The sequence below is a fragment of the Thalassophryne amazonica genome, chromosome 2 (genome assembly GCF_902500255.1).
Source record: "Thalassophryne amazonica chromosome 2, fThaAma1.1, whole genome shotgun sequence".
In the NCBI taxonomy this organism is placed as follows: domain Eukaryota; kingdom Metazoa; phylum Chordata; class Actinopteri; order Batrachoidiformes; family Batrachoididae; genus Thalassophryne; species Thalassophryne amazonica.
The window spans coordinates 113,263,354-113,407,532 of NC_047104.1; the positions used below are offsets into that span (position 1 = coordinate 113,263,354).

Below are 144,179 nucleotides of genomic sequence, written 5' to 3' on the forward strand. Positions count from 1 at the left end.
TGCAGTGGGGAATAAGTTTCATTACACTAGAAGTCTTTCAGAAAGCGCTGTAACTAGGTTTAAGGATATGATTCCTTCTTTATGTTCTCTAATGTCATATACCAACACAGAGCAGAGTAGCTACCTAAACTCTGTAAGGGAGTTAGAGTATCTTGTCAATAGTTTTACATCCTCATTGAAGACAACTTTGGATGCTGTAGCTCCTCTGAAAAAGAGAGCTTTAAATCAGAAGTGTCTGACTCCGTGGTATAACTCAGAAACTCGTAGCTTAAAGCAGATAACCCGTAAGTTGGAGAGGAAATGGCGTCTCACTAATTTAGAAGATCTTCACTTAGCCTGGAAAAAGAGTTTGTTGCTCTATAAGAAAGCCCTTCGTGAAGCTAGGACATCTTTCTACTCATCACTAATTGAAGAAAATAAGAACAACCCCAGGTTTCTTTTCAGCACTGTAGCCAGGCTGACAAAGAGTCAGAGCTCTATTGAGCTGAGTATTCCATTAACTTTAACTAGTAATGACTTCATGACTTTCTTTGCTAACAAAATTTTGACTATTAGAGAAAAAATTACTCATAACCATCCCAAAGATGTATCGTTATCTTTGGCTGCTTTCAGTGATGCCGGTATTTGGTTAGACTCTTTCTCTCCGATTGTTCTGTCTGAGTTATTTTCATTAGTTACTTCATCCAAACCATCAACATGCTTATTAGACCCCATTCCTGCCAGGCTGCTCAAGGAAGTCCTACCATTATTTAATGCTTCAATCTTAAATATGATCAATCTATCTTTGTTAGTTGGTTATGTACCACAGGCCTTTAAGGTGGCAGTAATTAAACCATTACTTAAAAAGCCATCACTTGACCCAGCTATCTTAGCTAATTATAGGCCAATCTCCAACCTTCCTTTTCTCTCAAAGATTCTTGAGAGGGTAGTTGTAAAACAGCTAACTGATCACCTGCAGAGGAATGGTCTATTTGAAGAGTTTCAGTCAGGTTTTAGAATTCATCATAGTACAGAAACAGCATTAGTGAAGGTTACAAATGATCTTCTTATGGCTTCGGACAGTGGACTTATCTCTGTGCTTGTTCTGTTGGACCTCAGTGCTGCTTTTGATACTGTTGACCATAAAATTTTATTACAGAGATTAGAGCATGTCATAGGTATTAAAGGCATTGCGCTGCGGTGGTTTGAATCATATTTGTCTAATAGATTACAGTTTGTTCATGTAAATGGGGAATCTTCTTCACAGACTAAAGTTAATTATGGAGTTCCACAAGGTTCTGTGCTAGGACCAATTTTATTCACTTTATACATGCTTCCCTTGGGCAGTATTATTAGACGGTATTGCTTAAATTTTCATTGTTACGCAGATGATACCCAGCTTTATCTATCCATGAAGCCAGAGGATACGCACCAATTAGCTAAACTGCAGGATTGTCTTACAGACATAAAGACATGGATGACCTCTAATTTCCTGCTTTTAAACTCAGATAAAACTGAAGTTATTGTACTTGGCCCCACAAATCTTAGAAGCATGGTGTCTAACCAGATCGTTACTCTGGATGGCATTTCCCTGATCTCTAGTAATACTGTGAGAAATCTTGGAGTTATTTTTGATCAGGATATGTCATTCAAAGCGCATATTAAACAAATATGTAGGACTGCCTTTTTGCATTTACGCAATATCTCTAAAATCAGAAAGGTCTTGTCTCAGAGTGATGCTGAAAAACTAATTCATGCATTTGTTTCCTCTAGGCTGGACTATTGTAATTCATTATTATCAAGTTGTCCTAAAAGTTCCCTAAAAAGCCTTCAGTTGGTTCAGAATGCTGCAGCTAGAGTACTGACGGGGACTAGCAGGAGAGAGCATATCTCACCCGTGTTGGCCTCCCTTCATTGGCTTCCTGTTAATGCTAGAATAGAATTTAAAATTCTTCTTCTTACTTATAAGGTTTTGAATAATCAGGTCCCATCTTATCTTAGGGACCTCATAGTACCATATTACCCCATTAGAGCGCTTCGCTCTCAGACTGCGGGCTTACTTGTAGTTCCTAGGGTTTGTAAGAGTAGAATGGGAGGCAGAGCCTTCAGCTTTCAGGCTCCTCTCCTGTGGAACCAGCTCCCAATTCAGATCAGGGAGACAGATACCCTCTCTACTTTTAAGATTAGGCTTAAAACTTTCCTTTTCGCTAAGGCTTATAGTTAGGGCTGGATCGGGTGACCCTGGACCATCCCTTGGTTATGTTGCTTTAGACGTAGACTGTGTTTCATAATTATTGTATGGCCTTGCCTTGCAATGTGGAGCGCCTTGGGGCAACTGTTTGTTGTGATTTGGCGCTATACAAGAAAAAAGTTGATTGATTGATTGAAGAGCAGGGTGCACAGGCACCAGCGGGAGGTGTGGTAGGTGAGTTGCAGCAAATCCTCACCGCCTTCACTGCTCGGTTGGATTTAATGACCGAGCAGAACGTCATTCTCAATCGCAGGATGGAGGCTCTCACCACACAGGTGGAAGCGCGTGCACACGGCGCTGCTGCAGCTCCTCCTCCTGCTGTCCTGGTGCCAAATATAGACGTTCCAATGGTCATTCAACGACCCCCCACCATCCCCTGAAGCATACATAAGTCCCCCGGAGCCGTACGGAGGCTGTGTGGAGACGTGCGCAGACTTCTTGATGCAGCGTTCACTCGTCTTTGAACAGCGTCCTGTGATGTACGCGTCAGACTCCAGCCGGGTGGCTTATGTAATTAATTTGCTTCAAGGTGAGGCACGCACCTGGGCTACGGCGCTTTGGGAGCAGACTTCACGGCTCCTAACAACATATACTGGGTTTGTGAGGGAGTTCAGAACAGTCTTTGATCACCCAAATAGAGGCGAGACCGCTTCAACAGTGCTGCTGTCTATGAGACAGGGGCGTCGAAACACAGCTGAGTATGCAGTCGACTTCCGCATCGCGGCTGCGAAGTCCGGCAGGAATACGACTGTGCTCCACGCCGCCTTTGTAAACGGACTGTCGTTGGTCCTGAAGGAGCACCTGGTGGCTAAGGATGAGCCGCGGGATTTGGACGGGCTTATTGATCTAGTTATACGATTAGACAATCGGTTAGAAGAACGCCATCGGGAGCGAGACGAAGGACGTGGCCGGGCATGTGCCGTCCCTCTCCCTTCCGGGTCCGAAAAGGTTCCGTCCTCCCCACGCTTCACAGCCTCAGCACTCCGTGTGGTAACAGCTCCCCCTGCTGATGATGCTATGGACATGAGCAGGGCTAAATTAAGAGCTTCTAACAGACAGAGGAGACTGGCCCGCGGGGAGTGCTTTATCTGCGGCTCAAGCGAGGATCAGCAGAGAGACTGCCCCAAGCGGTTAAACACCAACGCCCGCCCTTAGAAACTGGGCTAAGGGTGGGCCAAGAAATTCACGTGGGACACACACGCATTTCTGCACATCTCCCAGTTATGATCCTGAGTGGGGATCTAACCCTTCAAGCCCCAGCACTGGTGGACACGGGGTCAGAAGGGAATCTGATGGACAGCAGATGGGCAAGGGAAGTAGGGCTTCCTCTAGTGGCGCTCCCTTCACCATTGAAGGTGCGGGCACTAGATGGCACCCTTCTCCCTTTAATCACACACAAGACACTACCTGTAACTCTGGTAGTGTCTGGGAATCATCGGGAGGAGATTGAGTTTTATGTGGCTCTTTCTACCTCCCGCGTAATTTGGGCTTCCCGTGGATGATAAAACACAATCCCCAGATTGATTGGCCGTCTGGGGTTGTGGCTCAGTGGAGCGAAACATGCCACCGGGAGTGTTTAGGATCCTTGGTTCCCCCCGGTTTGACTGCTAATGAGGAGGTTAAAGTCCCCCCCAATCTGACGGCGGTGCCCGAGGAGTACCACGATCTTGCTGACGTCTTCAGCAAAGATCTGGCACTCACTCTTCCCCCGCACCGTCTGTATGATTGCGCCATTGATTTGATCCCGGGCGATGAGTACCCGTCCAGCAGGCTGTACAACCTCTCATGTCCAGAGCGCGAATCAATGGAAACCTACATCCGGGACTCGTTAGCTGCCAGGCTGATCCAGAACTCCACCTCCCCAATGGGTGTTGGTTTCCTTTTTGTGGGCAAAAAAGACGGCGGACTCCGTCCATGCATTGATTACAGAGGGCTGAACCAGATTACGGTTCGCAATCGATACCCATTGCCCCTGTTGGATTCAGTGTTCATGCCCCTGCATGGAGCCAAAATTTTCACAAAGCTGGATCTTAGGAATGCGTATCACCTGGTTTGGATCTGGAAGGGAGACGAATGGAAGACGGCATTTAACACCCCCTTAGGGCACTTTGAGTACCTGGTCATGCCGTTCGGCCTCACTAACGCCCCCGCGATGTTCCAAGCTTTGGTTAATGACATCTTGCGGGACTTCCTGCACCGATTCGTCTTCGTATATCTAGACAATATACTCATCTTTTCCCCGGATCCTGAGACCCATGTCCAGCATGTATGTCAGGTCCTGCAGTGGTTGTTGGAGAACCAGCTGTTTGTGAAGGGTGAGAAGTGCGAGTTCCACCGCACTTCTTTGTCCTTCCTGGGGTTTATCATCTCCTCCAACTCCGTCGCCTCTGATCCGGCCAAGGTTGCGGCGGTGAGAGATTGGCCCCAACCGGTAAGCCGTAGGAAGCTGCAACAGTTCCTCGGCTTTGCAAATTTCTACAGGAGGTTCATTAAGGGCTACAGTCAGGTTGTTAGTCCCCTGACAGCCCTGACCTGCTCTAAGGTCCCCTTCACCTGGTTGGATCGGTGCGAGGCCGCGTTTAGGGAGTTGAAACGTCGGTTTTCGACTGCACCAGTTCTGGTGCAGCCCGATCCTAGCCGCCAGTTTGTGGTTGAAGTGGATGCCTCTGACTCAGGGATAGGAGCCGTGCTGTCCCAGAGCGGGGAGTCCGACAAGGTTCTCCACCCATGTGCCTATTTTTCATGCAGGTTGACCCCGGCTGAACGGAACTATGACGTGGGCAATCGGGAACTCCTCGTGGTGAAAGAGGCTCTTGAGGAGTGGAGACATCTGTTGGAGGGAGCTGCGGTTCCATTCACGGTTTTCACGGACCATCGGAACCTGAAGTATATCAGGACCGCCAAGCGGCTGAACCCCAGGCAAGCCCGCTGGTCACTGTTCTTTGGGCGTTTTGACTTCGGGATCACCTACCACCCCTGGACCAAGAATCAAAGATCGGACGCCTTGTCCCGGGTTCACGAAGACGAAGTCAATCAATCAATCAATCAATTTTATTTATATAGCGCCAAATCACAACAAACAGTTGCCCCAAGGCGCTTTATATTGTAAGGCAAGGCCATACAATAATTACGTAAAAACCCCAATGGTCAAAACGACCCCCTGTGAGCAAGCACTTGGCGACAGTGGGAAGGAAAAACTCCCTTTTAACAGGAAGAAACCTCCAGCAGAACCAGGCTCAGGGAGGGGCAGTCTTCTGCTGGGACTGGTTGGGGCTGGGGGAGAGAACCAGGAAAAAGACATGCTGTGGAGGGGAGCAGAGATCAATCACTAATGATTAAATGCAGAGTGGTGCATACAGAGCAAAAAGAGAAAGAAACACTTCAGTTTTATCTGAGTTTAAAAGCAGGAAATTAGAGGTCATCCATGTCCTTATGTCTGTAAGACAATCCTGCAGTTTAGCTAATTGGTGTGTGTCCTCTGGCTTCATGGATAGATAAAGCTGGGTATCATCTGAGTAACAATGAAAATTTAAGCAATGCCGTCTAATAATACTGCCTAAGGGAAGCATGTATAAAGTGAATAAAATTGGTCCTAGCACAGAACCTTGTGGAACTCCATAATTAATAATATGGAGTTAATAATAATAAGTCAAAACAGAGCTGTTGGATCCGCCGGAATCCATCATACCTGAGTCCACTATCGTGGCCACCCTCACCTGGGACGTGGAGAAGACCGTCCGGGAGGCCCTGGCACGGAGCCCGGACCCAGGAACGGGCCCGAAGAACTGTCTGTACATCCCACCAGAAGCCAGAGCTGCAGTCCTGGACTTCTGTCACGGTTCCAAGCTCTCCTGTCACCCGGGGGTGTGAAGGACCGTGGCAGTGGTCCGGCAGCACTTCTGGTGGGCGTCCATGGAAGCCGACGTCCGGGAATATATCCAGGCCTGTACCACCTGTGCCAGGGGCAAGGCAGACCATACAAAGACACAAGGACTTCTGCAACCGCTCCTGGTGCCTCATCGCCCCTGGTCCCACATCGGCCTGGATTTTGTCACGGGCCTCCCGCCGCGAAGAGCAAAGACAGTCAGTGTGGGTGTGTGTACACCCAGTAACAACAACGGTGCTCCTGTTTAACCACTTATCTGGTTGGGGTGTGAGGCGAAGCCGTCGCTAATCACACCAAACGCCAATCCAGCAGATAAGGAAACACCACAGGAAAACAGCTGCAAAAAGAGCTCAGATTATTTGTCAGAGTTGACGACAGCTGAGAAGTTACCTCCGTAGAAGAACGATATCTCGGCGACGTGGTGGAGGTGTCATCCTGCTTTTATCCGGGGTGAGTGCAGATGATCGGTGACAGCTGTCATAGTTGATGAGTGACAGCTGTCACCTCGGCTGTTCCTGTGAGGCGGCAGCGCCCTCTCGTGCCTGAAGCCCGCACTTCAGGCAGGGCGCCCTCTGGTGGTGGGCCAGCAGTACCTCCTCTTCTGGCGGCCCACACAACAGATTGAGGCACTTTTGTTTGAGATATAATGCAAAATGTACACCAAATGGGCTTTTCAATATTAAATTCAAATGTTTTAAAAAAATCCACAATCCAGATCAGATCAGGATCATTTTGTCAAGTGATAGTGAGTGCCAGTCTGCACCACACTTTCAAATATGAGAGTGATTGGGGCACGCTTAAGATATAATGTCAAATACATTAAATGGGTTTTCAATGTTAAATTTAAGTAGCCATAAAATCTGTAATCTGGATCAGATCCAGATCAAACTTTGTCAGCTGATTAAAGGATGCCATCCTACATAATGATCTCAAATATGAAAGAAATTTGCTCTTTATGACAGTTATGAATTTTTGAAAATTCGTTCAATGTTAAAGATAGGGTTTTTCCCAATTTTCCAAGATTTTTCCTGACTTTGACCTTGAAAACTGAATCACTTCTTCCCTATCAGGATATGAATCTTCAGTAAAAATATCATGATGACATATGAAAAATTGTGGGCTCCAGGCTGTTCACAAATGGACAAATGAGTGAAAACATAACCTCCTCCCCCCTCGTTGGCAGCGGTACCAAGCAAGGACTAAGAGAAGGCTGGTAGCGATGACACAAAGGTCCGACAAACTGGCAAAGGCAAAAGGTAAAACAGAGGGCTTAAATAACAAGTGGCAATGAGATCGAAAACGAGACACAGGTGAGTGAGAATATTCAGGAAAGAGGTGTGGCAAACAGAAGGAAAAACACACCCAGACCCCAAACACAAGACAAGAGAATATGACAAACATGAACACAACCCAAAAACAAGCAATACAGAAACCAAAACATCAACACAAAGAAAATGCAAAACCCAAACATGGACACTCCAATTCCTCATCCAGCTCCTCAGTGCTGCAACCAGGACATCCACTGATTGTGTAAAGATGACCGCTGAAGTTAATTTCAGTAAATCTTTCCTTGCCATCAAAGGCACCTACACTGCTGCCCAAAATCCCGTTCATGCAAGCAGAGTAGGAGCCAAAACACATTCCTGGTCCCAGAATTTAATGGGAAGAAGTCAGAGATTCTCCTTCCTATCCACATTGATTGAGGGATTGAGCAAATTTTTATGATGTACCAGAAAAGTACCCTGGTCAATTGAGTTAATGTTTTGTGACTATCAGCATAGGCTGCAAAGAAATACTGATGACTTTTACACAATAAGTACAGCTATTCAAAATGTCCTCGGTGACAGACATGTCTGTGGGGTATTATATACGTAAAACAAAATTGTTTGTCGGATTAATCTAGTGCATCAAAGTTCACCATGAACTCATCCTCATGCTGTCTTCTTTTAATTTGGTGAGTTCCCAGAAGAAAGGATTTATTGTCTTTGAGTAATGGTCTTCACAAACTGGCTGGAATGGACAAACTTTCTCACTCATCCACTCGTACATTTTTGCTCTCCAAGCTCTAGGTGCTTACCAGTAAAAGAAATAAGTCCTGTAAGTGCTCAAGGAGTATACAAGTGCATCTGAAAAAAATAAAAAATAAAAATAGAATACCGTGGAAAAAGTCCAATATTTTTCATCAGTTACTACAAAAAGTGAAATTTTTATATATTCCAGATCATCAAAAATAAGGCCAGAACACTCATCTACCTAATAATTGTGTACACTGTGTACTGAGTTTCTCAAACCTGAAAAGAAATAAATATAGATAAAATAGAGATAGGTTTTTTCTATTGCTTTGGAATCATCAAAATTAAAATATTTAAAAAGCTAGAAACATCTTAGTGTATATAATGAGTCTAAAATCAATTAAAAAAAATTCACTTTCTGAAATAAATATTCGATATGCGACTGCGATATTCGATGCACTTGGCGGATGGCGGAAGCAACACATCTCAAATGAGCCAACACTTTTATGCGCAAAATTTGCGCAGAACATCAAGCGTAAAAGTAACGTTGAGACAGATGCATTTAATTTTAAAACGTACACACTTTAGTTAAAATAAAATTTTAACACAAGTTCGGCAAAATACCTCGTGTAATCGTGTTTTTAGTATGAAATGCTAATACATATTTGACTGTATTTTGACCTACTTTGCAGATGTTAAGAACAGTATCTGTACTACTACTAGTAGTAGTAAATAACTGTTAACTACATGTTGTATTTATGCTAAATTTGAATATTAAAAAAAAAAAATTCGGGCGGAAGTGCGTGCGTTGTAGTTCGTTCGGATATGTTTGCGCGGCTCCATGGCAGACATAAACAATGGGCGCCACATAACGATAGTTTTCCTATGACATCAAAGTCTTTTAGATATAACCACATTTAGTGACAACTTGCAGTATGGCAGCGTTGATTTTACGGCACCGAGCCAGCGTGTGTCGAGCATATTGTGGAGGTTTAATGTGGACGTTGTCGCAGCGAAGCTCTCGGCTGTTAGCAAACAAGTCTGCGTCCTCTGAAGGAGATTTATTTTATAAATTTGCAAGTAGCAAAAAACGCTCCCACTCGAGATCACCACAGGTTTCTACGTGTCAGTCACACCAGCTTTTTGAGGTAAGACATTGTTGCATTGTTGTCTACGCAGAGAAAAAGCAATACTCGCTCTTAAATCATAAAGTTTAATGTTTTTTTTCTTGTTTTGCATTTGGAACACTTAAATCCATTTGCAATGAAGTACAATTATTGTTCTTCATTGTGATCATGGTTATTATTACGTAATGGTCCTGTGCTTTGATACTGCTGATACAGTCTGACTCAAATGTAAACAAAGGTTTTTTTTTCCCTCTGTACTGAAGTAGTTTCAAGGAAGTGTTAAAAATCAGTTTTCATATATATACACACCAGAGGTGAGACGAAGTCAACAAGTCACTTTCAAGTCATGAATCAGCAAGTCTCAAGTCATAATGAGACCACCAATTGACTTGAGACTTGACTTGGGACTTGCATTTGAGAATGACTTGACAGTGACTTGTCCCACCTCTGATACACACACAGAGTGGGTAAAATAAGTATCAAACACGTCACCATTTTTCTCAGTAAATATATTTCTAAACTGTCTACATGAAATTTTCACCAGATGTCGGTAACAACCCCAGTAATACAGGCATGCAGATGTGTAGAAATCAAACACAAATAAGTACAGAAGTTATGTTAGATGAGATGAGATATACTTTATTGATCTCACAATGGAGAAATTATGTTTACACTCCATTTACCTCAGACAGCAATTAGTCCACAATTATTACTTGTTTACCGTAATAATGGCACATATCAGAATTAAAGACAGCACATACGAGCTCGTATACAGCTTGTACATATTTGACATTGTTTATGTGCACTAAATTTGAAGAAGTCCCTTATCCAAATTGAAGCAAGTGGTTGAAGGTCATGCAACAACCCTGAGTTACTAGATTTTATTATCCTCTTGTGTCAACAAGTGCACATTTTACAACAAATGATGTTTCTTAAGCAGCTCTATACACCCAGCTGAGTTCTGCGCTGAGTTTTTCAGAGCAGTGCCTCAACACAGCTCATATGTGTCCTGATGGAAGGTCAAAATGCTGCTCAGCATAGAGCAGTACAAGCCAGGAAAGCTCTGTTCAGCCAATGCCTGCTTTGAACATGTTCAAAACTAGAGCCCGACTGATACGGATTTTTTGAGGCCGATGCCGATAACGATATTTGGATAAAAAAAAATGCAGATAATTGATAAATTGGCTGATTTGCAGATAGCCGATAAATCAGCCGATATTATTATTGTGTTTTTTTTTAATGAATAAAATGTTCTTTTTTGGACCCTTAACAAAAAAGGTATGAGCTAAAAGCTGAAGCGTTGTCCTCATATTGATTAACTTTATAACAGAGAAGAATTTTCAAGTTCAAAAAATGCAAAAATGCAATTGGAGCAGTTAGAGGGCTATTCAAACGGGCCAACTAGTAAGATATCATTCCTGAAAATGATCTTTGCCATATCACGTGAGGTAAATCTGCCCTATGATTGGATTTTGGAAAACCATGTGACGGAGAACCAATTCCGATTGGACAGTCACATTGCGCACGTCATCACACATCTTCTATGAGGAGTACCAAGATGGCCAACAGTGGATCGAAAGTCCGCGGAGTTAACTTTTCAGCAAAAAACAAACAAACAAAAAAAAAGAATAAATTTCTATCTGATATCATTAAAAAGTTATTTACAATTTAGTAAAGCTTGGTCCCAGCCGTCATATACGACGGCGTTGGCCCCAGAGTGTTAATGGCGAACGGCAGTAATTCCCAGAACCCTTCCGGACGAGCAGTGAATCTGAATGTTTCAACCTCTTAGCAGTAAACGAAAGTTTTTCATGCTAGAAATAAGGTCTACACAACGTGGGCTTAATAAAAAGTGTGACCGACGCAATGAAGCACATTTGACACATTACTACATAAACTGAGTTAATCAAACTGAGTTGAACTGAAACGGGAGAAATGTGGGGTGAATGTAATCACAAAGTTATTACAGACATCCTTATAAACTTGTATGCTTTTGTCAACCGATCACTGCAGTGTGACGGCGAACTACTGGAGCCGGTGATGAACACATTTAAGCAGGGGTGTAAGCAGCTCTCAGTTGAATGGAGTCAGAACTCTATCTACTGGACAAATGGTGCAAGGACATTTTACATTGCCGACCAAACATTATTTCAGTAACTGTTCCGTTTATGAGAAATTATCGGCTGCTATCGGCAAAATGTCGGCCGACAGTGAGTACTTTGAAAAGGGCTTATATTGGCCGATAATATCGGTCGGGCTCTATTCAAAACCTTGGGTGCTTGCCTGGACTTGAGGCAACCTTGACTGTTTTTGTGCCTGGCTGCCCAGGCCACACCTAGGCATCAAAGTTTCACATAAAGCAGGAAAAGAATTATGCCGAGAGATCAGGAGTTGAGGATGGAGTGTATTTTTTCAATTTCAGTTTGTTTTTATTTATATAGCTCCAAATCACAACTGAGTTACCTCAAGGCGCTTCACACAACTAAGGTCTAACCTTACTAACCCCCAGAGCAACAGTGGTAAGGGAAAAACTCCCTCTGAGGAAGAAACCTCAAGCAGACCAGACTCAAAGGGGTGACCCTCTGCTTGGGCCATGCTACAGACATAAATTACAGAACAATTCACAAAACAAATATATAGGAAAAGCTGTTGGTGCACAGGAAAGGAGGGTCTCCAGCACAATTACCACACCCATCTCTGGATGGAGCTGCACCTTAAACAGAGAGAAAAAACAGAATCAAGCATCAGAAAGACAAGAAATACAGTATAATTTGTCAGCATTAAACAACAATAAAAACAGGAAATACTAAGGCAATCGCCTGCCACTAGCCCTGAGCTTCACTAAAAGACCCAGAATTTAGGTAAAGTTGAGGCCGCGGCACGCTCCATTTCCTAATAAAATGAATTAAGAGTGAAAAGCATAGAACTATACTATGCCAGTAATGATAGCCATACGAAAGGGAAAATACAGTGAGGAAAATAAGTATTTGAACACCCTGCGGTTTTGCAAGTTCTCCCACTTAGAAATCATGGAGGGGTCTGAAATTTTCATCTTAGGTGCATGTCCACTGTGAGAGACATAATCTAAAAAAAAAAAAAAAAATCCGGAAATCACAATGTATGATTTTTTTAAATTATTTATTTGTATGTTACTGCTGCAAATAAGTATTTGACCCCCATCAACCAGCAAGAAATCTGGCTCTCACAGACCTGTTAATTTTCCTTTAAGAAGCCTTCTTATTCTGCACTCTTTACCTGTATTAATTGCACCTGTTTGAACTTGTTACCTGTATAAAAGACACCTGTTCACACATTCAATCAATCACACTCCAACCTGTCCACCATAGCCAATACCAAAGAGCTGTCTTAGGACACCAGGGACAAAACTGTAGACCTGCACAAGGCTGGGATGGACTACAGGACAACAGGCAAGCAGCTTGGTAGAAGACAACAACTGTTATGATCATTTATTAGAAAGTGGAAGAAACACAAGATGACTGTCAATCTTCCTCGGTCTGGGATTCCATGCAAGATCTCACTTTGTGGGGTAAGGATGATTCTGAGAAAGCTCAGAATTACACAGGAGGACCTGGTCAATGACCTGAAGAGAGCTGGGACCACAGTCACAAAGATTACATTAGTAACACATGATGCTGTCATGGTTTAAAGTCCTGCAGGGCAGCAAGGTTCCCCTGCTCAAGCCAGCGCATGTCCAGGCCCATTTGAAGTTCACCAGTGACCATCTGGATGATCCAGAGGAGGCATGGGAGAAGGTCATGTGGTCAGATGAGACCAAAATAGAGCTTTTTGGAATCAACTGCACTTACCATGTTTAGAGGATGAGAACAACCCCAAGAAAACCATCCCAACCGTGAAGCATGGGGGTGGAAACATCATACTCTGGGGGTGCTCTTCTGCAAAGGGGACAGGACGACTGCACCGTATTGAAGGGAGGATGGATGTGGTCATGTATTGCGAGATTTTGGCAAACAACTTCCTTCCCTCAGTAAGAGCATTGAAGATGGGTCATGGCTGGGTCTTCCAGCATGACAGTGACCCCAAACACACAGCCAGGGCAACTAAGGAGGGGCTCCGTAAGAAGTATTTCAAGGTCCTGGAGTGGCCGGGCCAGTCTCCAGACCTGAACTCAATAAAAAAAATCTTTGGATGGAGCTGAAACTCCAAACCTGAAAGATCTAGAGAAGATCTGTATGAAGGAGTGGACCAAAATCCCTGCTGCAGTGTGTGCAAACCTGGTGAAAAACTACAGGAAACATTTGACCTCTGTAATTGCAAACAAAGGCTACTGTACCAAATATTAACATTGATTTTCACAGGTGTTCAAATACTTATTTGCAGCAGTAACATTCAAATAAATTATTAAAAAAATCATACATTGTGATTTCTGGATTTTTTTTTTTTTTTGATTATCTCTCTCACAGTGGACCAGCACCTAAGATGAAAATTTCAGACCCCTGAAAATCGCAGGGTGTTCAAATACTTATTTTCCTCACTGTAAGTGCGTCTTAAGTCTAGACTTGAAAGCCTCCACAGAATCTGACTGTTTTATTGACGCAGGGAGATCATTCCACAGAACAGGGGCATGATAAGAGAAAGCTCTGTGACCCGCATACTTCTTAATCACCCGAGGGACACAAAGTAGTCCTGCACCCTGAGAACGCAAAGCCTGGGCCGGTACATAAGGTTTAATTAGGTCAGCTAAGTAGGGAGGTGCCATTCCGTGAACTGGCTTCTTGTCACTGGGATAGGAAGCCAGTGAAGAGACGCCAAAATGGGTGTAATGTGGTCGAACTTTCTGCTTTGTGTCAAAAGTCTAGCAGCAGCATTTTGAACCAATTGGAGACCCCTAATGCTAGACTGCGGTAAACCAAAAAATAAAACATTGCAGTAGTCCAATCTAGAAGAGCTAAACGCATGGATCAGGGTCTCAGCATCAGCCATAGACAGGATGGGACAAATCTTCACTATATTTTACAAGTGGAAGAAAGCAGTCCTCATAATATTTCTAATGTGGAGGCCAAAGGACAATGTCGGATCAAAAATTACCACAAGGTTCCTCACTTTGTCTGTGTGATGTATGACACATGAGTTTAGGCTAAGCATTAACTCGTCAAATTAATGCCGATGTCTCACTGGACCAAGAATCATCATTTCAGTCTAATCAGAGTTTAAAAGTAGGACGTTTCTAGACATCCAACTTCTCACTGATGCAAGGCAATCTTTTAAGGATTTTATGTGAACGAGATTACCAGCAGTTATTGGCATGTATCATAAGCATAGCAGTGAATGGTAATCCCAAAGCTCTGCAATATGTGCCCAAGGGGTGCTATATAAAGGGAGAAAAGCAGGGGGCCTAAGATGGACCCCTGTGGAACCCGAAATTTCATGTCACTAAGATTAGAGGTAGTGTTACTTTACAGAACACAGTGAGAACGACTGGTCAAGTATGACGTCAACCATGCAAGGGCACTCCCAGTAATCCCAAAATGATTTTCCAGCCTATCAAGTAGAATGCAGCACTGAGATCTAACAGCACCAGAACCGTAGTGGTGTCAGAATCCATTGTAAGCAGAAGATCATTCACCACTTTAGTGAGAGCCGTCTCTGTGGAATGATATTTCTAAAAGTGACTGCAGTGGCTCAAAGAGATTATTCTTAGTAAGATAGTCTACGAGCTGCCGTGACACCACTTTTTCCAGAGTTTTAGAGTAAAATGATAGATTTGATATCAGATGATAGTTTTTCAGTACACTAAGGTCAAGATTAGGATTCTTAAGTATTGGTTTAATCACTGCAGATTTGAAACATTTAGGAACAGATCCAGAAGTTAAAGAAAGATTAATAATTTCCAGCACAGTTGGCCCAAGAGTGGGCCATAGGTCCTTAAACAGTTTTGTTGGTATGGGATCCAATAGAGAGGTTGTACTTTTTGTTGACGTTACGAGTTTCATCAGCATGCCTAGAGAGATACAATCGAATTCTGTAACTCTAGGTAATACCTTAGTAATGGAGCCTACCTCAATAGTAGGGTGTAGTGGCTGGGTTGAGGCATGCTGGGATATGTTTAACCTAATGTCTTCTATATTCTTCTCAAAGTAATCCAGGAAATATTGTGCTGTAAAATGAGAGCGAACTACATGTTCGCTCTCATTTTACACCAAGCTCACCCGGAGTTATACTGAATTGTGTTGGGCCTGTTTTAGTTCATTCTGAGTTGTATGTGGGTTGGCTATCAGTTCAAGGTGCTACATGAAGAAAAAGAGTTCCAGGCATATGTGCCTGTTCAGGAGGACTCAGCGCAGAATGTGGCCAGCTGAGAGCTGCTCAGGGAAATCAGTGGAGGTGCACCATTTTGTACCTTGACCTGTTATGGTGTGAAATGACACCCACTGTTTGATTTGTTAGAAATGATTGTTTCACATTACAATTTACACTTTTCCATGTTTGAATTTTAGGGTCTTCTCTATAGACCGTACAGTCCTGGAGTAATTGGAATTAGGGAAGACTTAACTAGGAGCAACTTGCTGAGGAACCCTGCTGCTTTGGGGAATTTATTGGGTAAGTGTGTTGGCATCCTCAGTATAATTATGTAATTTTTAAACCTTTTGTACCAATGTGAAGTCCAGATTGAAAAGATGTTCCTGCTTGCTTGACTACTGGGGAATTCCCCTTTGGCTGACCTGGTAGAGTTTTGGTCTTCAGTTCGAGCAGTCCGGTGTTCAAATCCTGCCGCCGTCCCGGCCACAAAGATAGATCCTTCGGTCACAAACTGGTGTTGTCAGCAGGATGTGGGTAGTCACAGAACATGCTTAAATGCACCTGTGACTTCGGGACAAAGTCGAAAATGGTGGGGAAATATGTGGCAAGGTGAAGTCCAGATTGAAAAGATGTTCCTACTAGCTTGGCTACCAGGGAATTCCCTTTTGGCTGACCTGGTAGAGTTTTGGTCTTCAGTTCGAGCAGTCCAGTGTTTGAATCCCACCACCTTCCCGGCCACAGAGATAGGTCCTCCAGTCACACTTTGATGAAAGCACTTTCCTTGTAGGGGCAGCAAAGTTCTTCAGTACATCTCAATGGAAACAAGAGAAAAACAAGAGGAATGGATCAAAGGGGAAAACTCCAGAGGAAGAGGAAGGTAAGAAGTGTGCTGCTTTTCATGTACACTGCAGGGCAACTGCAGATTTTTATATTCTTCCTCTTCTTATAGAGGACAAGAAACGCGAGCAGGAGAACCAGGCGTCTTGGGAGCGTCTGCGAACCCTCTTCATCATTGCAGTCATCTTCAGCCTGCTGAATTCCTTAAACATGAGTGGTGGTAACATCTCTTGGAATGACTTTGTCAATGAAATGTTGGTCAAAGGAGAGGTGATGCGTGTGGAAGTCGTTCCAGAGAGTGACATTGTAGAAATCTACCTTCATCCAGGAGCAGTTATCTTTGGGCGGCCTGTAGGTTGAACAGGGATTATTCCACACACATGTAGCCAATTTTCAAAACTGTTAGTGCTGATGTGCAAGTTAAACTTATTTTCTGTCTCTTTTCTGCTTTGACAGAGGCTCGCACTGGTGTACAAAATGCAGGTTGCTAATATTGATAAATTTGAGGAGAAGCTAAGAGCTGCTGAAGACGAGCTGAATATTGACACAAAGGACAGGATACCTGTGTCTTACAAACGCACTGGATTTTTTGGGAAGTAAGGGTATAACTTTTGTCAACGTAGACCCAAAGAGGCTGCACAGGTTTTGTGAACAATATAGTTCAGGTGCATCTCAAAAAAATAGAATATCGTGAAAAAGTTAAATATTTCTTGTCAGGTATTTCAGAGAGTGAAAATTTTACATACTCGTATTCTTGTTTCAATATATAGAAACTAAAATTATAGTCATTTTTACCCGAGGCCAACATATGGCCATCGGGTAATGCAAAGACCTGGTATCTATCCTTCTGTCTGTCTGTCCGGCCGTGTACAGCATAAGTCCAGTTCTATTACTGCCACAGTCTTCAAATTCACAGTGAACATTTTTAGGACACAGACCTTGGACAAGTTAAAAAATGGGTAACCTTGACATATTTTAAGAGGTTAAAAAGTCCCATTCTGTTTAAATCTGTTCTGCTTTGTTTTTGAGTGGCGGGGGATGACATCCAATCACAGTAGAGCTGCACCGTGATGTCAGTGGCTGGTTAATTCAAAACCGCTTTGCTTTGTGTTTATATGCATGTCTCTCATATATTATGTAAAAGCTAGTGAGGAATAAACACTTAAAACTGAAAATGCAGTTTTTGAAACATAATAATACCTCTGAACTTACTTCGCGGACGTTAGCACGGTGACATCACAGGCTGGTAGCTAGCTGCAAAGCTTTGTTTTGTTTGTGTGTAAATATATCCTCTTTGTCATATATTATGTAAAAGCTAGTGAAAAATAAACACTTCTAAAACTGAAAATGCTCTTTTTGTAACCTGATAACACATTTGCAGCTTTAGCATGCACACTAACTCAAAGCTAACGTCCCGTGGAGTTAAATTTGTCTCATTAATACCAGCAAATGCACAGAGGGTAATCTACAAATATTCCTTGATTTGCATAACTTCCACTTTCGTCAAAAGCTCATGTACATGCATGCACACAGGCTCCTGCAGATGCTGTTAAAACATAAATGTTTTTGATTGACTGATTAATAGATGGGCTTTATTGAACATGTACAAATTGTATGTAAGACAACGGGATGTTGATAATTAATTAAACAACTGCCAGTTATAAAGAACACAATGCTCATATGGCTGAGGGTATTTTAGCATTGCATTATATTTTTAAATTTTAATTTTGTTACAGTGCATCTGGAAAGTATTCACAGAGCTTCATTTTTTGGACATTTTGTTATGATAAAGCCTTATTCCAAAATGGAGCAAATTCATTTATTTCCCCTCAAAATTCTACTCACAACACCCCATAATGACAACATGAAAAAAGTTTTTTTTTTTTTTTTTTTTTTTTTTGCAAATATATTAAAAACAATACAGAGAACAAAACAAAAAACTAAGAAATCACATAAGTATTCACAACTTTTGCTCAGTACTTTGTTGATGCACCTTTGGCAGAAATTACAGCCTCACGTCTTCTTGAATATGATGCCACAAACTTGGCGCATCTGGCTTTGGGCAGTTTTGTCCATTCCTCTTTGCAATACCTCTCAAGCTTCATCAGGTTAGATGAGGAGAGTCGGTGTACAGCCATTTTCAGGAGATGTTCAATCAGATTCAGGAGTGGGCTCTGGCTGGGCCATTCAAGGACATTCACAGAGTTGTTGAATCCACTCCTTTGATATCTTGGCTGTATGTTTAGGGTTATTGTCCTGCTGAAAGATGAACCGTCGCCCCAGTCTAAGGTCAAGGGCATTCTGGAACAGGTTTTCATCCAGGATGTCTCTGTACATTGCTGCAATCAGCTTTCCCTCAAACCTGAAGAGTCTCCAAGTTCCTGCTGCTGAAAAACATCCCCACAGCGTGATGCTGCTACCACCATGCTTCACTGTAGGGATTGTGCCTGGTTAACTCCAAACATAACGCCTAGCATTCTCACCAAAGAGTTCAACCTTTGTCTCATAAGAGCAGAGACTTTTGTTTCCCATGGTCTGAGAGTCCTTCAAGTGCCTTTTGGTAAACTCCAGACAGGCTGCCATGTGGCTTTTACTAAGGAGTGGCTTCCATCTAGCCACTCTACCATACAGGCCTGATTGGTGGATTGCTGCAGACATGGTTGTCCTTCTGAAATATTCATCTTTGTCCACAGAAGAATGCTGGAACTCTGACAGAGTGACCATCAGGTTCTTGGCCACCTCCTTGACTAAGGCCCTTCTCCCTTGATCGCTCAGTTTAGACCAGCAGCCAGCTCTAGGAAGAGTCCTGGTGGATCTGAACTTCTTCCATTTATAGATGATGGAGGCCACTGACCTCATTGGGACCTTCAAAGCTGTAGAAATGTTTCTGTACCAGATTTGTGCCTCGAGACAATCCTGTCTCGGAGGTCCACAGACAATTCCTTTGACTTAATGCTTGGTTTGTGCTCTGACATGCTCTGTGAACTGTGGGACCTTATGTAGACAGGTGTATGCGTTTCCAAATCATATCCAATCAACTGAATTTACCCCAGGTGGACTCCAATTAAGCCGAAGAAACATCTCAAGGATGATCACTGGAAACAGGAGGCACCTGAGCTCAGTTTAGAGCTTCATGGCAAAGGCTGTGAATACTTATGTACACGTGATTTCTTGTTTTTTTTTTTTTTGTTTTTTTTTTTTTTAATAAATTTGCAAAAAAAGCAAAAAAAAACAAAAAACTAACAAGCTTTTTCTGCATTGTTATTGTTATTATGGGCTGTTGTGTGTAGAATTTTGAGGAAAAAAAAATGAATCTGCTCTATTTTGGAATAAGGCTATAACATAACAAAATGTGGAAAAAGTGAAGTGCTGTGAATACTTTCCACACAATCTAAAACAGTCCTTTGGGACCATTTTTACCTCATAACTCAATACTTTTAGGCAGTACATCATACAAACTATAGGTTTTTGGAATATTCATGAAAACACAAATAATGTGGTATACTTATCAACATGATTGCAACATGTTTAAAATTTGATTCTCATGTAATCTTTAACTGACCCCTACCTAGTTATAGCCACCACTCTGGAATGGTTAAACCCTATTCTTGTGCGGACACTGATACACTGAAACTGGACTCTAAGCATTGTTTTGCCATCTTGGGCGATACCAAATGCTTGCTCATCTCATGAACTACATACTATATTTCAATCTCAGTGGGCTTTATCTGGGTAAATATAGGTGATATTATATTATTGCTGTGATTTCCACCTGTGACTATAGAAAACGATTCACCCAATAAGAAACTATGCCAATGCGGTGGCAAGTGTCCTGCTGAGGTGTCATCATAAAGGGATGCAGCAACTGTGCACAGCTGCTGCACACATTCTTCAACACAACCTCACCCAGCTTTTTTGTTGAAACTGTAATAAATCTTCTACTGAAGACCTCTTTCAATTATTTTGATTTTATCTGATTTATCTGCAGTGCTCTCAACACTCTGGTTATAGCTGGCTTTGGTGTGGCTTTTCTCTGGTACATCTTCCATCGAGCAGGCATGAGTGGAAGAATGGGAAGCTTCAGTGCTTTTGTGAGGTTTTCACATTGTAATAATGTTGTCATATGAAACAGATTGCAGCGGAGCATTAAATTCTTATTGCAATGTCCATTCTGCAGAATCAGCTGAAGATGGCCAAATTCACGATTGTGGATGGGAAGTCAGGGAAAGGTGTGAGTTTCAAAGATGTGGCAGGCCTCCATGAGGCCAAGATCGAAGTGAAGGAATTTGTTGACTACCTCAAAGTAAGAGTTCACACTTGATAAGATTTTACTGTCTTCTGCAGGCAGGTCCAAAAGTAATTGTGCAGTGGCATAGAATAGAGTTGAAATGAAACCATCAAGATGTGCATATGGTGTAAACTGTCAGCTTTTAATTAAACAACAACAAAAATATCACATTAACCATTTAGGAATTGCAGAATTGCAGCTCTTTATAAACATAGTGCCTCTGTTTTCTGAGCCCAAAATAAATCTAGGGATTATTGTGACTGCAAATCATCACTTTTGCAGCCAGTTTTCTTCAGATAGGTCAGGGGATTTATACATGAACATTTTCAAGTCACTGAATTTGTTTTGGACTTCATTTACAACTGTCTATAAGAAATACAAACAGTATACAACCCCTGGCAAAAATTATGGAATCACCGGCCTCAGAGGATGTTCATTCAGTTGTTTAATTTTGTAGAAAAAAAGCAGATCACAGACATGACACAAAACTAAAGTCATTTCAAATGGCAACTTTCTGGCTTTAAGAAACACTATAAGAAATCAAGAAAAAAAGATTGTGGCAGTCAGTAACGGTTACTTTTTTAGACCAAGCAGAGGAAAAAAATATGGAATCACCCTGTAAATTTTCATCCCCCAAATTAACACCTGCATCAAATCAGATCTGCTCATTGACATTGACCCTATGCCATGACATTGACCCTATGTGTCTTTTTGCAAGGAATGTTTTTGCAGTTTTTGCTCTATGGCAAAATGCATTATCATCTTGAAAAATGATTTCATCATCCCCAAACATCCTTTCAATTGTCCAAAATATCAACATAAACTTGTGCATTTATTGATGATGTAATGACAGCTATCTCCCCAGTGCCTTTACCTGACATGCAGCCCCATATCATCAATGACTGTGGAAATTTACATGTTCTCTTCAGGCAGTCATCTTTATAAATCTCATTGGAAAGGCACCAAACAAAAGTTCCAGCATCATCACCTTGCCCAATGCAGATTCGAGATTCATCACTGAATATGACTTTCATCCAGTCATCCACAGTCCACAATTGCTTTTCCTTAGCCCATTGTAACCTTGTTTTTTTGTTTAGGTGTTAATGATGCCTTTCATTTAGCTTTTCTGTATGTAAATCCCATTTCCTTTAGGTGGTTTCTTACAGTTCAGTCACAGACGTTGACTCCAGTTTCCTCCCATTCGTTCCTCATTTGTTTTGTTGTGCATTTTCAATTTTTGAGACATACTGCTTTAAGTTTTCTGTCTTGACGTTTTGTCTTCCTTGGTCTACCAGTATGTTTGCCTTTAACAACCTTCCCATGTTGTTTGTATTTGGTCCAGAGTTTAGACACAGCTGACTGTGAACAACCAACATCTTTTGCAACATTGCGTGATGATTTACTCTCTTTTAAGAGTTTGATAATTCTCTCCTTTGTTTCAATTGACATCTCTCGTGTTGGAGCCATGATTCATGTCAGTCCACTTGGTGCAACAGCTCTCCAAGGTGTGTTCACTCCTTTTTAGATGCAGACTAATGAGCAGATCTGATATGATGCAGGTGTTAGTTTTGGGGATGAAAATTTACAGGGTGATTCCATAATTTTTTCCTCAGAATTGAGTGATTCCATATTTTTTTCCTCTGCTTGGTCTAAAAAAGTAACCGTTACTGACTGCCACAATCTTTTTTCTTGATTTCTTATAGTGTTTCTTAAAGCCAGAAAGTTGCCATTTGAAATGACTTTAGTTTTGTGTCATGTCTGTGATCTGCTTTTTTTCTACAAAATTAAACAACTGAATGAACATCCTCCGAGGCCGGTGATTCCATAATTTTTGCCAGGGGTTGTAGTACTGTATGGTAAATCTGTATGGAGTCATCACTTCTCAGAAACTCGAGGACTATACAGGAGACAAGTCTAAAGGAGTTATACTGTGCACTTTTGTGTGTCACATCTTATATGCCACTCCACAATGACACTGTGTAACTGGTGTTATCAAAATGTTGTGCACAGCTTCTCCCAGATACCTTTATCTCTTTCAGAGTTGTCTGTGTGTCTTGTTGACTTCCTCACTTGTCTCCTTGTGTGTCCTTTTAATCTAAATGACATCCAAGGCATATTCAGTGACTTGGAAATGTTAATGTAACTATCCCTCGACTTGTCTAAAGAAAACTGGCTATAAAAGTGATGATTTGTATTTGCAGTAATCCTCATATAGAGTTTATCTGATTATTTATGGGCTCTGAAATTGAGCCATTATGGATTCAAATGGCTGTAATTCCTAAATGGTTAATGCAATATTTTTTTGTTAAACCTCTTGAATTAACATTGCAAATCTACACTTCAAGCACATTTTGATTAAGTTCAACTCCATTGTGGTGATGTACAGAGACAAAATTGCAAAAATCACCATTCTTAATGTTGTTTTCGGATCTTCAGTGCTTTCTTAATAGAAAGTAAAAAAAAAAAAGAAAAAACTATTTGCCCACAGTCAAAGAATGTATGGATGGACTTTATCAAATTTACCACAGTTGCTACTTTAAATATTAAACTGTAGTTCTGACATCCAATCCTGACATGAGCAAAATTTTTACCATGGATGTTTTTTGCTTACCACATTTATGTTCTTTTGTCAGAGCCCTGAGCGTTACCTCCAGCTGGGTGCAAAGGTTCCCAAGGGTGCACTGTTGCTTGGGCCTCCAGGCTGCGGCAAGACGCTGCTGGCTAAGGCTGTAGCTACTGAAGCCCAGGTGCCCTTCCTTGCTATGGCTGGATCTGAATTTGTGGAAGTCATTGGAGGTACTTAAGGAGAGACATCACAATTAGTCAGACATAATAATGGGCAATACTATGAATCCATATGGTGTCACAGTTTGCCCAGAATATTTCAATTAAAAATGTGCTTGCTCTCCTTGAGACAGCGATTGTAGAATTAGCAAATGCCCTTTGTCACCCCCCCACCTCAGTTCCCAGCTACACTCTTGTCCCGGTTGTACTATCACTTTGGTTACACTAATTATTCCTACACACATTTCCTCTTCATTTTACACAGACAGTTCTTACATGTGGTTCCAGCTACATCTGTGCATAGTCTATGATGCATCACAGTAGCTAATACATAGAGATTAAAAAAAAAAGATGAGAGTAATAGTCATTCACTGAACCAGCCAGTACTAGAATCTTGGGCCACTATCAGGAATTGAAAGAAGGTACACAATGTAAACAAAGCATTGTGCTGCAAAAAGTTTGGGTACATACATGCATACATACATACGAGGTCTGTTAGAAAAGTATCGGATCTTTTTATTTTTTTCAAAAACCATATGGATTTGAATCACGTGTGATTGCATCAGCCAAGCTTGAACCTTCGTGCGCATGCGTGAGTTTTTTCACGCCTGTCGGTTGCGTCATTCGCTTGTGAGCAGGCTTTGTGTGAGCAGTGGTCCACCCCTCTCGTCGGATTTTTATTGCGAATAAATGTCTGAACGATTTGGAGCTTTGCTACATCAATTTTTTCCAGAAACTGTGAGAGACCTCCAGGTGGACACCATTCGGAAAATTCAGATGGCTTTCAGGGACCATTTTATGGGGATTACACAGATTAAGGAGTGCTCCAGCCGGTTTAAAGACCGCCCACAGCGTCTGAGAGCGCGGCGCACTCCGAGCGCCGATCGACAGGCTGAAAAACCAGATCATTTCCAACGTGAAGACTTTGTTGATCCGGGACGTCGTCTGACTTCCACAAAAAAGGCATAAGGCGTGAACATCAGCACTTTTTCGGCACATTCCACTGTTACAGGAGTTTTTTTTGTGGAAAAAGAAGCGGACGGATGCACCACCGTGCCGTTCATGGTGCGGGACAAAACCACCTCCGTGTTGGTCTCACAGGACGGCTTTGAGATGGATTTCAGACGGCTGTCGGTGGCGTTTTAGTCGTGTGACTATCCGAGAAATTGTGCATGAGCTGGACATGCCAGAACATGTCCTGTGAGGCTTCATCACGGCGTTGCTTTGCGCCATGCAGCTCTGCCGCGATGCACGGAATTCCTCTGCTCCTCTTTCCATGACAAAGACTCCTGTAACAGTGGAATGTGCCGTTCATTTCTAAACTGGACGCTGTGTTTTATCCAGGACGTCGTCTGACTTCCACAGGAATTGCGGAAGATGTGGACATCAGCACTTTTTCGGCACATCAATCAATCAATCAACTTTTTTCTTATATAGCGCCAAATCACAACAAACAGTTGCCCCAAGGCGCTCCATATTGTAAGGCAAGGCCATACAATAATTATAAAAAACCCCAACGGTCAAAACGACCCCCTATGAGCAAGCACTTGGCAACAGTGGGAAGGAAAAACTCCCTTTTAACAGGAAGAAACCTCCAGCAGAACCAGGCTCAGGGAGGGGCAGTCTTCTGCTGAGACTGGTTGGGGCTGAGGGAAAAAACCAGGAAAAAGACATGCCGTGAAGGGGGGCAGAGATCGATCACTAATGATTAAATGCAGAGTGATGCATACGGAGCAAAAAGAGAAAGAAACAGTGCATCATGGGAACCCCCCCACAATCTACGTCTAAAGCAGCATAACCAAGGGATGGTCCAGGGTCACCCGATCCAGCCCTAACTATAAGCCTTAGCGAAAAGGAAAGTTTTAAGCCTAATCTTAAAAGTAGAGAGGGTATCTGTCTCCCTGATCTGAATTGGGAGCTGGTTCCACAGGAGAGGAGCCTGAAAGCTGAAGGCTCTGCCTCCCATTCTACTCTTACAAACCCTAGGAACTACAAGTAAGCCCGCAGTCTGAGAGTGAAGCGCTCTAATGGGGTAATATGGTACTACGAGGTCCCTAAGATAAGATGGGACCTGATTATTCAAAACCTTATAAGTAAGAAGAAGAATTTTAAATTCTATTCTAGAATTAACAGGAAGCCAATGAAGAGAGGCCAACACGGGTGAGATATGCTCTCTCCTGCTAGTCCCCGTCAGTACTCTAGCTGCAGCATTCTGAACCAACTGAAGGCTTTTTAGGGAACTTTTAGGACAACCTGATAATAATGAATTACAATAGTCCAGCCTAGAGGAAATAAATGCATGAATTAGTTTTTCAGCATCACTCTGAGACAAGACCTTTCTGATTTTAGAGATATTGCGTAAATGCAAAAAGGCAGTCCTACATATTTGTTTAATATGCGCTTTGAATGACATATCCTGATCAAAAATGACTCCAAGATTTCTCACAGTATTACTAGAGATCAGGGAAATGCCATCCAGAGTAACGATCTGGTTAGACACCATGCTTCTAAGATTTGTGGGGCCAAGTACAATAACTTCAGTTTTATCTGAGTTTAAAAGCAGGAAATTAGAGGTCATCCATGTCTTTATGTCTGTAAGACAATCCTGCAGTTTAGCTAATTGGTGTGTATCCTCTGGCTTCATGGATAGATAAAGCTGGGTATCATCTGCGTAACAATGAAAATTTAAGCAATACCGTCTAATAATACTGCCTAAGGGAAGCATGTATAAAGTGAATAAAATTGGTCCTAGCACAGAACCTTGTGGAACTCCATAATTAACTTTAGTCTGTGAAGAAGATTCCCCATTTACATGAACAAACTGTAATCTATTAGACAAATATGATTCAAACCACCGCAGTGCAGTGCCTTTAATACCTATGACATGCTCTAATCTCTGTAATAAAATTTTATGGTCAACAGTATCAAAAGCAGCACTGAGGTCCAACAGAACAAGCACAGAGATAAGTCCACTGTCCGAAGCCATAAGAAGATCATTTGTAACCTTCACTAATGCTGTTTCTGTACTATGATGAATTCTAAAACCTGACTGAAACTCTTCAAATAGACCATTCCTCTGCAGGTGATCAGTTAGCTGTTTTACAACTACCCTCTCAAGAATCTCTGAGAGAAAAGGAAGGTTGGAAATTGGCCTATAATTAGCTAAGATAGCTGGGTCAAGTGATGGCTTTTTAAGTAATGGTTTAATTACTGCCACCTTAAAGGCCTGTGGTACATAACCAACTAACAAAGATAGATTGATCATATTTAAGATTGAAGCATTAAATAATGGTAGGACTTCCTTGAGCAGCCTGGCAGGAATGGGGTCCAATGAACATGCCGATGGTTTGGACGAAGCAACCAATGAAAATAACTCAGACAGAACAACCGGAGAGAAAGAGTCTAACCAAATACCGGCATCACTGAAAGCAGCCAAAGATAACGATACATCTTTGGGATGGTTATGAGTAATTTTTTCTCTAATAGTCAAAATTTTGTTAGCAAAGAAAGTCATGAAGTCATTACTAGTTAAAGTTAATGGAATACTCAGCTCAATAGAGCTCTGACTCTTTGTCAGCTTAGCTACAGTGCTGAAAAGAAACCTGAGGTTATTCTTATTTTCTTCAATTAGTGATGAGTAGAAAGATGTCCTAGCTTTACGGAGGGCTTTTTTATAGAGCAACAAACTCTTTTTCCAGGCTAAGTGAAGATCTTCTAAATTAGTGAGACGCCATTTCCTCTCCAACTTACGGGTTATCTGCTTTAAGCTACGAGTTTGTGAGTTATACCACGGAGTCAGGCACTTCTGATTTAAAGCTCTCTTTTTCAGAGGAGCTACAGCATCCAAAGTTGTCTTCAATGAGGATGTAAAACTATTGACGAGATACTCTATCTCACTTACAGAGTTTAGATAGCTACTCTGCACTGTGTTGGTATATGGCATTAGAGAACATAAAGAAGGAATCATATCCTTAAACCTAGTTACAGCACTTTCTGAAAGACTTCTAGTGTAATGAAACTTATTCCCCACTGCAGGGTAGTCCATCAGGGTAAATGTAAATGTTATTAAAAAATGATCAGACAGAAGGGAGTTTTCAGGGAATACTGTTAAGTCTTCTATTTCCATACCATAAGTCAGAACAAGATCTAAGATATGATTAAAGTGGTGGGTGGACTCATTTACTTTTTGAGCAAAGCCGATAGAGTCTAATAATAGATTAAATGCAGTGTTGAGGCTGTCATTCTCAGCATCTGTGTGGATATTAAAATCGCCCACTATAATTATCTTATCTGAGCTAAGCACTAAGTCAGACAAAAGGTCTGAAAATTCACAGAGAAACTCACAGTAACGACCAGGTGGACGATAGATAATAACAAATAAAACTGGTTTTTGGGACTTCCAATTTGGATGGACAAGACTAAGAGACAAGCTTTCAAATGAATTAAAGCTCTGTCTAGGTTTTTGATTAATTAATAAGCTGGAATGGAAGATTGCTGCTAATCCTCCGCCACGGCCCGTGCTACGAGCATTCTGACAGTTAGTGTGACTCGGGGGTGTTGACTCATTTAAACTAACATATTCATCCTGCTGTAACCAGGTTTCTGTTAGGCAGAATAAATCAATACGTTGATCAATTATTATATCATTTACCAACAGGGACTTAGAAGAGAGAGACCTAATGTTTAATAGACCACATTTAACTGTTTTAGTCTGTGGTGCAATTGAAGGTGCTATATTATTTTTTCTTTTTGAATTTTTATGCTTAAATAGATTTTTGCTGGTTATTGGTGGTCTGGGAGCAGGCACCGTCTCTACGGGGATGGGGCAACGAGGGGATGGCAGGGGGAGAGAAGCTGCAGAGAGGTGTATAAGACCACAGCTCTGCCTCCTGGTCCCAACGCTGGACAGTCACAGTTTGGAGGATCCAAGAAAATTGGCCAGATTTCTAGAAATGAGAGCTGCTCCATCTAAAGTGGGATGGATGCCGTCTCTCCTAACAAGACCAGGTTTTCCCCAGAAGCTTTGCCAATTATCAATGAAGCCCACCTCATTTTTTGGACACCACTCAGACAGCCAGCAATTCAAGGAGAACATGCGGCTAAACATGTCACTCCCGGTCTGATTGGGGAGGGGCCCAGAGAAAACAACAGAGTCCGACATTGTTTTTGCAAAGTTACACACCGATTTAATGTTAATTTTAGTGACCTCCGATTGGCGTAACCGAGTGTCATTACTGCCGACGTGAATTACAATCTTGAGACAGACATTGAGACAGACATGCGGAGGAATTCCGCGCGTTGCGGCAGAGCTGCATGGCGCAAAGCAACGCCGTGATGAAGCCTCACAGGACATGTTGGGGCATGTCCAGCTCATGCACAATTTCTCGGATAGTCACACGACTAAAAAGCCACTGACAGCCATCTGAAATCCATCTCAAAGCCGTCCTGTGAGACCAACACGGAGGTGGTTTTGTCCCGCGCCATGAACGGCACGGTGGCGCATCCGTCCGCTTCTTTGTCCATGAAAAAAACTCCTGTAACAGTGGAATGTGCCGAAAAAGTGCTGATGTCCACGCCTTATGCCTTTTTTGTGGAAGTCAGACGACGTCCCGGATCAACAAAGCCTTCACGTTGGAAATGATCTGGTTGTTTCAGCGGGGTGTCAGCCTGTCGATCGGCGCTTGGAGTGCGCCGTGCTCTCAGATGCTGTGCCCAGGCTGGAATTTATGCCTGCTGTAAATGTTGTCATCTATTTATGAGTAGTAAAAATAAAGTTAAAATTTTGCGGTATTTGTGCCAGTATCTCCACAGTATTGGCACAAATATTACACAATGTTTAATCTTATTTTTACAAATCATAATCAGTCAGTGCTAATGTGGCAGCCATATTAGAATCTTAATTTCTGAAGGGAGGTTAGATTTGTTATTAATGATTACAGTTGTTTTGATGTGACTCTTGTTTGTAGGACTGGGTGCTGCTCGGGTCAGGAGTCTATTCAAAGAGGCTCGTGCTCGAGCACCATGCATTGTGTACATAGATGAGATTGATGCAGTGGGGAAGAAGCGCTCCAGTAACATGTCCGGTTTCTCTAACACCGAAGAAGAGCAAACGCTCAACCAGCTGCTGGTAGAAATGGATGGTGAGTTGGAAGATTTTGTTTTACATCCTGATTGAAAAAAATGAGGTGGGCTTCATAGATAATTGGCAAAGCTTCTGGGGAAAACCTGGTCTTGTTAGGAGAGACGGCATCCATCCACTTTGGATGGAGCAGCTCTCATTTCTAGAAATCTGGCCAATTTTCTTAAATCCTCCAAACCGTGACTATCCAGGGTTGGGACCAGGAAGCAGAGTTGTAGTCTTACACACCTCTCTGCAGCTTCTCTCCCCCTGCCATCCCCTCATTACCCCATCCCCGTAGAGACGGTGCCTGCTCCCAGACTACCAATAACCAGCAAAAATCTATTTAAGCATAAAAATTCAAAAAGAAAAAATAATATAGCACCTTCAACTGCACCACAGACTAAAACAGTTAAATGTGGTCTATTAAACATTAGGTCTCTCTCTTCTAAGTCCCTGTTGGTAAATGATATAATAATTGATCAACATATTGATTTATTCTGCCTTACAGAAACCTGGTTACAGCAGGATGAATATGTTAGTTTAAATGAGTCAACACCCCCGAGTCACACTAACTGTCAGAATGCTCGTAGCACGGGCCGGGGCGGAGGATTAGCAGCAATCTTCCATTCCAGCTTATTAATTAATCAAAAACCCAGACAGAGCTTTAATTCATTTGAAAGCTTGACTCTTAGTCTTGTCCATCCAAATTGGAAGTCCCAAAAACCAGTTTTATTTGTTATTATCTATCGTCCACCTGGTCGTTACTGTGAGTTTCTCTGTGAATTTTCAGACCTTTTGTCTGACTTAGTGCTTAGCTCAGATAAGATAATTATAGTGGGTGATTTTAACATCCACACAGATGCTGAGAATGACAGCCTCAATACTGCATTTAATCTATTATTAGACTCTATTGGCTTTGCTCAAAATGTAAATGAGTCCACCCACCACTTTAATCATATCTTAGATCTTGTTCTGACTTATGGTATGGAAATAGAAGACTTAACAGTATTCCCTGAAAACTCCCTTCTGTCTGATCATTTCTTAATAACATTTACATTTACTCTGATGGACTACCCAGCAGTGGGGAATAAGTTTCATTACACTAGAAGTCTTTCAGAAAGTGCTGTAACTAGGTTTAAGGATATGATTCCTTCTTTATGTTCTCTAATGCCATATACCAACACAGTGCAGAGTAGCTATCTAAACTCTGTAAGTGAGATAGAGTATCTCGTCAATAGTTTTACATCCTCATTGAAGACAACTTTGGATGCTGTAGCTCCTCTGAAAAAGAGAGCTTTAAATCAGAAGTGCCTGACTCCGTGGTATAACTCACAAACTCGTAGCTTAAAGCAGATAACCCGTAAGTTGGAGAGGAAATGGCGTCTCACTAATTTAGAAGATCTTCACTTAGCCTGGAAAAAGAGTCTGTTGCTCTATAAAAAAAGCCCTCCGTAAAGCTAGGACATCTTTCTACTCATCACTAATTGAAGAAAATAAGAACAACCCCAGGTTTCTTTTCAGCACTGTAGCCAGGCTGACAAAGAGTCAGAGCTCTATTGAGCTGAGTATTCCATTAACTTTAACTAGTAATGACTTCATGACTTTCTTTGCTAACAAAATTTTAACTATTAGAGAAAAAATTACTCATAACCATCCCAAGGACGTATCGTTATCTTTGGCTGCTTTCAGTGATGCCGGTATTTGGTTAGACTCTTTCTCTCCGATTGTTCTGTCTGAGTTATTTTCATTAGTTACTTCATCCAAACCATCAACATGTTTATTAGACCCCATTCCTACCAGGCTGCTCAAGGAAGCCCTACCATTATTTATGCTTCGATCTTAAATATGATCAATCTATCTTTGTTAGTTGGCTATGTACCACAGGCTTTTAAGGTGGCAGTAATTAAACCATTACTTAAAAAGCCATCACTTGACCCAGCTATCTTAGCTAATTATAGGCCAATCTCCAACCTTCCTTTTCTCTCAAAAATTCTTGAAAGGGTAGTTGTAAAACAGCTAACTGATCATCTGCAGAGGAATGGTCTATTTGAAGAGTTTCAGTCAGGTTTTAGAATTCATCATAGCACAGAAACAGCATTAGTGAAGGTTACAAATGATCTTCTTATGGCCTCGGACAGTGGACTCATCTCTGTGCTTGTTCTGTTAGACCTCAGTGCTGCTTTTGATACTGTTGACCATAAAATTTTATTACAGAGATTAGAGCTGCCATAGGTATTAAAGGCACTGCGCTGCGGTGGTTTGAATCATATTTGTCTAATAGATTACAATTTGTTCATGTAAATGGGGAATCTTCTTCACAGACTAAAGTTAATTATGGAGTTCCACAAGGTTCTGTGCTAGGACCAATTTTATTCACTTTATACATGCTTCCCTTAGGCAGTATTATTAGACGGTATTGCTTAAATTTTCATTGTTACGCAGATGATACCCAGCTTTATCTATCCATGAAGCCAGAGGACACACACCAATTAGCTAAACTGCAGGATTGTCTTACAGACATAAAGACATGGATGACCTCTAATTTCCTGCTTTTAAACTCAGATAAAACTGAAGTTATTGTACTTGGCCCCACAAATCTTAGAAACATGGTGTCTAACCAGATCCTTACTCTGGATGGCATTACCCTGACCTCTAGTAATACTGTGAGAAATCTTGGAGTCATTTTTGATCAGGATATGTCAGTCAAAGCGCATATTAAACAAATATGTAGGACTGCTTTTTTTGCATTTACGCAATATCTCTAAAATCAGAAACGTCTTGTCTCAGAGTGATGCTGAAAAACTAATTCATGCATTTATTTCCTCTAGACTGGACTATTGTAATTCATTATTATCAGGTTGTCCTAAAAGTTCCCTAAAAAGCCTTCAGTTAATTCAAAATGCTGCAGCTAGAGTACTGGCGGGGACTAGAAGGAGAGAGCATATCTCACCCATATCAGCCTCTCTTCATTGGCTTCCTGTTAATTCTAGAATAGAATTTAAAATTCTTCTTCTTACTTATAAGGTTTTGAATAATCAGGTCCCATCTTATCTTAGGGACCTCGTAGTACCATATCACCCCAATAGAGCACTTTGCTCTCAGACTGCAGGCTTACTTGTAGTTCCTAGGGTTTGTAAGAGTAGAATGGGAGGCAGAGCCTTCAGCTTTCAGGCTCCTCTCCTGTGGAACCAGCTCCCAATTCAGATCAGGGAGACAGACACCCTCTCTACTTTTAAGATTAGGCTTAAAACTTTCCTTTTTGCTAAAGCTTATAGTTAGGAGTGGATCAGGTGACCCTGAACCATCCCTTAGTTATGCTGCTATAGACGTAGACTGCTGGGGGGTTCCCATGATGCATTGTTTCTTTCTCTTTTTGCTCTGTATGCACCACTCTGCATTTAATCATTAGTGATCGATCTCTGCTCCCCTCCACAGTATGTCTTTTTCCTGGTTCTCTCCCTCAGCCCCAACCAGTCCCAGCAGAAGACTGCCCCTCCCTGAGCCTGGTTCTGCTGGAGGTTTCTTCCTGTTAAAAGGGAGTTTTTCCTTCCCACTGTAGCCAAGTGCTTGCTCACAGGGGGTCGTTTTGACCGTTGGGGTTTTACATAATTATTGTATGGCCTTGCCTTACAATATAAAGCGCCTTGGGGCAACTGTTTGTTGTGATTTGGCGCTATATAAAAAAATTGATTGATTCTGCAGACAGGCAGTTAAGAAACTTTAAACTCTTCTGTTTTCACAGGAATGGGGACAACAGACCATGTAATTGTCCTCGCCTCCACCAACAGAGCTGATATTTTGGACGGTGCTCTAATGAGACCAGGCAGACTGGACAGACACATTTTCATAGATCTGCCCACTCTGCAGGTAGGTGGGAAACCTCTTTGAGTGTCAGAGATGTTTATGGGTTCGTGACCACAGTCCAGGTTGTTCTGTTCACAGTCAGAGAAACTGTGGCTTTAATCACTTACACAAATGGGCACACAATAGCGTTCATACCTTCACCAACACCAATTTAACCCCAAACCATTCTTTAAGCTTTTGATCTCTACACCTCACACTATACATAGCCACCTACCTTTAAGTTTTAAGTACTGTGGTTTCCTTGTTAAAAAATGCATGGACGACGTCCCCTGGAAAAGGAAGTCATCTTGAAAGCAGCATATGTTTCTCTAAAATCTGAATTTTGCATTAATGCTGCCATCACAGAAGTGTAAATTACCTTTGTCAAGGGCACTGACACAACCCTATACCGTGACAGACCCTGGTTTTTGGACTTGTTTCTGATAGCATTCTGGACTCATCTTTGGTTTAGTGCACAGGTGTCCATTTCTCCCCCAAAAAAGATCTGGAATATTGATTAATTTCACATTAACATCATGTGATGGTCCAACCCAAATAACTCGGAGTCCAGGAAAGTCGACGGCACTTCTTACTCATAGCCCATAGACTTCATTTTCATAGCTAATGTACTGAGCCATGCCCCCTCCACTTTGGGTTACTTATATGTGTGTGTGTGTGTAAATCATTGTATTTTAGGAAAGGAAGGAGATCTTTGAGCAGCACCTGAAGATCTTGAAACTGACTCAGCCAGCTAATTTCTATTCTCTACGGCTGGCTGAACTTACACCAGGCTTCAGCGGTATTTGCATATTTATTGTTTTCTCCGCATGTAAATCCACAACAATCTATGGTCAAATGGCAGCATGCATACGATGCTCAAATGATGAACAAATATGAAACATCTTTGGATGCCACAGCCTAACATTGGTGATACTGACTGAAATGCATTGTCCTTAGAGTCATTGTCCATGTTCTGTTGCCACCCTGCTTTGTCTCTTCAGGTGCTGACATTGCTAACATTTGTAATGAAGCTGCTCTGCATGCAGCCAGAGAGGGCCACAAGTCTATTCATACATTCAACTTTGAGTATGCAGTGGAGAGAGTAATAGCAGGTAATAGTAGGTGGTTGGCTCTCACTGCGGTATTGTATCACTTCCTGTTCCGGAGCACAGCGGTGTTTTTCTGTATCTGTTAGCTGTTTAATCTGCGCAGTTAGATTGATCTAGTTATCTAGATTACGATTTGTTTCCCAGTGTAATCTTTACGTGCCTTAACTAAAGCACTCCTTCTGCTGAATCACCTCTAAATTATTTACACATTATTCACTTTGCGTGTTTTTAGGAATCCGCTAGCTTAGCGTAGCTACTAGCTCTTAGCCGATTTAGCATGGCGGCTTCTCCTGTCTCTCCCGCACTTTTCTGCTCTGGGTGTGAAATGTTTAGTTATTCCTCGGCCTCCTTTAGCAGTAACGGTACTTGTAATAAGTGTAGCTTATTCGTAGCTTTGGAGGCCAGGCTGGGCGAATTGGAGACTCGGCTCCGCACCGTGGAAAATTCTACAGCTAGCCAGGCCCCTGTAGTCGGTGCGGACCAAGGTAGCTTAGCCGCCGTTAGTTACCCCCTGGCAGATCCCGAGCAGCCGGGAAAGCAGGCTGACTGGGTGACTGTGAGGAGGAAGCGTAGCCCTAAACAGAAGCCCCGTGTACACCGCCAACCCGTTCACATCTCTAACCGTTTTTCCCCCACTCGACGACACACCCGCCGAGGATCAAACTCTGGTTATTGGCGACTCTGCTTTGAGAAATGTGAAGTTAGCGACACCAGCAACCATAGTCAATTGTCTTCCGGGGGCCAGAGCAGGCGACATTGAAGGAAATTTGAAACTGCTGGCTAAGGCTAAGCGTAAATTTGGTAAGATTGTAATTCACGTCGGCAGTAATGACACCCGGTTACGCCAATCGGAGGTCACTAAAATTAACATTAAATCGGTGTGTAACTTTGCAAAAACAATGTCAGACTCTGTAGTTTTCTCTGGGCCCCTCCCCAATCAGACCGGGAGTGACATGTTTAGCCGCATGTTCTCCTTGAATTGCTGGCTGTCTGAGTGGTGTCCAAAAAAATGAGGTGGGCTTCATAGATAATTGGCAAAGCTTCTGGGGAAAACCTGGTCTTGTTAGGAGAGACGGCATCCATCCCACTTTGGATGGAGCAGCTCTCATTTCTAGAAATCTGGCCAATTTTCTTAAATCCTCCAAACCGTGACTATCCAGGGTTGGGACCAGGAAGCAGAGTTGTAGTCTTACACACCTCTCTGCAGCTTCTCTCCCCCTGCCATCCCCTCATTACCCCATCCCCGTAGAGACGGTGCCTGCTCCCAGACTACCAATAACCAGCAAAAATCTATTTAAGCATAAAAATTCAAAAAGAAAAAATAATATAACACCTTCAACTGCACCACAGACTAAAACAGTTAAATGTGGTCTATTAAACATTAGGTCTCTCTCTTCTAAGTCCCTGTTGGTAAATGATATAATAATTGATCAACATATTGATTTATTCTGCCTTACAGAAACCTGGTTACAGCAGGATGAATATGTTAGTTTAAATGAGTCAACACCCCCGAGTCACACTAACTGTTAGAATGCTCGTAGCACGGGCCGGGGCGGAGGATTAGCAGCAATCTTCCATTCCAGCTTATTAATTAATCAAAAACCCAGACAGAGCTTTAATTCATTTGAAAGCTTGACTCTTAGTCTTGTCCATCCAAATTGGAAGTCCCAAAAACCAGTTTTATTTGTTATTATCTATCGTCCACCTGGTCGTTACTGTGAGTTTCTCTGTGAATTTTCAGACCTTTTGTCTGACTTAGTGCTTAGCTCAGATAAGATAATTATAGTGGGCGATTTTAACATCCACACAGATGCTGAGAATGACAGCCTCAACACTGCATTTAATCTATTATTAGACTCTATTGGCTTTGCTCAAAAAGTAAATGAGTCCACCCACCACTTTAATCATATCTTAGATCTTGTTCTGACTTATGGTATGGAAATAGAAGCCTTAACAGTATTCCCTGAAAACTCCCTTCTGTCTGATCATTTCTTAATAACATTTACATTTACTCTGATGGACTACCCAGCAGTGGGGAATAAGTTTCATTACACTAGAAGTCTTTCAGAAAGCGCTGTAACTAGGTTTAAGGATATGATTCCTTCTTTATGTTCTCTAATGCCATATACCAACACAGTGCAGAGTAGCTACCTAAACTCTGTAAGTGAGATAGAGTATCTCGTCAATAGTTTTACATCCTCATTGAAGACAACTTTGGATGCTGTAGCTCCTCTAAAAAAGAGAGCTTTAAATCAGAAGTGCCTGACTCCGTGGTATAACTCACAAACTCGTAGCTTAAAGCAGATAACCCGTAAGTTGGAGAGGAAATGGCGTCTCACTAATTTAGAAGATCTTCACTTAGCCTGGAAAAAGAGTCTGTTGCTCTATAAAAAAGCCCTCCGTAAAGCTAGGACATCTTTCTACTCATCACTAATTGAAGAAAATAAGAACAACCCCAGGTTTCTTTTCAGCACTGTAGCCAGGCTGACAAAGAGTCAGAGCTCTATTGAGCTGAGTATTCCATTAACTTTAACTAGTAATTTAACTTCATGACTTTCTTTGCTAACAAAATTTTAACTATTAGAGAAAAAATTACTCATAACCATCCCAAAGACGTATCGTTATCTTTGGCTGCTTTCAATGATGCCGGTATTTGGTTAGACTCTTTCTCTCCGATTGTTCTGTCTGACTTATTTTCATTAGTTACTTCATCCAAACCATCAACATGTTTATTAGACCCCATTCCTACCAGGCTGCTCAAGGAAGCCCTATCATTATTTAATGCTTCGATCTTAAATATGATCAATCTATCTTTGTTAGTTGGGTATGTACCACAGGCTTTTAAGGTGGCAGTAATTAAACCATTACTTAAAAAGCCATCACTTGACCCAGCTATCTTAGCTAATTATAGGCCAATCTCCAACCTTCCTTTTCTCTCAAAAATTCTTGAAAGGGTAGTTGTAAAACAGCTAACTGATCATCTGCAGAGGAATGGTCTATTTGAAGAGTTTCAGTCAGGTTTTAGAATTCATCATAGTACAGAAACAGCATTAGTGAAGGTTACAAATGATCTTCTTATGGCCTCGGACAGTGGACTCATCTCTGTGCTTGTTCTGTTAGACCTCAGTGCTGCTTTTGATACTGTTGACCATAAAATTTTATTACAGAGATTAGAGCATGCCATAGGTATTAAAGGCACTGCGCTGCGGTGGTTTGAATCATATTTGTCTAATAGATTACAATTTGTTCATGTAAATGGGGAATCTTCTTCACAGACTAAAGTTAATTATGGAGTTCCACAAGGTTCTGTGCTAGGACCAATTTTATTCACTTTATACATGCTTCCCTTAGGCAGTATTATTAGACGGTATTGCTTAAATTTTCATTGTTACGCAGATGATACCCAGCTTTATCTATCCATGAAGCCAGAGGACACACACCAATTAGCTAAACTGCAGGATTGTCTTACAGACATAAAGACATGGATGACCTCTAATTTCCTGCTTTTAAACTCAGATAAAACTGAAGTTATTGTACTTGGCCCCACAAATCTTAGAAACATGGTGTCTAACCAGATCCTTACTCTGGATGGCATTACCCTGACCTCTAGTAATACTGTGAGAAATCCTGGAGTCATTTTTGATCAGGATATGTCATTCAAAGTGCATATTAAACAAATATGTAGGACTGCTTTTTTGCATTTACGCAATATCTCTAAAATCAGAAAGGTCTTGTCTCAGAGTGATGCTGAAAAACTAATTCATGCATTTATTTCCTCTAGGCTGGACTATTGTAATTCATTATTATCAGGTTGTCCTAAAAGTTCCCTAAAAAGCCTTCAGTTAATTCAAAATGCTGCAGCTAGAGTACTGACGGGGACTAGAAGGAGAGAGCATATCTCACCCATATTGGCCTCTCTTCATTGGCTTCCTGTTAATTCTAGAATAGAATTTAAAATTCTTCTTCTTACTTATAAGGTTTTGAATAATCAGGTCCCATCTTATCTTAGGGACCTCGTAGTACCATATCACCCCAATAGAGCACTTTGCTCTCAGACTGCAGGCTTACTTGTAGTTCCTAGAGTTTGTAAGAGTAGAATGGGAGGCAGAGCCTTCAGCTTTCAGGCTCCTCTCCTGTGGAACCAGCTCCCAATTCAGATCAGGGAGACAGACACCCTCTCTACTTTTAAGATTAGGCTTAAAACTTTCCTTTTTGCTAAAGCTTATAGTTAGGGCTGGATCAGGTGACCCTGGACCATCCCTTAGTTATGCTGCTATAGACGTAGACTGCTGGGGGGTTCCCATGATGCACTGTTTCTTTCTCTTTTTGCTCTGTATGCACCACTCTGCATTTAATCATTAGTGATCGATCTCTGCTCCCCTCCACAGCATGTCTTTTTCCTGGTTCTCTCCCTCAGCCCCAACCAGTCCCAGCAGAAGACTGCCCCTCCCTGAGCCTGGTTCTGCTGGAGGTTTCTTCCTGTTAAAAGGGAGTTTTTCCTTCCCACTGTAGCCAAGTGCTTGCTCACAGGGGGTCGTTTTGACCGTTGGGGTTTTTCATAATTATTGTATGGCCTTGCCTTACAATATAAAGTGCCTTGGGGCAACTGTTTGTTGTGATTTGGCGCTATATAAAAAAATTGATTGATTGATTGATTGATTGAAAACATGTACAATGTTGCTTTTGATTTTCATGTGTTGTAGCCCATCGATGTACTTCTGTAAATGCCTAAGTCCTGAATGTCTATCTGTGTGTAGGAAGTGTAAAAAAGAGTAAGATCTTGTCAAAAGAAGAACAGAGGGTGGTTGCCTTCCATGAATCAGGTCATGCCTTAGTGGGATGGCTACTTGAGCACACAGAGGCAGTCATGAAGGTAGTGACACACTCAGAATTACAGTTAGATCCAATCATTTGGACACTGACATATGTTTTGTTCACAATACTACCAGAGGTGTATTCTCTTTTGACTGTGTTTGTATGTATGTAAATATGTACAGTTGCGGACAAAATTATTAGCCCCCTTATGAAATTTAACGTTTTCTTCAAAATTGTGCTTTTTTATCAGAACAAGGAATTTTCAACACAGTATTTCTAAACATCTTAGTTTCATTTTGGATGCATACATTATTTTACTTTGTCCACAAAAACAAAATTATTTCACAAAAAACAAAAACTACCAGGGTCAAAATTATTCGCCTCTTGATGCTAATAGTCAGTTGTGTGTTCTTTTTCTGGATCACAGGCTGCAGTTGATTGTTGTAGTTTTCAACAACTCTCAGACATGTCAGACATGACAAGTTAAAACTGAGGATTATCTTCCAATGTACATGGTATAAAACTTTCAGTAACAGTTTGATTTGTCACTTGAGAAGAAAATCTTGCCAAAAACAAAACAAATTAGTTTAGACTTAAGAAAAAGAATAGTTGAAACTCACAATGCAGGAACTAGTCAAGAACTAGTGTGAGAAGTATCATCGAGAAACTCACAGAGACCCATGAAGTACAGAACAAGCCTGGCAGAGGTGGGGAGAGAAAGATTTCAAAGACTGCAAAGAAAACTAGTGAAAGATTTGTCTAAAGACTCCAGAACAACTTCCAAGATACTAGTAAATGACTTGGCAAAGTCAGAAATTGTAATCTCAAAGAAGACAATCATCAGAGACCTGGACAGGAATGGACTGCAAGGTTGTAGACCAAGAAAAACTTGACAACTGGAGAAGAGATGCTTTCAATCCAGACTGTAGTATGGTAAGGAGAACCTGGAGAAAAATTATGCATACTAGAACTGTGTCCTTTGTTTATGTTTGGAGACATAAAGGATGAGTGTATAACCAAAAAAACACCGTCCCTGCAGTGAAGCACAGTGGTGGGAGTATTATGTTGTGGGGATGCTTCAGTGCATCTGGAACTGGGAATCTTCTCAAAGTGGGAGGAACAATGAAGAAAGGAGGATATGTGAAGATTTTGAAGGAAAAGCTCAAGCAGACAGCAGCCAAAATGCATCTGGGTCATCACTTTGTCTTCTCAGAAGACAGCGACCCAAAACATGTCGCTCTTTGTGATGAACTACCTCCAGAAGACCAAAGTGAACGTTACTGACTGGCCTGCACAAAGCCCTGACTTGAATCCCATTGGAAAATCTGTGGGGTGAACTGAAGACCAAGGTTCATGCCAGAAGACCATCAAATCTGGAGGAGCTTGAGAGATTCACCCAAGAAGAATGGGCTGGGATTCTTCAGGAGACATGTCTGAGACTTTTGAAAACTACAACAAATGACTGCAGGCTGTTATCCAGAAAAAGGACACACAATTGACTTTTACTATCGAGGGCAAATAATTTTGACCCTGGCAGTTTTCTGAAATAATTTTGTTTCTGTGTGCAAAGTAAAATAATCTAACCATCCAAAATAAAACTAGGATGTTTAGAAATGCTGTGTTGAAAATTCCCTGTTCTGTTTAAAAGCATTTGTGAAAATTTTGAAGAAAATGGCAGGGACCTATAAATGTGAAAACATGATTTTGAATTTGGATAGGATCGGTCATCAATGAAGCACAGAGGTCAAAGTCACATTTTTGGCTCCTGTCAGTATATAAGATGATCGACAGTAGCCTCATTGGCCACCAGGACCCTGCAATTAGCAACAAGGCTTCAAAAGGAACATGCAACCAATATATCCAAAGTCTCACTAATATAGAAAAGATTAACTGCATTTTGTGAAGATGTCAGCATGGGTTAAAATAGTAGGTTCATTGGTCCTCATGTGTCTCCATCAAATTCCAAAAATGTAGAGGTTAATATGCAGATTTTTTTAATTTTTTTTTATTTTACTGACAGATTTTGTGGATCCAAAACTGGCGAGACAATAAAAGGGTTGTGTTGGTCGATATCTCAAAACAGTCTTGTTCTAGTTGAGTCCAATGTTCACACTTTTAACTACTCTCATATCTAAATGCTGTGCTTCAGGTATCCATTGCCCCGCGGACCAATGCTGCCCTGGGATTTGCTCAGATCTTGCCCCGTGACCAGTACCTGTTCACCAAGGAGCAGCTGTTTGAGCGGATGTGTATGGCTCTGGGAGGAAGAGCTGCTGAGGCGATTACTTTTAATAAGGTTACAACAGGTACACACCACCTATACATCAATCCAGCCTTCTCACATTTATAGACACCTTCAACTTTAGCAGAAACATTTTGCATGGCAAAAAATTAACTTGACTGGTAGTGTGTGTCGAATAACAAAGATAATCCTGTAATGAAATCCTTTGTTTCCTCAGGAGCTCAAGATGACCTACGTAAGGTTACACGTGTTGCCTACTCTATGGTGAAGCAGTATGGTATGTGTGACAGTGTGGGTCAGGTCTCATTTCCAGAGACGGAAGCAAAAGGTGCCATTGGACGTCGGCCTTTTAGCCAGGGTTTGCAGCAGCAGATGGATCATGTGGGTTCTTTCTTTATTTTTTGTTAATTGCACGCAGTGCACACTGCAGTCACACTGTTGTAATGGTCTTAGTGACTACTGTATTTCCTTGATTAAACTCCTGACCTTGAATAGGGGCTTGCGTCATTTAATGGTGAGGTCAAAACTTTGAAAACAATAAACACCTGCCTTAAGCACCAGGCATTATGTGCATTAAAAGGATTACATTTAGTCGACTCACTCTCCGCTGTAGAGTGGTACTTTTACGTCACCTTTTTAAAATTCTCTGTCAATCTTAATACAATTTACCACAGGAACGGCGATGTTTAAATAGCAACAACCATATAGCCTCATATGTCTTTTTGTCTGTCTAGCGTATCAGTCTTGCAGTAAATAACTGAATCTAAATGAATTTCATTGTCTTTTCAGTGCTTCCCCTACCAAGTAACTGTCAAATCATGTTTTTCTTTTCACAAATATGAGAATGATAGTCAAAAATATCATTAAAATGCATAGTTTTATGTAAAACAGTATCAGAATTTTCCGCTGGCCTAGTGGCTGGTTATGGGGGACCCAGTAAGATTTCTTTTCATGGGGTCCCTGGTGGAGTGGTACCTTAAAGCCTGATTTATGCTTCTGCAACTCTGTAATTCCGTGGTCATGCAATGATGTTGACATGCGCGTGACCCTTTTAAAGTTCTCCATCATGTCTTTATGTAATTTGCCACAGGAACAGTGGCTTTTTCTGGATTAATTTGTCCCTCAATGGGTGCCACTTCTTTATACAATCATCAAACTCCAAACGTACGTGCAATTTCCCTCCATGAATCGTGGGCCATTTGGGCGTCTTTTTCCGACTCTTTGTTGTAAAGTTGGTCATATTTGCGGCCTTTTACAGGGAGGTTTCGCAGCCATGCAGATGGCTCTGATCTAAAGTGGTTGTCTTTTGTTTTGCCACAACTAGGGATATCTGTGTGAAACTTAACACCATATTACAGTCAACAGGCAACAAACAGCATTTCACCAGCCTTGAATGAAGGCCTGCCTCGTTTACGCGGCGGGTCTGAGCACGATTTGAAAAAATAAATGCCCAGGCTTTTAATTAAGGAAATATGGTAGTCATTATTATTATTATTTTATTATTATCATCACAAAACTTTGAATTGACTTGAATTTTTGCCTTTTTTTTACTTTTCATTTGTTTGTTTTATAGGAGGCTAAGATGCTAATAGCCCGTGCCTACAGGCTCACAGAGAAACTGCTACTGGACAACAGAGACAAGCTGACTATAGTGAGACAGTGTCTTCTTTATTTATTCTTTAATACATTTTAATGTCATTGATCAGCACACTGAGTTGCTGTGATTGGTTGGGGTTTGTGTGTCCAGTTGGCCAACGCACTGCTGGAGCGTGAGGTGGTTAACTATGATGACATTGAAGCATTGCTGGGACCACCACCCCATGGGCCCAAGAAGATGATCGTCCCTCAAAGCTGGGTGGAGGCTGAGAAGGACAAACAAGACACAGGAGAAGAACCCCAGCCTCCTTCAGACAAACGCAGCGAAGACGACATGAATCCTAATCTGGCCTGATCTGAAAACAGTCATCTCCTGATTCTCTTCTCCTTGTGTGAAGGTCATCGCAGGGAAATGAAAGGTCTTTTGTGTAACCAAATAGTTCCTGTTAATTTCCATTTAGTTTGGTCACTTGTAGAAAATCTGACAGAGGCTTTGCTGAGCTCTTACAGCACTGACAGCTGTGAGGATTGGTTATTTTTGGGTGGATTTGATGAGTTTTTTTTTGTGATTGTTGCACCACAGCTTTTTGTGTGATGCGACGTCAGTGGTACCTAGAACAAATCAATTTCCTTGAAAAGAATGTATTAAAGCGGCAGGGTGAACATAATCTGTAAAAGCTGTAATTATAGTTTTCATGACCTTGTTAGCCAATGTATTTTTTTTTATTAGAAATGCACCAACACATTTTTAATATCTATGATGATTTACATTGTTTGGTTTTTTTTGTTGTTGTTTTTTTTGGTTTGTTTCTGTAGATCAGAATGCTTTCAGATTGACTTTTGTTTTTGAAGAGATATTTACAGCTAGACATTATTTTACACAAGAATAATAGTCCCAACCACTTCCAAAAATAATTGAGAAGAAGTAGACACTTTGACGTAAGTGAATAGTGTAAGTGCATTTTGGGGTGTGTCTAACGCCACCATTTACACGGCTCATAATCTGAACATGTTGTAAGGTACAGGGTGCAAAGGGTTTGTATTTGATCAACTAATCGTAGGTGCATTTTGGCTGTAATGTAAATCACATTAGTCAGTGTCCTCTGACATTCTCTAAAGAGTTGTGTGCGCTTGACTCTGGATTGTGTAGTCACTCAGTCTTTTACGTGACAGACTTGGTAGGTGACAGAACTTGCTGGCAGGCTTGCTGTCAAGGAAATGCCAGTTTCTTTAAATAGGAAAAAGTTTTTGTTTGAGTATTAAGGTTTGGACATTTGCAGTTAGATATTTTTGAATTCACTAATGGTGGGAATATTGCAAACAACAACTTGGAGTTCTTCACCGTGTGCAGAGTACTTTCTGTATGTTCTATGATTACAAGTAAGTTGGCCCTAAAGGCAAAGGACACAGCTGTAAGTGGTGGGAACAAAGGACTCTCTGCCCTGAACTCATAAAAACACGAGTGCAACCAAGTGGTACAGTTCATTTCATATGCTTGCAACAGTATGGGAAGTGCTGTGATGTTATAAAACAGCAAAAATATGACTGACAATGATCAGAAATTAATGACAATTTAGCACACAGATCTTTAGATATACAGTGTTCCTCATGCAAAATTTTTAATCTGACACTTTAGTGATTCTTGAATTCTTTAGGTTGCAGATGTTTTTGTCATAGATGGAAGGATGGCAGTTTCTCTTGACAAGCACAACTTAAAGTTGTGTAAAATGTAGACATAGTAAGGGACTATTTCATAATAAAGTATAGAGCGCAAACCTCCGCCAACATGAGTTTCCAAATTCAGATATTTTACCTTGGAAAAACTTTTTCAAGAAGTCCTGTTAGAAGTGGGTCTTAATAAGCTAAATTAGATGTGATCATATGTCAGGAGTATGTATTTGCAACCCCTGGCAAAAATTATGGAATCACCGGCCTCAGAGGATGTTCATTCAGTTGTTTAATTTTGTAGAAAAAAAGCAGATCACAGACATGACACAAAACTAAAGTCATTTCAAATGGCAACTTTCTGGCTTTAAGAAACACTATAAGAAATCAAGAAAAAAAGATTGTGGCAGTCAGTAACGGTTACTTTTTTAGACCAAGCAGAGGAAAAAAATATGGAATCACCCTGTAAATTTTCATCCCCCAAATTAACACCTGCATCAAATCAGATCTGCTCATTGACATTTACCCTATGTGTCTTTTTGCAAGGAATGTTTTTGCAGTTTTTGCTCTATGGCAAGATGCATTATCATCTTGAAAAATGATTTAATCATCCCCAAACATCCTTTCAATTGTCCAAAATATCAACATAAACTTGTGCATTTATTGATGATGTAATGACAGCCATCTCCCCAGTGCCTTTACCTGACATGCAGCCCCATATCATCAATGACTGTGGAAATTTACATGTTCTCTTCAGGCAGTCATCTTTATAAATCTCATTGGAAAGGCACCAAACAAAAGTTCCAGCATCATCACCTTGCCCAATGCAGATTCGAGATTCATCACTGAATATGACTTTCATCCAGTCATCCACAGTCCACAATTGCTTTTCCTTAGCCCATTGTAACCTTGTTTTTTTTCTGTTTAGGTGTTAATGATGCCTTTCGTTTAGCTTTTCTGTATGTAAATCCCATTTCCTTTAGGCGGTTTCTTACAGTTCAGTAACAGACGTCGACTCCAGTTTCCTCCCATTCGTTCCTCATTTGTTTTGTTGTACATTTTTCGATTTTTGAGACATATTGCTTTAAGTTTTCTGTCTTGACGCTTTGATGTCTTCCTTGGTCTACCAGTATGTTTGCCTTTAACAACCTTCCCATGTTTGTATTTGGTCCAGAGTTTAGACACAGCTGACTGTGAACAACCAACATCTTTTGCAACATTGCGTGATGTTTTACTCTCTTTTAAGAGAGTGTTTCAGTTGACATCTCTCGTGTTGGAGCCATGATTCATGTCAGTCCACTTGGTGCAACAGCTCTCCAAGGTGTGTTCACTCCTTTTTAGATGCAGATCTGATATGATACAGGTGTTAGTTTTGGGGATGAAAATTTACAGTGTGATTCCATAATTTTTTCCTCAGAATTGAGTGATTCCATATTTTTTTCCTCTGCTTGGTCTAAAAAAGTAACCGTTACTGACTGCCACAATCTTTTTTTCTTGATTTCTTATAGTGTTTCTTAAAGCCAGAAAGTTGCCATTTGAAATGACTTTAGTTTTGTGTCATGTCTGTGATCTGCTTTTTTTCTACAAAATTAAACTGAATGAACATCCTCCAAGGCCGGTGATTCCATAATTTTTGCCAGGGGTTGTAGTTCATGCCCTTGGATCATTTTTTTTTTAAATCAAGTTTTTTTCCCCCAATTTTTTAGTTTCCTGAAGTCTTTTTCAGATAGTTTTCACAGAACATTTGTTATCTCGTTTCTGCACAATTTGTCATTACTTTTTAGCACTTGATTTCCAATTGGAAGCCAAACAGGCACATAACTGGAACCTCCATCCAATTTTGGTGGTGGAGGTAAATCCATAACAGCAAAATGAGAGTGATTGAAGCACCTTTGATTGAGATATAATGCAAAATGTACAGCAAATGGGCTTTCAATATTAAATTCAAATATCCACCAAATCCACAATCTGGATCAGATCTGGATCAAACTTTGTCATGAGATAGTGTCAGTCTGCACCTCAATTTCAAATATGAGTGTGATTGGGGCATGTTTGATTTAAGATATAATGTAAAATATACATTAAATGGGGTTTTCAATGTTAAGTTTAAATGGCCACAAAATCTGTAATCTGAATAAGATCTGCATCAAAGTTTGTCAGTTGATACATTTCAATTTATTCAATTTATATCGTGCCAACTCAACAATGCTGTCTCAAGGCATCTCACACAAAAACAATTCAAAACAAAATGAATTAAAATATTAAAAAGCACAATTTAAAAGACAATTAAAAGAATGAAAAAATAAAAAGCAATTAACACAATAAAAATTATAATGACATAAAATGCTATTCGTAGACATGGGAGAACAAATGCTTTTTGAGTCTAGACTTAAAAGTGTCCACAGAATCTGATTACCTCATTGACAGAGGAAGACTGTTCCACAGAGCAGGGGCACAGTGAGAGAAAGCTCTTTGACCTCCTGACTATTTCTTAACCCTAGGATCACAAAGCGGTCCCGCATCCTGTGAATGCAGAGTCCAGGCCCAGTATGTAGGGTTTTGTCGGCCAGGTAGCAAGGCACCAGTCCATGAACAATTTTATAGGTTAACAGGAAGCCAGTGAAGAGATGCTAGAATGGGGGTAATGTGATCAAACCTTCTGCTTCCTGCCAAAAGTCTGGCAGCAGCATTCTGAACCAGCTGGAGGATAAAGGATACCATCCTACCTAACGCTCTCAAATATGAAAGAAAGTCAATCTTTTTTGACAGTTATGAATTTCTGAAAATTTGTTCAATGTTGAAGGATAGGGATTTTTCCAAGATTTTTCCTAACCTAAAACCTTGAAAATTTAATCAGTTCTTGCCTATCAGGATGTGAATCCTTTGTAAAAATTTCATAATGATATATGAAAAATTGTGGGTTACAGGCTGTTCACAAACAGGTACGGAAACATAACCACGCCTACAAAATTTGTGCATTTATTTGGTAGACTCCAGTAAAATCTAAATCGGGTGGCCAAGTTCGGTCCTCGAGAGCCACATTCCTGACACTCTTAGTTGTCTCCCTGGTCCAACACACCTGAATCCAATGAAAGACTCGTTAGCAGACTTTTAATGAGCCTTTCATTGGATTCAGGTGTGTTGGAGCAGGGACACAACTAAGAGTGTCAGGAATGTGGCTCTCGAGGACCGAACTTGGCCACCCCTGATCTAAATTAAAGGAAGGTTTGATGACAAGAGAAAACTCTGTATCAAAGCAAATTCACATTATAAAACAGCCATTAAAAAAACCATATATATATATATATATATATATATATAGTCAGACTGAACAGTTCTAGATGTGGATAGATTTTCCGCATTCCCGTAGTTGTGTAGCACACACAGTTGTTCATGCCAACAAGGTTCTCTTCCTGAGCTACAGTGCCTGCAGAACTAACAAGCCATCGCTTACGTTCAAGTGATCCTCTGCTTAACTTAACCCTTTAAGGGCCGATCAGGCTTAAAGGGAATGTCAAGCCCTTTCAGGGCTTAAAGGGTTAACACACATTGAATGGAAAACACGATGTAATTTTCTTTGGTATACTTTAAATCTCATCGTGGATGAAAAGATGATGTGTCCAAAAGAACACCTGAGGAATTTGTATGTTCATTTGAAACCTATCGTGGGTCGTACATGTCGGCCAATTTCTGAAAGCGTGGTCCCCAGTCGTTGAGGTAGTCATAGTCCTGGTCTCCGTCAGAGCTGTCGGAAGCAAGGGAGCTGAGGCTGCCTGCCAGTGAACCCTCTCCTTCATAATCATAGATCAGAGCGGTGTCATACGGAGGTACGTTTGGATCTTGGTCTGCAGCCTCCAGACCCTGATGGAAGAAAAGTATCACATATCACAAACACGCAATGCATACTGGACTTGCAACCCAGGAAAGGCATAAAACAAGAAGCAATCTCATACATCGTTGATGTAGTCCTCAATGTCACTGGGATCTGCAGGAGGCCTGCGTGGGTAGCTGGGTGAGGGTAGGTTATGGGGGGTATCCTTCCTGACGGGCTGCTTCCCTCGAGGAACACCAGCCACTGGGCAGAAGAACCTCGGGGTCGGAGGTGGGTCATGCGGATTCCACAGTAAGTCAATATTAAAGGCGTTCTGCAAGGAAAAACTTACAGACTAGTCCCAATCTGGTCTTAAGCAAAAAAAATTACACACTTGTGCTGATACACAAAGGTTATAGGGTCAGCGTGGTGATCACAAAGCAGAAACTGAAAACATGCAGCCTTACCTCGTCCTCTTCACCACCTCCTTGCTCATCATAGTTAATGACATTGTCTCGTATGTCATCCTCTGATTCTGCTATGAGCAGGCCTGTTCCTCTCTTCAGATGGTGATGCCTCCCACAGGTGGTCAGTGCCACAGCCAGCAGGAGCAGCACTACAATAAAACAGAAAAACACAATATTAAACATGGCTCATATGTGCACAATAGTTTTTGGCCTTTTACAGTTAAATACGGGCCGCTTTTCATGTTAAGAGCCGGCGGCTCCCCTTTGGGGATTGCAAAGGGTTTTTTAAGGATCAGGCGGGCTATTATTCAAGCTGACTCAGATTTCAATGAAATGTGGCTCAGAGATGGAACCTACGAAGTAACAAACTTTCCCCAAATTTTTTGACCGAAAACCAAACGGCGACTTTGCCAGGGATCATCAAAGTTCAAGGCAAAAATAAAATTCCAATCTTTTAAGCGGTTTAACATTTAGTGCCATTAAGTCCCCAAGCCAGTTTAACTATCAAATGACACATGGAGGCAAACTCTTTCATCTTACATATATATTAGGTTGGGGGATTGATGGCGCTGAATATAGGGGGTGCTCAAAGTCTGATCATTTTGTGAAATTGGCTTTATTTAAAGCCCCACAACCCTCTGCGCCATCAAGACCCCAACCAGATTACAATGTAATTAACAAATATAGGTCCTACTCTATCAAATGCAACTGAAAAAATTGGGGTATTGATTGGCGCTGGCCACCAGGGGGCCCCAAAGTACTCGACTTGCCCAATTTTGAGGAGGTTTAGCGCCACCCGGTGGCCCGCGCCATCAGCCTTTTTTAACAAAATTTGCAGGAGTGGATAAACTAACATCTCTGCTTTATATAACAGTTTGCAGAATTTTGGGGACTCCTCTTATACTGGTTTTATACCCCTTTTTAATCAGGTCATTGAACACATGCTTGCTAACCCAACTGCATGAATTACCACATGAATGCATTTATGATCTGATGATATTTTCTTTTGATTCTCCTTCCCTTGTGTATAGTCAATCCAATACATGTGTATTGGTATCAGTTGCTATGGCAACAAGCTTGTGAACATGTCATGTTCAATAGAACATAAGAATTTTCCAGAAGTTATTTTTCCCATACCTAAATCCTCAAGTCTGAGGCATATCCAAGAAAGTCATGCGTGAACTCTTGTACTGCAGATGACACAGATCGAGAGTCAAATGTCTGACCAATGACCTGATTTTACTTGATTATATGTACATAAGATGAAAGAGTTTGCCTCCTTGTCATTTGATTGTTGAACTAGCTTGGTGACTTGATGGCTCTGAATATTACACCATTTGAAAGATGGGAATTTAATGAAATATCAATTTTTGCGTATTTTTGCCTTGAACTTTGATGACCCCCGGCAAGGTCACCGTTTGGTTTTCGGTCGAGAAAATGTGAGAAAGTTAGTTTCTTTTTAGGTTCCATCTCTGAGCCAAGTTTTGTTGAAATCCGAGTCAGCTTGAATCACACCCTAATGTAAATCTGCCTGAACTTTAAAAATATTGACTCTTAAGCATTAATATTGACTCTTAAGCATTTGCAAAGTCCCACATTTCCATGACTGCATGCAGAATTTAGATGTAGAAATCTTGACTCCTTTGAGACAAAACAAGTCATTAGAAAGTTCATTGTTTTTTTTTGTTTTTTGTTTTTTTAAATACACATTACAAGCTCGAATATGTGGGAGGGACTTGGAGTAGAGCAGCTGCTTCTTTGCATTAAAAGGAGCCAGCTGAGGTGATTTTGGCATCTACTGAGGTCGTCTCCCCAGGGAGATCTTCCAGGCACGTCCATCTGGTAGGAAGACCCAGGACACGCTGGAGGGATTATATTTCCCACCTGGCTTGGGAACACTGCAGGATCCCCCAGAGGAAGAGTTAGAGGGCTTGGCTAAGGATAGGTAAGTGTGGGATGAGCTGCTGAGTCTACACCGTGAGTGACCCGGACCGGATAAGTGGCAGAAAGTGAATCAATGAGTGCATTATACAGATCAGCCATAATACTGTGTAGGTCTCACTTTTGCTACAAAAATTGTCCTGATCCTTCGAGACATGGACACCAACAGACATCTGAAAGTGTGCTGTGGTATCTAGCGGCGAGACATCACCAGCAGAGCCTTTCAGTTGAAGTTGCGAGGTGTGGCCTCCATCAGTTGGACTTGTTTGTCCAGCAAATCCCACAAGACCCTGTCGCTGCTACCAATTTTTCTTTTGTGGCTCATTTTTAGTAGGTAGTGACCACTATAGATTGGGAACATCCACCAAGAGCTGGAGTTTTGAAGATACAATCCCCCAGTCACCGAGCCATCACAATTTGACCCTTGTCAAAGACACTTAAATTTTTAGGTATCCCCAATGTTAAGTTGCTGCCTAATAAATCCCGCCCACTGACTGGTTCCAGTGTAACGAGATGTTATTCACTTCACCTGTCAGTGGTCACAATGTTATGTCTGACTGGTGTATGTCAGTGTCTATGAGATAATTCTGACCACAAACTTTAAGATCAATTTTATGACACCTGTGGCCTCACTTGTAAAACTAGGAAGAATCATGATTAAAATGGTATGTTCACAAAAAAGTAAAAATGTGCATTCTCCTTCTTTTTGGCAATTATAAGGCCACGTGTACACATGATTGTCCTTTATGAATCTTAATCCTTATGAAATTATATGCATGTGTATGAGCCTGTGTTCCGCTCCCATCTGTAGCGATGGATGCAGACACATCCCTATGGAGTCATTTCCATATAAAACCTGTGTGTAGCGCTCTAAAGCCATTTTCTCACAACAACTCAACAACATCCATCCATCTTCTAAACATACCACTGTCCCTTTTTTGAAATGTGTCGCAGGCATCCATTTCAAAATGAGCAAATATTTGCACAAAAACAATAAACTTTATCAGTTTGAACTTTAAATATCTTGTCCTTGTGGTGTAGTCAATTGAATATAGGTTAAAGAGGATTTGCAGATCATTGTATTCTGTTTTTATTTACATTTTACACAACGTCCCAACTTCATTGGAATTGGGTTGTAGATTCCACCTCTATATTAAAAGCCAAGTGGCCTCTGTGTGCATGTATGCAGCGTGTGCATCAGGGCCACTGCTAAGGTTTTGGAGGCCCCCCAATACAAGAGGACCCCCCCCCCCGTAAAACACTTCATTATATTATGTTATCTAGTATCCGGTATATTCCATAATGATAGGAAAACTACATGAAACCATTACATTATATTAAATTATGGACACATAGAAAAATACCTAAATATTAAAATGCTCAATACTACACATCAAGCAAAACAGTGTGGCATTGTGAAACCATACACAACCACAACAAATGCTAAAGTTTACCAGCAGGTGTCACCCTTTCCTTACCCTAAGGGGGAATGGAGCAGTCTACAGTACCCCCACCAACTAAACTGCATTTCTTTTCCAGCATTCTGCTGACTGCACGCAAGCATGCATGCCTATTTTAAGCAGTGGATACGTAATTTACATACATATGCCTTAAATAAAAGTTCTGAAATTATTCTCACTATTCTTGGTATATTTATCAGCCTGTCAAATTTATAGTTGCTATCTGATCATGTTGTCAGGCAGAATATATTTGGACCTAAGTAGTGCACTGACGGCTAACTAGGACTTTGTTGACTTATAAGGCACTCTGTTGGGAAGGTGTCGTAACACGGACCCACAACAGGGGGCGCTAATGAACGGACAATGGATAAGGGAAGGAGTAACAATTTAATGTTGCACAAGAACACAACGTAAAATAAACAAAGGTACTGCCAATCACACACAAGAGGATTGCGGGCAGGCTCGAAGATAGGAGACCTCAGATGAACGAAGAGCCGGGACCCACACCGCTTCTACCACCAACGGCCTGAAGAACACCGAAGCCGCCAAGCCCCGAGTCCCCAGGTGGTCTCTGTCCTCCGTTGTCGGCCCTGGTACTGCTGGCAGAAAAAACAGAAGGTAGTGAGTGTGAATCCTCACACCCAGCAACCTTGATTACTGATTCTTGTGGAGGGAGAGCCTCCACCTCCAATCATACACACGTGCAGCTCCGAAAATCCAGTCAAGGAATACCACCAGGAAAAAACAGCTGCAAAACAGATCAGATTATTATTCGACGTATAAGTCAGCAGAGAGATTACCTTGTATCGTAAGAGATTTCTCGGCGAGGAGGTGGAGTCGCCGCCCGGCTTTTATGGTGATGGTGATGATGAGATGATGAGTGACAGCTGGTGTTGAGGATGATTGACGGCTGTCACTCCCAGTGGTTCTGGCGCCCTCTTGTGCTTGAAGCCCGCACTCCAAGCAGGGCGCCATCCGGTGGTGGTGAGCCAGCAGTACCTCCTCTTCGGCGGCCCACACAACACACTCAAAATCTTCAAACTACACTGACCAACTATTTGCAAACGTGCCACATGTCTTGTAATATCCAGATTAGTTTAGCGTTTAAAGCAGTGGCAGCTGGTGAAAAACAGTCTTGGTGGGGCTGCTGTGCCAATAGATTCCCTTGCCTTGTCCAGTACAGGCATTCAAGTGAACAGTTGGAAAATTACTACAATTCCACAATAATCATTTCATGTCCTTCCCAAAATCAGCAGTTTTACAGATCAAGTTAACCATTTACAGCTATATTAGGCCCCATTTCTACTTTGGAAAGGAACAGTATCAAATACAACACTCAAGTTCTTGAGCAAAGAACATTTCACCATTTGACACCAATTACACACATAGTACACCAAACTGTACTGAACTGCCATTATCTTCAGACAAACAGATCCTGGGGTTCACAATGACACCGACCTTAACAAAACAGAAAATATCACCAAATTTACACTCTTTAAAAACGTGGAAAAATTCTTCAATTGACAAAAGAACATTATGTACATATTACAATGTTCACACCACCTTCAGAGAGAGAGAGAGAGAGAATGTGTGTGTGAGTGAGTGAGAGAGAGAGAGAGTGTCTGTGAGAGTGAGAGTGTGAGAGAGAGAGAGAGCGAGAGAAAATTAAGGTAATATTTTGCATGAACATTACTTACTATGGAGGCAAACTAAAGAAGCTAGAAAAACTTAAATAATTTGACTAACTAATAACACCAAAACCTTTAAATTAAATTGGTTAAAATTAATTAACAGTGTAGAGGACAAAACAAATTAAGTATACAAAACCACTTAAATGCGTTGCTAAACCTGGGTTTGTCTTACTATGTGTCTTGTGTGTACTCAGTGGCAGGGTTAGGGTTAGGGTTCTTTAAAAAAACATGCAAATTGCTATTTTAGGGTTTTGTTTTGTTTTATTTTTAAACTGAGCAAATAATTTGTTTTAGAGTGTGGAATACTCCAAAGAATATTTCACTTCTGTGAACTGATCCTCATAACGTGTAAAGTGAAATCAAAATACCCTGCAGCTTTGAACGCTGTTACAAACAGCCCCGGCCTCCCCTATCACCATTATAACTAGTCTGCTGTCCCAATAAAGATCACAGCTTTGACCCCCTAAAAAAAAAAAAAAAAAAAAAATCACTCATTCGTTTTATCTTAAATTTTCATCCTCGTTTCCACACCAGGAGCAACATTGGGGAATAAATCCGAGCAGCTCGGCAGCTCACCTGAGCTGAAGTGGATCCAGAGGAGTCAGTCCGCAGCTGGCAGAGGTGGATGCGCTCCTTTCCACCCGCGTAGATCAGCAGCCTCCGTGACGTGTGCGCGCTGACAGTGTGAATGAAGCCTGACACGGTTTATAACGAGTCAGACAAACGTCTCTCCTCCAACCGGGATGTGCAACTGTCATTAAACCACGAGAAAGATCTGATGTGCGCACCTCCATGCGCCTCCAAAAGGATCCCCGCGAAACTTTGGTGTCATTGATTATATATATATATATATATATATATATATATATATATATATATATATATATATATATATATATATATATATATTGTGGGCAGTCTAAGGCACACCTGTGCACTAATCATGGTGTCTAATCAGCATCTTGATATGGCACACCTGTGAGGTGGGATGGATTATCTCAGCAAAGGAGAAGTGCTCACTATCACAGATTTAGACTGGTTTGTGAACAATATTTGAGGGAAATGATGATATTGTGTATATGGAAAAAGTTTTAGATCTTTGAGTTCATCTCATACAAAATGGGAGCAAAACCAAAAGTGTTGCGTTTATATTTTTGTTGAGTATATATAACCCAAACGTCGTCGTCACCATCGTCTCTTCCTGACTGACAGCAGCAGCTGCAGCGTCATGTATATCTCTGACTGTAATCTAACGTTCCCGCATTTTTGTAGCAAGGGCTAAAATTCCGGCGCCCCAAAGCCATTAATTTTGGCAATGTTGATTTGCCAAATATTTATTAATTTTCCCTGGTAACTACATACAATTGGTTATTTCGCTGCACTTCAAGGGCGCTTTGAATGGCGCCCAAGACGAGGAACGTACGTTTTCTGCTCCTGTCGGTGGAAATGCACTGTTGAATGAGAGTCAGTTGGTGGAAGTGTTGTTTTAATCATTCATATTACATGTAGGCACATACTATTAAGTAAAACTCACACTGATAATACTTTTTAAATATATATATATATATATTATGACTTTTCCCCTCCAAAACCAAGGAGGGCAGCGCCCTAGCGCCCCCTATGGGCCAGCCGCCACTGGTTTAAAGCTACATCAAATCAGCAAAGCCAACGCAACCTAGCACCACTGAACATTAAGTAATCAAAACAATTTAAACCTTTAACATGTACTTACCAGCAATGGATGCAGGGTCATCATCTTTTTGTTTCTTTTTCCTCCGTTTTTCAGCTCCAGACTCCTGCTGTCGCTTCATTGTTTAATTGTGGCATAGTGGCAACTTGTCATCTCGCGTCAGAATCGAATGTGGGCTAGCGCTACTTCAGTTAGGCGCAGGGTTGCCAGATTGGGTGTTTTCCCATCCAATTGGTTTGTTTAGGGTAAAAATATGACACTGGTCCTGGACGAGTTTTTTGTATAGAATTGCCACACACATTTTAAAAATCATTTCAAATTGCGCAGGATTTAGTGCCTCCTTGCATTTTTGAGCATTTATTGGACTGGAAATCATCACATCTGGCAACCCTGGTTAGGCGACACAGCGAACAGAGAAAGACGCAAACAGGGCTGTACCATTTCAGGGAATCGGGGCGGGGGTGGATGGGGGCTTTATATTAGACAAAAAAAACTGTTAATTGGCCCCAATTAAGTAATGGGGTAGGGGCCTACACAATGTTTAAAGACAAAAACGATGGGCCTATTCATAAATAATTCATATTGATTTTGAAATGTAACAATGTAATAATTTCAACACATTTTTCAGTCAATTGGAGGCCCTGCAAACTAGTGCAGCATGGTTGGTGCCCCACGCAGGCTGCGTAGTCTGCTTATGCCGAACGGCGGTGCTGGTGTGTATTGCTTCAATCTTGGGGAAACGGCGGAGAGCTGACATTTGCCGTTTGGTATGCTTATGTACTTTGGGTCAAGGATGAATGCCGCCAAAAACAGAACGTTGATAGTGTGATGGTCCGGATCCGTATTTCCAGAGTCGGCAGGTTTTTGAGAGCATCAGAGGCTAGGACAATTAGCCAGGAAGTGCACAGCTGCTCAGGTTCGGGTTTTCCACAATGCTCGCCTTTATTACAAACACAAAAATATAACCATACAATGCCAGGTTACACAGCTACTTATTATCCGACTCAGGTACGAACCCATGCATCACTTGTGAGTCGAGTGGCAAAATATAAAGACGGGAGCTCGGCTTTAGACATACGTCCATAACGAGAGCACCACATAGACTGACTAATAGTAATAACTGTTGCGCCCTCTGGTGGCATGGCACAGTCTCTCTTAAAGGTACATCACACGACCTTGACTGTTACATATTCCCCCTCTGGTGAGACAAAGGCTGACCTCAGCCGTCCGCTCTGAGACAGTCCATACTTAAAATACTACCATACATGGTAAAGCACTTAAGGTGTCCGAACCAAACGGGTGTACTCAGTGGGGCACCACAGTGCCTGACATACATGTCAGCACTGAATACCGTGTAAGTCCATTAAGTGGAAAAAAGATGTAAATAAACAGGTTCAATACAGGCGACCAAAGTGAATTAACCCACCCCTTTTTTTTTTCTTTTTTTTTTTTTTAACATGCAAAACTCCAACAAAACAAATCCTTAACACAAATCAGGCAGTGGGCTCAAAACAAAACAACATCCACTAACTCCCTAGTATGTCGTAAAAACAAAATCAGTGATATTATTGTGGACGCATAACACGCGAACATATGCTAAAGAACCCCAAAAGCATTACTTCAAGTCAAGTCGGTCGGTGTGGAAAGCGTTAGTCCACCTGGTGTCTGACCATCCCGAGGTTACTCGGCGGACACGTCTTGGTCTCACGTCATAGCGTTCAGTAGGCGCAGCAACCAAGTCAGACAATAAGAAGTCGCCGGTTAGAGAGCTATGAGTCGCTGTGGCAGTCTCGGTCACAGGAATCAGTGTAGAGTCGGTCTGTTCAGAGTCAGTGTTACAGACAGATACATTGTCATTGAGAGACATGGGGACGGCGGAAGTTGAAGAGACTTCAATGTTCGAACTGCTCGGTTCTGGTAAATCCGGGTCAGGAGGCAGGTTGTTGGTCGCGGACTCAGGGCTCCGGCAAACAGCAGGCACATGACTTGTCCGTTGGGGAGAGGCTGTGTGCCATGTGTGAAATGGTAGCAGGTTCACCACATGAAAAACTCCTGCATCTGCTCCGGTGTCGATTCTGGCAAGTCTGTAGTTCACGTCTGACAACTTCTGGGAGATGCGGTAGGGGCCAGCGTAGAGTGGGGCTAACTTTGCAGTGAAGTTGCTCATTGCATCAGATTTGTGGTGGGATTTAGCTCTGACGAGATCACCGATGTTATAGGAGGCACAGCGGCGTTTCAGATCGTAATAGCGTTTCTCCGTTCGTGGCTCTCAGTCAGCACAGCTCGAGCATGATCATGTGCTTCCTGAAGCGAGGTCCGCAGGCCTTCAGGATAAGGGACTCCAAGATCATCAACACCATCACAGGAGGGTTGAACAACCAGGTCAAGGGGCGTGTCCAACTCTCGACCATACAGCATGATAGATGGACTTAGACCAGTGCTTTCATGATGTGCAGTGCGTAGAGCAAAACAGATCTGGGGAATGTACTTGTCCCAGGTAGTATGTTTGGCTCCCACATACGCACGAATGGCTGTTTTGAGAGTTCTGTTCACTCATTCAGTGGCGTTTGTTTGTGGATGGTAAGCTGTCGTGAGCCTGTGCTCGGTACCAAGCGTAGAAACGACATGCTCAAAGAGTTCACCAACGAATGGTGCTCCCCTGTCAGAGATGAGGAACGAGGGGGCCCCATGTCTGGCAAAAACATCACTGATGAACTTGTTAGCTGCTACTTGTGCTGTAGCTTCTCTTACTGCACTCACTTTGATCCATTTCGAGAAGTAATCCACAAACACAATGATGTAGGCATTACCGCTTGCAGTGCGAGGCAGAGGGCCAACATAGTCCATGCCAGTGTACTCCCATGGTCTTTGCGGTTGGATCGGTACCATGAGGCCAGCTGGCTTTCTTTGGCTTGGCTCAGTGATCTGGCACACTGAACAAGACACCACATACCTTTTGACATCAGAGGCCATGTTTGGCCAAAAGAACCTGAGTCTCAGGCGAGCCAGTGTTCTTGAGACAATCAGGTGCCCTGCTGTTGGGTGGTCAAGGTAATACCTCAGCAGACTACCTCGGATGGCAGTGGGGGCGTACACCTTCATTTGCTTGAGTGGATGCAGACCACATTTAGTTTTTAAGTCATGAAAGTAAAGCAGTCCATCCAGAGCAGCATACTGGGAGAGATCGCCGTTGTCCTCACTTTGGCTGCCTTCTTCCACTTCATTGAGCAATTTTCCAGTTACAGGGTCCTCCAGTTGCATCTGTCGTACCTGTGAGTGGTCCGCCAATACTACCAAGGGCAGAGTACGAAGATCAAGGCTGCCAATGACAGCATGAGTAGGTAGGAGGTCCATCGGAGCACCTGTTGCTGGGAGAGGGTTGCGTGAGAGTGCATCAGGGACTTTGTTACGCTCACCAGGCTTGTGAACTATGCTAAAATCAAAGTCCTGGAGGTGAAGGGACCATCTGGCAAGCCTGCCAGAGGGGTTTGGGCGAGCCATTAGCCATCTCAGGCTGCTATGGTCTGAGTAGATGGTGACGTGTAGACTTTCAATGTATGGCCTGAAGTGCTCTAGGGCCCAAATAACAGCTAAGCACTCCTTTTCTGGAGTGGAGTATGGTTTTTCTGACTTGTGTAGCGCACGGCTAGCAAACGCCACAGAAACATCTTTCCCCTCATCATCTTTTTGCATTAGTGCAGCACCCAGTCCAGCATCACTCGCATCTGTGTGAATGAAGAAGGGATGTTCAAAGTTGTTAACACTGGTGTGGAGGTGATGCAGTTTTTCAGCAGATCCAAGGCTGCTTGACATGCGCTGTTCCAGTTGAAAGGCGCCCCCTTTTTTGTATGCAAAAAGTGGTTCTGCATGACGGACGTAGTCCTTCACGAAGTGCCTATAATAGACTGACAGGCCAAGGAACTGTCGTACTTGCTTTGCAGAGGTTGGCGCTTTAAAGTCCCTTACGGCTTTGACTTTGTCAGGGTCAGGGTAAATACCAGATGGGGTGACACGATAACCGAGGAAGGTGAGCTCACTGAGGCAGAACTGGCATTTACTCGGTTTTAGGGACAGGCCAGCTGATTTTAATCTCACCAAGACTTCCTCCAGATCTGCTAGGTGTTGTTCAAACGTTGGAGAGGCAACAACTATGTCATCCAGGTAAACTGCACAGGATTTGTAAATGAGACCAGCCAGGACAGTGTTCATGAGCCTCTGAAAGGTTGCTGGTGCATTGCAGAGGCCAAAGGGGAGGACTTTGAACTGGAACAGTCCACAGTGTGTGACAAAAGCTGTCTTTGGTCTTGACTCCTCAGCAACGGCCACTTGCCAATAATCTCGAGCAAGATTTAAGGGGGAAATGTACTTTCCCCGGGATAGAAAGTCTAGTGATTCATCCACACGTGGGAGTGGATATGAGTCTTTCACAGTCAGCTGATTGAGACCCCAAAAGTCTACACAAAATCTTGGATCTCGTGGCGGTTTATTCACGATGACCACAGGAGCTGACCATGGTCCTGATGCTGGCTCAATGATGCCCTCCTTTAACATTTTTTGAACCTCCTCCTCAATGATTTTTTTTTGCGGGTGAAGTGCGGTAGGGAGGGAGATTGACAGGTTTTGCTTCCCCAGTGTCAATTACATGTTCAGCTAATGACGTGCGGCCCAAGTGACCATCAAACAGACTACTGTTGCTCTCGAGCAATCTTAACAGTTCAGCTTTTTCCACCCCTACTAAACAAGCATCCTCTACTTTGTCACTCAGAGCCGATGGTGAAACATCATAGTTCCACCTTAAAGTCACAGGCGTCTGACCTGTCATCCTCAAGGTCATCAGGGAAGGGTTGGTTCTCATCCATCGTTACTGTTCTGGTAGGCACATGTATGGACAGGGAGGTACGTATCATAAAGTCCATTCCCAGAACAATAGGGGAGGAGAGCTCAGCGATTACAATGAATCTCTGGTAGACACGCTTGCCCATAAATCCAATGGTAAGCCAGCTAACTCCTAGTGGGTTACAGTATGTGTTATTTGCAAGGAGAAGGGGCAAACCTGACCAGGTTGTAGTAACAGGTTGATCCTGGTTGTTCCCTGAAATCAAGTCCGCCCTTACGGCTGAAAGTGATGCTCCTGTGTCAAGTGTGGCGTCCAGTGCTGCACCTTTAAAGTTCACTTTGACTTTAAATGGGGTGTTCCATGAAGACAGTGAAGCTACCTCCTCAACGTGATTGAGCAGAGGTTGCTCATCTGGGACAGGAGAGGGTGGGGGAGGCGGGGTTATTGTCTGGGGGGAGGGTTGCCTCTGTGAAATCACCTCACCCCTTTGAAGTTTCCCTGCTTCCTACCAGGGGGCCTCGGTACTGATGCTGGGCCACCCCCAGCCTCGTTTGTACCATCAGTGTTGAAGTTTAGACCCTGAGGCTCAGTTTGTTGGAGTTCAGGCATGGACTCGGGAGGACTCGGGGCGCCCCTCTGAGTGATAGAGCAGTTAGGGCAGGTGCGGGATGTAAAACATTTGAAGCAGTGAGTGCCACCCTCATTTTTACGTTGTGCTTGAAAGCGGGGAGTATGCATGATACTGGGGCCAAGGACAGAATGGAGATTATGTGCTCTTAGCATTAAGTCAGTGACTGAATCGACAGGTGTGCTAAAAAGAGCGACTCTGTATTTCTCCTGGGCGTGCTTACAGATCAGCTCCATCTCAGATGGGAGATTCCTCAGTTTTTTGAATTCACCAAACATGTGGGCTACAAATGTGGGTAGGGGCTCCTCAGGACCCTGGAAGCAGTCAAGAATGCCTCTCAATACACGCTCTTGGTTATCAGAGGGGAGGAAGACTGTCCTAAATAGCACACAAAAATCGCTCCAACTGGCAACATTGTTATTAAGCACACTGAACCATTTCTTTGCTTCACCAGACAGAAAGCGTGGCAGCTCCCTGAGGATTTGAGCATCTGACAGTTCAAAGGAAGACCTGTAAGTACTAACAGATTGTAGCCAGTCTTCTGGGTGGATTACACCAGTGCCAGGAAACACAGGAGGCTCCAGCTTCGCTTGGTGTAATGCAGCTGCTAGAACCCTTGTAGTGTTTGCAAGCTCAAGAGAATATGATTGGTGATGTTCCGTATCCTCCGCAGCTTTAGCATGTGATGGCGTTGCCACATTGGAATATGCAGTTCTCCTGGAAAGAGGAGCAGGCACAAAGGGGGTCGAGGTAGCCGCTGGGATGTGGTTGGCAGAGGAGCATGCAGCGGCTAACTTGTCATCTAGCGCCTTGGGGCAACTGTTTGTTGTGATTTGGCGCTATATAAGAAAAAAGTTGATTGATTGATTGATTGATCTCTATCCCAATGTTCCAGAATTTTTCCTTGTAGATTAAGGGATTCATGTAGGCATTGCTGAAGCATGTCAACTGTGGCCTGTAAGTTCAGTACTTTGCGTGCAAGGTCCACATTTTCATTAGTGTGAGCAGACAGTCTTGGGAGAGCTGCGAAGTCAATGTCATCGTGGGGATCTTCAAAGTCGAAGTACTCAGGGTACTTAGCCATGGCTATTACTCAACAACTCAGTTTGAGGTCTTTAAAACATCCCCTTTTTTTTTTTTTTTTGCTGTTTCTTCACCACATTTCAGTTCAGTTTCAAGAATCCTCACGGCATCGTGGTTTATCTAAAGCCGGTAACTGCGGAGCAAGAAAGCAGGACGTGAATCCACACTTGTTCAAACGAGTCCGTTTGGACCTTTGATGTTGCCAACACACGCGGCTAACCAGCTCGGGCTGCTACCCACTCCACAGTACTTATCCACTTTTTGAGTTCTGATAACGGCTCGTAGGCTCCGGTTTTGCAAGATGGTCCAAGGAAAAGTTGTTCGGGCGCCAATTGTGATGGTCTGGATCTGTATTTCCAGAGTCGGCGGGTTTTTGAGAGCATCAGAGGCTAGGACAATTAGCCAGGAAGTGCACTGCTGCTCAGGTTCGGGTTTTCCACAATGCTCGCCTTTATTACAAACACAAAAATATAACCATACAATGCCAGGTTACACGGCTACTTATTATCCGACTCAGGTACGAACCCATGTATCACTTGTGAGTCGAGTGGCAAAATATAAAGACGGGAGCTCGGCTTTAGACATACGAGGTCTATTAGAAAAGAAACTGACCATTTTATTTTTTAAAAAAACTATATGGATTTGATTCATATGTTTTTACATCAGCCAAGCTTGAACCTTCATGCACATGCATGTTTTTCCACGCCTGTCGGTAATGTCATTCGCCTGTGAGCACGCCTTGTGGGAGGAGTGGTCCAGCCCCCTCATTAGATTTTCATTGTCTGAGAAGTTGCTGAGAGACTGGCGCTGTGCTTCATCAAAATTTTTTCAAAACTGTGAGGCACATCCGAGTGGATACCATTCGAGAAATTAAGCTGGTTCTCAGTGAAAATTTTAACAGCTGATGAGAGATTTTGGATTGTTTCTATCGCTGTAAGGACTTCCCACGGAGCGGGACATCATGCAGCGCTCCGAGGCGACGTCATCATCCTGTTTCAAGCTGAAAACCTCCAAATTTAAGCCTCTGTTGACCCAGGACATCGTGAGAGAACAGAGAACTTTCAGAAGAAGTCAGAATCAGCAGTTTATCCTGACATTCCACTGTTAAAGGAGATTTTTTTAATGAAAGACGTGCGGACGGATTGGCGCATCGGCTCGCAGCCGGCGTGGCACGCCCGCCACAGGAAAAACACCTCCATGTTGATAACCATTTGTAAAATCCAGGCGGCTTTTGGTGGCTTTCAGTTGAGTGAGTATCTGAGAAATTGTTTAACAGCAGCAACATGTCCTTAAGGCTTCCAACTGAGGTATTTTTGGAGAAACTACGGATATTAGCTAACAACACTGAAAAATGGATGTTGATAATTACATACTGGACTCACATGCCATTCCAGCAGGGGGCAGTAAGTTATCTATATATTAAAAGTGAAGTGGAGTCCGTGTACATGTATGTATGTATGTGTGCGTGCATGATTTATTCAGTAAGTTCAATGTAAGTACATAATATAATTGTAAATACATTAAAAATACATAGATGACAGAAGAAAGTGAAAACACTTATTTCCATTGTGAACCATTTAAAAATTAAATGACAAAATAGAAGTAACAATAAAATAATAATAATAATAATAATACTGATAATAATAATGTTAATAATAATAGTGTGTAAATGATAACAAGAACCTAAACAATTTATAAATACATTAAGACAATAAATTAACATAAAAAATATGTAATTAACAGGCAATAAAAGGGTTGAGTTCTTCCTCTAAAAACTGTTAAGGTCTAAGGTCTAAAAACATTCCGGACTCACACTCCATTCCAACTCATTATAGAAGCATAATTACCATAATAAACATAATTTATTACCACCCTTGAAAAATGTCAGCTACCTATTTTATAAACACTACCCAATCTAAGCCCATGGAGCCCCACGGGCAACATGCTAGTCCTTTATTTTTCATTTACACTTTACCACATCAGAGTCAACTTACTCTGGAAAAGATGTGCATGTACATGATATGTGGGGGAAAAAAAGCATATATGTTTTCGTGCATGCAGATCGTTTTGAAATCAGACCCTGTGACACATATGACCTTGTTGAAAAGATGTCTAATCTACTTCTTCTTTTGCCCTGTAGAGGACTGGATGAGATGGAAGTGGATGATCTGTTGTATCTTCCTCTGTCACACCAACCACCTGCATGTCCTCCTTCAGTACATCCATAAATCTCCTCTTTGGCCTCCCGCTTCTCCTCTTACCTGGTGACTCTATCCTCGGCATCCTTCTCCCTATATACCCTGGGTCCCCCCACTGTAGATGCCCAAACCATCTCAGTCTACACTCTAAGCCTCCAAACCATGCTACCTGCACTGTCCCTCTGATATGTTAATTCCTAATCCTGTCCTCCTTACTCCCACAGATAATAGCAGCATCTTCCTCTCTGCCACCTCCACCTCCAGCTCCTCCTCCTGGTTTTTGTTGTTAGCACAGTTGTCTCTAAGCCTACAGAGCTGGTCTCACTACCACCTTGTAAACATTTCCTTTCACTCTTGCAGATGCGTAATATGACCCTTTTAAATTTCCGAATATCTCATAAAGGGGAATCCTCCACTTAGAAAATGGATGAGCCACATGAATTTAAACAATTTTTCTTTTTCTTATTTTGTTGTTGTTGTTGTTTTTTAGATTTTGATGGAAAGCATCTTTTATGAGAGATGAGTTCAAGTTGCCACTTACAGAGTAGAAGAGCAATGCTGGCCATGATGATGATCAGAGCGATGAGGCTGATTCCCACATTAGAGCCAAAGACGGCCACCGCCTCGGACTTGCAGTCTCCAAAGGAGTCACAGAGACACACTGTCACATTAACCTGAGCATAGGCACCAAGAGCTGGGCTGCCCGAGTCTGATACCAACACGGTGACCGCATACTCTCCTGTCTCCAGCTCCACAAGCAGCTGAAGCACAGCGTGAGTACCTGAGAAGGAGCAAACAAAAAGAACAGGAGGAAATGAGCACATTGTGGGGTCACAGGGGCATCCTGAGCCTTCATGCTGACTTCGTTCTGAAGCTCTTGTCTTACCGTTGATTTGAACAATAGTCCAGTTCATTGACAACTCATTCTGCAGTTTGAAAGTGAAGGGAGCTGCATGCGGAGGAAGGTCTTCATCCACTGCCATCAAAACCACACCAGAACTTATCTGGGATGCTTCCTTGCACACAGAACCACTCAGAGGGAAGAGCTGAGGAGGGAAGTCATTGATCTCCGTCAACGTGATGGCCACTGTGGCAGAGGCTGACACACCACCGGCATCTACATGAGTAAATGAGAACAAATAGAATATATACTGAGTAAAATACACAAGAGTGACAATAAAGGGCACTGAGAGTGCAACATCTGCACCTTACATGTTTGACACTGATTCATGCAAATTAGTTCTTTGTCATTCAATGACACTATAACCAGTGGTGTCAAAAGTACACACAATTGTTACTTAAGTAGAAGTATAGATACTGCAGTTTAAAAACACTCTGGTAAAAGTTGAAGTATCAACTTGACCTCTTTACTCAAGTAAAAGTGAAAAAGTATGTGCTCCAAAACCTACTTAAAGTATAAAAGTATAAAGTAACCTTAAAAAAAAAAAAGGTAGATGCCACTATATGAATTGAAAGCTTAATTTAAAAACTGATTCGTTCTACATGTGGCCCAAGACCCAAAACCCAAAATTACTCCCCAACACCACCTGCACGAAAATGTTTCAATTCTAGAAGCTCTGAAATGCAATCTGGGACTATTCCAGACAATAAACTGCAGTGAGTGCTGCATCCATTTAGTGAGAAAAAAACAACTTATTCAGATTCATTTCAGTAGTATTCTGCTCTTACTAGGATGCAGCAGTTTTCTAGTTTGGCAGATAGTTCTGGAGGAAATCACTGAAGAAATTAACACATTGACAATATGGTTTGACCGAAACAAACTGTCATTAAACTTAAATAAGACAGGAAACACTTATTTATTTCTGTATGTATGTATGTATGTTCATTGTTGGTTGCTTTATATTTTATTTTCTGTTGTGTTTCTATTCAGGTTCTTTTTGTCTCTTTCTCTGAAATTGTATATAATTATCATTAGATTATTAATATATAAACAAAAATAAATTTAAGAAATATTACAATTTAAAAACAAATGCACCCGAACATGATGAGAGCTGCAACAGCTTAATGCTAACTTTTAACATTGAAAATGCCATAGACATGCTAACGCGTTAGCGTCGCTCCCGTTTTTAAGTTATAAAATACATCTATCAACTGTTTCAGAAGACCATAACAGGTCGGTTTAACATAGAAAAGGTAAATAATACTCACAGAAGTATGCTCTTTAGGGTTTTAGCGGGGAAAATTAAGCGAAAGAAAGAAAGAATAAACGAAACAATAGGTCGAAGCATTGCTTCAATCTGCGAACCACTGCTTCGATTGGTTCAAAATCCATTCCTTTATCTTCATTGATCCATGTTTCTGATATAGCAATTATGTTAATTTTTTTTTTTAAATTGACTTAAATATTCTTTAATGTTAAAGTTTACATACAGACTTCTGCTGTTGAAATGGATTATTGATAATTTGTTATCCGTTTTAATGAGCCGATTAAACTGTTCATCGGTATAATAGCAACAACTGTCATTAATATCTGAGAAGAAATTATTGTCCGGGTCTATATCGTGCTCCAAGTCCAGTACGTTGTGGTCTGTGTATTTAAATGTTCTCAGTTCTAGTTTTCCATGATCATCAATCCTGTGAGTTATATCCTTCTTGTCTCCAGATGTAGATGATGTAGTTGATGAATAGGTTCCTCTGGTCTGTGTCATGGTGTTGTGATGTGTTTGTGTCCTCATACCTTATTGATCGTATTTGTCCAGATCCTCGATGTTCCTGATTACCATAACCTTCGCTTGTTCTGGTGTTCCGTTCAGTTTGATGAATGTTTTGCAGTTGGATGTCCATGTCTGTTGAATTTTTCCCTGCTTTTTTAAGAAACGAGCTTTCCTGGCAATGTCTGCGTTTCTTTTGGGCAGATGTTCATTGATGAATACGTTTGTTCCTTTGAGTTTCCGTCCCTGTTTTAACAATGCCATTTTATGTTTTCTGTTGACAAACCTCATTATAACTGCTCGCTTGTCTCCATCCTGTCTCCTGGGCAGGGGGTGGCACGCTTCAATGTTATTACAGTCCATTTGAATACCTTTAGATTGCAGGAAGTCAGCCACTTCTTGTTCCACTGAGCTGGCCTCCTGCTCACTGGCCTCCCCTCCGCTGTCTTCTGAAACCGCCCGTGCGTAGGATCGAGGTTTAATATGAATTCCTGTAATAATAACGTCATTCATCCTTGTGTACTGTTCCAACTCCGCAACACGGTTCTCCAGGTGCACCAGACGCCGGTCTTTCTCGGCATTCTGGATCCGGAGAGCCTTCACTTCTTCCACCAGCTCCATAATGGATTTCTGCTGCATTTCAACAACAGAGATGTCCTCAGACAAAAAGTCCATCGTCTCCCTCCTCCGCCGTCAGTGCCTTCTTCGGACCCATGGTCAGATAAATCCACGCTGGCACCTCGGGCCTCGGTGAAGCCGCGCCGGTGGAACTGCGCTGACGCCTCGGGCTTCCGGTGGATGTGCGCTGACACCTCAGCGCACATCCACCGGCGCTGAAGCCAAGAGTAACGAGGCTGTTTGTTTTAAAAATGTAAGGAATAGAAAGTACAGATACTTGTGTGAAAATGTATTAAGTAGAAGTCAGAAGTAGGCAGAAAAATAAGTAATGGAGTAAAGTATAGATACCTAAAAAGTGTACTTAAGTACAGTAACGAAGTATTTGTACTTCGTTACTTGACACCTCTGACTATAACATGGGTCTGTCTGGCCTGGACATTGTGCCAGTTCTGTTGATTTTACCTTGCATCACGCTAAATTCATATGGGCCCAGACTGAGTTAATCAGTTAAGACCTTAAGTTGACCTTTTAAGGCCACCCAAGGTCAAAAGAACATGTGACTGGAAGAAAGATGACACATGACTTTATAGTCAGGTTACTCGGTTAAAATATAGTTACCAGGCAGATAAAAGCACCAGAGTCTGATTTGGTTGTGCCTTTTAATATTACATGGGGACCGATTCTGAACTGTCCCATGGATTCTTGTAAAAATTAAAAATCCTACATGGCTGAAACAGATGTACACATCATAAAAAGACAAAATACAGTGGGGTAAAAAAGTATTTAGTCAGTCCCTGACTGTGCAAGTTCTCCTACTTAGAAAGATGAGCGAGGTCTATAATTTTCATAGGTACACTTCAACTGTGAGAGACAAAATGAGAAAAAAAAATCCAGGAAATCACACTGTAGGATTTTTAAATAATTTATTTGTCAATTATGGTGGAAAATAAGTATTTGGTCAATAACAAAAGTTCAACTCAATACTTTATAACATAATCTTTGTTGGCAATGACAGAGGTCAAACGTTTCCTGTAAGTCTTCACCAGGTTTGCACACACAGTAGCTGGTATTTTGGCCCATTCCTCCATGCAGATCTCCTCTAGAGCAGTGATGTTTTGGGGCTGTCGTTGGGCAACATGGACTTTCAACTCCGTCAACAAATTTTCTATGGGGGTGAGGTCTGGAGACTGGCTTGGCCACTCCAGGACCTTGAAATGCTTTTTACAGAGCCACTCCTTCATTGCCTGAGCGTTGTGTTTGGGATCATTGTCATGCTGGAAGACCCAGCCGTGTAGTTCTGGGATTTTTTTTTCACCGTTCTCATGATCATTTTGACCCCACGGGATGACATCTTGCGTGGAGTCCCAGATCGAGGGAGATTATCAATAGTCATGTATGTCTTCCATTTTCTTAGACTTGCTCCCACAGTTGATTTATTCACACCAACCTGCTTGACTATTGTAGATTCACTCTTCCCAGCCTGGTGCACATCTACAATTTTCTTCCTGGTATCCTTTGACAGCTCTTTGGTCTTGGCCATGGTTGAGTTTGGAGTCTGACTGTCTGAGGCTGTGGACAGGTGTCTTTTATACAGATAACAAGTTCCAACAGATGCGATTAATACAACAGGCGGAGGACAGAAAAGCTTCTTAAAGAAGAAGTTACAGGTCTGTGAGAGCCAGAAATCTTGCTTGTCTGTGGGTGACCAAATACTTGTTTTCCACCATAATTTACAAATAAATTCTTTAAAAATCCTACAATGTGATTTCCTGGATTTTTTTCTCATTTTGTCTCACACAGTTGAAGTGTACCTATGTTGAAAATTACAGACCTCTCTCATCTTTCTAAGTAGGAGAACTTGCACAATCAGGGACTGACTAAATACTTTTTTACCCCACTGTATAACACAATGCTAAAATTCCCTTGGCCGTATGAACATAAAAATAGGAAACAGAATGTGACTGTTTGACCTCTTAAAATAGGTCAAGGTTAGCCATCTTTGAACTTGTCCAAGGTCTGTGTCCCAAGAATGTTCCGTGTGAATTTGAAGACCCTGGCGTAATAGGACTGGACTTATACTGAGCATGGACGGGTGGCCAAAATATGGCCATTGGGTAAAAATGCAGTCAAGTATTCAATTTTGAGGCTCAAGTAAATAAACAAACAAAAATAAAAATACTTTCAAATGAATAATATGGCATTTATAGAATGTTAAAATTCTAATAATGAATGTATACAGAGGCTCAATAAAAAGGCTCAACTTTTGTTTGTCATTTATTTCAGAAAATGAAAATCTATATCCTAAAAGACAACTGTACAATTGTCTTTTAGGATAAAGATTTTCTGTGGACCAGGTGTGGACCTTCTTGCTCTGATGCAACCACGCTAACCATTAAAACCTGTGCTGCCGTAACCATATGTTACCATTCTTAATATCTGGCTGTATATTTTTGGTGCTTGGGACGTTTTTGTGGTGCTGCGGTGAGCCTGAAGGGGAATATACTGTACATACAACAGCTCTGAAGTGAGTTTCCATGTAGTAGCATAACTGTTCTGTGACTCTGTCGTGTAAAACCAGCGTAAATCCAGTGTAGGAAGTTTTGTAATACCATGGAGCACTCCACGGGTGAAAAAGTGGGCACTATGACCGCCCACTGTGACCCTTAATTGGAGTAAGCGAGTATAGAAAATAGACGGATAGATGGATAATCATTGGAGTTGTTTTTGTTTTAATTTCTGTAGTGCTGTAGTACAACTACACCTTAATAGTTTTCTGTTTGTGTAAAATTCAGAAGTTAAAACTGCATTGGTAACAATACATGTATTTTAAGTTAAAATTGACAGATTTTTTTTATATATATATATATATAAAATTTCTACTTAGAAAAAAAAATTATGAGTGAATGACAACTATGTATGAACTGACCTGTAACCTTGACAGCAGCTGTGTAGACATTGTTTCTGACATGTGGATTTCTTATGTTGAATGTTCTCTTGGCAGTAATCTCTCCTGTATCTCTGTCGATGTCCAGCCACCTTTCAGGATCTCTGCTGATCTCATACCTTCCACACACGCAGAGCAGAGGGGCACACAAGCATTATGATTAGATTAAACAACAAAAAGCTCTTGGTCTATGAGTAAAATACAGCTTACCTCAACTGAGAATCATCAGGGTCGTAGGCAATATTGCTTTTCAGTCGTGTTCCAGGAGCCACTGATTCAGGAACCACAATCAGTATTGGGTCTTCTCTAAACCGTGGAGCTTCATTCTCATTCACAACAGTAACCAACACTGTAGCGCTGCTCACTGGAACATTGTAGGCCTTGTGGATCAGCGGATTGACATTTTCCACTGTTAGAATGAGGCTGTAGTCAGTCTGGGCTTCATAATCCAGCGGCTGCAAAACAGTCAGAGCAGACAGAGCTGTCAGACAAGGTCCTAAAACAGGAAGCAACACTTTGCACTGACACATGTTTGGGTGAGAAACATTTAAGCTTTTTCCTTGCATGCAGCAGGTCTTAGACCTCTGTGAGTTAGTCTGGGGAAGTTTGATGTGAAGACTTGATAAGACTGTTTTTATTTTGTTCTGTCCATTGTGCATGTTAAAAGATAGCAGCATGGCCCAAAATAGGAGGCTCAACTGCTGCTCACTGCTGGATTTATTGGAACCAAAATTGGTAAAGCTGAATATGCAGCATTTTTACCAAGTTAGTTACTTTGAAGACCCATTGACTGACTGACTACATTAAACCTATTCATACCCTACTAATCACAGGGAATAAGGTAGAATAAGGACTTGAAATTTAGCATCAGGGTGAATATAAAAAGACGTTAAAATAATTTAATGTTAATTTATATGTATGCACATAATCATCACATTTTGATGTATTATTCATTATCATGTTCAGGCATATAATCTAGTTCCATCTAGTGAGTGAAAAGCATAAATAAATACAGAACAATATAAAGAAAACCATATTCCTCATTATCGTCATCATCATCTTCATATGACGAAAGATGCAAAATGTGGGTCACATAACTTGCTTCCATAAATTCAGGAACTTTTGTGAAACAAGAACTCAGGACAGGATCCTTGCACAGGGTTATTGTTCCAATTTTGTTCTACCATATCTCTTAGTTAACCAAGGAAAAGACATTTTGCCTGGAGGCCTATTTCGCCTACAAATCATACCATTTGGAGCACAATATTGAAAGAACATGACTTTTATGCAAAGAAACCAAGATAACTGAAACTTTGGGGAACTTTGTAGGATTTATTACAATTTTTATGGGTTCTGGTTTATTTTTGGGTCACTCTGTACACACAGTACATTAACTGGTCATCAAATGTCTTATCAGCCAATTGTGTCAGAAAGTCCATGTAGTTACAGGGGGCACAGACTCAACAAAATCAGGCAACAGAAGACTCACAGAATGTTGTCTGGCCTGATGAGTCTTAACTGTGGATGGTAGTTTTGCAATATAATGTAAACAGCAAAAAAGCATGGATCCATCCTGCCTTATAACAACAAATGAGGCTGCCGGGGTTGAAGTAAAGTGTGGCAAATGTGTAATGTTATCATGTCAATATGGACAAAAATGTCTTAGAATCAATTATCATCTCTTTAGTTTTGTTCATGTTATTTAAAAAGGACAATTTACAGCAGCTGATAAAATCTGACACCACAGGGCCATGGTCTTGATCATCTGAATTTAAGAGATACCTGAAGTTCAGCTTGTTCCAAATAAGGTCTAATGAAGTTAAGAAACCAAATGAACCTCTTCTGCTTAAAAAAAAGGCATGTATTTAAGGACCTCAGTGTTGGTTTTCATATCAAAGGAATGCCTTAATTTTGGGAAATGTATACATTATTTTGCACATACACGTAACACATTAGCAGTTATTCCACAAACACACATGCACGCACGCACACACACACTCTTTACCTTCACCACTGTCAGAATGCCCTGGTTCGTTGCTGGATCTGTACTGACAGTGAAGCTCCTGTTGGGGTCACCTGTGGAAATGAAGTATTTGGCCTCCCAGTTCCCTGTCCCAGGATCATCTCTGTCTGTCACGTTTATGCAGCCAATCTCATAGTTCTTCCTGTTCTCCACTGCAGTCATACTGTACTACAAGCAACACACACAAAACACAGAACACATTCTAACGCCACCGACACAATCAACGCCACAATATTGAAATATTTAGCATTTGAGTATTTATATCAGTATTTTAAGTAATTGTAGTGAGTATACTGCTTGATGTGGCTCACCTTGTATGGACTAAACTGTGGGGCGTGGTTGTTGATGTCAGATACATGGATAATGGCCACACCTTCACTCGTCAGCCCCATACCCGACATATCACCGACCTGAAGCTTCAATCTGAAACTTTTCACCACCTAGGACAAGGCATAGTACATTTTGGTGAAACATACCTCACTGAGGTTTATTTTCTATTTATTTATTTTACTTTCTGCAGCCCTCCCACTTTTTAAAATGTGTTTGTTGGCATAACTGTTTCCTATTTAGCTATTCCAAAGACTACCAGGAGTGTGAAAACAACGGAAAGAAGGAACATGTGCTTGGCTCAGGAAATTAAAAGTGAACTGTATGTAAATAAATGGAGGACATGAGAATATAACTATATCTGTAGATACAGTTGACCTGGCAACATCCAAAAAGAGGTCTTCTGTTCTGTTCTGTTATATAGCCAGAGCTACTCATATATATATGAGTAGCTCTGGCTATATAACAGAACAGAACAGAAGACCTATATATATATATATATATATATATATATATATATATATATATATATCCAATCACTACCACAAGAAGTATTGCAAATTGATGAAAGGGTATTTCAGGTCATCAAGTGTAACAGGATGGAGTAATTGGCCCTGGTGATTTTCAGCTGGTGTCTGATTCCAGCCAATCTCACACAAAAGTGAGCAGAGACCACTTTCTCTCTCTCTCCTGCTTGCTGGAGATTGGCTGCACATCTTTGGCATTTCCATTTGTGTGTTCCTGTGGGGACAGGTAGGCCTGTTGGCCACAGCTGTGGGCTTTTTGAAGTGTTCTCAAGTGTTTATTTGTATTGTTTGGTTGCACAGACTTCTCTGGGAGTTGTTGCTGGCTGCACGCTGCTTGTCGCTTCCAATGGCATTTGGCCGTTCGCTTTGGGTTGTGCCTTTGTAGCTTTATTTCCATGTTGCGTTGTCTGGGACTGCCTGGCCAGTATGTAATGCAGGGCATTGGCCTCCTCTTCCAGCCGTTGGAGTGCCATTTATGTTTGTGCCTCTTTAAATTGTAGGACCGCGGTTGAGAGTGACAGCAACCACAGACCGAGTCACAGAAGGAGGCTACTGCTGCTTTGCCCTGAGGCTTTACTTTGCTCTGCTGTGTGTGTCCCATTTGCTCTGTGTTGGACTGATGGCTGCGCCTGGTGCTGGATAGCCTGACATCCGGCCCGGCTACGAATTGGGCCGGATACTGGCCTCTACTTTGGAGTGAGATTTCCCACTCCTAAATGGCCAATGGGAGAGCAGTGCTCGGGCCATATCAATGTGTGACAGACGCATGTGCCGATGTCAGCGCCTTGGCCGCCAACCAATCAGGAAGGTATCTACATGAAAATTCAGTAAGGTATATCTTATATATTATTTTCCAATTCTAAGGTGGAACTATGCCAGTATACAAAGGTATATCTAAATATCTCAAAAGGAAGAGTAAAATAGAAGAGTAGAACAGAGTACAGTAGAGCCACTTTGGTGCCTGGTCTTACATGGGAGACTCATCTCAGTTCAAACTGGGCATGACCATCCATGTGACTCAACATCTCCACGAGTGTATTAACTGCAGATGAGAACTCTTGGAAGGCTTGTGCATCATGTTTTCACTGGTGGTGAGACTACGAGGTCTGTCCAAAAAGTATCGGACCTTTTTATTTTTTTCAAAAACCATATGGATTTGAATCACATGTGATTGCATCAGCCAAGCTTGAACCTTCGTGCGCATGCGTGAGTTTTTTCACGCCTGTCGGTTGCGTCATTCGCCTGTGAGCAGGCTTTGTGTGAGCAGTGGTCCACCCCTCTCGTCAGATTTTTATTGCGAATAAATGTCTGAACGATTTGGAGCTTTGCTGCGTCAAATTTTTCCAGAAACTGTGAGAGACCTCCAGCTGGACACCATTCGGAAAATTTAGATGGCTTTCAGCGACGATTTTATGGGGATTACACAGATTAAGGAGTGCTCCAGCCGGTTTAAAGACCGCCCACAGTGTCTAAGTGCGTGGCTCGCTCCGAGCGCCAATCGACAGGGTGAAACAATCAGATCATTTCCAACGTGAAGGCTTTGTTGATCTGGGACGTTGTCTGAAAAATGCAGAAGGCGTGGACATCAGCACTTTTTCGGCACATTCTACTGTTACAGGAGTTTTTTTCATGGAAAGAGAAGCGGAGGATTGCACCACCGTGCCGCTCATGGCGCGGGACAAAACCACCTCTGTGGTGGTCTCTCAGGACGGCTTTCAGGTGGCTTTCAGACGGCTTCCGGTTGCTTTTCAGTCGTGTGAGTATCCGAGAAATTGTGCATGAGCTGGACATGCCCCAACATGTCCTGTGAGGCTTCATCACAGCGTTGCTTTGTGCCATGCGGCTGTGCCGCAACGCGCGGAGTTCCTCCGCTCCTCTTTCCATTACAAAAACTCCTGTAACAGTGGAATGTGCCGTTCATTTCTAAACTGGAGGCTGTCTTGATCCGGTATGTCGTCTGACTAGCACAGGAATTGCGGAAGACGTGGACATCAGCACTTTTTCGGCACATTGAGACAGACGTGCGGAGAAATTCCGTGCGTCGTGGCACAGCCGCATGGCGCAAAGCAGCGCCATGATGAAACCTCACAGGACATGTTGGGGCATGTCCAGCTCATGCACAATTTCTCGGTTACTCACATGACTGAAAAGCAACCGGAAGCCATCTGAAAGCCACCTGAAAGCCGTCCTGTGAGACCAACATGGAGGTGGTTTTGTCCCGCACCATGAGCGGCACGGTGGTGCAATCCTCTGCTTGAAAAAAACTCCTGTAACAGTAGAATGTGCCGAAAAAGTGCTGATGTCCACGCCTTCTACCTTTTTCAGACGACGTCCCGGATCAACAAAGTCTTCACGTTGGAAATGATCTGGTTGTTTGAGTGGAGTTTGAGCCTGTCGATCGGCGCTCGAAGCGCGCCGCGCTCTCAGACGCTGTGGGCGGTCTTTAAACTGACTGGAGCACTCCTTAATCTGTGTAATCCCCATAAAATCGTCGCTGAAAGCCATATTAATTTTCCGAATGGTGTCCACCTGGAGGTCTCTCACAGTTTATGGAAAAATTTGATGCAGCAAAGCTCCAAATCGTTCAGACATTTATTCGCAATAAAAATCCGACGAGAGAGGTGGACCACTGCTCACACAAAGCCTGCTCACAGGCGAATGACGCAACCGACAGGTGTGAAAAAACTCACGCATGCGCACGAAGGTTCAAGCTTGGCTGATGCAATCACACGTGATTCAAATCCATATGGTTTTTGCAAAAAATAAAAAGGTCCGATACTTTTTGGACAGACCTCATAAAATGGCTTTGGATTTCTCTTGGACCAGCTCAGCTGAACACACCTTTGCTGCAAAGCATGCATTGGACTTGTGTATGGTGTGGGGTCATGACCATGTCTCTTTGTGACCTGATAAGCACCGAGCAGGGCAACCTAAGATGATCAAGTAATATTTGATACTTATAGCCCCCTGTTATATGTCTGGGTGGACCGATTATCTCTTTGACCTTTTAGTTTTTAGTTTTAGTAGTTTGGATTTTAGAATGCAGAAAAATGCAACAATAGATATTTCCACCATGTTGAGAGTTGCAGGGAAAGCCAAGTCCTGGAACAGAAGGCCAAGGGCGTATAGAAGCAAACTATGGACAGGATGAGACCCTGTATGGTTGAACCTTCAGCATCCATCCAGCATGTGGATGGATAAATATGGTGCCCCATAGGTGGCTGTTGATTAGGAGCAAACTAAGAGTTTATTCTGGACCACCCAGTATGGCTGAAAGGAGCAGGTAAGAAACCTGGTGGTGGCCCAGTTGGAGCAGCTGCGTAATTAGTGTCCTGACTGAAACTCAGCTGTTGCTGACCGTTAATCATTCCATCAAGTTTGGTCCAAAACAGCACAAGTTATTTTTTTTTTCAAGCACACACACACATGCACAGAAGACTCAAAACAATACTCCTGAATGTGTTGGAGTAATAATTCAAATCTATTTTCCAGTTTGCAGCCCAGACATGAATACATATTAACAACATTCATAATGCTTGTAACTTCACTGTAACCTAACCATTATTTTTTATTTATTTTGTCAGCAGTGATTCGCCAAAAGCTACAAACTGTTGACTCATTGGTGAAGAATGAAAACTGTCATAGATTTCTTCAAGGTTTTTGTTATTTACAGCACTGACTAACAATGTTTAATTAATCTGAAAATATTTAATATATTACCATTTGCATTAACAACCATTTTCAAAATCCTATTTTGCTTAAGCTTTTGAAGCTGAAATATGAAATTGCAACCTCATGATTTTCAATGTTGAATGAATAGATTTGTTTCAAACAACAAAAAGAAACCAATAAAGAAAGATCCAACAAAAAGAAGCCAATAAAGAAAGATCTACAAGACAATTATTCCAAGAAATTGCACAAAATAGAGTAATATACCATAAATGTAAATTCCTACACGTTAGAATAGATGTTTATTGTCATTGCATTCCTGCAATGAAATTCTGGTACCACTTTCCAGACAGCTATACACATAAAACAACACAACAGCTTTTAAAAACAACAAACAGTTTCACAGGACGACAAGACCTCCTTAAACACAATGTTTAGTGAGGTAGGATCGTTTTAGATACTTAAACAGATTGTATTATTTATTGCACATATTGACAGTCCGTTACTGAATGTCTATGTTTGTGGTTGTGGGCTGCGGAAAAAGCTGTTCCTTAGCCTATTAGTCCAAATCCTTATAGTGTAGTATCTCTTCCCCAATGGCAGAGAAGCAAATGGGAAAATGTTCTTACTATTCATACATTAAATTAAATGGCATGTTAAATGCCACATAATGCTTATGTACATGCAATTTCTTAGTTTGTATTTTTAATAAATTTGCAAAAATGAAAAACAAAACAACTTTTTTTCATGGTGTCATTATGGGGTGTTGTGGGCAGAATTGTGAGCAGAAAAAAAAAGTTTTTCCCCTCCATTTTGGAATAAGGCTGTAACATAACAAAACGTGAAAAAGTCAAGCGCTGTGAATACTTTCCTGATCCATTTTGGAATAAGGCTGTAACATAACAAAACGTGAAAAAGTCAAGCGCTGTGAATACTTTCCTGATCCATTTTGGAATAAGGCTGTAACATAAAATGTGGAAAAAGCCAAGCGCTGTGAATACTTTCCTGATCCATTTTGGAATAAGTGTAACATAACAAAATGTGGAAAAAGTCAAGCGCTGTGAATACTTTCCTGATCCATTTTGGAATAAGGCTGTAACATAACAAAATGTGGAAAAAGCCAAGCGCTGTGAATACTTTCTACATCCATTTTGGAATAAGGCTGTAACATAACAAAATGTGGAAAAAGCCAAGCGCTGTGAATACTTTCCTGATCCATTTTGGAATAAGGCTGTAACGTAACAAAATGTGGAAAAAGCCAAGCGCTGTGAATACTTTCTACATCCATTTTGGAATAAGGCTGTAACATAACAAAATGTGGAAAAAGTCAAGTGCTGTGAATACTTTCCTGATCCATTTTGGAATAAAAGGCTGTAACATAACAAAACGTGAAAAAGTCAAGCGCTGTGAATACTTTCCTGATCCATTTTGGAATAAGGCTGTAACATAACAAAATGTGAAAAAGTCAAGCGCTGTGAATACTTTCCTGATCCATTTTGGAATAAGGCTGTAACATAACAAAACGTGAAAAAGTCAAGCGCTGTGAATACTTTCCTGATCCATTTTGGAATAAGGCTGTAACATAAAATGTGGAAAAAGCCAAGCACTGTGAATACTTTCCTGATCCATTTTGGAATAAGTGTAACATAACAAAATGTGGAAAAAGTCAAGCGCTGTGAATACTTTCCTGATCCATTTTGGAATAAGGCTGTAACATAACAAAATGTGGAAAAAGCCAAGCGCTGTGAATACTTTCCTGATCCATTTTGGAATAAGGCTGTAACATAACAAAATGTGGAAAAAGCCAAGCGCTGTGAATACTTTCCTGATCCATTTTGGAATAAGGCTGTAACGTAACAAAATGTGGAAAAAGCCAAGCGCTGTGAATACTTTCTACATCCATTTTGGAATAAGGCTGTAACATAAAATGTGGAAAAAGTCAAGTGCTGTGAATACTTTCCTGATCCATTTTGGAATAAAAGGCTGTAACATAACAAAATGTGGAAAAAGTCAAGCGCTGTGAATACTTTCTAGATCCATTTTGGAATAAAAGGCTGTAACATAACAAAATGTGGAAAAAGCGAAGCGCTGTGAATACTTTCTAGATCCATTTTGGAATAAGGCTGTAACATAAAATGTGGAAAAAGTCAAGCACTGTGAATACTTTCCTGATCCATTTTGGAATAAGGCTGTAACGTAACAAAATGTGGAAAAAGTCAAGCGCTGTGAATACTTTCCTGATCAATTTTGGAATAAGGCTGTAACATAACAACATGTGGAAAAGCCAAGCGCTGTGAATACTTTCCTGATCCATTTTGGAATAAGGCTGTAACATAACAAAATGTGGAAAAAGTCAAGCGCTGTGAATACTTTCGTGATCCATTTTGGAATAAGGCTGTGAATACTTTCCTGATCCATTTTGGAATAAGGCTGTAACATAACAAAATGTAGAAAAAGTCAAGCACTGTGAATATTTTCCTGATTCATTTTGGAATAAGGCTGTAACATGAAACGTGGAAAAAGTCAAGCGCTGTGAATACTTTCCTGATCCATTTTGGAATAAGGCTGTAACATAATAAAATGTGGAAAAAGTCAAGCGCTGTGAATATTTTCCTGATCCATTATGGAATAAGGCTGTAACATAAAACGTGGAAAAAGTCAAGCGCTGTGAATGCTTTCCTGATCCATTTTGGAATAAGGCTGTAACATAAAATGTGGAAAAAGCCAAGCGCTGTGAATACTTTCTAGATCCATTTTGGAATAAAAGGCTGTAACATAACAAAATGTGGAAAAAGCGAAGCACTGTGAATACTTTCTAGATCCATTTTGGAATAAGGCTGTAACATAAAATGTGGAAAAAGTCAAGCGCTGTGAATACTTTCCTGATCCATTTTGGAATAAGGCTGTAACGTAACAAAATGTGGAAAAGCCAAGCGCTGTGAATACTTTCCTGATCCATTTTGGAATAAGGCTGTAACATAACAAAATGTGGAAAAAGTCAAGCGCTGTGAATACTTTCCTGATCCATTTTGGAATAAGGCTGTAACATAACAAAATGTGGAAAAAGTCAAGCGCTGTGAATATTTTCCTGATCCATTTTGGAATAAGGCTGTAACATAACAAAATGTGGAAAAAGTCAAGCGCTGTGAATACTTTCCTGATCCATTTTGGAATAAGGCTGTAACATAACAAAATGTAGAAAAAGTCAAGTGCTGTGAATACTTTCCTGATCCATTTTGGAATAAAAGGCTGTAACATAACAAAATGTGGAAAAAGTCAAGCGCTGTGAATACTTTCTAGATCCATTTTGGAATAAAAGGCTGTAACATAACAAAATGTGGAAAAAGCGAAGCGCTGTGAATACTTTCTAGATCCATTTTGGAATAAGGCTGTAACATAAAATGTGGAAAAAGTCAAGCACTGTGAATACTTTCCTGATCCATTTTGGAATAAGGCTGTAACGTAACAAAATGTGGAAAAAGTCAAGCGCTGTGAATACTTTCCTGATCCATTTTGGAATAAGGCTGTAACATAACAAAATGTGGAAAAGCCAAGCGCTGTGAATACTTTCCTGATCCATTTTGGAATAAGGCTGTAACATAACAAAATGTGGAAAAAGTCAAGCGCTGTGAATACTTTCCTGATCCATTTTGGAATAAGGCTGTAACATAACAAAATGTGGAAAAAGTCAAGCGCTGTGAATACTTTCCTGATCCATTTTGGAATAAGGCTGTAACATAACAAAATGTGGAAAAAGTCAAGCGCTGTGAATATTTTCCTGATCCATTTTGGAATAAGGCTGTAACATAACAAAATGTGGAAAAAGTCAAGCGCTGTGAATATTTTCCTGATCCATTTTGGAATAAGGCTGTAACATAAAACGTGGAAAAAGTCAAGCGCTGTGAATACTTTCCTGATCCATTTTGGAATAAGGCTGTAACATAAAATGTGGAAAAAGCCAAGCACTGTGAATACTTTCTAGATCCATTTTGGAATAAGGCTGTAACATAAAATGTGGAAAAAGTCAAGCGCTGTGAATACTTTCCTGATCCATTTTGGAATAAAAGGCTGTAACATAACAAAATGTGGAAAAAGCGAAGTGCTGTGAATACTTTCTAGATCCATTTTGGAATAAGGCTGTAACATAAAATGTGGAAAAAGTCAAGCGCTGTGAATTCTTTCCTGATCCATTTTGGAATAAGGCTGTGACATAACAAAATGTGGAAAAAGTCAAGCGCTGTGAATACTTTCCTGATCCATTTTGGAATAAGGCTGTAACATAACAAAATGTGGAAAAAGTCAAGCGCTGTGAATACTTTCCTGATCCATTTTGGAATAAGGCTGTAACATAACAAAATGTGGAAAAAGTCAAGCGCTGTGAATATTTTCCTGATCCATTTTGGAATAAGGCTGTAACATAACAAAATGTGGAAAAAGTCAAGCGCTGTGAATATTTTCCTGATCCATTTTGGAATAAGGCTGTAACATAAAACGTGGAAAAACTCAAGCGCTGTGAATACTTTCCTGATCCATTTTGGAATAAGGCTGTAACATAAAATGTGGAAAAAGCCAAGCGCTGTGAATACTTTCTAGATCCATTTTGGAATAAGGCTGTAACATAAAATGTGGAAAAAGTCAAGCGCTGTGAATACTTTCCTGATCCATTTTGGAATAAAAGGCTGTAACATAACAAAATGTGGAAAAAGCGAAGTGCTGTGAATACTTTCTAGATCCATTTTGGAATAAGGCTGTAACATAAAATGTGGAAAAAGTCAAGCGCTGTGAATTCTTTCCTGATCCATTTTGGAATAAGGCTGTGACGTAACAAAATGTGGAAAAAGTCAAGCGCTGTGAATACTTTCCTGATCCATTTTGGAATAAGGCTGTAACATAACAAAATGTGGAAAAGTCAAGCGCTGTGAATACTTTCCTGATCCATTTTGGAATAAGGCTGTAACATAACAAAATGTGGAAAAAGTCAAGCGCTGTGAATATTTTCCTGATCCATTTTGGAATAAGGCTGTAACATAAAACGTGGAAAAAGTCAAGCGCTGTGAATACTTTCCTGATCCATTTTGGAATAAGGCTGTAACATAAAATGTGGAAAAAGCCAAGCGCTGTGAATACTTTCCTGATCCATTTTGGAATAAGGCTGTAACATAAAATGTGGAAAAAGCGAAGCGCTGTGAATACTTTCTAGATCCATTTTGGAATAAGGCTGTAACATAAAATGTGGAAAAAGTCAAGCGCTGTGAATACTTTCCTGATCCATTTTGGAATAAAAGGCTGTAACATAACAAAATGTGGAAAAAGCGAAGTGCTGTGAATACTTTCTAGATCCATTTTGGAATAAGGCTGTAACATAAAATGTGGAAAAAGTCAAGCGCTGTGAATTCTTTCCTGATCCATTTTGGAATAAGGCTGTAACGTAACAAAATGTGGAAAAAGTCAAGCGCTGTGAATACTTTCCTGATCCATTTTGGAATAAGGCTGTAACATAACAAAATGTGGAAAAAGTCAAGCGCTGTGAATACTTTCCTGATCCATTTTGGAATAAGGCTGTAACATAAAATGTGGAAAAAGTCAAGCGCTGTGAATATTTTCCGGGTGAATCCTGTTTCCACTGATCATCCTTGAAGTGTTTCAGAGTCCACCTGGGGTAAATTCAGTTGATCGGACATGATTTGGAAAGGCACACACCTGTCGACATACAAGGTCCCACAGCTGACAGTGCATGTCAGAGCACAAATCAAGCATGAAGTCAAAGGAATTGTCTGTAGACCTCAGAGACAGGATTGTCTCAAGGCACAAATCTTTGAAAGGGTACAGAAACATTTCTGCTGCTTCAAAGGTCCAAATGAGCACAGTGTCCATCATCCGTAAAAGGAAGTTCGGCTCCATGAGGACAGCATTCCACCAATCAGGCCTAAATGGTAGAGTGGCCAGATGGAAGCCACTCCTTAGTAAAAGGCACATGGCAGCCCACCTGGAGTCCATGAGACAAAGATCAAACTCTTTGGCATGAATGTCAGGCATCATGTTTGGAGGAAACCAAGCACCATCCCTACAGTGAAGCATGATTGTGGCACCATCGTGCTATGGGGATGTTGTAGTGGCAAGAACTGGGAGACTAGTCAGGATTGAGGGAAAGATGAATGCAGCAATGTACAGAGACATCCTGGATGAAAACCTGCTCCAGAGTGCTCTTGACCTCAGACTGGGGCGACGGTTCATCTTGACAACTCTGTGAATGTCCTTGAGTGGCCCAGCCAGAGCCCAGACCTGAATCTGATTGAACATATATGGAGAGATCTGAAAATGGCTGTGCACCAACGCTCACCATCCAACTTGATGGAGCTTGAGAGGTGCTGCAAAGAAGAATGGACAAAACTGCCCAAAGACAGGTGCACCATGCTTCTGGTATCATATTCAAGAAGATCTGAGGCTGTAATTGCTGCCATAGGTGCATCAACAAAGTACTGAGCGAAGGGCATGAATACTTACATATATGTGATTTCTTCGTTTTTTTTATTTTTAATAAATTTGCAAACATTTTAAAAAACTTTAAAGTCTGGGTATTTTAGTGAAGCTTAGGGCTAGTGGCTGGTGATCACCTTAGCATTTCTTCTATTATTCTTGTTGCTTAATGCTGACAAATTATACTGTATTTGTTGTCTTTCTGCCGCCTGATTCTGTTTTTTTTCTCTCTGTTTGAGGTGCGGCTCCATCCAGAGATGGGAGTGGGTGCCTTCTTCTGCAGGCCTCCCATCCTGTGCACCAACAAAATTTCCCAAAGTTAACTGTATATTTGTATTGTCAATTGTGTCGGGAGCATGGCCCAAATAGAGGGTCGCCCCTTCGAGTCTGGTCTGGTTGAGGTTTCTTCCTCAAATCATCTGAGGGAGTTTATCCTTACCACTGTCACCTGTGTGCTTGCTCTAGGGGTTGGTAAGGTTCGATGTTACTCATATGAAGCCCCTTGAGGCAACTTTGTTGTGATTTGGTGCTATATAAATGAAATAAAATTAATTAAATTGAACTTTTTTCATGTTGTCATTATGGGATGTTGTGAGAAGAATTCTGAAGGAAAGAAAATGAATTCACTCCATTTTTGAATAAGGCTGTAACATAAAATGTGGAAAAAGTGAAGCGCTGTGAATACTTACCAGAATTATTCTAACAACTATAGTGCCAGTTTTTTTCATTTCTGTAAAAACAATAGATTTATTTTGTTTTACATTTTAATTTACAGTGTGACAGATAGATGGCAACTTTTGAGAGGTGAACCTGGACCAGTTGTCTGTCTGGGTGGGGCCCAAGGTTTCTGTAGTGTGGTGTATGATCCCAGAGTTGACTTGACATGAGTCATGCTGTGTCTGAGTTCACCAGAATCTCCCTAGTGGTAAAGCTGGTCACACATGTAAATCTGAATACCAGGTTTGAGGGCTGTTCCATGAAACAATGCTGGATAACCATTATTATTATCACTTTACCGAGGCGTTGCTAGGCCGGGATCGTAGATTTATGTCCACGTTATCTGGCTATACCCGCCCGCTGTGCGTAAACAAATAGCCATAGCTATTTGTCATAGCGCGCAGCCCAAGAACTGTCCACAGAGGAAAACATAAAAAGGTGAGAAGTGTGTGTTGGTCCCAATATGGATATTCTGGATGATTTTCTCATAGATAGTACGACAATGAACAGCGCAGCCAAAGCAGCCAGCTTGATAAGGATGCACTGCCGAATTCGGAGAGCAGCGCGTGCCAGCCGACACGACAAAAATTAAAGTGAGCCAACGTATTATGTACGCGTTACGTGTTGTGTATCTCAGTAAAGTGAAAATAATGCAAATAACATGCTGTTGTCGTGCGGTATGCATTTTCAGAGGCCCAACGTTCATGGCCAGTCGCCCAAAATGACCGATCATTTTGGGCGACTGGCCATGAACGTTGGGCCTCTGAAAATGCATACCGCCCTCCAAAAGCATGTTATTGTATTATTATTCTTGGTGGACTGGTAGCACTGCCTGACTCAGCAGGCACACATTGTGTGATTTGGAGAGGCTGTGCAGCTCTGCTATCCTTTGTTTATAAAGGGTTCAGCTAATTTTCTGTCAAGCTCTTTGCATCCACTAATTAGTCAAATTTCACAGCTGTCTACAATGATCAACACCAAAGTACTGTGCTGACAGTGTGTATTAAACATTTATTTGTGCTAATTATTTATTCATGATTCATTGAATTCTTGAGATTTATATCTTTAAGTCATTAAAGTCTAGCCTCCTCTTTGGTTGCCAGATAGACATGTTTGTCTGAAAAAGGTTAAACGCTATCAGAGATACTCCTAATTCAGCTGTGGATTTAGTCAGTAGAGAAGAAACATATGAACCTTCACGTCAAAGCTGTTTATAGTCTTAAAGCATTATGAGAAGAGTTTTTGATGCCATCTCCGTAGCTATTTAGCTATTGGTTTGGTTACATTCAAACTGTAACCAAACCAATAGCTGAAACTTACCCTTGCTAAATGTTGCTCCTGCTATACAAAAATATGAAATGGACAAATTGGGGCAAAATGGAACCTGATAATCACAAAATAGGGGTAAAATGTAACGAAATGGAGCAGACTGACTCCAAATATGATTAAATTAAGTACTTGTATTAAAATTTTTAGCAAAATGGGGCAAAATGGAGCGAAATGGGGACTAATAATCACAAAATGTGGGTAAAATGTAACAAAATGGAGCAGACTGACTCCAAATATGATTAAATTAAGTACTTGTATTAAAATGTTTAGCAAAATGGGGCAAAATGGGGACTGATAATCACAAAATGTGGGTAAAATGTAACAAAATGGAGCAGACTGACTCCAAATATGATTAAATTAAGTACTTGTATTAAATGTTTTAGCAAAATGGGGCAAAATGGAGCGAAATGGGGACTGATAATCACAAAATGTGAGTAAAATGTAAAGAAATGGAGCAGACTGACTCCAAATATGATTAAATTAAGTACTTTAATTTTTTTTAGCAAAATGGAGTGAAATGGGGACTGATAATCACAAAATCAGAGTAAAATGGAGCAGACTGACTCCAAATATGATTAAGTACTTGTATTAAAAGTTTTAGCAAAATGGGGCAAAATGGAGCAAAATGGGGACTGATGATCACGAAATGGAGCAGACTGACTCCAACTATGATTAAGTACTTGTATTAAAAGTTTTAGCAAAATGGGGCAAAATGGAGTGAAATGGGGACTGATAATCACAAAATCAGAGTAAAATGGAGCAGACTGACTCCAAATATGATTAAATTAAGTACTTTAATTTTTTTTAGCAAAATGGGGCAAAATGGAGCGAAATGGGGACTGATAATCACAAAAATCAGAGTAAAATGGAGCAGACTGACTCCAAATATGATTAAATTAAGTACTTGTATTAAAAGTTTTAGCAAAATGGGGCAAAATGGAGCGAAATGGGGACTGATAATCACAAAATCAGAGTAAAATGGAGCAGACTGACTCCAAATATGATTAAGTACTTGTATTAAAAGTTTTAGCAAAATGGGGCAAAATGGAGCAAAATGGGGACTGATAATCACGAAATGGAGCAGACTGACTCCAAATATGATTAAATTAAGTACTTTAATTTTTTTAGCAAAATGTGGCAAAATGGAGCGAAATGGGGACTGATAATCACAAAAATCAGAGTAAAATGGAGCAGACTGACTCCAAATATGATTAAATTAAGTACTTGTATTAAAAGTTTTAGCAAAATGGGGCAAAATGGAGCGAAATGGGGACTGATAATCACAAAATCAGAGTAAAATGGAGCAGACTGACTCCAAATATGATTAAGTACTTGTATTAAAAGTTTTAGCAAAATGGGGCAAAATGGAGCGAAATGGGGACTGATAATCACAAAATCAGAGTAAAATGGAGCAGACTGACTCCAAATATGATTAAATTAAGTACTTGTATTAAAAGTTTTAGCAAAATGGGGCAAAATGGAGCGAAATGGGGACTGATAATCACAAAATCAGAGTAAAATGGAGCAGACTGACTCCAAATATGATTAAGTACTTGTTTAAAAGTTTTAGCAAAATGGGGCAAAATGGAGCGAAATGGGGACTGATAATCACAAAATCAGAGTAAAATGGAGCAGACTGACTCCAAATATGATTAAATTAAGTACTTGTATTAAAATGTTTAGCAAAATGGGGCAAAATGGGGACTGCTAATCACAAAATGTGGGTAAAATGTAACAAAATGGAGCAGACTGACTCCAAATATGATTAAATTAAGTACTTTAATTTTTTTAGCAAAATGGGGCAAAATGGAGCGAAATGGGGACTGATAATCACAAAAATCAGAGTAAAATGGAGCAGACTGACTCCAAATATGATTAAGTACTTGTATTAAAAGTTTTAGCAAAATGGGGCAAAATGGAGCGAAATGGGGACTGATAATCACAAAATCAGAGTAAAATGGAGCAGACTGACTCCAAATATGATTAAGTACTTGTATTAAAAGTTTTAGCAAAATGGGGCAAAATGGAGTGAAATGGGGACTGATAATCACAAAATCAGAGTAAAATGGAGCAGACTGACTCCAAATATGATTAAATTAAGTACTTGTATTAAAAGTTTTAGCAAAATGGGGCAAAATGGAGCGAAATGGGGACTGATAATCACAAAATCAGAGTAAAATGGAGCAGACTGACTCCAAATATGATTAAGTACTTGTATTAAAAGTTTTAGCAAAATAGGGCAAAATGGAGCGAAATGGGGACTGATAATCACAAAATCAGAGTAAAATGGAGCAGACTGACTCCAAATATGATTAAGTACTTGTATTAAAAGTTTTAGCAAAATGGGGCAAAATGGAGCGAAATGGGGACTGATAATCACAAAATCAGAGTAAAATGGAGCAGACTGACTCCAAATATGATTAAGTACTTGTATTAAAAGTTTTAGCAAAATAGGGCAAAATGGAGCGAAATGGGGACTGATAATCACAAAATCAGAGTAAAATGGAGCAGACTGACTCCAAATATGATTAAGTACTTGTATTAAACGTTTTAGCAAAATGGGGCAAAATGGAGCAAAATGGGGACTGATAATCACAAAATCAGAGTAAAATGGAGCAGACTGACTCCAAATATGATTAAGTACTTGTATTAAACGTTTTAGCAAAATGGGGCAAAATGGAGCAAAATGGGGACTGATAATCACAAAATCAGAGTAAAATGGAGCAGACTGACTCCAAATATGATTAAGTACTTGTATTAAAAGTTTTAGCAAAATGGGGCAAAATGGAGTGAAATGGGGACTGATAATCACAAAATCAGAGTAAAATGGAGCAGACTGACTCCAAATATGATTAAGTACTTGTATTAAACGTTTTAGCAAAATGGGGCAAAATGGAGCAAAATGGGGACTGATAATCACAAAATCAGAGTAAAATGGAGCAGACTGACTCCAAATATGATTAAGTACTTGTATTAAAAGTTTTAGCAAAATGGGGCAAAATGGAGTGAAATGGGGACTGATAATCACAAAATCAGAGTAAAATGGAGCAGACTGACTCCAAATATGATTAAGTACTTGTATTAAAAGTTTTAGCAAAATGGGGCAAAATGGAGCGAAATGGGGACTGATAATCACAAAATCAGAGTAAAATGGAGCAGACTGACTCCAAATATGATTAAGTACTTGTATTAAAAGTTTTAGCAAAATGGGGCAAAATGGAGCGAAATGGGGACTGATAATCACAAAATCAGAGTAAAATGGAGCAGACTGACTCCAAATATGATTAAGTACTTGTATTAAAAGTTTTAGCAAAATGGGGCAAAATGGAGCGAAATGGGGACTGATAATCACAAAATCAGAGTAAAATGGAGCAGACTGACTCCAAATATGATTAAGTACTTGTATTAAAAGTTTTAGCAAAATGGGGCAAAATGGAGCGAAATGGGGACTGATAATCACAAAATCAGAGTAAAATGGAGCAGACTGACTCCAAATATGATTAAGTACTTGTATTAAAAGTTTTAGCAAAATGGGGCAAAATGGAGCGAAATGGGGACTGATAATCACGAAATCAGAGTAAAATGGAGCAGAATGACTCCAAATATGATTAAATTAAGTACTTTCATTAAATTTTTTTAGTGAAATGGGGTGAAATGTAGTGAAATGGGGACTGATAATCATGAAATGGGGGTAAATGTAACAAAATGTTGCAAACTGACTCAGTGGCTGAAGTTTCGTCTCTTGAACACCAGATGGCACACCTGCCCCAAGTACATATACTGAGCACATCTCAGAGAAAACAAACACCAAACAATTAAATAAAAGTACTTATTTGGAGTCACTTTGGGTCAGTCTGCTCCATTTCCTTACATTTTACCCCCATTTCGCTCAATTTTGTATTTTAGTGTGGCCCACGTTGCTTGTGTGCATACATGTGTCACAGCTGAAATGGCAAAAAAACACACTGTAGAGTAGAACGCTGTCCTGCATCATAAATATTGATATGTTAGGTGAAACTACACTTTTGTACTGTAACGCAGATTAAAAACATTTTCAGACTATGAGATGTCAAGCTAGCTAGCGTGTTTTGCTGTCACAAAGTTTCTGCAAAGCTGAAGTTATTGAATGTTAAAGACACACACACAGTTAGTGAACTAGACACCACTAATCATAATTTACTGTCTGTTACAAACACATTAAAGTAAAATGGAGGCGTAATGTCAGAGTCCATGTTGTTACCAACACAAACCTCACCACTAGCTCTGCTGTACAGGGAAAGATTGTTGCACATATTGGTCACAGACCTACTGTATATACAAATATGTGTACTTAATAGAAGAGTAGCTACACTTATTTGAGAAACAATGCAACTTAATATGCTGAAGTAGAAAATATAGGATATTGTTTTGAGTTTTACAATTCTTTGAGTGTCAGTGGTGCTTCACCTCACGGTCCAGGCCAACATCCCTTGTGTAAATTGTCCCGGTCACGTCGTTGATACCAAACATCGTCTTGGTAACAGCACTGGCGGGAATACTCTCCTGGTCAATGATAGAGTATCTGAGAATGGCATTTTCTGTCATTGGGTCATCAGCATCCGTAGCCGACACTGACATCACTGATGTGCCTGTCAAAAAAATCAGTCAAAACTTCAGTCACATACAAAATTTAGCCAAATGCTGAGATGACGACACAGAAAATATCAATGTCAACAAAAAGTACTAAAATATTATTAGTATTGCCAAGTAAGCATGCAGAGTATTTTACTGGTAACCTCTTCACCTCCATGCTAACAAAAATGTTATTCTAGAGTCTGAAGTAAATTAAACATAAAAATTTTAAGAAATGGTCATGTTTTAAATCAATATATAATGAGCATACCCATTACACTAAAATGATGAAGTTAAGTCATATTTTTGAAGCAGCAGGACCTTCATGGCCGGGACGACGGTGGGGATCAAACCCACGCGGCTCGCACAAAAGACCGTTCCTCTACCAGGTCAGCCAAAGGGGAACTCCCCGTTAGCCAAGCTAGCGGGAACGTCTTTTCAATTGGGACCCGGGACTTTCATCCCGCTACACATCTCCCCACCATTTTTGACTTCGTCCCGAAGTCACAGGTGCATGTTAGCATACTCTGTGACCCACATCCTGTTCGTGACGCCAGATTGAAGCAGCAGGACCTTCGTGGCCGGGACGACGGTGGGGATCGAACCCACGCGGCTCGCACAAAAGACCGTTCCTCTACCAGGTCAGCCAAAGGGGAACTCCCCGTTAGCCAAGCTAGCGGGAACGTCTTTTCAATTGGGACCCGGGACTTTCATCCCGCTACACATCTCCCCACCATTTTTGACTTCGTCCCGAAGTCACAGGTGCATGTTAGCATACTCTGTGACCCACATCCTGTTCGTGACGCCAGATTGAAGCAGCAGGACCTTCGTGGCCGGGACGACGGTGGGGATCGAACCCACGCGGCTCGCACAAAAGACCATTCCTCTACCAGGTCAGCCAAAGGGGAACTCCCTGTTAGCCAAGTTAGCGGGAACGTCTTTTCAATTGGGACCCGGGACTTTCATCCCGCTACATTTTCTTAGCTCTTCTGGGTCACCAGGGGTACGGCTAATTCATGTGCCGGATGAATGCATGCGCTTACAAACTTAAGAATGATGCAACATAGATTACATTTATGGAATCCAGGAAAACAAGTAGTCAAACATGGATTAATTTTGCTTATGTTACAGTTGTGGTCAGATGTTTACATACACTTATCATGGGCATGAATGTCATGGCAATATTTGATAGAATTTCTTTGAATTGTTGCTTTCTGTGGCAAAATGATTATACAACACACATCTTTAATTGAAAGAAAGACAAAAAGAAGCCAAAAAATGGGTGTACAAGTTTTAATTTAGTTTGGGTTTTCTGAAAGTAATGCAGGGCATACAGGAATTAAAATGTCTAAAAGCCCAAGGGTGTTAAAGCTGTTTATAGGCATTGTTCACTGCCATGGACTGAGAGACTGCTGTCCAAGAAAGAAGCCCCTGTTCCAGAATTTACACCTCCAAGTTTGCAGCTGACCACACAGACAAAGAAAACAACCTGGAGGAAAGTTTTATGGTCAGTGAGACAAAGAGTGAGTTGTCTGGCTACAATGACCAGAAATATGTTTGGAAGAGTGTAAGAAGGTGAGGCACCGTCATGTTTTGGAGCTGTAGAACTGGTGCATTACACAAAGTGGACGGAATAACGACACAATTTTTCCACAAACCCCAAAGCATCAGCTAGGTGAAGAAACTGGGAAAAAGTGGGGTGCTGGGTTTGCTGATGAGCTTCTCCCCAAACATAAACATCTGATCATCAATGAAATCACCTGCTGATCATCTGAAGGTTAAAGTGGATTTTGAGACAGGAGGCAGAGCTGGAGGTGGCAGAGCTGAAGATGTTGAGATTCTCTTTGGGAGTGACAAGAATGGACAAGATTAGGAATGAACATATCAGAGGGACAGCTCAGGTGGGACGATTTGGAGACAAAGTCAGAGAGGCGAGATTGAGATGGTTTGGACATGTGCAGAGGAGGGACCCAGGGTATATAGGGAGAAGGATGCTGAGGATGGAGCCACCAGGCAGGAGGAGGGAGGCCAAAGAGGAGGTTTATGGATGTGCTGAGGGAGAACATGCAGGTGGTTGGTGTGACAGTCAGAGAACAGGGTGAGATGGAAACGATTGCCCTGCTGTGGCGACCCCTAATGGGAACAGCCGAAAGAAGAAGCATAAGATGGTTTATTTAGGGTTTTCCTACTTTGCTTGGGCAGATCCAAAAGTTTTATTTATTATTATTTTTATTATTTTGTCCTTCCTTACCCAACTCCAGACAGACGCAACCACAACACTTCCTAAAGACTTCCACAACTGCGGTACCCTAAAGGTAAATAGGAATAAAGTGTATAATAAAAAAAAATGGTTCATGTACCTGGAACTGAGAACTCTGCAACGGCACCAGTGAACTGGTTTTGAGTGAAAGTGGGTCTGTTGTCATTCTGATCCAGCACCACGATCTCAATGGTTGTAGGATTCTCCAATCTCTCTCCACTGGGAGACAAAGCGAAGGCTTTCAGCTACACACACACACACACACACACACACACACACACACACACACACACACACACACACACACACACACACACACACACACACACACACACACACACACACACACACACACACACACACACACACACATTGCATATAAACATTACAACTGCATTCATGAGTTTGCTGTTTCCTGCAAAGCATCCATGTAAAACATACAGAGGTCATGACAGGTCACGCATTTGCCTGTGAGGATTTACAGTCTAAAACATTTGCTCTTAGTGCGCAGAAGGAAATGTACAGGATGTTTGCTTCAGCATTACTGCTCACTTCACTGGTCATCTGGTATGGAACAGTCTCGGGTCTCTCCCAAGATGCCAGTAAAGGCTTTCAAGAAGTGACCTTTGGCTGTTTCGTGTGACACTGATATATATTGTGTGAAATGAAACTGGGAATGGGAACACATTGCTCATTGATGCACCGTGCATATTGTAAAGGAAACTGTTTCAATGTGCTGTAATGTTACACATTAAATCCCTAAATGCTCTTTTACCGTGAAACTGTTGTGTTTCTCTCTGTCCAGCGGTCGCTTGCTCCTGATTACACCTGTTTTATCATCAATCTCAAACAGGTTCTTGGGTTCTTGGTCCACCCCTGGTCCCTCTAACTTGTAGATCACTTCTCCTCTGAAGATTTTGTCCGATTTGATCTAGATCGAGACATGAGAGAAAATGACAACCTCCAGTCTCGTGGGAGGAAGAGGTACAACGTATAATGCACATGTTGTAACGCCAGATGTGAGGTGTTGACAGTTAGGGACCCTGACACCAGAGGCCCCTGACCTAATACAGGAAGTAAGATTAGAAACTATAACAGGAATTTTTCTGTATTTCACACAGTCAAAAATGTGACTCAATTCTTGTAAAATCAGATATATGCACTTATGGGTAACTTGTAACTGTTTTAATGAAACATTGTTGAATTGAAGAAGATTTATTTTGAACATAACAAAAGAAAAAAATAAAACAACAACAGACAATGTAAAATTAATGTTCGTTCAAAAAGGAGTGAGAAGAAGTCGAAACTTATCTAATCCCACCTCTTCTCCCTGTATAATGATTTACACTCAACAAAAATATAAATGCAACACTTTTGGTTTTGCTCCCATTTTGTATGAGATGAACTCAAAGATCTAAAACTTTTTCCACATACACAATATCACCATTTCCCTCAAATATTGTTAACCAGTCTAAATCTGTGATAGTGAGCACTTCTCCTTTGCTGAGATAATCCATCCCACCTCACAGGTGTGCCATATCAAGATGCTGATTAGACACCATGATTAGTACACAGGTGTGCCTTAGACTGCCCACAATAAAAGGCCACTCTGAAAGGTGCAGTTTTATCACACAGCACAATGCCACAGATGTCGCAAGATTTGAGGGAGCGTGCAATTGGCATGCTGACAGCAGGAATGTCAACCAGAGCTGTTGCTCGTGTATTGAATGTTCATTTCTCTACCATAAGCCGTCTCCAAAGGCGTTTCAGAGAATTTGGTAGTACATCCAACCAGCCTCACAACCGCAGACCACGTGTAACCACACCAGCCCAGGACCTCCACATCCAGCATGTTCACCTCCAAGATTGTCTGAGACCAGCCACTCGGACAGCTGCTGAAACAATCGGTTTGCATAACCAAAGAATTTCTGCACAAACTGTCAGAAACCGTCTCAGGGAAGCTCATCTGCATGTTCGTCGTCCTCATCGGGGTCTCGACCTGACTCTAGTTCGTCGTTGTAACCGACTTGAGTGGGCAAATGCTCACATTTGCTGGCGTTTGGCACGTTGGAGAGGTGTTCTCTTCACGGATGAATCCCTGTTCACACTGTCCAGGGCAGATGGCAGACAGCGTGTGTGGCGTCGTGTGGGTGAGCGGTTTTCTGATGTCAATGTTGTGGATCGAGTGGTCCATGGTGGCGGTGGGATTATGGTATGGGCAGGCGTCTGTTATGGACGAAGAACACAGGTGCATTTTATTGATGGCATTTTGAATGCACAGAGATACCGTGACGAGATCCTGAGGCCCATTGTTGTGCCATACATCCAAGAACATCACCTCATGTTGCAGCAGGATAATGCACGGCCCCATGTTGCAAGGATCTGTACACAATTCTTGGGAGCTGAAAATGTGCCAGTTCTTGCATGGCCGGCATACTCACCGGACATGTCACCCATTGAGCATGTTTGGGATGCTCTGGACCGGCATATACGACAGCGTGTACCAGTTCCTGCCAATATCCAGCAACTTCGCACAGCCATTGAAGAGGAGTGGATCAACATTCCACAGGCCACAATTGACAACCTGATCAACTCTATGCGAAGGAGATGTGTTGCACTGCATGAGGCAAATGGTGGTCACACCAGATACTGACTGGTATCCCCCCCCCAATAAAACAAACCTGCACCTTTCAGAGTGGCCTTTTATTGTGGACAGTCTAAAGCACACCTGTGCACTAATCATGGTGTCTAATCAGCATCTTGGTATGGCACACCTGTGAGGTGGGATGGATTATCTCAGCAAAGGAGAAGTGCTCACTATCACAGATTTAGACTGGTTTGTGAACAATATTTGAGGGAAATGGTGATATTGTGTATGTGGAAAAAGGTTTAGATCTTTGAGTTCATCTCATACAAAATGGGAGCAAAGCCAAAAGTGTTGCGTTTATATTTTTGTTGAGTGTACATATCAATCCCTGTTTCCTTAAAAATACTATTGACAATCATGATAATAATAATAATAATAATAATAATAATAGCAACAACTAATAGTAACAATAATAATGATACAATGATACAATACATCCATCCATCTTCTACCGCTTAGTCCAATTAAGGGTCGCGGGGGGCTGGAGCCTATCCCAGCAGTCATAGAACGCGAGGCGGGGTACACCCAGGATAGGACGCTAGTCTGTCGCATGGCCACAAACAGACAAACAAGCACAGACACACCCACACACACACACCTACGGACAATTTAAAGACTCCAATCCACCTAACCAGCATGTCTTTGGATGTGGGAGGAAACCGGAGCACCTGGAGGAAACCCACGCACACACGAGGAGAACATGCAAACTCCACACAGAAAGGCCACGGGAATTGAACCCACGACCTTCTCGCTGTGAGGCAACAGTGCTAACCACTAAGCCACGTGCTGCCCCCCAACTAACAATGAACATAAATAAATCCATAAACAATTATAGAAATAAATAATCAATAACAGTTTTCCGTGAACACCTAGTAACTCTCACACTTCATCCCTGTATCTCATGAAAACACATTCCTTATATTTTGTTTTAAACTGTTGAATGTTTGGACACTACTTTAACTCCTCATTCATACCGTTCCACAGTCTCACCCCACAGAGTGAAATGCAGAATTGTTTCTTGTTTGTGTGGATTTTGTTCATTTTGAAATTGTATTTCCCTTGTAATTGGTATCCCCCCTCTCGATCCTTAAACAATTTCTGTATGTTTCTGTATGTCTGTAGGTCATTTTTTTTGCCTTGTACAAGATCTGTGCTGTTTGGAATTTTACTGTCTGTTAATTTTAATATTTTTTATTTTAAGAAGAGTGAGTGAGTATGATCTTGATAGCTGACATTATGATTGACCCATATTGCCCTTTTTTGAAGAATAATTAGTGATTTCATTGAACTCATATAGTTATTACCCCAAATTTCTACATAGTAATTGAAATATGGTAAGACAATGGAACAGTATAAGATGCGGAGTGATTTATGATCCAGAACATGTTTTGCTTTGTTTAACAGTGAAATGCTTCTTGATACTTTGGTTTGTATATATTTGATGTGTGGTTTTACCCCAAGGAATTTATTTTCATCAACCCTTTCAATCTGCACCCCATATATCTGTATTCGTACTTGCTCATTGGTTCTGCAGTTCCCAAATAACATTAGTTTTGTTTTATTTAAGTTCAATGACAATTTGTTTCGGTCAAACCATATTTTCAAATTGTTCATTTCTTCAGTGATTTCCGCTACCATTTCTTTTAAATTCTCCCCAGAACAGAAAATAGTCATGTCATCAGCAAACAACACTAGTTCGAGTATCTGTGACACCTTACAAATATCATTAATATACAATATAAATAATTTGGACCCCAACACTGACCCCTGTGGTACCCCACAAACAATGTCCAAACATTCAGAACTGACATCACCATCTTAACAAACTGCTGTCTCTGTTGTAAATAGCTTCTAACCCAGTCTGATACAATACCTCTGATGCCATATCGTTCCAGTTTTTTTAAACTAATATTTCATGGTTGATTGTGTCAAAGGCTTTCTTAATGTCAATAAATATTCCAACTGCATATTTCTTTTGTTCAATGGCATTTGCAATTTCTTCAATTGCTTGTATTATTGCTAATGATGTTGTACTGTTTGATTTAAAACCATATTGGTTATCGGAGAGTAATTTGTGCTTTTCAATGAATATATCCAATCTATTATTAAAGAGTTTTTCCAGTATTTTGGAAAATTGTGGAAGTTAAGACACAGGTCTGTAGTTGTTGAAATGATGCTTGTTCCCGGCTTTGTACAGTGGAATGACTTTGGCTATTTTCATCTTGTTTGAAATGATAAATTACAGATGTATGTTAAAGGTTTTGAGAACCCTTCAATGAACTCTTTTACTGTTGTCATATCAATGTCATTATAATCAGTTGATGTTTTATTTTTGCATTTTTTAACAATATCTAATATTTCTTTCTCCTCCGCTGCTTTGAGAAACATTGAATTATAATTTCATTCTATCAATACATCCATGTTTTTCCCAACTGTCCCAGGAGCAGAGATTTTTCAGGTCCCACATTTACAAAAAGTTTATTTAGATTGTCAGCCACATCATTTTTATTACAAATTACATTACCCTCATCAATAAAATACTCAGGATATTGTAACTGTTTAGAACTGCTTCTGATAATGTTGTTTAGTATACCCCACATTCCCTTTATATTATGTTTGTTATTATCTAATAATGTCCTATAATAATCTTTTTTTGCTAGACCTTATAATATTAGATAACTTATTTCTATATTGTTTATATTTATTTTCTGCCTCTTTAGTTCTCAGTCTTATGAATTCTCTGTATTTTTCTTCTTGCAGGCATTTTGTAAGCCTTTTATGATCCATGGACAGTTGCCATACTTCAGTTTTCTTGTGTATTCTTTAACTGGACAGCATTTGTCATATAATTGCTTAAATTCCTTCAGAAATATTTCATATGCATTGTGCACATTGTTTTCTTGGTATACTGCTTCCCAGTTTTGCACCAATAATTCATTCCTGAATGCGTTTATTGAGTCCCCTGACCTCATTCTCCAATATTATCATTTCATGTGGTTTCTAATCATGTTTCAATGATTAGATTTGGCACAAGATTTACTCTGGATGCCTTTTTGGATACAGCTTGTGCAGCTCCTTGTGTCTCCCAGTCAAATACTAATCAGGACCCACACTTACATAAATTCTGAGATCTGATGTGCAAAGCTGTGTTGTAAAAATGCTTATGTTGTCATTCTAGAATAATTCACCACTTGTATTTCAGTCAGAGTATTATTGTGACTGCTATTTGAGTAATTCTGCTGTTCGATGCTGAGTCGATCCCCGCTCTTAATGGCTCAGAACCCTTCACCACAAAGAACCACATTATGCACAACAGAGATCCACCAATTTACACATGATGACGTTAACAGCTGTAGACGGGCATTTTCACCTGGACAAGAGCTTCGGGAACTTGTTTGCTGTTCTCCAGTACTCTGATGGGAGGGATGATCCAGTCCCTTTTCACCCTGATCATTCCTCCCGTGCTCTGTTTTCTCCATGGGTACAAGGCCTGAAACTGAGTCTCTTCCTCCTGGTGCTGAGTGTCTGCTGCTGTCCATGTCTGAAGGACACAATAACTGCAGCATGAATCAAATGACAGTGGATGCAGACTTGAAGACTTTGAAGGCTGATGTGGATGTAAAGTATGAAACGCGGATAACAGACGTACATGCTTACTGCAGCAGATCATCTGAACTGCATGATGTCTCTCGCACTTCCTCAAAGAACATACACGTTATGTTACATATGCAATTTTGCAGCTGTGTCAGCCAGCAGTCCCACTGGTGTGTTGGAATGGCTGTTTCTGTCTGTAATGTGTGATCCAAGGGGGGTTCATGCAGGGCAGAAGGGCCGCAGGGCCGCGGCTTCAGCTTTCAATCACTAATACACGTCTTTGTCAGCTTCCTTTGATCCTCATGCAAATTACTCTCAGAGCGAGGAAACGAATGCTCATGCTTATTTTACAGTCTTCGCTCACCATATCCAAGGCATTCACACAGATACGCCCACGTACAACACATGCGAGAAGCACACTCACACAACAGCTGTGGGGTATGGATTTAGCTTCCCATGCTTTCCCACCAGCATTCCCACTCACAAATTCCCCCCTATGCTCAGCTTTGCACCTGACTGGGAGTTGAGGGTCACCTTCCGGATCAGCTCTGCTGTCGGAAGCCCACCGACGCACTTGCGTACAAACTCTCCCACATACAGGCTGACATATATGTGAGCACTATATATATATATATATATATATATATATATATATATATATATATATATATATATATATATATATATATATATATAAAAACACCCACATACTGGATATACATATTACTGTATGCTTCTTTGGGACCCAGTGGGATTCTGCATTTTTCCACATTTTACCCTCTCAAAACTAAAAGCACAATGTTTGGCACTCAGACAGCCACACAGTACCACTTCTTTATTACATCCACCAAGGACATAATAAAAACACCTGCTTTTATTTATTTGTCTGTCTGTCTGTTAGCAGGATTACATCAAAACTACTGCACGGATTTTGACAAGATTTTCACCACAAATAGATATTAGGCCATGGAAGACTCCATTAAATTTTGAAGGTGATTTGCCTCCAGATCCGGATTCTGGATCAAGTTTCACTTTATATAGTCTTTCAAGGATTACGTCAAAACTACTTCATAGATTCTAACCAAATTTGCACCACAGATCAGGGCTGGTGCTAGACATTTGGGTGCCCTAAGCACAAATGCTTTGTGGTGCTCCCCACATCGCAAAATGGACAATAATTCAGAATTTGTCTGTGTGGTTCTCTTTATTTCCAAAATAACTTATCAATACTCAATATTAAATTAATATTGAGTCATTATTTTAATAATAATTTATTAATGTTTTGAAAACAGTTGCAAATAAATAATTTTGCATTAACAATGGCACCAAACATGACAAGAAATAAATATAAAATTTTAAATAAATAAATAAATACCACCACCATTACTGAAAAAAAAAAAACAATCTGATTTGTGCAACCACAGCAGACTGAACATTGCACTGAACTTTGTAAACACAGAACAAAGTATTCAATTATTTAGCCTAAACATACATGTTATGATAATGTGCATATTTCTTCAGTAAGTAATATACATAATGTGTATTACTTACTGAAGAAATATGCACTTATTAATCAACCTCTCAATCTCAACCTTGGACATCTGTCCAGAACGTGGTGGAGAGTCCAGAAGGGTGGCCACACACACACACACACACACACACACACACACACACACACACACACACACACACACACACACACACACACACACACACACACACACACACACACACATATATATATACACACACACACACACACACACACACACACACACACACACACACACACACACACACACACACACACACACACACACACACACACACACACACACACACACACATACAGTAGTGCTCAGAATAATAGTAGTGCTATGTGACTAAAAAGATTAATCCAGGTTTTGAGTATATCCCTTATTGTTACATGAGAAACAAGGTACCAGTAGATTCAGTAGATTCTCACAAATCCAACAAGACCAAGCATTCATGATATGCACACTCTTAAGGCTATGAAATTGGGCTAGTAAAAAAAAAAAAAAAAAAAAGTAGAAAAGGGGGTGTTCACAATGATAGTGTGGCATTCAGTCAGTGAGTTCATCAATTTTGTGGAACAAACAGGTGTGAATCAGGTGTCCCCTATTTAAGGATGAAGCCAGCACCTGTTGAACATGCTTTTCTCTTTGAAAGCCTGAGGAAAATGGGACGTTCAAGACATTGTTCAGAAGAACAGCGTAGTTTGATTAAAAACTTGATTGGAGAGGGGAAAACTTATATGCAGGTGCAAAAAATTATAGGCTGTTCATCTACAATGATCTCCAATGCTTTAAAATGGACAAAAAAACCAGAGACGCATGGAAGAAAACGGAAAACAAACATCAAAATGGATATAAGAATAACTGGAATGGTAAAGGCTCACCCATTGATCAGCTCCAGGATGATCAAAGACAGTCTGGAGTTACCTGTAAGTGCTGTGACAGTTAGAAGACGCCTGTGTGAAGCTAATTTATTTGCAAGAATCCCCCGCAAAGTCCCTCTGTTAAATAAAAGACATGTGCAGAAGAGGTTACAATTTGCCAAAGAACACACCAACTGACCTAAAGAGAAATGGAGGAATATTTTGTGGACTGACGAGAGTAAAATTGTTCTTTTTGGGTCCAAGGTCCACAGACAGTTTGTGAGACGACCCCCAAACTCTGAATTCAAGGCACAGTTCACAGTGAAGACAATGAAGCATGGTGGTGCAAGCATCATGATATGGGCATGTTTCTCCTACTATGGTGTTGGGCCTATATATCGCATACCAGGTATCATGGATCAGTTTGGATATGTCAAAATACTTGAAGAGGTCATGTTGCCTTATGCTGAAGAGGACATGCCCTTGAAATGGGTGTTTCAACAAGACAATGACCCCAAGCACACTAGTAAACGAGCAAAATCTTGGTTCCAAACCAACAAAAGTAATGCCTCAAAGATGTGAAGAAATCATGAAAAACTGTGGTTATACAACTAAATACTAGTTTAGTGATTCACAGGATTGCTAAAAAAGCAGTTTGAACATAACAGTTTTGAGTTTGTAGCATCAACAGCAGATGCTACTATTATTGTGAACACCCCCTTTTCTACTTTTTTTTTACTAATAGCCCAGTTTCATACCCTTAAGAGTGTGCATATCATGAATGCTTGGTCTTGTTGGATTTGCGAGAATCTACTGAATCTACTGGTACCTTGTTTCCCATGTAACAATAAGAAATATACTCAAAACCTGGATTAATCTTTTTAGTCACATAGCACTACTATTATTCTGAACACTACTGTATAACATAGGTGTGGTCTTGGCTAACATTTACACTTCTAATTATGATGATGATGCTTTTTGTAAATGTTTTTAACTCTTCCTGATATGTCGTCATACCATCTAATCTTGGGGCAGGAGACTATAATTGTTGCCTTGACCCTCAGCTGGATCTCTCTTCTCCCAAAGTTTATGCACCATCAAAGTCTGCTAAGGTAACACACCATATTTGTGCATGGAAAATGGAAGACTTTGCCATTTCTGATGCCTGGCACTTTTCAAATCCCTCTAAAAGGGAATTTTCCTTTTGTTCCCATGTTCATCATACTTTCACCCGCATTGATTATTTTCTGATTGACAATAGATTACTTTCATCTGTATCTCCATGTGATGCTATTGTTTTAAAGGTGCACACTAGGGTTATGACTACAAAACGTTTTTCAAAACTTTAATTTTCCTGATGTTGCATTTGATGAACCTTTACCCATAGATCACTTTTTTGAAGTTTATTTCATTGGCTCATGAAAAAACCTCCCGCACCTAGCACCACATCACTTTTAAAAATACACGAGTTTACACAATACTATTTAAAAATAACGTAACAAGAAAAGAATTAACAAGTATTAAGAAATAACAATAAAATATATACAAATAAATATTGCTAAAATATATTATTAAACAATAATTAAAAGAAATAAAAATTAAAGGTAAAATAGATGATGGGGGAGGTGATGGTCTAGTGGTGAAGGTGTTGGGCTTGAGTCCAGAAGATCATGGTTTCAAATCCCCACCTGACTGGAAAATCACTAAGGGCCCTTGGGCAAGGCCTTTAATCCCCTATTGCTCCCGGTGTGTAGTAAGCGCCTTGTATGGCAGCGCCCTGACATAATTGTAAAGTGCTTTGAGTGTCTGATGCAGATAGAAAAGCGCTATATAAATGCAGTCCATTTACCATTTATATAAATGCAGTCCATTTACAGATAAACATGAACATGCCACTCAAGCTATATAAATGCAGTCCATTTACCATTTATATAAATGCAGTCCATTTACCATTTATATAAATGCAGTCCATTTACAGATAAACATGAACATGCCACTCAAGCTATATAAATGCAGTCCATTTACCATTTATATAAATGCAGTCCATTTACAGATAAACATGAACATGCCACTCAACAAAGTCTGCTGCCAAACTGGTGTCTAAACACTCTTTGTCAACCAGAAAAGTGTCACAGGTGCTTCAAAGTCTGGCTGAAGATGGAGTTAGTGTCCCAACACCATCACAGTCTGTTGTCTGGCGTCGAATAATCAGAGATGCAGAACAAGTTAAGAACCGCCTCATGGAACTGATCTCTGAAGAGAAATTTTGTTTGCATTTTTATGGTAAGAAAATTGACAATAAGGAGTACCAAGATGTGTACTTGAAAAATGACAGAAGAACATTACAACTTGACATTTTGGCTTGTGACAGTAGAACCACTGCAGACATCTATATACCAAGATAGGACCTGCTTGATGAGTACAGTGCATGGAACAGTATTCAGATGATCATCTCTGACACAACAGCAGTCAATACTGGTCACAAAAATGGTGTTGTAGCCAGGCTTCAGAGAACATTTCGACACAAGGGATTCGATGAACCTCAATACATCGGCTGCCAGCACCACATTCTTGATCTTGTTCTGCGACATGTGTTGGACTTCTTTTTTCCTATATGGTCACAGTCACCTAACATTAACTACAAGTTTATTGGTGAGATTTTGGAACAGTATGATGATTTGCAAAATGCACACATGGGCACAGAAGTGATACCAGAGTATGAGAACCTTGGCTGGAGACATGATTTTAAATTCCTTTTTGAGCTTTGTGAAGCATACAAGTTTTACAAAATGGAGGAAAAATGGCCTCACATCAAATGGCACAAGCTGCCATCACTTCACAGTGCCAGGTGGAACTCACGAGGAATTTTAGCACTTACTGCATTTTTCCTTCTTGCAAAGTGGCGAGAACAGCTGAGGGTAACTTGCAATTTCATTGCAACTACATGGTCGCGGGCCTGGTTTTCTAACCAACACTATTAAGAGACAGATTATGAAGTCCTGCTGTCATCAATATCCAAATGTAAGTGTCCCAAAGCTGTGAAATGCTTCTCTACGCATAGTAGCTGAGAGAGCTGTAAGGTTGATGGAGGAGGTTTGTTCTACTTGCAAAACAGACAAATATCTTAGCAGCAAATTTATTAACACTAATACACAAATCTGAAACACTATTAAAAACACGACAAATGCTATATGTACTCATTTTCATGTATTCCTCATGTGTATTGTATGTAAAACTGACATGTTACAATAAAGAGTGTTTGAGCCGCGAGGTGTTTTAATGTGAAATATGAAACTGTCTTAGGTGCGGGAGGTTTTTTCAAGGTCTGGCAAAACCAAAGTCATTTTTGTGAGTTTTAGGTAAAAGTTCATCATTTATAACCCCAGGCTAATAAATTTGAGATTTGTCATAACCCTAGTGCACACCACAACTTCTGTGAATATAGGCTTTAAAAACTTTATTGCAGCATGTGCACCGTGGCGTCTTAATACCCATTTACTTATAAGTGAAGACTTTATTAGCTTTGTCTCACGACAAACTGATTTCTTTGTCAGGTGAACAAAACACCTGACCTGTCAGCTTCACTGCTGTGGGATGTGTTAAAGGCTAGTGGGGAGATTATTTCCTACACAGGATATGAGGAAAAAATGAGAAAAGAGAAACTGTTTAAATTGGCACAATATATATCCCAACTCGAATAATATATACGAGGGCTGTCAATAAAGTTACGGTCCTTTTTATTTTTTTCAAAAACTATATGGATTTCATTCATATGTTTTTACGTCAGACATGCTTGAACCCTCGTGCGCATGCGTGAGTTTTTCCACGCCTGTCGGTGACGTCATTCGCCTGTGAGCACTCCTTGTGGGAGGAGTCGCCCAGCCCCTCGTCGGAATTCCTTTGTCTGAGAAGTTGCTGAGAGACTGGCGCTTTGTTTGATCAAAATTTTTTCTAAACCTGTGAGACACATCGAAGTGGACACGGTTCGAAAAATTAAGCTGGTTTTCAGTGAAAATTTTAACGGCTGATGAGAGATTTTGAGGTGATTCTGTCGCTTTAAGGACTTTTCACGGTGCAAGACGTCGCTCAGCGCTCTCAGGCGCCGTCATCAGCCTGTTCAAGCTGAGAACCTCCACATTTCAGGCTCTATTGATCCAGGACGTCGTGAGAGAACAGAGAAGTTTCAGAAGAAGTCGGTTTCAGCATTTTATCCGGATATTCCACTGTTAAAGGAGATTTTTTTAATGAAAGACGTGCGGACGGGTCCGCGCGTCGGGACGCAGCCGCCGCGACGCTCCGCCACAGGAAAAACACCTCTGTTGAAAGCCTTAAGGACAAGTTGGAACATGTCCTGCCTGTTAAACAATTTCTCATATACTCACTCCACTGAAAGCCATCAAAAGCCGCCTGGATTTTACAAATGGTTATCAACACGGAGGTGTTTTTCCTGTGCTGCCGCACCGCGTCGGCTGCGTCCCGACGCGCGGATCCGTCCGCACGTCTTTCATTAAAAAAATCTCCTTTAACAGTGGAATATCCGGATAAAATGCTGAAACCGACTTCTTCTGAAACTTCTCTGTTCTCTCACGACGTCCTGGATCAATAGAGCCTGAAATGTGGAGGTTCTCAGCTTGAACAGGCTGATGACGCTGCCTGAGAGCGCTGCACGACGTCTCGCACCGTGAAAAGTCCTTAAAGCGACAGAATCACCTCAAAATCTCTCATCAGCTGTTAAAATTTTCACTGAAAACCAGCTTAATTTTTCGAACCATGTCCACTTCGATGTGTCTCACAGGTTTAGAAAAAATTTTGATCAAACAACGCGCCAGTCTCTCAGCAACTTCTCAGACAAAGGAATTCCGACGAGGGGCTGGACGACTCCTCCCACAAGGAGTGCTCACAGGCGAATGACGTCACCGACAGGCGTGGAAAAACTCACGCATGCGCACGAGGGTTCAAGCATGTCTGACGTAAAAACATATGAATGAAATCCATATAGTTTTTGAAAAAAATAAAAAGGACCGTTACTTTATTGACAGCCCTCGTATGCTAACTTTAAAAGAGCGTCTCTCCCTACAGGCAGAATTCGATAATCTCATGACACATCGGACCACTGAACAGCTGTTCCAAATGAAGTCCCAATTTTACAAACACAGGGATAAAGACAGCAAATTAGTAGCAAACCGGTTATGCCAGGCATCAGCATCCTATCAGATTCCGCAGATCCAAACAAATTCAGGTAACATGACTGAACCTTTGGAAATTAAGAAGGCATTTAAAGAATTATATACTTCTCTGTACTCATCTGATCAAGGCTCTGCTCCTAATTTTAACAATTTTTTTTGATAATGTGGACATCCCCTTGGTCAATCGTTCAGCTGGAGAAGATTTGGAGAAGCAAATCACTATTCCTGAAGTTCATACAGCTGTATTGTCTCTACAAAGTGGGAAGTTTCCTGGACCATGTTTGGACAGACATGAACAAACAATTGCCCACTGTGACACGCGTGTGTCTGCTTGCTGTCCTCACGTGGACATGCAGAAAAACATATATCACTGTTTCAATGGGCTGCAGCGAGCCTGCGCACAGCGTGCACATTGACAGGTTACCCCAGGTGAAATGGACCATCAGATCATAACATGCAGTGGGCGATCTGAATGTCACGTCACCCATGTGAGCTCTGTTCCACATGACGTGGTGTCTGTCCTGCAGCACGCCGTGCACAAGATACAAGTGTCAGGCCGGACATGTGCACGGGGCCGGCTGGACACGCTGCCAGCAGATGTGAACATGATAAGAGCGCCCTGCTTCTCATTCATGTCATTTCATGAACGTATGTCTGTGACCATGGGTCATCTACAGAGGAACAGAAGGGTCATACTTGTATTGTTCGCTTGATAAGAGGGATTCAATAAAATGCTGCATTTTTATATGGTGTGGTTGTATTTTTTATTTTTTTTAAATACATCCATGTCCTTCTTGATATCAGGCATTTTCTCACACCTTTTACAGGACAGCAATGGTAGCTCAGTGGTAAAGTTTCTGGCTTGCAATCAGAGCTTTTGGAAATTACAGGTTCAATTCCTGTGGGTGGCATGTATTTTTTATTTGTTATTTTTCACAGCAGCTACGCGATGTGGTTACACATGCTGCAGCTGCTTGCACTGTGTTCCCACGTGCATGAAACCGTCACAGCGGCATCATTCATGCCTGTCCGTTGGCTCAATGTTTTCGTGGTTCGCTCATACGAGCAGTTGCGCCGTGATTCGCCCTGATTTTTATTTATTCATACTATGTGTGAAGGGGCCCTTAATCAAGCCTCTATTTCTGTCATCCTAAAAAAGGCAAAGATCCTCTTGCCTGCAATTCCTACTGCCCATTAAGTTTGTTGAATGTTGACTTGAAGTTGTTACCCAAGTTACTGGTGTTGCACTTGGAATCTATCCTCCCCTTTATTATCTCTTCGGACCAAACAGGGTTCATTCAAAATAGACCTTCCTTTTGTAATCTTAGACGTCTGTTCAACACGATGTATAACGTTTCCTCCTCTAATACACAAGAAGCCGTGATATCACTGGATGTTGAAAAGGTGTTTGATAAAACTGAATGTTTCTGTGAAGGCTCTCAGTTGTCCAGGTGGTTTCCATAGTAGAGAAGCTTGAAGCTTTTGCAGATACTGTTTGTTCTTCTCTACAAGGGCCAGGACAGAAGTCAAACTACCAGAGCAAGAATTTTAGCTGAGGAAGCTTCTGTGATTTGAAGCGAAACGTCCTCGTGTCAAGCAACCCAGTCCAGTCGAAGATTCAAGCTTCTCTACTACAGAATTGAATGGAAATACCTTTTTACACTGTAAAGAAATTTGGTTTTGGGAACAGATTTATTTTATGGATCAGGTTGCTATATTCAGCTATACAGGCCTCTTTTACAACAAATATCATGCAATCAGAATACTTTCATCTTTATCGCTCTAAGACACAAAGCTGTCCTTTAAGCCCTTTATTGTTTGCAGTCACTATAGGGCAGCGCAGTCTCATTTGAACACCTGCACGATATCACCAGACTTGACCACTTATGGGGACAGCCGCTCTCGTTGTGCAATATATACACAGCATAACTTCACATGGGAAAATATGTAGTTTTTTTTTTCCAGATGCAATCACCAAAGCAGTCGTGAAAAGTGCAGTTTTTTCGGTTCCCATTGGAGAAGGGAAGATGAGGTAAATGGGAGAGGTTGTGTCGGTAAGTGTTAGCCTACACAGCTAACCAGAGTAGCTACGTTCTCTCAAAACCTGCAAAACCACCTCGACAGTTAGTCTGGCTTGGTTTGTGTTTCTACTACAGTGGTCCCTCGCTATAACACGGTTCACCTTTCGCGGCCTTGCAGTTTTGCGTTTTTTTTTAGTGCAATTTTGCATGCTTCATTTTTTTAAACAGCGCATTGTGTTCTGCATCCTCATCAGGCGGGCCGGTCTCGGCACCGGTCGGCATCACAGCGATTGCTCTCACTGCCTCCGATGCGCTTACCGAGTCTGCGGGCTCGGTGAGCGCCGCAGCGGGCCACTCACACCACCCCCTGTCTGCTGTGCGGAGCTGCGGCCAACTCCAGCAACAGGTCCAGAGACTACGCTCGCTGTTTTGATGCGGAGCGCTCCGGCAGCCCGCAAGGATAAACTTCTTGCAGAAAAATCCACAGCGCTGCATGGTCTCGGTAACCGCAGGTGCAGAGCTCCGTGGCCACTGAGAGAGTTTTGTATCTTTTTAATGACTTGGATTCTTTGCGGGTCCCACATCCATACTCCACAACGGTAACACTGGAGGCAGTGAGCGAAGGGAGAGCACGCGCATTGTGTTCTGCGTGTGTTTGTTTATAATCTTCTCGCGCAGAAGAAAAAAGAGCACCAACAACTATCCATAACTGTGTTCTTCACTCTGAAAAAGACACCTGCACTGTGGTGTCACTCAGTGGAAAAAGACGCTACAGCGGAGCAGCGCCAGGATGAAAAGGCACGGTCAGAGGAACTGTGAAATACTGGTCAGTCACTATTAATAATTTCTTATGTGTCCAACCTCGTAGGTTGATCGTTAAAATTACATTCGTTAGTTCCAAAAGCCATCATAATTATTTACAGGAAAACATTCTATTTTTATTTCTCAAACAAAGGTTTGGGCCTGAAAACAGGTTTTGATCTTTGGTTTCATTCTATAATACTGGACTTATTTTTCTACTAAGGTTTGAACTTTGAGTGTTTACACAGGAGAGAAAAGTGAGAAAACTGTATAAAGTGTGTAGTGAGGGGTTTTACAGCCTTAAAACATCTATAATAATTGTAAAAACTATCACTGACTACTTTGTGGATTTCGCCTATTGCGGGTTATTTTTAGAACATAACTCCCGCGATAAACGAGGGACCACTGTACTGGCAAAACCCTTTTGTTTGGCAGGTGGAACACTTAAATATTACTTGTAAAAAAAACTTATCCATAACTTATTAGACATTCGTCTGCATATGCACAGCATTTTTACTATGGTCGACATATGCTGGCTAATTCGTTAAGGTGTGACAGGGATGTAAACCTCACATTATAGGCATACTTAGAACAATGTAGATCTTAAGGCGTCTCTTTATGTGAATTACCTTCTGTTATATGTGTCCAACCTGCCTGTCTCAGTCCCTGCTGCCCTTGCCACTCTTCAAGAATTTGGTAAAATATCTGGACACAAAATTAACTTAAACCTTGTTGGCTAGAAGATTAATAGTAACCAACTGGAAAGTAACTATACCACTCAATCACTCCCACTGTATTAGAGATTAGAGATTTCTATTGTCTTAAACTGGACAAAATCAGACTGTGGTTATCTGGGTGCTCAAAGAAATTTGGGAGAATATGGGGCTCATTTTTCAGTTTGTTAAAAGAACAGATTTCTCTCTTATCCCTGACTGAAGCATCTGAATGAGTTGCTTCAAGTAGCAATACTGTGCTGGTTGTGAGGTGGGTCATATACAGCTGTTCTGAATGGTGGCATCTGTTGCTGTTTGATCTGTAACCTGTTGACTGATTGATAGGTTGTTTTGGTATGAAGCAATATCAATTGTCCTTTCTCTTTTTAAATGTTTTTCTTTTTTTTTTTACTGAAAAATCTACACTTTACAACTTGTTTGAAATTTTTGATACAATTGTATATGTTTGTGTGTATATATATATATATATATATATATATATATATATATATATATATATATATATATATATATATATATATATATATATATACACACACACACACACACACATACACATGGGGTCTGTGAGAAAAGTATCCGTCCTTTTTATTTTTTCAAAATCTACATGGATTCAAAAACTACAGCGACGGAGGGCACACCGCGCCCCGAGCGGCCATCGACAGGCTGGAATGAGCAGATCACTTCCAAATTTAAGGCTCTGTTGATGCAGGACGTCATGTGACTAGCAGAGAAGTTTCAGAAGAGGTCGGGATCAGCACTTTATCGGCACATTCCACTGTTAAAGGAGATTTTGTAATGAAAGACGTGTGGACGGATTCGCGTGTCGGGATGCAGCCGCTCATGGCGCGGGACAAACAACACGTCCGTGTTGGAAACCATTCGGAATATTCAGACGGCTTTCGGTGGCTTTTCAGTCATATCATTTCTCTCCAATAATCTACAGTGGTCAACAATGCCAAATGCACAACCATGGTCAAACAATTCACTACTTACTCCATATTTAAATGTAATGATGGTTAAATATTGTCTTCTATAGATAAGAACAGATAACATTAAAATGTACAGCAGAGTGAATCATTAATAGACAACATAAACAATGGATTAGTAAGTGAATTCCACTATTTGTGAAAGAACTAGGATCCCAATCTTGTATCTGGTTGGGTTGATGTGACACATGGATACTTTGGTATGCCGTCAGACAGTGCACAGAGGAATGGCAACCATTGCTGGCATCTACAGACTGAGTTAGAGAGCGGGATAATCTTAGACTGTTCTATAATCTCAGGTCCCTACTTCACGATCATCCACGCACTCACAGAGATGTTTACACTCACATTCCAGGCGTGGTTGTCACTCACACCTTCATCTTGATTCCCATGCAACTTAAAATGCCTGCATATATGACAAGCTTTCGTTTCCTGTGGCATACCACACAGTACACATTGACATCTTTAAATCAATAGCAGCTGCACTGCAGTTGTCTTTCTAAATATAGCACTTTGGAAATTAGGCTGATTTATGATTTAAAACATAAGATATAGTGTGGTAGCTCTGAAAGAAAGGGCAACAGCAAGAAATATTCAAAAGCTTTTGTGAAACATACTTAAAGGCAAATTCAGTATTGGGGAGAAAAAAATGTAAGGAGAAGCTTTGCACATAGGAGGGACATCATGGATGGAAGCTTCCGTGGAAACAAATGGGTAAAAAAAAAAAGTCTCTTAACATCATGGTGAAATGTCGACAGGAAGTCAGCCACTTTGATTTGAAGTTTTGATTTTGAGGTAATTTTTGCAGTTTTTGGCCATTTCCACTACTTACATTTGAATGAACTCGTCCTAGGGATTTCATCCAATCGTCTTCAAATTTAGTACACATCATCATGACACCATGCTGATCAAAAGGTATCAAAAGAATTTCTCAAATGTGTGGCTGCTAGGGTCCGTCAAACTTTGGCGAGTGTTTTGGAGCACAGCGTTTCACTTTGAACAGTTGTCACGCCCACATACTTCATTGTAGATCCTTCAAACTTGCTGGACATGATGAGGGCTCTGCCCTGAACATAGCCATATATTAAGTTCCAACTCATAGCGCTCCCCGGTGGTAACAGGAAATGTCCTATTTATACTTTAACAGGTCCTGATGTCACATAGTTAACCCCATCAACTTCATTCCACTTCACAAACATGCATAACAAGTTGTTGAACGTACACGATGATCGGCGTGAAGCTAAGAGTAATGACGTCCGTGTGGCTGTGTGCCGAATATTCGCCATGAAATTACGTTCTTCCTTTTGATGGCTTTAATTTTGTCATATCATCATGAAAATTGACACATTGGTCAAGAATGACAACCTCTTACATGTGATAGGAGTGTCACCCATGGGCAGGGGAAATACTTCTATAGCACCCGCTTCCAACTTACAAAAACTCCTTGCCATAGGGTTTTTTAAATTATTTTTATTTTTTTATTTTTTTGGAGTAGGGAGATGAAAATTGGTACACGTGTGACTTGCACTGACGTACAAAAAGTCTCTTGCACCATTGGTCTACTCCAAACAGGAAGTCAGCCATTTTGAATTTTCTTGTCATTTTGGTGTGATTTCCACACGTTGTATTTGAACGAACCCCTTGTAGGGATTTTGTCCAGTTCACATAGCGATGGGCCATGGAACATCAAGTCATGATAACTCCTTCATTTTTTGTCTGATTGACTTGAAACTTCACATAGCCAGCATATGTCTGGGGAGGCAGTGCCACAGACACGAGGACCCGTATATGACTGCTTGCAGTCCTAGTTAGTGTGATTATGATAAAAATTACTGACGTTTTTGAACAACAGCAACTGCTTTTACATAGTGAAAAATATTAATACATGAAATAAGAAGATAAAAAGGACTTTATCCAAACGAAGATATGAAATTTCAGTCACAATTTATGAGAAAATACATGGGAGAGTGGATCTAGAGCTAAACAGTTTTCCGTTTTCTCATATTAAAATCCTTCTGTGTTCCACTCTACCATGAAACTGTATAACTGGTGATGCAACAGACAAAGGCTGAAAAATGGTGACATGTTCAATGTTTATTTTACCCACAGTAAGTAAATTGAATTGATCAGCTCATTTGCATTAATTTCTGAACATATTTTAAATTCTGTCCCTAAATTTTGGGCATTCCAATAATTCTGACCAGGATAAATCATGACTTTTGTGTTCTGTGGTGTATATATGACTTTAAATCAAGTGAGCTAGAGGGGAGCCTATCCCAGCGGTCATTGTGTGAGACGCAGGACACACCCCGGCCAGTCGATATATATGGACAGACAAACTCACTCAAACGCTCACTCACACATACAGCTACTTTAGAGTCTCCAATTCATCTAACTCACATGTTTTTGGAAGTGTGAGGAATCCAGAACACCTACACAAACTCCACACAGAAAGGACCAGGCAGGTTGTAAGTGAACCCGGGACCCTCTCACTGCTAACCACTAAGCCACAGTGCTTCCTCACACTGGAAATAGAGTAAAGCTGAACATGTGCTACGTCACATGTATGAACAAAAAGCTGATTCTAATTTGTCCATGAGTTATTTTGAATGAATACATTCACATTTATTCTCACAAACCAGTTAATATAACATTTTGAATGGTAAATAACTTGCCTTACTACACTTTAAATGACCTTATTTGAAATAGTTAAGTCATGGCCATTAAACTATTGAAAAAAAATCCCATTGCAAATGCATTACGTTTGACTGTCAATCTCCTCTGGGTTAAACCAGGGAAATGTCAAATTATGTCACTGAGTCTAGAGTTTTGCCTCTATTCAGTCATAGAGTTGAATCATTGGTGGCACATTCGGTCACATAACTTGAAGGCAGACATCAGCTGTCAGTCTCATTGTCTGCAGCTCTATGGATCACACAGGTGCCTGTCCCTCTGGTTACACCTGTTACTAGTCCTCAGGCCCAGACAAACAGCTGCTCACGCCTCTGATCTTTGCTAAGTCACAACTGCCTGGCCTTGGCTGTCATCCTAAGCATGGGCAACCACAAGTGTCTTTCATACTTAGTGCAGATGGTATGACATCCAAGAATGCTGATCCAAGCACCATTACTTAAGAAATCTAATCTTGACCCTAGTTGACTAAAAATTGTAAGCAGATATCAAACCCATCCCTTTGTCCTAAAACCCTTGAAAAAGTGGTTTCACAGCAGCTCGTGGACCACCGTACTGAAAATAATCTCTCAGCTACTGCAGTCTGCATTTAGAATGCATCATTCCATGGAGACAGCGCTCACTAAAGTGGTAAATGATCGGCTTGCAATGGATTCACACACCACTACGGTTCTGGTGCTATTAGATGGTAGTGCTGCGTTTGATACAGTGGATCATCCTATTGTACTTGATAGGCTGTCTTTGCATGATTGACATCTTACCTAACCAGTCGCTCTCATTGTGTTCTATACAACAACACAACCTCCACCCTTGTTGACATGAAATACGGGGCTCCACAGGGGTCCGTCTTAGGCCGCCTGCTTTTCTCCCTTTTGAATAGCACCGCTCGGGCACATACTGTGGAGTTATGGAATTACTTTTAATTGCTATGCTGATGACATTCAGTTGTACATGCCCATAACTGCTGGTAATCTTATACACATAAAGTCTTTAGAGGATTGCCTTGCACCAGTAAAAAGCTGGATGTCCAGCAATTTCTTACTATTAAACTTGGACAAAACTGGTCCTTGGTCCAGTGAGACATTGACACCTAGGCTTGTGTGTCATACCACATTGACAATGTGAGGAACCTTGGGGTAATTTTGATCCCACGCTGTCCTTTGACCTCCACATTAGAGATATCAATCAATCAATCAATCAATTTTATTTATATAGCGTCAAATCACAACAAACAGTTGCCCCAAGGCACTTTATATTGTAAGGCAAGGCCATACAATAATTACGTAAAAACCCCAACAGTCAAAACGACCCCCTGTGAGCAAGCACTTGGCGACAGTGGGAAGGAAAAACTCCCTTTTAACAGGAAGAAACCTCCAGCAGAACCAGGCTCAGGGAGGGGCAGTCTTCTGCTGGGACTGGTTGGGGCTGAGGGGAGAGAACCAGGAAAAAGACATGCTGTGGAGGGGGGCAGAGATCGATCACTAATGATTAAATGCAGAATGGTGCATACAGAGCAAAAAGAGAAAGAAACACTCAGTGCATCATGGGAACCCCCCAGCAGTCTAAGTCTATAGCAGCATAACTAACGGATGGTTCAGGGTCACCTGATCCAGCCCTAACTATAAGCTTTAGCAAAAAGGAAAGTTTTAAGACTAATCTTAAAAGTAGAGAGGGTGTCTGTCTCCCTGATCTGAATTGGGAGCTGGTTCCAGAGGAGAGGAGCCTGAAAGCTGAAGGCTCTGCCTCCCATTCTACTCTTAAAAACCCTAGGAACTACAAGTAAGCCTGCAGTCTGAGAGCGAAGCGCTCTATTGGGGTGATATGGTACTATGAGGTCCCTAAGATAAGATGGGACCTGATTATTCAAAACCTTATAAGTAAGAAGAAGAATTTTAAATTCTATTCTAGAATTAACAGGAAGCCAATGAAGAGAGGCCAATATGGGTGAGATATGCTCTCTCCTTCTAGTCCCCGTTAGTACTCTAGCTGCAGCATTTTGAAATGCTGCAGCTAGAGTAGAGCTAGAGCTAGAGAATATCAAGAGGACTGCTTTCTTCCACCTGGGAAACATAAAGATTTGTCCCATTCTGTCTATGGCTGATGCAGAGACTCTGATACTTGCAGCTGTCTCGTCTAGATTGGACAACTGCAATGTTTTATTTTCTGGTTTACCGCAGTCCAGCATTAGGGGTCTCCAAATGGTTCAAAATGCTGCTGCCAGAGTGTTGACAAGAAGCACAAAGTTTGTCCACATTATACTTTGAATATAAAAAGAATATATTTTTGAGGTATAACAATTCACCAAGACCAGTTCAAAAATAGTTTTTAAAGTAACAGATATGACTACATCAATACACAGACCACTGTATTAATTTAAATGTACTATGACCTGGCCAATTGATGATTTTTAATGTTACAAAGTCAGTTGAGCAAAGATGCTATGCTGCTACTTCCACATAGCATCTTCAAACTTTCATAAACATGCAAAGGTTATCCCAAGACTCTCGCAATACTTGTAGCAGTAATAGTAGTGTAACTTTGCCTGTTATGTGCAAACAAAGAGAGAGAGAGAGAAGCAACATGCGTCACAACGCTAAAAGGATTTACACGTACCATCAAACCTAAAATTAAAAGTTTGGAAGGGATTTGGATTCTACAGTGCATCCAGAAAGTATTCACGTCGCTTCACTTTTTCCCACATTTTGTTATGTTACAGCCATATTCCAAAATGGATGAAATTAATGTTTTTTGCTCAAAATTCTACACACACCACCAGCCCACCAGGACTCTTCCTAGAGCTGGCTGCCTGTTTAAACTGAGCAATCAGGGAGACTCAGTCAGGGAGGTGACCAAGAACCAGATGATCACTCTGTTACAGCTCCAGCATTCCTCTGTGGAGAGAGGAGAACATTCCAGAAGGACAACCATCTCTGCAGCAATCCACCAATCAGGCCTGTATGGTAGAGTGGCCAGACAGAAGCCACTCCTTAGTAAAAGGCACATGGCAGCCTGCCAGTTTGCCAAAAGGCAGCTGAAGGACTCTCAGACCACAAGAAACAAAATTCTCTGGTCTGATAAGACAGACTGATCTCTTTGGTGTGAATTCCAGGCGTCATGTTTGGAGGACACCAGGCACCATCCCTACAGTGAAGCATGGTGGTGGCAGCATCATGCTGTGGGGATATTTTTCAGTGGCAGGAACTGGGAGACTAGTCAGGATTGAGGGAAAGATGAATGCAGCAATGTACAGACGCATCCAGAGCGTTCTTGAGCTCAGACTTGTGCAACAGTTCATCTTTCAGCAGCACAATGACGATAAGCACACAGTCCAGATATCATAGGAGTGGCTTCAGGACAACTTTGAATGTCCTTGAGTGGCCCAGCCAGAGCCCAGACCTGAATCTGATTGAACATCTATGGAGAGATCTGAAAATATCTGTGCACTGACGCTCCCCATCCAACCTGATGGAGCTTGAGAGGTGCTGCAAAGAGGAATGGACAAAACTGCTCAAAGATAGATGCACCAAGCTTGTGGCATTATATTCAAGAAGACTTGAGACTGTAATTGCTGCCAAAGACGCATCAACAAAGTATAGAACAAAAGATGTGAATACTTATGTACATGTGACTTCTTAGTTTTCTTGTTTTTTTATTTTTAATAAATTTTCAAAAAAAAAAACAAACAAAAAAAACTTTTTCATGTCATTATGGGGTGTTGAGAGTAGAATTTTCAGGGAAAAATGAATTTCTCCATTTTGTAATATGGCTGTAATATATAATAACTGAAGCGCTGTGAATACTTTCTGAATGCACGGTACATGAAGGATGGAAAGTTGAACAAATTTGTGGTCATTTGTGAAGTCTGTAGAACAGCAATTAATTACTGAGGTAGCAAATAATAAATATACAACATATGACAAATAATGTAAACATATACAGTTGTCATAATGTAAACAAAAGTAACATATATTTATACTGACTTGGTGAGTTGACATGGCGAAAGCTTTGCAGACCACAAGGAATCTCCTCATGGTAGCACTAACAAGGGCATGCAAGACCAGTGTTGAGCATGTTACTTTAAAAAGGAATTAGCTATAGTTATAAGTTACTTCTCCCAAGAAGTCAGGAAGTTAGGAACTAACTTACAGCATTATAAAAATAATTTGTTACTAGGGAAAGTAACTATTATGTTACTTTTAAAAACATGTTCAAATATGTCAGTGAATTTGGATTTGTCCCCCCACCCCCTTAATGAACTTATTCATAATAAATCTGAATATCAAAAATGTTTACTGAATTAAATAAACTTGATAGAATACATTTTTAACAGAAGACACTGTTCACTAATCTACACTATATTAATGTTGCTGTGGGATAACTTGCGTTTGATAAATGTTCAAATATGTCAATGAATTTGGCTCACCCCCCCATGAACTTTAAATTCAACTGTGTGTTAGATTATTGTGTGTAGATTATTTATAATAAAACTGAATATTAAATGTTTAAAGAATTAAATGGACACTTAATATAACATTGTTCACTAATCTACACTATTTTAATGTTGCTGTGGGACAATGTGAGATACGACAATCATTAAATTTAATAGATTTTTCTAGATATTATCATTGCTATGTTTATAATAGTAGGACAATCAAATATAATAGATATTTTAGAACATTTGATATTTATTGCACCCCAACAGGCCACAACCCATCAAATAAATCTAAAATTAAATTATGCGCGTTCACATGTACATTCTTGTCTTTTGTCTCACTGAGAGGAAAATAATGTTTCTAGTTACAGGTTTAAAAAGCAAACAATGCATGTGTGTGTGTGTTGGTCGTTGGTGTGAGCGAATGCGTGTGTTTTTGTAATTGTGCGTATTTTTTGCGCTCACCTCTGCCTCGGGTTGGCGTGCCATGAAATTTTACTCTTTGTTAGCCAATCACCATCACTTATGTGGTTGTCCCACCCCTCCTTCCACCCTCCCCCCTCACCAAAAAAACAAAAACAACAACAAGAACAAAAACCCAAAACTTTGCAACTCAGCTGTAGCTGAGAGGTTAAAACAGCTACAACGAGCTTAATTATATTAACGTGTTGCATTTTATTATCAGTAATGATAACGGCATTGTAACGATGGAATCAGTAATTCGTTAGATTAACCGTTCCTGAAAAACATAACACAGTCTGTAACAGCGTTTATTTTAACGCTGTTATTCCCATCAGTGTGCAAGATACACAGTTTTATAGACAACTAATTCCAATTTGGAATTTGAATGTCTACTTTAAACAACAAATGTATCAGACTGATTCCAACATATTGTATCAAATCAAATTGTTCCTAACACACTCACACACAGAAGGCTGCTGCCATGTGTGCCTCTCATGGCAGTTTAGTGTGGATATGTGTGTGCATGGATGGATGTAAGGCAGAAAACACAATAGAAATGCAGTCAGTTAACCATAAAAACACACCCAATATGTGCCAGACATATAGAGTAAAACCACATTGTGCACCATGTCAGGTTTTGCAAAAATGTGCAGGACAGAACTTAACCCGAGTTTAGTATTCACTTTAAACCACCTTCACTTTTATCATCTGGAACATCATTCTCCTCTACTTACTTTTTGTGAAACCCTCGACAGTGGGTAAGGGCGCTCAGCAGCACCCGGGACTCAGACTCTCTGATGGATTGTTACAGAAGAGTGACACCTTAGCGCCAGCTGGCTACGCACTCTTGATTTGTACCTGATTTCATGGTCCAAAAGAATCATCGTCTTTCAACAAAGGGGATTAGAGAGCAGGACAAATGGCATCACATTTGTATCTGGTAACAGCTGTGGCTGCTTCCGATTCTTCACCAAAACAACACCTTCTTAAAACAGGAAACTGCTGAAAGCACTGAAGCACAACTAAATCTTACAATTCTACTGACAAGTGATGTTTATGGACTTCTGTCGAGTTATTGTTGATGTATGAAACCTAGAATTAAAATATTAGAATTAAAAGCTTTGCTGCAGAGTTTCTGTAGTTGTCACTGCTCACGTGACTTCATGTTGTTAACAGAAGTTACTCACTCACTCACTCATCTTCAACCGCTTACTCCAATTAAGGGTCACAGTGGGGCTAGAGCCTATCACAGTAGTCATAGGGTGTGAGGCGGGGTACACCCTGGACAGGATGCCAGTCTGTTGCAGGGCCACATATAGACCAATACATTCACAACCGCACGCACACCTACGGATAATTTACCAAGTCACCTAACCTGCATGTCTTTGGATGTTGGGAGTTAGCTGGAGCACCCGGAGGGAACCCACACAAACACAGGGAGAACATGCAAACTCCACACAGAAAGGCCACAGGTGGGAATCAATCCCATGAATCAATCCCTTCTTGCTGTGAGACAACAGTGCTAACCACTAAGCCACCGTGCTGCTCATCAGAAATTACTGTAAAAAGAAAATGCAAACTGCCTTTGCAGATCAGGAAGAAAACAATCTACTGTAACAAGTTCAGCTTTATTAATTTATAATATGTGTGGAACCAAGTGATGTGTCTTTGCATCTCCTGGTGGGAATTAAACATAAGACTTCTTGCACTTGAGACTAATGTACTACCAGATCCACCTAAGGGGAATCCCCACAAGCCAAATTAATAGGAACATCTTTTCAATCTGGATTTAACCTTGCTACATATGCAGAAATGTTAAATATATTCTAGCTCCTATAGATTCCCAAATTGGACTGGGCCATTGGGCATCAGACCGCAAAAGTCTAGTCGGAAGTAATCTGTGTGAAATTTCCATGTACTTAATCCTCTGAAATTTAAGCAACCCTTGGTGACTGGAAAATATGCTACTCTGTAATTAACTCCCACAGGTCAAAACTGTCATTGTCAAATACATATGTTACTCTCACCCTGAAGAGTTTCAGCTTTCTGGGCTATGAACTGGAACCGTTTGGGGATGACTGATTAAGCAGAAGAAGTGAAAATGTTCACCGGATTGCTGAAGTCCCGGCTCACCAAAGTAGAAAAACAGAACTATAAATGTACATCGTAGGTGATGGAGAGTGAATTCTGTTTTTAACTGCTAATTTGAGGGATGATAGATGTCCAAATATTTCATAAAAGGCTACTTACACATTAATTACCTACACCAATGAGGTTATATTTTTTAAATGACTGTTAGTTTGTTTGACAGCAGGATATTTCAAAAAGTCTGGAAATATTTTTAATGCAATTCTGTAGAAATCTTGGCCTGATGCAGGGAATAAGGCATTTCATTTTGTGGCTGGTTGAGATCAAGTTGATAAAAAAGCATCTTGTTATTGTTTTTTTTTTTTTTACTTCGAGAGGTATCGTGCTTTTAAATTGCTATTTTTATTTTATCAATATATTAAAAAAGGGGGTAGGGTTTGTAACTCTTTATCAACGTAGACCGATCAGTAACTGCAATCTAAACCCACATCAGTCTCACTGCACAGTATCCATGTCAGCATGAGGACTAACTGGGATGTGGCATCAGTGGATCTGCAGCTTAAAAGGTCATGTTTTGGGTTCCTGTCTTTAACGTACAGGTTGTTTCATACTTATTTAGAATATCATCCAAACAAGTTAATGCTGGCAAGAATACCCCTTCAGTGTAATGTTACCAGGGTTACATGACTCAGCACGCTGTAAAATCAAACATGTTGTTCAATGCAAAAGTAACAGTTAAAGCGCCACCTTAAAATTCTAAGTGGAAAAAATATAATTTGTTCTTCTAACATGACTTTATGCTGTCTTAATTAAATTTCCTTGTTATTAAAAAGTCTTTATCAAGATAACATCAAGTCATGTTAGAAGAACAATTACATTTTCTTTCACTTAACATACACTTTTATGGCTTTCTCGTATTTTTTAGTTAAACGACATGTTTGATTTTACACTGTTGGGAGACCATTTATTGCATATTTGCTGTCTTGTATCAGAATCGTTGCTTTGGTGTCACTGTGACAAGCTCCTTTTCTACAAGTCAGTGAGCCATTACGTTCATGTTTGAAAGAAAAAAAAAATCAATTTTTACCCAAGGCCATCAAATATGGCCATTAGGTATTGTGAAGGCTTTGCGTCTGTTCGTATGTCTGTGCTCAGCACAAGTCTAGTCCTATTGCTGCCAGAGTTTTCAAGTTCACAGGGAACATTTTTGGGACATAGACCTTGGACAAGTTCAAAGATGGCTAACCTTGACCTATTTTAAGAGGTTAAAATGCTACATTCTGTTTCAATCTGTTCAGTTTTGTTTTTGAGCAGCGTGGGTGACAGCCAATCAGAGTGGAGCTGCACCATAACATCAGTAGCTGGTCTCTCCAAAACCGCTTCCTTTTGTGTGTTTATATACATGTTTCTCATATATTATATAAAAGCTAATGAGAAATAAGCACTTCTAAAATGGAAAATGCAGTTTTTGGAGCCTAATAACACCTCTGAACTTATTTCATGGACGTTAGCATTTGCCCTATTGACGCTTCAAATCCCGCAAAACCTCAGAGAGGTCGCTGCGCTGCGAGATCTTAGTAACATTGAAAACTGCATTGAGACACTATGATCGGGCTTCACTTTAACCGCTGCACACGGACAACACTGCTAACATCCCAACATAAAACTATTTTTATATTGTGCCTAAAGCTCTCATGAATATATTCTCTGGGTTTATAGATGTTGTTATTGCATTTGTTTTATGTAAACATGCGAGAATCACAAGCTGTCTCTCGGTTATTTTCAATGGGAGCTGCTGTGAGCTACGATCGCTTCCTGATCATGTCGTTATTGTTCTTTACAACACTGTTTCTCCTCTTTGTTCCAGACTAATATATATAATATGTCTGAAATTCGGTTTGCGTTTATTAAATTCCACGCAGATTAAACGTAGCAGACATGGATTATTTGTTATAATTGTTTTAGCAAGTTTTCAGGGTATCATGCAGCAGTCTCTTATTAATGTGTTTGTAGTATAATATTAATTTACAATTGTCATGTGGATTCTCTATATTGTTTGACTGCAGCGACTCTCTGGTGCGCAAGGGATTATGGGATACGTCAATAGGGTGAATGGTGACAGCACTGGCTGGTAGCTAGCTGCAAAACTCCATTCTATTTGTGGGTAAATATATTCTTTCTCATATATTATGTAAAAGCTAGTGAGAAATAAACACTTCTGTAACTGAAAACACTGTTCTTGTAACCTGATAACACCTCTGGAGTCATTTACAAGACATTTTGTGGATGTCAGCATGCATGCTAAGTTCTGCTAACTCAAAGCTAACTTCCTATGGAGTGAAATTTGTCTCATTAATACCAGAAAATGCACAGAGGGTGATCTACAAATGTTCCTTGATTTGCACAACTTCCGCTCTTGTCAAAAGCTCATGTATATACACACACACACACACACACACACACACACACACACACACACACACACACACACACACACACACACACACACACACACACACACACACACACATACAGTTAAAACGTAAGTATTGTTTTTGATAGATAGATAGATAGATAGATAGATAGATAGATAGATAGATAGATAGATAGATAGATAGATAGATAGTCTTTACTGAAGATGTACAATTTGTACATAAGACAATAGGATTTTAATCATTAAACAACTGCTAATTATAAAGAACACAATGGTCATACGGCTGAGGGTATTTTAGCATTGCGTTATATGTAATTACTCTCGACAGAATCAGCTGGAGATAGAAACACAAAAGTAGCATTTAGTGAATCAGTAACAATGCACTCAGATGTTTGAAGCACCTTTAGACATCTCACAGGGTCAGACACACTGCCCTGAATGACACAACTGCAACTAAATTACTCTTTATTGATTCTACCAGCTGCAACATCTTTGATTAATTATAGAGCAAATCGATGCAATGTGTTCACCACCAATCACTGCAGGCCAGTTCTTTTGGGATCCCAACCTGGGCTCGATTACAACTTCAAACATAGAGGAAGGCCGATGGTCGCTGGAAGTGCTGGCCGTGATACATCCGTTTACATTGTCATCCATTTTCAGTGTCACAACCATGCCTGCTGACAGGGGCTACTAATGATGCCCTGAGCTTTCCACACACATCTGGAGTCTTGTTCTCTTCACACCACTTCATCATCCTCTTTCCAAGTGGGATGAAATGTTTGGATCATCAAGAAACCCTACTTGCAGGCCCAGTTTGATGCTCAGTTGTTGAAAATCAGCTCATGTTTAGTTGTGTTTAGATGACGATATCATGCATTAAACTGAATATTTGAACAGAGTGCAGCTACAGGTCATTCCCATAACAATGAAGACACAGCAGAGGGCTCAAAACATCAATCAGTGATTAAATGAAAGATTAAATGACCAAACATATACATATCCTAAATACACAGCAAACAAAAACGCCTACGAGGTTATTTCAGCAATATAACAGCTGGATTTGGAATTCTTAAACTGGCACATATGCAATATGCACATAAACACAACAGTTGTTCAAATAAAGGGATTCTTCTTACCAGGCAGTGCAGGGCACCCAGCACCATCACCATCAGTACCAACATCCTCATCCTCATCCCTCAGAAACTCACTGACACCTTCAAAGCCCTCTTACGACCAACAGAAACAGACCTGATGATCTACTCAAAATAACTTCATTAAATAAACTTTGGAATCCTGAGTGGCTCTACTGGACTATGTGGCCGAAACGCCAGAACCCTGAAACCTGCCCCTCTATCTTTCTTTCTCTCTCTCTTCTCTTAGCTGTCCTCTTTGGCTCTTCCTCTTTTCCTCTCACAGCTCCTCCCTGTCCATAGCTGGGGTATGTCTCACAGACTGGGTGGGTGTGTGTTTGTGTGTGTGTGTGTGGTGGATTGGGGTTAGAATTTCAGTGGCGGCCCTCCCATGTACCCGAGCACATGTGCTGTCACTCACTGACAGAGAGAGCTGAAAACAGAAATGGGGCAGCTGGTGACTGAAATACTCTTCAAATTTAACAACTTTTAGTTATGGAACCTGCCCAATCTTAGGCTATACCATCATGAAATGGAGAACATTTTTGTGATGGGGTTGTCTAACCCTAACCAGAACTGTAACCAAACGCCACACGGTGGGTCTGCAAAAACCCCTGTTCGTAATGTATTTTTTTAAAGATAACATTTTATCTTGGAAAAAATTTTCAAGGTCAAAGTCTTGTTAAAAGTGGCTTTTTCAGATAATTTTTACAGAACACTGGTTATCTTTGCTTTGCACAATTTATCATTGCTTTTTGGCACTTGGTTTCTGACTGATAACTGGAAGACAAACAGGCATAAAATTGGAACCTCCAATTTTGGTGGTGTAGGTAAATCCATGACAAAAGAGTGAATGAGGCATTTTTGATTGCAATATAATGCAAAATGTACACCAAATGGACTTTTCAATATGAAATTCTAATGTCCACAAAATCTTTTATGATGAAATAATGCTGAATTTATGTGGAAATGATTGTTGTACAAAAGCATCAGATATCTGTCACTGAGACAGATGATGACTGGAGTGCAGTTTTAAGCAGAAAATATGTGATAATCACTGAACCGTGGCTGATGACGCATGAGCAGTGAAGGCAGGCCGGGCCGATTTTATGGGGTTACCGTTCGGTCTGCGACACCAGATCAATCATTGTTAGACGATAGTGAGTGCCAGTCTACACCTCACTTTCAAATATGAGATTGATTACGGCATGTCTGATGAAGATATAATGTAAATTATACATTAAATCTGGTTTTCAATGTTAAATTTAAATGGCCACAAAATCTGTAACCTGGATCAGATCTGGACCAAATTTTGTCAGTCGATAAAGGATACCATCCTATATAATACTCTCAAATATGAAAGAAATTTGATCTATTCTGAGTTGTGAATTTTTACGTCCACCAACAAAGTTGGAGGAGGTTATGTTTTCACCCTTGTCTGTTTTGAACAGCCTGGAGCCCACAATTTTTCATATATCGTTATGAATTTTTTTTTTTTTACAGAAGATTCATATTCTGATAGGCAAGAACTGATTCAATTTTCAAAGTCATAAGTCAAAGATCAAAGCCAGGAAAAATCTTGGAAAAATTCCTATCTTTAATTTAATGAATTTTCAAAAATTCATAACTATCAGAAGTAATGTCTCTTCCTCTTGCCTGCCCCAGCTGCAGCTTCAGGTGTATCAGGACACATTTAGCTCTTGAATGGCATTCACAAACACCAAAGTGGCCGATGTGTGGAAGAAGCGCTCCCTGCTTTTATTGGATATGGCTACTTGTGCTTTACCCATCTGCTCCAGGAACACCCTCTTCTTGCTCTGCTTAGTCTGCATTTAGATAACGTTGATCTTGTTTGAGATCTCTTAGGCATTGTGTGGGGACACATCAGTGAAGTTATGGAGGATGACCAGACATCAGCAGGCAGCCACCCTCCTTCAGCTGTAAGTTCCAGTAACCTTGTCCTCTTGGAGAACTTATCAGGCATTCAGGTGCTGTTGTAGTACAGGCTGATAGCTACTAGTTGTGTTCATAATTGCTGAAGACATAGTCACAACCCATATAGTCCTCTCCTGGTCAGCTCTGGATGTGGGAGAAGCCAGAGCACCCAGATGGAACCCATGCAAACAGGGAGAACATGCAACCTCCACACAGAAAGGCCCCAGGTGGAAAGCGATCCCACAGCATACAGTTATATGGAAACATTTTGGCACCCCTGATAATTTTCATGAGTTTCCTTTATAAATCATTGGTTGTCTGGATCAGAAATTTCAGTTAAATATATCATATAGCAGATGAACATACTGATATTTGAGAAGTGAAATGAAGTTTCTAGTATTCATAGAAGGCAGGTGAATAAATTTGGGCACCCTTGTCATTTTATTGATTTGAATACATTTAGCACTAATTGGAACACAAAACTGGTTTGGTAAGCTCATTGACCCTTGACCTCCTTACACAAATGAATCCAATCATGAGAAAGGGTATTTAAGGTGGCCATTTGCATCTCTTCTAATGTGGCAACATGGGAGCTTCTAATCACCTCTCAAATGACCCGAAAACAAAGACTGTTCAAAATCATGGTTTAGGGGAAGGATACAAAATGCTGTCTCACAGATTTCAGCTGTCAGTTTCCACTGTGAGGAACATAGTGAGGAAATGACAGACCACAGGCATAGAACTAGTTAAGGCCCGAAGTGGCAGGCCAAGAATTATCTCAGATAAGCTGAACCGAAGGATGGTGAAAACAGTCATAGTCAACCCACAGACCTGCTCCAAAGACCGACAACATTATCTTGCTGCAGATAGTGTCTCTGTGCATCCTTCAGCGATACAGCACACTTTGCGCAATGATGTTGCTGTAATTCAGAGGAAGCCTTTTCTGTGTACACACCACAAACATAGTCGCTTGAGGTATACTAAAGCACATTTGGACAAGCCAGCTTCATTTTGGAATAAGGTGCTGTGGACTGATGAAACTAAAATTGAGTTATTTGGACATAACAAGGGGTAGTATGCATGCTGAAAAAGAACATAGCATTCCAAGAAAAACACTTGCTACCTACAGTAAAATTTGGAGGTGGTTCCATCATGCTGTGGGGCTGTGTGGCCAGTGCAGGTACTGGGAATCTTGTTAAAGTTGAGGGTCACATGGATTCCAGTTAATATCACCAGGTTCTTGACAACAATGTTCATGAATCAGTGATAAAGTTGAAGTTGCGCTGGGGCTGGATCTTTCAACAAGACAACAACCCTAAACACTGCTCAAAATCTACAACCCCAATTCCAGTGAAGTTGGGATTTTGTGTGAAATGTAAATAAAAACAGGATACAATGATTTGCTAATCCTCTTCAACCTATATTCAATTGAATACACCACAAAGACAACATATTTAATGTTCAAATTGATAAATTTTATTGGTTTTATGCAAATATTTGCTCATTTTGAAATGGATACCTGCAACATGTTTCAAAAAAGCTGGGACAGTGGCAGCAAAAGACTGGGATAGTTGATGAATGGTCAAAGAACACCTGTTTGGAACATTCCATAGGTGAACAGGTTAATTGGAAACAGGTGAGTGCCATGACTGGGTATAAAAGGAGCATCCCCAAAAGGCTCAGCTGTTCACAAGCAAAGATGGGGTGAGGATCACCACTTTGTGAACAACTGCATGAAAAAAATAGTCCAACAGTTTAAGAACAATGTTTCTCAATGTTCAATTGCAAGGAATTTAGGGATTCCATCATCTAAAGTCCATAATATAATCAGAAGACTCAGAGAATCTGGAGAACTTTCTACACGTAAGCGGCAAGGCTGAAAATTAACATTGAATGCCCGTGACCTTTGATCCCTCAGGCGGCACTGCATTAAAAACCATCATTGTGTAAAGGATCGTACCGTGTGGGCTCAGGAACACTTCAGAAAACCATTTTCAGTTAACACAGCTCATTGCTACATCTCCAAGTGCAAGCTAAAACTCTACCATGCAAAGCGAAAGCCATACATCAACAACATCCCAGAAATGCCGCTGCCTTCTCTGGGCCCGAGCTCATTTGAAATGCACAGACACAAAGTGTAAACGCATGCTGTGGTCTGATGAGGATGTCGTGTCCTCCGGACAAAAGAGGAAAAAGACCATCCAGACTGTTACCAGTGCAAAGTACAAAAGCCAGCATCTGTGATGGTATGGGGGTGTGTTAGTGCCCATGGCATGAGCAACTTACACATCTGTGATGGCACCATCAATGCTGAAATTTACATCCAGGTTTTGGAGCAACACATGCTGCCATCCAAGCAACGTCCTTTTCAGGGACGTCCCTGCTTATTTCAGCAAGACAATGCCAAGCCACATTCTGCACGTGTTACAACAGCGTGGCTTTGTAGTAAAAGAGTGCATGCACTAGACTGGCCTGCCTGCAGTCCAGACCTGTCACCCATTGAAAATGTGTGGTACATTATGAAGTGCAAATATGACCCCGGACTGTTGAACAACTGAAGTCATACATCAAGCAAGAATGGAAAAGAATTCCACCTACAAAGCTTCTACAATTAGTGTCCTCAGTTCCCAAACGCTTATTGAGTGTTGTTAGAAGGAAAGATGACGTAACACAGTGGTAAACATACCACTGTCCCAGCTTTTTTGAAACGTGTTGCAGGCATCCATTTCAAAATGAGCAAATATTTGCACAAAAACAATAAAGTTTATCAGTTTGAACATTAAATATCTTGTCTTTGTGGTGTGTTCAATTGAATATAGGTTGAAGATGATTTGGAAATCATTGCATTCTGTTTTTATTTACATTTTACACAACATCCCAACTTCATTGGAATTGGGGTTGTACTAAGGCATTCATGCAGAGGAAAAAGTACAATGTTCTGGAATGGTAGTTTCAGTCCCCAGACCTGAATATTATTGAAAATCTGTGGTGTGATTTTAAGCAGGCTGTCCGTGCTCAGAAACCAACAAACCCGAGATGTTTTATAAAGAAGAATGGTCCAAAATACCTTTAACCAGAATCCAGACTCTCATTGGAAGCTATAGGAAGTGTTTTTATAGGCTGTTTTTCTGCAAAAGGAGACTCTACTAAATATTGATGTATTTTTTCTGTTGCGGTACCCAAATTTATGCACCTGCCTAATTTTGTTTAAAGAATTATTGCACACTTTCTGTAAATCCTACAAACTTCATTTTACTTCTCAAATATCACTGTCTGCTATATGATATATTTAACTGAATTTGCTGATCCAAAAAAACCCCCCAATGATTTATAAATGAAAATCATGGCAATCATCAAGGTGCCCAAACTTTTGCATACAACTGTACTTGCTGTGAGGCAACAATGCTAATCACTATGCTGCCGTTTATCAGCATTATGTCTGTGAATATTCTCAGTCATCCAGGTCATGGTATCTAAGTAGGTTGAGTCAGGTCAACTGGACTTTAGTTTCTTGAAGACATTTCATGAGTAGTATCAGCATTCCCGAAAATCTCATAAAGCAATATCATTACAGTAACACATAATGAAATAAATAGAGAAATTACTAACATGACAGATCTAAAAATAAAAATTTAGCTCTGAAAGGAACTTGTTGCTTTTGAGTGTTACTAGAGGCACAGGGTTATAGAAGGTATAGTGGATGCACTTCTCCCAGACCTTGCTTATGACTGCCAGGTTTTCTCACATTTTGCATTCTTGAAATAGGGTGACAGACCTTCAGTGGCACCATGGCACTGAAAATTGCTCTCCTACTCTCTGCATCCCAGGCAGTAAATGTACCCTATCCCCACAACCTGTACACATCTGCGAAGATTAGAAGACCTATGTAGGCAAGCAAGTCAGTCTCATCAATCTTATACCTGTATCTATACAAACTCATCCAATTTTGTCATCTTCACTGTGATTTTCTTTAAGGGCTGGTGTGATGAATATGTAAAATTAGAACTCTTGGTGAAAATCTATTGTACCTGCATTCATGGTAAATGTCCACCAGATTGAGCTATTACTTCACATTAAGAACCTTGAGTATGGGGTGCTGTGGGACACTGCCAATAATGACCAACCTGTTGCTTATCGTAGTAGGTGCTGAGATGATGTTATAGGAGATGAACATCTCCTAGTCGCCAGATTGTATGAGGTTCTGCCCTGCTCTCTAGCATTCCATGTTACAGTATTATTGACTTTTGCTAACATTCCAAGCAGAAAGCCCTGTGTATTCTCCATAATGTGGAGTTGTGTCAGGAAGGGCATCTGGTGTAAAACGTGTCAAATCAACATGCAGATCCACCATCTGGTGTGATGACCCTGAATGACACAAGGCAGAAGCCAAAGGGACTTACTGTTTACAACAATAAGACCTATTCTAACCATCCTTTGCTGTGGTCTTTAATTAGATCAATGACATTCACATGTTCATTCATCTTATTACACATCTCATTACATCTCTCACACTCTGCACATAGACTTAGAGCTCTCACACATACATGTACTGTGAATGCACACATACCGCCACACAACTAACATTTAGTCAGTAAGCTTCCTCACCCCTGGTTAACTCTGTCTACTTCTGTGACTGCTGTTATCATGATGATCTCCTCCTTCAGTCAGCATTTTAACACGTTTATTACTGTTTTTCCACACCACTGCTGTCATTGTTTGCCTTTTATATTTTTGTGTTAACCTCTAAAATTAGGGTCAGCTGTGTCTCATACTGGGGGGAGGGTGGGGTGTAGGAGGTTGCGGTATAAAGGAGTGCATTTACAGCACCTGTCCCTGTCAGTTACAGACAGCTGGCTGTTTCTGTTCCTTCAGCTCCCCAACAACTGGTTCTTGATACACACAATCCACATGGTTCTGGAACAAAAGTCTTAATCCATGGGCCTCATTTAAGAATGTTTTCTTTTTGTCTTCAGTTTCTTTCTTTCAAATAATGGAAAGAGTGAAAACCTTAAATGACAAGGTCACATTTTTTAATCATATTCATATGATATTGTTAGCTATCCAGACTCTGAGTGTTGTACAGTTCTGTTGTATGTTTTTAAAAATCTGTTGAAAAGGGTTAGGGTTTCAGTCAGGGGGAAGACCTCGAAATGAACTTATCACATTTTTGTAACTATAAATTTGCAAATTTGTTGTTGCACTTTATGATTAACAAATCAATCAATCAACCAATCAACATTTATTTCTATGGCACTTTACAGCAGCCAGAGGGTGTCCAAAGAGCTTTACAGTAAAATCAAGGAACAAGAATTCAGACAAATAAAACAAACATATAATAAAGTTAAAGTGACACATAAAAACAAAACATGCCATAGCACCACTAGTTATTAAAAGTCACTTTAAACAAATAAGTCTTTAGCTTTGATTTGCAAAGTGCTAGGTCAGGAATAGTGAGTAAATCAGGAGATAACTTGTTCCACAGTCTCAGTTCAGCTGCCACAAAAGCACAATCACCCCAGAATTTGTATTTTGACCGCGAAACATACAACCCCAATTCCAATGAAGTTCAGATGTTGTGTGAAATGTAAATAAAAACAGAATACAGTGATTTGAAAATCCTCTTCAACCTATATTCAATTGAATACACCACAAAGACAAGATATTTAATGTTCAAACTTATAGACTTTTTTGTTTTTGTGCAAATATTTGCTCATTTTGAAATGGATGCCTGCAAGACATTTCAAAAAAGCTGAGACGGGGGCAACAAAAGACTGGGAAGGTTGATGAATGCTCAAATAACACCTGTTTGGAACATTCCACAGGTGAACAGGTTAATTGGAAACAGGTGAGTGTCATGATTGTGAAGAACTGTGTGAAAAAATTTAAAAGAATAAAAAGCATAGCAACATACTTTGCCAGTATGCTAGCCATACAAAAGGGAAAATAAGGCACTTTGTCCCACCACCAACAAGAAGAAAAAACAAAGTATTTTAAAAGCTAAAAGTCCTTTCTGCAGTTATTTTATTAGTGACACAGTGCTGCATTTATTAACAATCAGCATTCACTACAGCCATCCTTCATCTCTTCAGCACTCTGCTCGTGACAGAAATAAATCCTATTATGGATCCACCAAGACAAAAAAAAAAAAAGTTAAATTAACCTGTTAACAACATCTCATTTATTATGATTGGCTGGGAGAGGTAGGGCTATGACATCATCATTTCAGAAAAGTTTCTTATAGGCTGTCCACGCAAAAATACAAATCTGGAATTTAAATAATTTATCCACACCGGGACGTGTTTTCGGGCTCTGGAAATGCTGCTTCCAAGTGGACGGCAAGTGGACTGTGAGAAGAGAGGGGGAGAGATACTGTGTGTTTGTAAAGGCGGGGTCAGAGAAAGACATTATGCTTTGCTTTGACATCCTCACTGCTGCTGAAGGAGAGCCAGACAGGCTGCAGGCAGCACATGAAAAATGAGCTGTTAACAAAGTGTTGCACTATTGTTAGTTTGAATTATTCATTTATTTGTCTGAGGTTCTAGAACACAATTCTGGACCATTCCAGTCCACTTTAACCCCTGGCAGTAGCTGAGTCTGAACGAGGAGATAAGAGTGAGTTAGTACGTAGTCGGAGGGCTTTGAGATTGTGCTGTTTTGTTAATGGTTGATCTCCTTAAAAAAAAATCTTGATTCTGAATAGGTGGGCTCCACCCACCCCTGCCCATCTGGGCCTGACCTGGAAAAAGTTTAGAATTTTGACCCATGTGGGTTAAAATACAGTGAAAGACACACTTTCTGTGGCAGCAGTTACATAGTTACACGTGTCACATGAGGCAAGATTTGATCTGTTTTCTTTTGTTAAAGTCCTTCAAATGTTTCACTCCATCATGAAGCTGTGACTAGACAAAATGCACTTTGCAGTTTCTCTGTTGTGTGGGCCGCCTGAAGAGGAGGTACTGCTGGCCAACACCAGAGGGCGCCCTGCCTGAAGGTGGGCTTCAGGCACCAGAGGGCGCAGTTGCCGCCTGGAGCATCCGGAACTCGGATTGACAGCTGTCACTCATCCACTCATCATGACTCACCCATAAAAGCCTGGAGAAGACACCACACCCACGCCGAGAAATCGTCGACCCGTACAGGTAGACTCTCAGCCGTCTTCGCAGCTAAGCTTGTGTTGTGACGTTCTTTACTTCTGAGCTGGTAGCTGATAATCAGTGACTTTTTTGAGTTTGCAGTTTATTCCACTTGTGTCTGAGTCCGAGGGAGTTGGTTGGAGCCGGCGTTTCCGCTCTGCACTCCAGCACTCAACAAGTGTATACTTGGTCTGCACGGTAACTCAAAGGACTTGTGAAAGCAGGAGGTGGAGGCGTTCTTCTCCTCCCAAAAAGGAGTCAATTGCTGACTGTTTGCTGGGTGTGTTCACTCACACTCACTCCTAACTGTTTCTGTTTCCTGCCAGCAGTACCCGATCGGACAGCTGGAGACGGTGGCCACCTGGGGACTCAGGATTGGCAGCTCCGGGGTGTTCCAGATCCGTTGGCGGTGGAAATCATGTGGGTTCCAACTCCTCTCTGGACAGGTGTCTCCTATCCTCGAGCCTGCCCACACTACACCAACTTGAGATTGACTGTAGTATTGATTGTATCTGTATTCGTAGTGCACATTTCACAACATTAAATTGTTATTCTTGCATTCCCATTGACCGTTCATTTACGCCCCCTGTTGTGGGTCCGTGTCATCACACTTTTCACAACAGGATTTCTCGGCCAACGTCATGGATCCCAAGGGGCGTCAACCATCGGATGAACCACCAATGGAAACGCAGGGTGCACGGGGGCCAGCAGGAGGCGTACTGGGTGAGCTGCAGCAAATCCTAACCGCCTTCACTGCTCGGTTGGACTTGGTAACCGAGCAGAACGTTATCCTCAATCGGAGGATGGAGGCTCTCACGGCTCAGGTGGAAGCGCACGCGCAGGGCGCTGCTGCGGCACCTCCTCCTGCTGCTCCCCCCCCCCCCCCCCGTCCTCTGAAGCATACGTAAGTCCTCCAGAGCCGTACGGAGGCTGTGTCGAGACATGCGCTGACTTTTTAATACAGTGTTCGCTCGTCTTTTCAAAGCGTCCGGTTATGTACGCATCTGACGCTAGCAGGGTGGCTTATGTGGTAAATCTGCTTCGAGGAGAGGCACACGCCTGGGCTACGGCGCTTTGGGAGCAGAACTCTCGGCTCCTAACAACATACAATGGGTTTGTGCGGGAGTTCAAACAAGTATTTGATCACCCCAACAGAGGCGAGACCGCTTTGAACGTGCTGCTGTCGATGAGACAGGGGCGTCGGAGCGCAGCCGAATATGCAGTTGACTTCTGCATCGCGGCAGCGAGGTCTGGCTGGAATAACGTTGCGCTCCGCGCCGCCTTCGTAAACGGACTGTCTCCGGTCCTGAAGGAGCATTTGCTGGCGAAGGATGAACCGCGGGATTTCGATGGGCTTGTCGATCTAGTTATATGGTTAGACAACCAACTAGAAGAACACCGCTGGGAGCGAGGCGAGGAGTGTGGCCGGGCACGAACCGTCCCTCTTCCTTCCGGGTCCGAACGGATGTTGCCGGCCTCCCGCTCCACTGCCAGAGCACTCTGTGAGGTGACAGCTCCCCCTGCTGACGAAGCTATGGACACGAGCAGGGCAAAAGTGAAATCAGAAAACAGACAACAGAGGCTGGCCCGTGGGGAGTGTTTTTTCTGCGGCTCGAGTGAACATATACAGAGAAATTGCCCCAAACGGTCAAAACTACAACGCCCGCCCTTAGAGACCGTGCTAAGGGTGGGCCATAATACACACGAGGGGAAATCCCGCAAATCCGCACGAATCCCAGTTGTGATCCTGAGTGGGGATCTAACCCTTCACGCCCCAGCACTGGTGGACACGGGGTCAGAGGGGAGGTTGGGCTCCCTCTAGTGGCCTTACCGTCACCATTGTCGGTGCGGGCACTAGATGGCACCCTTCTTCCACTAATCACACATCAGACACAGCCAGTGACAATGGTTGTGTCTGGAAATCACAGGGAGGAGATTGTGTTTTATGTAACACCTTCTACCTCCTGAGTGATTTTGGGTTTTCCATGGGTGTTAAAACACAATCCCCGGATTGATTGGCCGTCTGGGGTTGTGACGCAGTGGAGCGAAACCTGCCACCGGGAGTGTTTAGGATCCTCGGTTCCACCCGGTGTGACAGCTAAGGAGGAGGTTAAAGTCCCCCCCAATCTGACGGCGGTGCCTAAGGAGTACCACGATCTCGCTGACATCTTCAGCAAAGATCTGGCACTCACGCTGCCCCCGCACCGTCCGTACGATTGTGCCATTGATTTGATACCGGGCGCTGAGTATCCGTCCAGCAGGCTATACAACCTCTCACGTCCGGAACACGAATCATTGGAGACCTACATCCGGGACTCGTTAGCTGCCGGGTTGATCCGGAACTCCACCTCCCCGATGGGTGCTGGTTTCTTTTTTGTGGGCAAGAAAGACGGCGGACTCCGTCCATGCATCGATTACAGAGGGCTGAATGACATTACGGTTCGCAATCGATACCCGTTACCTCTGTTGGATTCAGTGTTCACGCCCCTGCATGGAGCCCAAATATTTACTAAATTGGATCTTAGGAATGCGTACCACCTGGTTCGGATCCGGAAGAGAGACGAGTGGAAGATGGCATTTAACACCCCCTTAGGTCACTTTGAGTACCTGGTCATGCCGTTCGGCCTCACAAATGCCCCCGCAACGTTCCAAGCATTGGTTAATGACGTCTTGCGGGACTTCCTGCATCGGTTCATCTTCGTATATCTAGACGACATTCTCATCTTCTCCCCGGATCCTGAGACCCATGTAAAGCATGTACGTCAGGTCCTGCAGCGGTTGTTGGAGAACCGACTGTTTGTGAAGGGCGAGAAGTGTGAGTTCCACCGCACTTCTTTGTCCTTCCTGGGGTTCATAATCTCCTCCAACTCTGTCGCCCCTGATCCGGCCAAGGTTGCGGCGGTGAGAGATTGGCCCCAACCAACAAGCCACAAGAAACTGCAACAGTTCCTCGGTTTTGCAAACTTCTATCGGAGGTTCATTAAGGGCTACAGTCAGGTTGTTAGCCCCCTGACAGCCCTGACCTCCACTAAGGTCCCTTTCACCTGGTCGGACCGGTGCGAAGCCGCGTTTAAGGAGTTGAAACGTCGGTTCTCGACTGCACCAGTTCTGGTGCAGCCCGACCCCGATCGCCAGTTCATAGTCGAGGTGGACGCCTCTGACTCAGGAATAGGAGCCGTGCTGTCCCAAAGCGGGGAGTCCGATAAAGTTTTCCATCCTTGTGCTTACTACTCCCGCAGGTTGACCCCGGCTGAAAGGAATTATGACGTCGGCAATCGGGAATTACTGGCGGTGAAAGAGGCTCTTGAGGAGTGGCGACATCTTCTGGAGGGAGCCACGGTTCCTTTCACGGTTTTCACGGACCATTGGAACCTGGAGTACATCCGGACCGCCAAGCGTCTGAACCCCAGGCAAGCCCGTTGGTCCCTGTTCTTCGGTCGGTTTGACTTCCAGATCACGTATCGACCTGGGACCAAAAACCAACGGTCCGATGCACTGTCCCGGGTGCATGAGGAGGAGGTCAAGCCAGAGCTGTCGGATCCACCGGACACTATACTCCCCGAGTCCACTGTCGTCGCAACCCGCACCTGGCACATGGAGAAAACCATCCAGGAGGCCCTGACATGACACCCGGACCCCGGAAATGGACCACCGAACAGGCTATACGTCCCACCAGAGGCCAGGGCTGCGGTCTTGGACTTCTGTCACGGTTCCAAGCTCTCCTGCCACCCAGGGGTGCGAAGAACCGTGGCAGTGGTCCGGCAGCGCTTCTGGTGGGTGTCACTGGAAACCGAGGCCGGGAGTACGTCCAGGCCTGCACCACCTGCACCAGGGGCAAGGCTGAACACAAGAAGGCCCAAGGACTCCTCCAGCCACTGCCAGTGCCTCGTCGCCCCTGGTCCCACATAGGCCTGGACTTCGTCACGGGTCTCCCTGCGTCCCAGGGTATGACGACCATCCTGACGATAGTAGACCGGTTCTCCAAGGCGGCCCACTTCGTGGCCCTTCCGAAGCTCCCGACGGCCCAGGAGACTGCAGACCTCCTGGTCCACCACGTCGTGCGTCTGCATGGTATCCCCACGAACATAGTCTCGGATCATGGTCCCCAGTTCTCCTCGCAAGTCTGGAGGAGTTTCTGTAGGGAACTGGGGGCCACCGTGAGCCTCTCGTCTGGGTACCACCCTCAAACTAATGGCCAGGCAGAGCGGGCGAATCAAGACCTGGAGCAGGCCCTGCGGTGTATCACCTCTGCACACCCGACGGCCTGGAGTCGATATCTGGCCTGGATCGAGTATGCCCACAACAGTCAGATCTCCTCGGCGACCGGCCTCTCCCCCTTCGAGGCGTGTTTGGGGTACCAGCCCCCGCTGTTCCCAGCGGTAGAGGGGGAGGTCGAGGTCCCCTCGGTCCAGGCCCACCTCAGAAGGTGCCGTCGGGTGTGGCGCACTGCCCGCTCTGCCCTTCTGAAATCCCGGACGAGGGCTAAGGACCATGCAGATCGCCGGCGTACCCCAGCCCCTGCATATCATCCCGGGCAGGAGTTTTGGTTGTCAACCAAGGACATCCCTCTGTCTGTTGAATCCCAGAAACTGAAAGACCGGTACATCGGACCCTTTTCTATCACCAAAGTCCTCAGCCCGGCTGCAGTGAAGCTGCGTTTGCCAGCTTCACTGCAGATACATCCTGTTTTCCACGTCTCACGGATCAAACCACATCACACCTCCGACCTCTGTACCCTGGGACCTGCGCCGCCTTCTGCCCGGATCATTGATGGTGTGCCCGCGTGGACCGTCCGCCGGCTCTTGGTCGTTCGCCGACGGGGCCGGGGTTTCCAATATCTGGTGGACTGGGAGGGGTACGGACCCGAGGAACGCTCCTGCGTGAAGAGGAGCTTCATCCTGGACCCGGCCCTCCTGGCCGACTTCTACACCCGACACCCCGACAAGCCTGGTCGGGTACCAGGGGGCGCCCGTTGACGGGGGGGTCCTGTTGTGTGGGCCGCCCGAAGAGGAGGTACTGCTGGCCTACACCAGAGGGCGCAGTCGCCGCCTGGAGCATCCGGAACTCGGATTGACAGCTGTCACGCATCCACTCATCATGACTCACCCATAAAAGCCTGGAGAAGACACCACACCCACGCCGAGAAATCGTCGACCCGTACAGGTAGACTCTCAGCCGTCTTCGCAGCTAAGCTTGTGTTGTGACGTTCTTTACTTCTGAGCTGGTAGCTGATAATCAGTGACTTTTTTGAGTTTGCAGTTTATTCCACTTGTGTCTGAGTCTGAGGGAGTTGGTTGGAGCCGGCGTTTCCGCTCTGCACTCCAGCACTCAACAAGTGCATACTTGGTCTGCACGGTAACTCAAAGGACTTGTGAAAGCAGGAGGTGGAGGCGTTCTTCTCCTACCAAAAAGGAGTCAATTGCTGACTGTTTGCTGGGTGTGTTCACTCACACTCACTCCTAACTGTTTCTGTTTCCTGCCATCAGTACCCAATCTGACAGCTGGAGACGGTGGCCACCTGGGGACTCAGGATTGGCAGCTCCGGGGTGTTCCAGATCCGTTGGCGGTGGAAATCGTGTGAGTTCCGACTCCTCTCTGGACGGGCGTCTTCTATCCTTGAGCCTGCCCACACTACACCAACTTGAGATTGACTGTAGTATTGATTGTATCTGTATTCGTTGTGCACATTTTACAACGTTAAATTGTTATTCTTGCATTCCCATTGACCGTTCATTTACGCTCCCTGTTGTGGGTCCGTGTCATCACACTTTTCACAACATTCTCCAGTAACTGCTACAGAAGCCTCTAACTACTTCAGAGTTGTCTTGCATGGTTACTCAGTGTTTGAGAACTGCTCACTCAAGACAGATTTACCATAGAGTACCATACTCTTTGTACAGTACAGTAGTGACAGCATGTCCTATTCTATCAACGTTTTAGTGAATTATTGTGTTTTTGATGATTGTAGTGTGATTTGCACAATAGATTAACAATTGTGTTCAGCTGTGAGTTTTAAAGTACATTGTGTTAAGAGCTTTGAAAAAGTACACTTTGTATTGACATGTGCCAAAATGATCGGTCTTATAGCCTACAACATTGAACTTACAAGTAAGTGTCTTGTGGAAACTGTTTCGCTGTCAAATTAGAATGAACAAAGTAACTGCAACTAAGATGACAACTTCTATTACTGAAGACCTTTTTTAACCAATAAATGATGGATACTTGAACAAAAACAAAACAAACCCAAAACAAAGCATTGAACAAAGGAAATATCTCAACCTTGTCACTTGTAAAACATGACATGAACTAAATGTGCCAAATAATAAATACAATTACTCACAAAACTTTATCATTTAAATTTCCTGCACTTTCAGTTAAAATCATTATAGAAACTTTGCATAATTTATTACCACCCTTTATAAACACTACCAAATCTAGGCCCGTGGATCACGCGCTAGTTTCCAAATGTAAACGTTCAGTCAGCTTGACTGAATGATTGATTCTGCAGCTAAAGGCTAAGCTAATGTTAGCAGATAAAACTTCAGTGGTCAGTGATGTCACGTTTTATTTTCATGTTACTCAGTCACCTCAGACACATTTGCAGACACTCCGTTACTCAAACTGGGTGTGTGTATTAGGGCTGAAACGGTTTGTTGAGTAACTCGAATAATTTGATTACAAAAAAATGATTGAGGCAAATTCTGTGCCAGAAGATTCATTTAATGTTGTAGTACATATGCCAGGCCTGTGTGTTGTGCTGTAACGTCCCCCCAAAAAACAGAAGAAGACTAGAGCATGCACACAAGGCATCTAAGTGCTAATCAATTTAGCACAAAAGCTACATCTTTCCAACGTGACACACAGAGTAAAATAAAGCCTTTTAGGAGAGAAAGACGGTCCACGCTGATCATCTGAAATAGCTTACTGCGCGGTGTGAGGGCCTTGCAGCACTCCCCTCACACCGAGCGAGATTACCCAGGAAAACAGAAAGGGATACACTAAATTTGACAATCTGCATGATGGTGCAGCGGCATTGTGCCATTACTTAGGGAGAGCCCTAGACTCTTGATGTTTAAAAACGCAAAAGTACTTTTTATCCAATTACTTGATTAATTGCCAGAATAATCTATAGAATATTCGATTGCTAAAATACTCAATAGCTGCAGCCTTAGTGTGTATATATCCAAAAGTAAAGAATTTTCGGACTGAGTATGTCCACTCGATCACAGCGCTTGCTGTCTTTCTTTCAGACTGGCTGGTGTGGCTCTCTGGCCGGTCCGGCTGCTTTAGCTCGGTCCGGCCTCACTCTGAGAAGTGGTTGCTGAAAGAAGCTTCTCCCAGCAGGGTGATCTCCGCCACTTGTTCTACTGCTTTTTTCTCATAATCTTGTGGTTAAGACTCGCAGACTGAGTGTTTCACTTTTGATTTTCACTTTTTTTCGGAAAGACGTAACTCTTCACAAACATGGCGACTATGGGACTTGTTCAGTCTCTGGCACAGAAACACAAACTCCGCCGTATGTGCATTCTGTGCATGCGAAAGTGGCAAGTTGAGCGCACCGCCTGCTCGGTCTTAAAGGCCCTTTAAGCTTAATTGGAGTAAGCGGGGGTAGGAAATGGATGGGATGGATGTTTTTGAGTTATCTTGTCCACAGACCTACACGCAAACGCCAGTGAAAACATTATTACGTCCGCCAAGGATGTAATAAAATCATCAGCGTTTATTTATTTGTTTGTCTGTTAGCAGGATTATGTCAAAACTACTGCACAGATTTTGATGAAATTTTCACCACAGATATTAGGCCATGGAAGACTCCATTAAATTTTTGAGGTGATCTGGATTCTGGATCAAGTATCACTTTATATAATCTCTGAAGGGTTACATCAAAACTACTTCAGGGATTCTCATCAAATTTGCACCACAGATTAGTCCATGGAAGACTCCACTGAATTTTGGAGGTGATCCAGATCTGCATTGGCGGATGTCAGAAATCTCTGATTGCTCTACTTTGCTATTGCCGTGTCTCTGACATGTAGGGTAAACACACTCATGAATGCTGTTAAAGTTTTATTGTTAGGACCAGGTATGATAATCTCAAGCTTGGTGCTTACAGTACAGTTGTGCAAAGGAAAAGAGTTTTTATTTTATTTAATAAATGTCAAGACAGTTAGTATTTTAAAATTACACACGGGCCAATCATAATGATGAAGTCTAAAATTTGAAACAATTAAGGAAAGTGCAGAAAACAGTGTTCATCTTGAAACACAGCACTCTGGTGCCCACTGTTGGCAGTAATAATGGGTCACGTCAACTCAGAAAGAGCAGCAGTATAATTACAATAATCAGCCAAACGGACAAGCTGTGCATGAAAGTTCAATTAAATAAAGCTGTGTTCACATTATCAGACAAGGTGACCTGAATACAATTTTATAATGTTTGGCTAGATTTGATATTTGCTTCTGAGTGGCTCAAACTCATGTTTCATTTGAAGTGATGGTGCAGCAGTCACATCATTAGGCATCAGACCCAAATCAGAACTGAACCAGATCTTCAACGACAAGTGGCCTCTATTTAATACATGTAAAATACACCAAAACAAACAAAGATCTGGGGCTCTATCTTGACAATGAGTGCAAATGTGTTTGGGTGTGTTCAAGTTCTATTTGTCATCGAGAGGGCACATAATCTGAGTGCCGTGTTGAGGACTAGATGGAAAGGGGTTGGATTTATTTGTTGATTACACATGGGTGTGATGCAGTTTGAACAAAATATGAACCAATCCCAATGCCATTCCCTTTAATGTGGAGTACACCAAGTGCACAGTGTTGTGGTATCTACAAAGTGGATGCAAGTGAAAGGATTAGGGATCATGATGGATTATTGTGCTCAACTGTGAGTTTTAAAACACAATGGGTTAATATATTTTTTACGTACTCATGGTATTGACACAAGTCGCAAAATCATTGATTTTATAGCCTACAACAGTGAACCTACAAGTAAGCGTCATTCTGATTGAACATAATGTGAACCAATCAGCACGGCATTCCCTTTAAAGTAGAGTACACCAAGTGCACAGTGCTGTGGTATCAACAAAGAGGATGCAGTTGAAAGGATTAGCACCAACATATCAGAGTGCATCACAGAACATTAGCCACCAAAGCTCCCTGAGGTAAAGCAGGGTAGCAGTAAGAATAAATTTTGTATTTTTCATTGAATGTTGACTTTTGTTTCGTTTAATTGAACCTGATGGAGAACCTCATATATAATTGACCCGTATTTAATACAAATAAATAATTATCATACAGATAAGTAAATCAATAAATATATTAAATAATGATGATAATAATAATAATAATACAATAATAAAATCAATAAAAACTATAAAAAATAGGGGCTCTCTCTTTATGCATTTGGAGTATGTTCAAGTTCTGTTAGCTATTGATAGGGCCGATAAACTGAGCACAAAGGTGTTGGACAAATCAGAGTGGCACCCGTCATTCCGGTTAAAGGGAAGTGAGCCGGGTGCACGGTGTGTTGGTATCAAGAATGCAGAGGCAAGTGAAAAATTTTCTAGTGAGTTAGCTGTTAAAAAAGGGGTTGTTGGTTTAACAGGTTAGTTATAAGACCATGGGATTAACATGAAAAAAATCATTAATATTTTTAGTTCTGTGAGCCCTCCTTGCCCCAAGAAGCTATCTGTTAATTTTTTTTATAGATTTGACATAGATAGCCATGAATGTAATGTGTATTTTTAAATTTATTTCCGTTTTTTAGATTTAGTTCTTGTCTCTTGCCTGCAGAGGTGGGACAAAGTCACTGTCAAGTCATTTTCAAGTCATGAATCGGCAAGTCTCAAGTCAGCTTGAAAACAATTGGTGGTCATTATGACTTGAGACTTGCCGATTCATGACTTGAAAATGACTTGCTGATGACTTTGTTTCACCTCTGCTTGCCTGTGTTCCATTTGGTTTGTTTTGAGCATAGAAACAAATCTTTAATTTGCCATAATCACAGTAATCCTCAAAATAAAATAAATGAGACTCTTCACAAAATATAAAATCCATTATTTGTATTTAATTTCTTCATAATATCAGGACTCATTCAAATCACATGCATATAAAAATGTGGTTGAGGGACATTTTAAAGTTTTATACTTCATTGTATATATCAGGTTTGACAGTCAAAGCAGGCTGGATGCAAATGCAGGACGCATTAACCCTGATAATTACATACAATTATGTACAAGTATAATTATGTACAATCTTGAACAATTCATTATCTCTTGGCGATACACTGACTACTGCTTCACGAATTTCCATATTTGATTCATGTACATCTACAATACGCTTGAATTATTATTAACAAGTACATGTAAAGGCAGCACGGTGGCTTAGTGATTAGCACTGTTGCCTCACAGCGAGAAGGTCATGGGTTCAATTCCTGCCTGTGGCCTTTCTGTGTGGAGTTTGCATGTCCCCCCCGTGTTTGCATGGCTTTCCTCCAGGTGCTCCGGTTTCCTCCCACATCCAAAGACATGCAGGTTGGGTGGATTGGAATCTTTAAATTGTCCGTAGTGTCTGTGTGCATGTGACTGTGTTTGTTGGTCTGTTTGTGGCCCTGTCTTGGGTGTACCCCGTCTTACGCTCTGTGACAGTTGCGATAGGCTCCAGCCCCCCGCGACCCTTAA

General features: G+C 41.4%; 2 protein-coding genes and 1 long non-coding RNA gene across 4 annotated transcripts; 1 reads left to right on the forward strand and 2 right to left on the reverse strand.

The window, feature by feature from the left end:
• The first annotated feature begins 8,984 nt into the window (after window positions 1-8,984).
• spg7 (SPG7 matrix AAA peptidase subunit, paraplegin) lies at window positions 8,985-44,677 on the forward strand. Of its 2 annotated transcripts, XM_034192153.1 has the most exons (18): window positions 8,985-9,276; window positions 15,732-15,834; window positions 16,322-16,411; window positions 16,484-16,722; window positions 16,828-16,967; window positions 20,360-20,462; window positions 20,549-20,674; window positions 23,293-23,455; window positions 29,410-29,583; window positions 33,307-33,431; window positions 34,104-34,206; window positions 34,409-34,519; window positions 39,274-39,389; window positions 41,481-41,637; window positions 41,791-41,954; window positions 43,147-43,224; window positions 43,321-43,540; window positions 43,610-44,677. In XM_034192153.1, the coding sequence occupies exons 1-17, from the start codon at window positions 9,064-9,066 to the stop codon at window positions 43,522-43,524; spliced, it is 2,409 nt and encodes an 802-aa protein (XP_034048044.1). In that variant the 5' UTR covers window positions 8,985-9,063; the 3' UTR covers window positions 43,525-43,540; window positions 43,610-44,677. The 2 variants fall into 2 exon arrangements, with proteins under 2 accessions (XP_034048044.1, XP_034048034.1); XM_034192143.1 differs by having other exon boundaries at window positions 43,321-44,677.
• A 3,477-nt stretch (window positions 44,678-48,154) lies between these two features.
• On the reverse strand, window positions 48,155-99,215 carry cdh15 (cadherin 15, type 1, M-cadherin (myotubule)). Its single transcript, XM_034192161.1, has 13 exons — window positions 98,832-99,215; window positions 93,590-93,745; window positions 92,915-93,059; window positions 90,390-90,571; window positions 73,209-73,337; window positions 72,880-73,065; window positions 71,085-71,329; window positions 70,857-70,993; window positions 65,527-65,757; window positions 65,182-65,421; window positions 49,113-49,261; window positions 48,788-48,979; window positions 48,155-48,695 (listed from the first exon to the last, which is right to left on the reverse strand). Exons 1-13 carry the CDS (start codon window positions 99,129-99,131, stop codon window positions 48,495-48,497), a joined length of 2,493 nt encoding a protein of 830 aa, XP_034048052.1. The 5' UTR covers window positions 99,132-99,215; the 3' UTR covers window positions 48,155-48,494.
• A 16,786-nt stretch (window positions 99,216-116,001) lies between these two features.
• On the reverse strand, window positions 116,002-125,081 carry LOC117502794. Its single transcript, XR_004558407.1, has 3 exons — window positions 125,069-125,081; window positions 118,120-118,122; window positions 116,002-116,133 (listed from the first exon to the last, which is right to left on the reverse strand). It is a non-coding gene; the product is annotated as an uncharacterized LOC117502794 (long non-coding RNA).
• Between the last annotated feature and the right edge of the window lie 19,098 nt (window positions 125,082-144,179).

Excerpts from the sequence above, each read along its gene's own strand:
- spg7 (XM_034192143.1), top strand. The coding sequence starts at position 9,064 with ATGGCAGCGTTGATTTTACGGCACCGAGCCAGCGTGTGTCGAGCATAT. Across the intron at positions 23,456-29,409 it reads ATTTGTGGAAGTCATTGGAG|GACTGGGTGCTGCTCGGGTC; the intron begins GTACTTAAGGAG and ends TCTTGTTTGTAG. Across the intron at positions 29,584-33,306 it reads GCTGCTGGTAGAAATGGATG|GAATGGGGACAACAGACCAT; the intron begins GTGAGTTGGAAG and ends CTGTTTTCACAG.
- cdh15 (XM_034192161.1), bottom strand. The coding sequence starts at position 99,131 with ATGATCTGCTGCAGTAAGCATGTACGTCTGTTATCCGCGTTTCATACT. Across the intron at positions 73,338-90,389 it reads ATGTTGGCCTGGACCGTGAG|GTGGTGAAAAGTTTCAGATT; the intron begins GTGAAGCACCAC and ends GCCTTGTCCTAG. Across the intron at positions 71,330-72,879 it reads GCATTCTGACAGTGGTGAAG|CCGCTGGATTATGAAGCCCA; the intron begins GTAAAGAGTGTG and ends ACTGTTTTGCAG.